Below are 138,018 nucleotides of genomic sequence, written 5' to 3' on the forward strand. Positions count from 1 at the left end.
GGGCACAGATATCGCAACCTGACCCACATTAGTTACACGCATTCGCACCAACATCATAACCGTTTACAAACCAAATTTTATCAATTTAGAAGCCAATTGTTCATCACAAAATATTGATCATGACTATGATCTTACACCACGCGGTAACCCGATACTCTCACCCCCCCTATCCCTCTGTGTGCGGTGTGAGGTGGGATGGATCCATCCAGGCATTTTCCTAGGTTGGGATGGATCCGGATCTGGGAGGAATATTTCTTTTGTGGGTCCAACCCATCTCACCCACCCACCAACTAAACAACCCACCAACTAAACAGGGATAGGTATGGGTTGGCTCCATCCTAACCCATCTTAGCCCTAGAACCAAACACACCCTATGATTACGGTTTCGACAATTAGATAAGGAAGAATGGTGTTAACGTTATGGTCTAGGGGCATTTTACCATTCTTGCGAAACTATATATCCCTAGTTATTAATATTTATATTAAAATATTTGGTACCCCAAAGCATATGGTACTTAAAGGTACTAAATTTTACACTGAACAAATATGGTACTTTCCAGTACCAGAATAGCCCCATATTCTAGTATTCATTGATTGATTGAGATTGTACTTATTATTAATTTTTAAACATGAAAGTATTTGAATTTAAACTGGCCAATACTGTCCTAGCTAGGGTCTAAGGGGTAGCTATATACCTATTGCCTTCCATAGTTGGATTTTTGTATTTGTTTCGGTTGCAAACTTGTAATATGACCCATAATAAACTGAATGGGAACCACTAGAAACTACTAACTCCTGAAATTTGTATTTGCTTAACTTCCACAATAATTTGTTCATAGCATGCTTTGAATAATATAAAATCCCTTTAAGGAAATGAGCACACTCTAGGTCATTGGTGTTTTGAATTATTTACCAAGACTCACAAGTGCACACACATGAGTGTGCATCCTTTAACATATACGTTTAAGAAAATGAGATTTACAGTAAAGAATTCACAAAAAATAACACGCCTTGTAAAGAATTGTGAACTCCGATGCGCAAGTTGTATGCAAGGTATATAAACAACACCACCACATGAAATGAACTTTCCTAAATACTTTTTATTAATGTATCTATATTATATAATGGATGTAATAACCAAGCTATTATTCCAAGCGAGATTAAGCAATTATAATAGTTAAACCACTTTATATTTGATTTAATATTCACGTAAAAAGAGGTGTATTGAAGCAAAACAAAAACATGCTAATATGGGTTCACTTAATTAGTTATATCAAAATATCAAACTAATGTTCTGCATATATATTCAGCATATTCATATGTTAAAAAATGGAAAATGCTAAGCAAATTGAGTAACACTACTCTATATGCTACATAGAATCACAATGTTATTCACAAATAAAACCAATAAAAGAAAATGATGGAAGTGACAAAAATATCTAAAAGAAACTCAATCATTGAAGTACTTTAACTTGTTATATTTGAAAGAATACTAGAAATGTGGAAAAGAGAATATATTCTTACTACCCAAACCAATATATTTCATATTTATTGTTATTGATTATGAGCTAACTTTCTCTCTCTTTTGCATAGTGTTATCAATCGTTATCCAAATATTGGGTATAGCATGGGAGCTTATCAGCATGATAATATTCTTTGACATGTGCCTGCACAATATTTTTATTTTACAAGTCGGTAAATCATACTTAATTTTATCTATACCTGTTGCGCTATCACAGGAGAAAAGTAGCACGTACTCCCATAAGAGAATATATGCCATTTAGTTAATCAAATGGATTGTTCAGATATAAATCATCACATCTTTGGCGGTTATTAAATGCTTGTGGATTGTGACTCAATACTTTGGACCAATTTAATTTGCTTGAAAAATAAGATTTTGGGACCAATTTCTCACATTTAATTTGTGGAATATAATAAATCTCTAATTAACTAAAATAAAGTCGAAAGTAATAAGTTGCAGCAAACTAGGTACAGCAAACGATCGACTTGTATATGATCAGGCAGGTATATGTTAATACAGTGCAGGATTAATTACTATATTTACTGTATTCCGAAATATATAGAAGCACTTGGATGTTAGAAAAGACTATAGAGTGGTAATATCATTTAATGAGGATAGATGGTCGGAATGAGAAAAACAATGAATAAAAGACTCATTAATGGGACGAGTAGGTAGTACTCTAAACTATCTTACGGCCCCTATCTTTGTTTTTTTGCGCTTATATTTATTTTTAAGGTTTTGCATCTTAGTTATTTTTTAACCCTAGTTTTTAGATCGTTAAAAATACATAAAAAATTTATTTATAATTTTATTTGTAAATATGACTTAATGATTTTCTTCAAACAAGATGACATAAGTAACCATGCTTGCGCTTAATTAGGACACATATCACAAGACACTGGTAATAATTTTTATATCTTTTAGGTCATAATCAAACTAGTAACAAAAACTACTCTCCCAGTATAAATAATACTAATCTATATTTGAATTTAATTAATGATATCACTCTCATATTCTTCTCTTTATTTATTTAGTTAGGTGTCATATAATCTTTTATCATATATTTTTAATTCATTTACTTATATTATCATTCTAGTCATCGCATCCTAAATACCCTTAGTGGTTTAGCGAAAAATTATATGTACTATAAAGTAAGGAGAGAATTTCCTGTATGCTACTGAAATTATACCTGATTCCTTCTATGCCACGCAAAAAATCAAACTTCCCTCTGTTGTGTTCACTTAATTTTTTTTGTCTTATATGCCACTGCTTTCAACTTTTCCATCCAATTCCGTTAACTGATAGCATTTTGCTTACATTCCTTTTATACCACTACATGCCAAATGACCCAAAATATAGAATTGAAAATTAATATTTTTCGAATAAAATTTAAAATTAAGACAACAAAATTAAAAATTGGTATTTTTGGATAAATTTGAAATGACCTACAACATAGAATTAAAAATTTAAAAAATTTGCTTACGTTCCTTTTATAGCACTATATGCCAAATGACCTGCATTCTTGCCACACCTTAGCACATTAACCATGTGAATTGCTGGCAATTTTCAAAATTTATTCGAAAATATCAATTTTCAATTTTGAAATTTTCTTTATTGCTGTCTTAATTTCACATTTTATTTAATTTTCAATTCTATGTGTCGAGTCATTTGGCATGCAGTGGCATAAAAGAAACGTAAGCAAAATGCTATCAGTTAACAGAGTTGAATGAAAAAGTTAACAGTAGTGGCACATAAGGCAGAAAAAATTAAATAAATGGCGCAGAGAAAAGTTTGATTTTTTGCATGGCATAGAAAAACCGGGTATAATTTCAGTAGCATACATGGAATTCTCACGGAGTGCCAAAATTCAAGAAGCGTACCCCATCTAAATAAGCTGATTCAAACATTGCTAAGTATATTCTTTCTTTTAACACACGTTCAAATAGATGAATGCTATAGTTAAACTCGAATTGCGGTACAGACGTATCTACATATATATACGTAACTATAAGCAGCAAGATTCCATCAGTTATTTTGTAGTAGATTAACCCTTTATTTTTTTAAAAAAATTGTAGCAATATTCATTTCTAAATCAGAACACCTTGTCATTCTCACGTTCCAAAGTATTCTAGAGGTGATCTTATATATCTACCATTCATCAATAAATACAACCGTAAGCAACTGTTAACCTGAATTAACACTTTTTGAAAAATAATTACGATACAAATAGTGATGTTAATAATGTGGTTTGTCGCCTCGTCTTGTATGATATGAAATTTTGTCCTCCCTTCGTCCCAAAAGTAAGGTATTCTGGTTTATCCCATGTCAAATTATCCTAAGTTAATTTGACAATTTTTTGTAGAAAAATATATTAATATCTACCACATCAGAGAACTAAGCTATGAAAATATATTTCAAATGAATCTAATGATGCTAATTTGATATCATATTATTATTATTATTATTGTTATTATTATGTACTTACAATATACTACCTCCGTTTCATACTGTAAGTCTTTCAAACATTGCCTAAATTTATTTATTGATTAATGTATATAATTTATATATGTGTCTAGATTCATTAGCATCTTTATGAATCTAGACAATACTAGAAAGACTTATATTGCGAAACGGAGTGAGTATTATTGGGGTAAATTTAGAAGTTATAGAACAACTTATAATTTGTTATATTTTAGGACAATAGGAGGATAAAATTATAATAATCTGAAATGGACAAATTAGGTAACACTATTGCACTCAGCAGTACTGCAGTAACGTAAAAGTGATGTCACGAAACGCATGTTCAATTCGTTCTTCTTGTTAACAACAAGCGATCGATGCTAACACTGCACTAACCCTTGCAGAATAACATTCTTTTTTCCCCCTTTTTGTTATGGACTAGTATAGTTTTTGTCAACTCCAAATTAATCCACTCTAAAGAAGCTGACGTTGATTTGCAAAACTGCATAAGAGTAAAAGCACTAAGACCCTCGTGTAATATTAAGTGCCAACCCACTAAGATTAAGGGGCCATCATTAAGCCAAACGACCTAGTTGCAGAGAAAATATAATTTATAAATAAAATTTTTATATATACATCTTAGTGATATAAAAAATAAATTTTGGTGAAATAATTTTAAAATCAGAAAAAATAAATTTTAATTTATAAGTATAAGCAGCCGTGAAAAGATATATGTGTATAATTAGAAATATTGCAGTGCGATCGTGTCGTACATGACGAGGCATGGATCCTCCTCTAAATCTCTAATGATGACCAAGCCTCATGATCATTATCCATATATATCCTGGTTCCATCTAATTAAGCAATGCAATATATTTAGTATAGTAGCTAGACCTGGATGTGATTGATTTAATTAGCTTTTACACCAACACATTTTTAATTAACTAACTAATTGCCCATGAGATCTTTCTAGGGCCCATGTACACGTGTGTTTCCGCTCTTTTTGGTCACACATGCGTGACATGCACTTAATGATGATCACACCCTTATTATAAACTAATTGTTGGGAAGCAAACTAACTTATGTCATACATGCACAGACTGACCTCTGTGTGGAAATGTCACCTGATTACTTTCTCATAAATAAATATTTGGATTACATAGATATATAACCGCACGTTAAGGGCATTTCCAACCCATAATATTAGATGTAATTTCCATAAACTCCACATCATCAAAAAACTAGTACTAGACACTACTCTTCCAATGCAAACACCACTATTCCATACTTTAATTTAATGCTACTTATCTCACATAATATCTTGAATGTTGTGTAGAAACCATGTCCTATGCAAGACATGGTTTTATTCTCTTTTCTCATTTATTCACTTGCCACATTATCTTTCATTCTAGATGATAACTTATTTAATATTATGGACACCATCCTAGTCATTGGGTTAGAAATACTCTAATATATATGCCGCACATTTCATGCATGCCTCTTAATTTACTTTCACCCTTTATCGTTTTCTTTTAAGTTATAGCCATTGCCAAAATATAAATTTTAAAATAATCAATATTACTCTTTCCATATTATATGATGTTTAATTAAAGCACATATATAAAACATATATGGTTATCCGTGATAAATCTAAGTAGAGTCAAAAATAGTTTTAATACTTTCTTTGGTCTTTGATTTGACGATATTAAATTTTAAATCCATATTTAACCGTTCATCTTATTTAAAATTATTATATAAATATGCAAAATTACATATCATTCTTCAAATTTCTTCAGTAATAAATCATCAATAGCTATACAAAATTTTCGAGTAACACAAATCACAAATGATCGGAAGTAGATCTAAAAAAACAGACAGAGTATAAAACAAAGACTACTTATCCATATTTTCAGCGATGACCCAACGTCCGTATCATTCGTTTCATTTTCTAGTGCATGGTGTGGGACCCCACATTCAGTAACCGTAAGTTGGCAATGCCACCGTGTGCCCACCAGTGGGCCCGAGGCAACGAAGCATGTGGGCCTGGCCCACAAAAAGGCTGGGCCGCCCTCCTTGACTGCGGACACTATACATGGGCCACACATCTTACCTTCTCTTTTTTTTTTGCCCCCTCAAAAACATAATTTTATATTTACCTATGTGAAAAATGTGTCATCTGATAACACAGTTAAATTAGCAAGGGAAGTGATGTGATGTACGACTAGTCAGGAAATAATTATCTGTCCAAAAACTGAAACGAATTTACAAAAGAAATATATAATTGGGAAATATTTAAGGAAAAATGCGTGTGTTAGATGCGATAGCATGCAACTTAAACCGTGAAACGGATAAATCTAAAAATAGATTTGCAATTGTTACATAGAAAGTATTATATATTCTTTAGAAAAATGGATGGATTTTTCATGAACTTTTGAGTAGAACAATGATAATACAATACTACAAAATATAATCTTTCACCCCATCTTCCCGTTTTTGTTTTTCCTTATAAGCCAAAATTTGAATTTTTAACTCTAAATTTGGAGTTGATTTTGATGTTTTTTTATCAAAATTTATTTTTTAGCCTTGGCTTTAGACCGCTAAGAATACATATATAAAAGTTTTATTTACATATTATTTTTTGTTTGCAAATATAACCATTTGGTAATCACCCCCTTTTACTAGCGGCTAGACACCTTGCCAGCGTTAAAGTCGATTAAAGTTTAGCGAAAATCAAGAATCTTCGTTGGCAACATCGAACCGTCAGTGCAAAATACTTTTTTTGCTGACAGGAGGCATAGTAGAGTAGCCAGCGAAAATCAATTTCATATACTTCATTTGTCATGTAATGTGACCCTATATGAAAACAAGGAACTATATTGTGGGGGAATTAAAACATGTATGACGGAAACTGTAAGCTAGGAGGAAACTTGGAAACTATTTATATAAAATGATTAAATAATTTTTGGAAAAGCTCACATTTGGCTTACCTAATATTAGAGAAGCACGAAAAATTTTAAGATCAAACTTGACTTTGCATTTTTAGTAGAGTGGCATGCAGGAGCTCTACCTTGATTAAATTAAAGAAGGGAAGCACGCAGTGCACTATTTAATTACAATCTCATCGCCGATAGATAGATGACTGGACTAGAGGAAAAGGGGAAAACATTACGAAGGGTTGTAAACTGAATTTGGAAAGCTCTGTCTGCATAATGTAAACTTGGTACGTACTCGTCCTACAAACTTCTGAAAAATTTGGAAAACTATTTCTGCATAATGTATAGCCAATTGCAGTGCTAACGCCGTTCTAAAAAAAAATTCAGCAGTTAGGGCATACTGATGTAGAAGTAGTCACACAAAGCAAACATGTTTGTGGGTGATTTCATAAAGTAGCCAGTTCATGTATCTCTTTATCCTTGTTATTGGCTTTAGAAACACAACCAATTGTTGTCAGGAAGTTTATCCTGTAGTTTATGATTTTCCCTCTTTGTTAGGATGAACAAATGACAAGGAAACACCATGATCTTTGTCCTTTTCTTCACTAATATTTCACAAAAAAGTAGATTTTCTGTTTAAGTTTTCTATGCCTAGGCTATATGTGAGAAATTCTTAATTTGTTTTTTTAGAATTTTAGTGCTGTGGTTTGCACCTAGGCAGTGGTTTTCACCACATATTTTTGCAGGAGTTAGTGCCAATTAAATAGTCCTGACAAAAGGAATGTGAAATGGGACTGCCCTGTTCCGAAGCCCATAACCCTAACCCTTCACTTTTAGTCCTCACCACAATTGCTTGATAATGGAGCCAAATTAGTGGCGTAGAAAGCTGCCATTAGTGTTGACTTGACAGTACAGGATCCTTCATGGTACCCACAGAGGCACAAACAAGGCATGACAGGCTGATTGCAAACCATCATAGGGCCACAATATATATAGCTTTCTCTGAAGAAAGACACTCACACACACATGCCACATGAAGAAGCATCTTCTTTTTCTCAGTGTGTGGAGTTTCCAAAAGCTAAACATATAATTTCAAATATGCTATCATGGTCATTTGTTCAGAGTTGACAGGGATGACTTAATAAAACCTTGGGAAGAAGTGAGATTGGGACAATGAAATACTACAGTGTATAAGATAGTGGCAACCAGAAATTAAGTACATGTAAAATTAGTTAAAAATTGTGACAATGAAATCAAAAGAAAAATGCCCCCACTTTGCAAGATAGTGGACTCTGAGTACATGATACTGAAATAAAACTAAAGAAGTTACCAATTCTATACCTAAACTGACAAATTGTGACCCCCCCTATTAGAATTTATTTATTTAATTTTTTACATGACTAAGATACTTTACTCTAAAGACAGGGATGTAATTTTTGCAGCTCTGCAGAAACTGCATGAGTGATGAACTGGTCAATTACCTTCTAGAACAGTAGGCAAGAAGTCCTAATTAAAATTGGACACATCTTTTCCTGCCTTGCAGAAACTGAGGTCAAATGAGGTGACCTCACTTGAGTCATAGATCTGAACAGTTATTACAAGTTGCAGTGGGGCCTTGGCACGAGTTTGCTGTATCACTTTTTACTACATTCCATGCAGGGACAGTGCAAGAGTCCATTTTGTTCTGCTACTATCAGCCAAGCCAAGCTCAGCTAAAGTTCACTTTCCAGAGTGGTTTTTCTCAGTGATGAGGAAACAGTGACCCATCCAATCCTTCACATCATTGTGGAGTGGAGTAGATTCGAACTCTCAGGAAAATGAGGTTTCAGAATGTGACTCTTCACTCATATCAGTGTCCACCTAATTTCCAGTTAAACATAAAGAAACTAACTATTTTCCATTTTGTTTTTAGTTACTGATTAAGCTAAAGTTCACTTCTCTCCAGCAACAATTCTACAAACCAAGCTGGTCAACATGACAGAATCAAGCGATACTAAACACCTATCAGTAAAATTGACTGTAGATTCTCCAGAAGGACAAAAGAAAAACATCATGACTTCTTTTAGTAAGAAGTAAAGAACTAAAACTTGTAGAGAATTTCCAGCTGAATGAATTCTTGAACGGAAAAAGGTCAAGACATATCACAAGACCAACGGCCGGGTAATGTAACTTTCGCCTTTCATCTTTTCCACCTTAATAAGATAACTTAGGTCCAGAAACAACCAATGTGCAGATACACCCAGACGCAATCCACGGATGCCATTGAGGCAGATCGATGCCGGAAAGATGGATCAGGACGTTTCATTACGCTTGCGCGGTCAAACACTTAGCTTATCCAAGATTTGACACAGTGTTAGCCGCACAGAGAAACAGTGGACGGCACGATATTGCTTATTGTTCTTGGCATCTTGCAAACTCAAATGGAATCCCAGAGAAGATTTGTCCCCATGGTGCATCAGCTATAGGTTGCTTTCCTCTAGATCTTATGATTTGAGCTCTTAATTTGATTTTCCCTTAACTCTTTCACTGCAGTGTAAATACTTTATCCGTCGCAGAATAAGTTATTTTGGGACGGAGGAAGTACGTTACAGTTGAAGTTGCACCTAAGCCATATTAGTGATGGCAGTTTTATAGTCTTAATTCAACTTGCAAACTTTTGCCATATTTCAGGGTTGACAAGAACCGCACTGGCTATGAGATATAAAACCATTAGTTCTTCGTCCAATTAAACTTGTTCCTGAAAAGATTTTAAACAGAAATTAATTGTTAGGTATGTCGGAAGCGACGACCCTAATAAAAACTAATTGACACCACGCATGTCCCCCATTAATTAAACCTGAATTTCTTTTGCATTTGCAGAGAGACGTCCATATCAATGGCCACTCGGATCTCACCTCACCACACCATGCCTGCCTGTTGCCCGAAGCCGACGTCCCTGATCAATGATCATGCTGCCGCAAATGGCAGAATCCCAAATTTCTCAACGCACCATAACTTTCTTTTCTTTCCTTTCCATTCCATTAGTGCAGCGAATCATCAATCATGTCAAGCACCCAAGGAGGAAGACGAAGACGAAGCAGGAGAGGTCGCTCAGACATGCATCACGGCCTGAATAAAGCCAGCCAGTCACCCATGCATGGCCTGCAGCTGGGAAGAAATTCAAAGCAAATCTGCATTTCTTGAACTTGATTTGAGGCCCACACGGTTGTGGTCTTGACCAAACTAAACGTGCCAAAAAAGATTATACAGTAGTAGATTTATCAGCTGGTGATGAACCACTCTGCAAGAAAAACAAAAAACTCGTGATGAGCAGCATCAGTGATCAGTAGTAGATGTATATGCATCATTTTGGGGCGTGTACAACTTGGAGGTGCTTGGATTTGGATGACATTGACCCTCCTTTTCTTTCTTCAGAGAGAAGGGTGATGAGATTTTATCATGGATCATTGAGAAGGACATTGCACCTAAGCTTAGTGTACAATGAGAGAGCTTCAGTTTGGGTGTTTTGGACATATGCAGAAAATCTTGTGGAGTTTTGGATATGTATGGATATGCATTCTGACCAATTCAGTGGAGGGTCAGTTACACTGAACATGCAGGAGATCAAGGCAGAATTGTGCAAAGTCAGAAGTAGGGTTGTCTTCTCAAGATATAGAAATGATCAATGGGGGTAAGGAGGCTATGCTAGTAGAAGCTGATTTCCCAAGGCACAGAAAGTGCAGAAGTGATGGTGGTATGGAATCTGTGTTAACTGTAGGAGAGCAAACTCTGGAGATGAACTATTCACATGAGAGGTTGGACTATTGTATGATATATGCTTTGTATTGTATTGGTTGGTGAGAACAAAGAGCTGTCCCTTTTGGAATTTGGTGAGGACCATCCTGACTCAAGTCAACTCTCAAACACTGATTTTATTTTATTTTTTGGTTTTCAGTGCAATACTTGGATTATTTTCTCAACAAAGAAGTAGATTGAAGAGATATTTAAAATAAAAAGGGGGTCAATTGCATCGTATTATTTGCCTGTACACATCTTCACTTTGGTTAGAGTAACAACAAGAAGTTGGTAAGACAGAGTGCATGACAAGAGAAATTCTATACAACATTCTTCGTCTTGTCGGTACATCATAGGAGTTAAATATTTAAATAAATACGCTATCAGCATCTTGTTCAATTTATTGGCTGGGTCGGCTGAATTCAGTCGACCAGTTTCATTAAGATTTAAGGGGGAGCATCTTGTTCAATTTAGAAAACTGTAATGCATAATTCAGAATAAGCATACTCTTATAAATGCATTTTAGATGATGAATCACAAATCCATGCCATATGTTGAAGTAAAGGATTGCTCCTAACTGAGACACTTTTTTTCTGACCAAAGAAACTGGATATTACATCACGGGACCCTGCAACTATGAAACAAATCAGCCTCCAACTAGCAATACTCCGTCTATACTACTTGTGGTTGTGGATAAATACCAGACTGAACTCAGGAGCAAGAAATGCATGTCATAGTAAGAAAAGACATGTAAGGCCTAATGCTTCTTTAATTTTTTTCCCCCATATATACGATACAAAATATGTGGCCATAGAATTTGATGCTTTTCACATTGACCAAACAAACTAATAAGTAAGCTCCTTTGCTGAGTAGGATCCGATGCAAAAGATGATACTTGCCTTAATCTGGTTTGTTAGGCCAAAGAGAGAGCACTTTTTTTGTCACAGTCAGCATTAACAGCAACACAATAGCAACCCATAAAGACTAACGGCGTCTCCACAACAACAATATTGGAAGCTCTATTACAAGCAGGGTCGTAAAGCTAAATCATTTCAGGTTCAAATGACCTACCCAGACAGACATGTCCAGCTGATTGGGCCAAGCATATACATCCACATCACAAAATTCGAAATGCACATATACCGTGTTGTGCTGAATCTTGGGAGCTAGAGATTAAGAAGTGTCCAAAAAATAATTGTTTAGGTCAACTCCACCACAAAAACAACTTACAATACGATGCCTGGAGTCTACAAGAGAAAATACGGATCGACATTACATGTAGTTAGTACTACAACTGCACAACAAGTACAATAAGCATAGTATCAAATTTAGACCATCGATATTTTGATCCAATGACCCTCATATTTTCTATAGTAAAATATTGCTACAGTGTGTGTTAATCTGGACCCTCCATTTCTCATCATGCAATGACAGTGTAACTGCACCATATATATCCTGATCCAGAAAATACACAGTAACAACCCAAAAGGGATAAATGATAAATGGATAAGGGCAGCTTACTTACCCCCATAAAAAAGGATTTTTTTAGTGTACCCTGCCGTGTATGTAAGCCATCTGATACAACTTATCCAATGGTTCAGGTGAATTAATACTATTGGGATTAGATTACGTAGTAGAAAGATAATATTGTTAAAAATTACCATGGCATTAGTGTAAATTGTTGTTATTTAACAGAGGGTATGTCAGTTAACCCTTCCCATGCATGCAGAGCAGAGGCATACTATAGTCCTCCATGTGCGTGTACTTGGTCAGGGATCCCGTTCTTTCTTTCTTTCTTTTCTGTCTGTTTTTTTATTCCTTTTCGGTGCATTTAACATACTGCATCACATACAACGGTGTTGGGCCTGCTAACAAACTCGGCCCACCAATTAGTTAAAAAAAAAGAGAGAGACTAATTTAACCCTCCTCTTACTTAAACCAATGATGAAAATATCTATAAAAATAAACGGTGATAAATCTATCTACTACACTACTGCCCTCTTAAGTAGAAGTAGAAGGTAGCGTAAAAGCACCAATAAAAAAAACTAGCATGACCAAATGTTTTTCTTGAATATGCAGAAGAGCGATGTATCATTTCATTAAAACAAGAGCATGGGACGATGGGTTTATAGTCCTAGCCCCTAAGCTCATACACGCGAAACAGTGGAATACACCAAAATTATTTAAGAACGGTGTAATTCATGACGGGCTTGGATAGTTGGTTAACAAAAAATTTAGTCCATAATATTCTATGCTTTGATTTGATTTTGTTTGAGTAAAGGGGACAGGTACACATAGAATGCTGTTCACACAATAATCACAAGTCAACTAGATTATGAATACTAGTCGTCTGCTGGTAACTGGTTAAGTATAGGTACAAGCTGGAATTCAAAGCAGAAGTTTAAATATACAGACATGTATATTGTTTAGGTTATTCTTACACTTAATTAAAGAACCGACAACCTCTACTAATCAAGAAATTTTCATTGAAAAGCCCCAGAACCTATCAACAAATTCCAAAGGAATATCAAGATTTTGCTTGCTCCTGTCAGATTACAAATATTCAGCTGCTGTTAGAATGAGCTACTTACCTTTCAACATAACATAGACACATGACATGTATCCGAATTCGGAGCTAACCAGCACTCCAGCAGTCCTTGCCTGGTTACATTTGTTAGCATTATCCTCACAACTAACAAGCTACAGAAGCACTATAACCACCAAATTATTCTGTAACATTTCATGCAAACTATTCGAATGTAAAAATACTGAAAACAAAATATTATGTATCTGAATATCAGGATATACCATCTCCCATCAAGCCTTTTGATTCGGTTGAAGACATTCGCATTTTTAGAAAATATTAATCCTCTTGACACCAGTGTAGGTACCTATAAAAAAAGGAAGCAGATCCAGGTTGAGCATTTTGTTGATTTATTTCTATCATTTGATGCCAATCAACGTCTACATCAGAAATAAACAAACTATATTATGGCTTGGAGTAGCACAATGCAGACGGTGTACAGGAACTTCCCGAGTTAAACATGATAAGCATATTTGATTGTAGATCTTTCCAGCATCTTACTGTCATATTTATAGTATACAATACTGACAATCTCAAGTCTTCAATAAATTTTCCATAAATTCGCAGAACAAGTGATAAGAAGAAAAGAAAAACAAAAATATATATTCGTTGACGCTGCTTTACTACTCTCAAAGATCTTCATCTGAGAGAATGAATCTGATTGAGCCCGCCAGGCTGGCATCGACCCCTGGAGATCAAACTTACCTTGAGCAATATAGCCATCAAAATTGGACTTTTCATTAATTTTTCTTGCAACATATATTGTTTCAAAAGCTTTGAAATATAAATATATCAATAAACATTTTATACCAAACATACATAAAATTTGATATATTATTGGTCATTCTTAAGGCATGACTTTTTTAAATACACACATTATAAAATTGGACATGAGGAGTGACTTAACTTTAACATCGAGAAATTTGCTACACATGAATCCAGCAGTGGCACGTGACAAACATAACCTGATTACATCTTGATTAAAATCAGCATCCAAACATGTTACCGGCTCTAGCGTATGATCGTATAGGGCAAGAATTTGAGTGATCGGGTGGACCCGTGATGAACAGCAAGGGAGATGAGTAAACAGAGAATAGGAGATGAGATAATTAGAGATTGAATCTGCTTGATTGATCTAAACGAATCATGCCTCTAAATAGGCTTACACTGGATAACTAATTATGCTAAAAATAAGCTAACAAACCGATAAGCAAAACTAATCCTATTGATTGCTATTTATCGCCGTACTGTAGCTGCCTGCGCTGATAAGTGATCCCGACCATGACAAAACAGATCAAACATTCCCTAATGCTTATTAGCTCTACAAATAGTAGAGTTGTACACAGAAATGTGATAATGAAATATCCCATTTATCAAAAAAAAAAAACAAAACAATGTAGTGCCTATACAGAAGAAAAAAAAAAAGCTTCCCGCAAGCAGTTTTTTTTCCTTTTTCATTTCATAACTGACAGGCAGTTCTGCTCTGCAAGATGATCCTTTCGTCAGTTGCTCTAAGCTCAAAGCACTAGGAGATGAACACTATTATGTTCACTCGCTTTCACCATCAAATGGAGATGTGCATGCAAAGCCAGTTCCTGTCACATGTGGACATACTTTGATTAAACTGGACATGAGTAGATGAGACAACATTCAGATGAATATGAGATGCAACGCAGAAAATAGTGATGTTGCATTAGATACGCATGAAAATATCCATGGTGCAGAAAGCGCAAAACAGATACACCTAAAGCAACAAGAAAAGAACAGCAACGGAAGGGGGAACAAAAGAAAGAATATGCAGAGCATCAACTGTTCCTTTCAGTGCCCACTTCTACATTGCCATTTTGGAAAGAAGACCTAATCCAGGCTTGGAGGACTATGCTGAGAAATCACAGTCACTGCAGTATTAACACATTCCTACCAATGCCTGAGGTGTTATATTCTTGAGGGGGTGAAGTAAAACAACCATCGAAATTCAGAGTTAAAAAAATGGGGGCTGAGATGGCAATATTACTAACCTTAGCAGGGAATAACCAACACTGATGAGTAGCTTGAAACATAATGGTATGGGAAAATCTGGTTCTTTTGGTATAACCGCAGCCACCGTTTGTCAGTACAGTGAGTGGACCCAAAGAACACAACATTAGAAACTCACACGCTCACCCTTTATTTTTCAATGCAGCACTTACGAGACTGTCCTAAACATCTTCTATCTTTTCATCATTTATCCATGACCTGACTACAGGGTATCTACCAAATAGGCTGCTGATTGTATTTTTTAATTCACCTATCAGCTATGGATTAACCATATGATTGTTTGTTTTGTGTGTGTTCTTTCCTCTTTGTATTTTACATACCATGATTATTTGGTATAGATATTTTCCACTAAATAAGGGTGCTCCGATGCTACCACTGTAATTATTTGATCATTTATTTGATATATTCTAATAATGTCAATTTAATGCTGATGAATTAAGAAAGATGGAAATAGAGGGACATGAACCCTCCGTAGACAAAAACAACATAGCAGGTCCACTACCTAGTGTTCTTGGCTTTGTAACTTTAATGATCAGAATGAACATTATTCACAGCTGTCCAAATAGGTCAGCTGAAATGATGCGAAGAATTGACAAAATCTAACACATACTGTGTAACCCAAAGGGCCAAGAGACATTATTTAAGCATCAACAGATGATAGTTTGAACTGAAGCTGAGTATCATGATCCATAACTAGGTGTGCTCACAAGAATAACCAAAAACTGTACTAGGCTTCTGTTTATTCAATTCTTCAGTTTAATTTATGTGTGGTGAAAGTTTTCCTCTGTAAAAAATTTAATGAGGCAAAACAAAAAATACCAAATGAAGTCCATCAAGGCCCATTTCCCATCTATCACAGCCATACACTAAAAAGAATCAATATATGCAAGTCACGGAAGAAACATATGGGGAAAAAAGTACATCACAAATGAAACTTATGCAGTAGCAGGCACTGAAAGCTCAATCATGCACCCAAATAATAATATTAGAGAATCAATTACAATAAAAAGTTGTAAAAATTGCCTTGGAGCAAAAATGCAACCAACATACCACATGGGTGTTTATTATGATTGCAGCAAAATTGCATTGTCTGATATTTTCATAGTTTGAAAGCATTCCACAATTGGTTCATTACCAAGTCTTTAAATATCTCTCTCAAGATAACACACTAGTGTCATTCAGGTCTTCATCAGGTATGAGGTCACAAAAATTGGTATGGATAGCATTCACTACTGAAAACAATTTTAAAACAGATGCTTTTGTAACCGGTAAGAGCAGTGTCAACTTGATAAAGCGATCTACCAATGGAAAAATCAAATGTGTATCAGTTTCAACCATCATGGCAGCTAGACTTGCAATGTCATAAAAGGAATTTAGTTTTGGTGTTCATGTTTTATAACTACACAATAATCCATGGAGAAATCTTCAGCATAAATCTCAGTAAGACGAGCAAGCTTCACCTCATCAAACTTACAGAAGTTGTTCGTTGGATCAAGACAAGAAAAATGAACTAGTAACTCCATAGAAACATCGTTGAAGCGATGAGTTATCCCTGTCATAATGGAATCAATAGAAGCAAAGAAAATCCCCTCACAATAATGATTATAATGATGATATTGAGTGACAGTTGCCCCCGTCTCCCCTTGATCGACCCGTAGCTCATATTTGTTTATCCATATCTGGTCCTGGAATCCAATCAGTGGCACAAAAACTCTTGACATCTTCAAATAATTACTCCCAGCCATTGTCCCTTGAGGTTTGCAAACATTCTTTGCAACACAAGTGATAACTCATTTGCAATGGCAATCAATTTTAACATCATCTTCAAAACGAATAAAAATTCAAAATTATCCATTATTTGTATCAGACATCCTGCGCGTTTGACAGTTGACGCTCATGTTGATGTAGAATCATTAGTACATCCAAAACTGAGTCTCACATTGTGTTAGTACAACTCAAGGTTGTATAACATGGGCCCCATTTAGTACCTCCCAAGCTAGCTAGGTTCTTTTCTTTATGGCTGCTTCCTCCAGAGGGTATCTCATCACTCTCCAACTTATTCAAAGTGGTATGGTGATGCTCTTCAGGTGATGCATCCATCATCTGACAGGATTCAACCATAGTGGTAACGACAAAGAGATACTGTCGAAGAAATTCATGAACAAATGATGAAGAGCACCTTGTGACAGTAACAAGCACTGGTTGTAGCTGGTGGGCAAAGCAGTGAACATAAAAAGCATATGGGTTCTCATCGCATATCAAAAGCTGCATGTCGTTAAATTCTTGTCTCACTTTTGAAGCTCCATCATACCCCTGTCCTTGTAGTCTAGAAATAGATAAGCCATGCTAAGCAAGCAGACCAACTAATGTTTCCTTGAATGCAGCAGCAGGTGTATCCTCTGTGAGATATTCAAGACCAAGAAATCTTCCTATAACCTTCCCTTTGTTATTCAAAGACCTGCAAACCACAAATTAAGAATATGTTAAGATAGCTCAACAATGAAACGGTAGTTAATTTCCAAGTCAATAGCATATAATGATATAAACAACAACTAACCTCTTGTGCACAATCTTTTGCACGACCCTTTTGAATCCATGGAGAAGCTATGTCTAAATTTCCAGCATGACAAGCAGTAATTTTATCAAAAGCCCTCCTGATTTCTTTGTTCCTTGTAGAAATCTATCAACTCTAGAAGATTGCCCTTGTTTATGGAAGTTGGTGATTGGCCAGGCTGAGAGAAGGCCATGCCTTGCATTAGGAGAAGTCTTGCAAAATCTAAATAAGCAAGGAAACAAATTCTGTATACATTTCCTATATCTAGACTGTTTTGTAGAGAGGACCAAAATCCTCACCACCTTTCCTTGCCTTGCTGCAAACACCGTTAGCTCCAGCAATCTTTTCTTTGATATTCCGATGCATCTATTGGTCTGTGTTGTCTCGAAGCAGAAGCTGTGCCATCCGGATTAAAATTGTTTGTAACATTAGCCTTTTTTGCGGCCCTGCCGCAGCAGCACCCTCAAGATTCCTCTTCGGCATAGGATGATGATAGGATGATAATACCTTCTCATCTCCTAAAAGTTATAAGTAATATGAGAAACATGTACATTATGAACAGAACAATTTATAAATCATAAATCCTTACCACCTAAGATCTAGCCCACAATAATACCATAATCTGACTCATAACAGGGTCAAAATGTTCACTCACAACTCGCACAACTCACAGGCCCCTCAATGCTTTCAATCTCAAGAGCTGAACGGGAGTAGAAGTAGAGCACTCACTGCCACGACCCCAGTGACCAAGCCGGAGCCACCCGCTCCCTCGCTTCCTCCATCCTCCGGGACCCGCCCAACGCACGACCCCGCTGCGCGCGGGGCGCCACCTCTGGGACCGGCGGCGGATGGCGGAGCAGGCGCCGCCGCTTGCCCTATCCGAAAAATTGCCGAGGCGCCATCGCCGACTAGGGTTTTCCCGCCGAAACGTGGAGAAATCGCCAGCGTTCGCCGCGAGATTTTCATCCTTCACCGCCTAATTCGCACGCCTTTCATAATATACCATAGCCATAGGGAGTACGAATTTTTTTATTCCACACCATTTTCTTATCTTTTCTTCTCTTTCCTTTTTTTTTCTTTCACATTTTTTCTTTTCTTTTCGGCCGGTGGATTGTTTTGTCCCTAGATCTACCTGCTAGAATACAGATATTGAAAAACCGAGATCGATCGGATCGAAGAAGGAGACTTGATTATCCTCACCTGCTCGAGGGATCTCGTACCTGGTCGCAGATATCGTCGTTTTGCCTCCTCGGAACTATCTCCTATCAGGTCGCATACAGATATCGGGCAGGTGTGGACTCACGGGCAAAACAGTCCATCCAACTAAAAATAAAAGATAAAATGGGAAGAAAAAAAGAAATAGAAGAAAAGATGAGGAAGTGGTGCGGAATAAAGAAATTCGCACTTATTGGGGCTTACATCCGAATGGGCCCGCGCGCAGGCAGGCCTTCTTATTGGGCCGCCGCTTTCTGATCCCCATGGGCCGCTGCCCATTCACCCGTTCCCTCGTGGAATCCCAAACGGATGCTTTTCCAGCCGGAAAGAAAAACTGCTTGTCTCAGATCCGAACGAAAGAGTAGGATCCCCAACCCGCAACATCGTGGCGCATTCGCACCAAACCCTAGCTTTCGCTCCACCGCCACCGCCTCACCTCACCCATGGCGCCGACGGCGGCGGCGGCGGGGCCCAGCGACGACGGGCTCCGCAAGCTGGAGTACCTCTCGCTGGTCTCCAAGGTGTGCTCGGAGCTGGAGACGCACATCGGCGTCGGCGACAAGGTGCTCGCCGAGTTCATCACCGAGCTCGGCCGCGACTCCGCCTCCGTCACCGACTTCGACGCCAAGCTCAAGGCCAACGGCGCCGACCTCCCGGACTACTTCGTCCGCACGCTCCTCACTATCATCCACGCCATCCTCCCGCCGCCCTCCGACCCGCGCAACCCTAGCTCCGCGTCGCAGCCCGCCGCTGGCACCTCTAAGTTCCCCGGCCTCTCCCGCCCCGACGACCCCGACCGCGCCCGCACCCTCCGCCTCGAGCTCGAGCGCGACGCCGAAGAGGCCGCCGCTGCCGCAGCCCCCGCACCTGCCAGGGACGACCGTGGCCGCCACCGCCGTGACGAGCGCGGAAGGGACCGCGACCATGACCGCCGCCATGATGACCGTGGCCGTGACTATGACCGTGGACGGGATTGTGACCATGGCCGTGACAGAGATAGGGATCGAGACCGAGCCCGGGATGGGGATCGATATCGTGGCCGTGATAATGGCCGCGATAGAGACCAAGATAGAAATCGAGATGATGAATGGCGGAGAGACCGAGATAAGGACAGAGGTGGAGATTTTGATAGAGATAGAGACAGGGACCATAGGCGAGGCAGGAGGTACAATGATGAGGAAGAACCCGAGCAGTTTGGTGGAAGGAAAGATGGTGCTGTTGCTAATTCCAGTGGTGAGCCAGAGCTTTACCAGGTGTACCGGGGTAGGGTGACACGGGTAATGGACACCGGTTGCTTTGTTAGGCTTGAGGATGTTCGTGGAGGACGTGAGGGTCTTGTTCACATCTCACAAATGGCCACCAGACGGGTGGCCAATGCGAAAGAGATGGTGAAGCGTGATCAGGAGGTGTATGTTAAGGTGGTTTCTGTGAAGGGCCAAAAGTTGAGTTTGTCAATGAGGGACGTAGATCAGGATACTGGGAGAGATCTCCTGCCAATACAACGTGGTGGGGATGATGCACCACGGGCAAACCCATCTGGTGGTAGTGCTAGTGGTGTTGGTGGGGGCTCTGGCAAGAGGCTGGGTCTGTCTGGGATTATGATTGCAGAGGAGGATGAGGTTGCACCTATATCACGGCGACCACTTAAGAGGATGAGCTCTCCGGAGAGGTGGGAAGCAAAGCAGCTGATTGCTTCAGGTGTCCTGGATGTGAGGGATTACCCAATGTTTGATGAGGATGGGGATGGTATGTTATACCAAGAGGAAGGGGCAGAGGAGGAGCAAGAGATTGAGCTTAATGAGGATGAACCTGCTTTCTTGCAGGGGCAGAGCAGATTTTCAATCGACATGTCACCTGTTAAGATTTTCAAGAATCCGGAGGGTTCATTGAGCCGAGCTGCTGCTCTCCAAACTGCTCTCATTAAGGAGCGGCGTGAGGTTCGGGAACAGGAACAGAGAGCAATGCTGGACTCAATCCCCAAGGATCTGAATAGGCCATGGGAAGACCCAATGCCTGATACAGGGGAGCGGCACCTTGCACAGGAACTGAGAGGTGTTGGACTTTCAGCCTACGATATGCCTGAATGGAAGAAGGAGGCATATGGAAAGGCTTTAACCTTTGGACAGAGGTCCAAGCTTTCAATACAAGAGCAGAGACAAAGTCTTCCAATATACAAGTTGAAGAAAGAGCTGATACAAGCTGTGCACGATAACCAAGTTTTGGTGGTTATTGGAGAGACTGGTTCTGGGAAAACCACACAGGTGACGCAATATTTGGCTGAAGCAGGCTATACGACCAGGGGTAAGATTGGTTGCACTCAACCTCGTCGTGTGGCTGCAATGTCTGTTGCTAAGAGAGTAGCAGAAGAATTTGGTTGTCGACTTGGAGAGGAAGTTGGTTATGCCATCCGCTTTGAGGATTGCACTGGGCCAGACACGGTTATCAAATACATGACTGATGGCATGCTTCTGCGTGAGATTCTAGTCGATGAGAACCTTTCCCAGTATTCTGTAATTATGCTTGATGAAGCGCATGAAAGGACCATCCACACAGATGTCCTCTTTGGTTTGCTAAAGCAGCTTATTAAGCGCAGATCTGACATGAGGCTTATTGTTACTTCTGCTACCCTGGATGCAGAGAAGTTCTCAGGGTATTTTTTCAATTGCAACATCTTCACAATTCCTGGAAGAACATTCCCGGTAGAGATACTCTACACCAAACAACCAGAAAGTGACTATTTGGATGCAGCATTGATCACTGTGCTTCAAATTCACTTGACTGAGCCAGAAGGTGACATCCTTCTTTTCTTGACGGGTCAAGAGGAGATTGATCATGCCTGTCAATGTCTTTATGAGAGAATGAAAGGGCTTGGAAAAGATGTTCCGGAGCTCATAATTTTGCCTGTGTATAGTGCTCTTCCCAGTGAGATGCAGTCGAAGATCTTTGATCCTGCTCCACCAGGGAAGAGGAAGGTGGTTGTTGCCACCAATATCGCTGAAGCCTCTCTAACCATTGACGGTATATATTATGTTGTCGATCCTGGTTTTGCCAAAATTAATGTTTATAATTCAAAACAAGGGCTTGATTCATTGGTCATCACTCCAATTTCTCAAGCATCAGCAAAGCAGAGGGCCGGGCGTGCTGGGCGTACTGGCCCTGGCAAGTGTTATCGTCTATACACTGAAAGTGCATACCGCAATGAAATGTCTCCCACAACAATCCCAGAAATTCAAAGGATCAACTTGGGGTCTACAGTTCTCAACATGAAGGCGATGGGAATTAATGACCTATTATCATTTGATTTCATGGACCCTCCAGCACCACAAGCACTTATATCTGCAATGGAACAATTGTACAGCCTAGGTGCTCTTGACGAGGAAGGGCTCCTTACCAAACTGGGGAGGAAAATGGCTGAATTTCCACTAGATCCACCACTTTCAAAGATGCTTTTAGCCAGTGTTGACCTTGGATGCAGTGATGAGATCCTAACTATCATAGCAATGATTCAAACTGGGAATATATTCTATAGGCCAAGAGAAAAACAAGCTCAGGCTGATCAAAAAAGGGCCAAATTTTTTCAGCCAGAAGGGGATCATCTAACTCTGCTTGCTGTATATGAGGCATGGAAGGCAAAGAACTTTTCAGGGCCCTGGTGTTTTGAGAATTTTGTTCAATCAAGATCCTTAAGGAGAGCTCAAGATGTGAGGAAGCAGCTTCTCACTATCATGGACAGGTAACTATTAATTTTCAGTAGTTTGAGCTAAAAGCCTATGTGAGGATATGCATTATATTTGTTTCCTTGCAATTCTTCTTAGAACTATTTAGTTTTATTCTTGTTAGTTTGCCTTGTACATAGGTCAATCTTGCGTTACGTATATTCCAGACTTGATTTGCCTTCAGATTATTTTGAGTTCCACTGTTCCAGTTTCTTGCCAGATACTTACAGTGTAGATTATTATTGTAATCAATTGCTTGGTTAATTATGTCAGTATTCCTCTTGTCTAGTTGTCTTGGCTCAGTTTTGCCTTTTTGTTTTTTTAGTGAAAAGGAAAGCATGTAGAGCCAAAAAGCAAACTGTAACAAATAAAGTTTGCCAACCTTATGTTTGTCATATATATTAAAAGATGGAATTGGGGGACCTATCCCAAGTTCAGATTTTGTTTTCTTTATGTGACCAGAAATATGTAGCTGGGTGTTTGTTATTTATAAATTTTAAGAGAAAAATAATACATCATTGCATATATGTAGATGTCCAATTGTTCTTATAACATGCATGCAGGTTCTAGATTTGAGGATAGCTTACTGCATTTTTATTTTAGATTTGTAGTCTATTTTGTTTGAACCCGTTGCAAATTACAATGCATAAGCATGATGCTAGTGTGATACATATAGATTAGTTATCACATATAATCCAGCTAGCATGCGTAGTGCATAAGCAATTATGCAGTGATTTGTGAGAATGTACGCTAAAGACATGATAAAAAAAGGAAAAACAGGTAGGGAAGTGTACACTAATTTGTGTAAGTACTATTGAAGAATATAGCTACAGTTATTAACTACACATATTTTGATCTGAAACTGGGTTGTAAGTACAAAGGTTTTACTTGATAGTATGTTGATATTAATTCAGATGCGGACGGTACGTGGTTTCTGTGGATGAACTCGACTATTCTTCTGCGACTGGTTCATTCCTTTTCTTGTTAAGAGAGATTGTTGTTTTAGAAAGAACATGGGGGAAATTTTTAGACGACTTTGCAGTGTACCCATTGTACTTCGTATGATTGAGGTCTTTTGCGCATTCTAGTTTTAGAAGCTACTTGAACTGGAAAGATGAAGTTATTTTGTGATGGACAAAGTAACATATGTCACTAATACTTTTTAGATGAACGGTTGTCTTTTGAGTTTATTTAAGAGTAACAAGGATGTCTGATGAAACAATGGATATGCTAACATATTCCCCAATCTGTGCAGATATAAACTGGACATTGTTTCAGCCGGGAGAAACTTCACAAAAATAAGGAAAGCAATCACTGCTGGTTTTTTCTTCCACGCTGCCAGGAAGGATCCCCAGGAGGGATACAGAACCTTGGTTGAGAACCAGCCTGTGTACATACACCCAAGCAGCGCATTGTTCCAGCGGCAGCCTGACTGGGTCATCTACCATGAGCTTGTGATGACGACGAAGGAATATATGCGGGAGGTAACCGTGATCGACCCCAAGTGGCTCACCGAGCTAGCCCCAAGGTTCTACAAGTCGGCAGATCCAACCAAGATGAGCAAGAGGAAGAGACAGGAGAGGATTGAGCCCCTGTACGACAGGTACCATGAGCCCAACTCCTGGCGTCTCAGCAAGCGCCGAGCTTGATGGCGCACCCTCACGATGTTTTTCATGTTCTTGATCGAATTCCAAACTGGAAAATTTTGGTGTAGCTGTAAATATTAATGTGATGTGTTCTCTAGATACGACTGCTGTTACTAGCTGAGAATGTATTGACACATGTAATGTAGCTGGACTCTGTCCTTTGTTGAGACAGTTACATGTTTGCCTAATTGCTAGCCAGTTGTCTGTTGAGAATCTTGAGATAATTTTGATGGCCTGATAGTGACTTGGTGATTACTTATGAGCGAATTCGTCATGTATTCATGTGCGTAACAGGGCATTAACTCCATCTAATTCCGAATGCTTATCGTTGTCGAAATGTGCTTGAGAGCACCTACAAAGTGTTTATTAACTCCCTCTACTAATTGATACATAAGCAATTTAAGTGACATGGAGAAAAAAGAGGGATGGAGAGGAAAGACATTATTCATAACAATGGCTTAGCGTTGACTTTTAGTATTTATTAAAATAAACTTTTATTAAAGTAAACTTTGTTTAAACTTCGTAGTATGATGATAGATAAAAATTTTGTTGCACAAGGGTGGATAAAAATGAAAGTAGTGTACTAAAAAAAATATTTGTTACATTAATTAAGAAAATCATACTTGACTCTATCTTTGCACGTACCATTGTAAAATAATTTATTGCTGCTGACATGGATCAGTTAAGAGCCCATAGTGGGCTATACCTTTGAATATGCCCTAACTATGTGCTTAGTAATGCCAGTAGAAGACAATCTTTTTTTATTCATAGAGCATCACCAACAGGCATCGTAATCTCATCTAAATCCTTAATTGGTGAAAGACTCCTTCCAACGGATCTCCTAACCACCAGCCTCCCCTCCATAAAAGAAAAAAACCGAGTTGCCTTTCCTGAATGAAATTGCTCTCCTAAAGTTCAGAGTCGCGTTTGCTCCTAATTCATCGTTTACAGCTCCTTCCCGCACGAGGCGAAAATGTTCCCCCTCTAGGCATTTCATCACGAGGCGGCGCGATAGCAGATCAAGCCCTCGTGCCAGCGAATCAAGTCGTGTTGCTGCAGGCGTCGTCTTCTCTTGTACACCTAGTTGCAGATCAAGCGACACCACCCGCCACCCGAAGCTCATGTGTCTCCTTGTTTCTTCTTAAACCTAACAAAAGGGTGTCTGCCGCTAGTGTCCAGTGGTCAGGGTTGGCCATTCTTGGCCTCTTAAAATTGAGCTTCATGAGTCGATATCTTGTACACCAGATGTGATAAGCTTTTAAATTCTTAAGAAGAGAACATCTCCTTATTGGACTAAGCAACCCCTAGAATGCTAGCTCTGCTAGTTAACCATCACTGACACTTAGATTGTAGCATCGACTCTTGTCATCGCTAAATCTTTGCATGTAGTTAGGAACCGACTCATCTACTCTTTGCTAGAGAGTCGCTAAATCTGTCAGCCTCTTCTCACTTATACCAGCAAAGAAATATTTATGAAATTGTTTTCCCAGATCAACCCAACTTATAATGGAGTTTGGGGATAGAAATGAAAACCACGTGAAATTCAATCTGTAAAGTGAAAATGGAAAAAAGAAATCTAACCTTCAAGGCATTATTAGTCGATGCTTCTCTAAACTATGCTAGGAATCACTTGACATGTTCAATTCTAAAACATCATCCTGCCCTGATAACTTAGAGAAATTTAGGACCCTGTATCGGTGAGGAAGTGGTACTGTATCGAACTATTTAGGATCTGCCCTTCCATACATAAAGGTTGTTCCTTCAGTCTCAAACCAAACTATATCCTCATAACCTAGCAATCCTATCGACTCATTCTTCTTCTCTAAATTGCCCCTCGACATAGTATTGTGGTGCTCCCCCTGTATCGACTCTCTCCTAGGTTGATTCTAGTCTTGATTAGGCTGATCAACTCATACTGGTATTGGGGTTGTGGCATCGACCGATATTGATGTTGTGGATTATTTTGAGGTTGATCTCAATAATAAGCAACATTAGGATATTATGTGAGATTACTGAAATTTTCTCTAGACACCTTATGGATTGTATCTAGCAATTCATCGTTATTCGTCGTACAAGTTTCCTTAGGTAATTCCATCTTGACCAGCCTATAGCTCATGGATGTAGCCCCTTTGAGGAAATAAATAGGTCCCTTAGGTAACTCCTAGGCTACTCATCCATCCAAAACTTTCTTGATAAAACCCTAGAAGGTCTTAACTAGGGTTGTCAATGGGGCAGAGCGGGGCTGGGTTGGACAAGAATGGCCCCGACCCCGAAATTGAAAACAGGGCGAAACGCTCCCCCGGCCCTGACCCCGACGGATCCCATGACTCGAACCGGGGGCCTTGGTGCCTCCGAAGAAAAAGTGCACTGAGAGAAATGGGGGACTCACCTCCGCTCGCCGGAGAAGGTGTGAATACGTTGGTTGTTGTGCGTCCGCTCCGCACCCCCACCGGTCGACCGTCACGCAGCTCCGCCGCAGCATCATCGTGTCGGGCCGGTGCGCTGCCCAAGCGTTGTGCCGACACTTCCACCGCTGCCGAAGCCACCCCATAGACCGTCATCGCGCCACCGCTAAAGCTGCCTCATAGGCTGCAGCTCCGCCACCGCTGCAGCCGTCGACGTCGGCACCGCTTTTGAGTCACGGGTGAGAGTGAGAGAATGAGAGGCAGTCACTAGGGTTTATGTTGGGCCTTTACACTATTGGGCCTTCCATTTCACTATGTTTTGATGTCTAATTGATGTCCCCTAGTCCCCACGGGTGAAAAATCACCCCCGAGGGCCCACTGGGGCCCCGACCACACAGTGGAATTTGCCATTCCTAGTCTTAACCAATACACCTAACTAGTGAATGAGCGCATGATGAACAACCGAATCAACCATCTCATGCACGGTCTGATGCGGTTCATTCTCCTGAGCACTAGAATGTCCATGAACTATCGGTCTTGGATGTTGTTTCTTGTGTATCAGACCCGAGTCACGCTAAAGGATTCTAGGCAAAGCTTCTAACATTCTTCTACTGATTATTTCACATGTGTTTGTTGTTCTTTTGTGACATTATCCAATACTACTGGGATGATGTTTTTGGATTCCATCTCCTTAGACAACATGCATGTTAGCCCTTGACTTCAATAAAAATTTTTCGAGGAGACAAATTAATTTGGTAATGATAGTTGAGAGAGGCACTATACTTGGTTTTGTGGTTTATGGATAAATCAAACTCAGCCAATAGTTGAAGGAGGCCTTATGGACCTTTTCCTCAAACAGAAGAAACTTTCTTGGCTTTTTACTACTTTGTTGTATACATATGCTTTATTCTTTTGCCCTAATACGATTCAATTCTCTTCCAAGTATAAACTCTACCTAAATCTCTCAATACCAGTGGGATTTATCTCTAGCAAAGTAAGATTGTAAAAAAAGAAACATATGTCAACAATTCTCCTTGACAACAACAAACTGATCACCCATATAGTTGTCTTTTGGTTGTTTTGTTAAGAGTAGCAAAAAGAAGCATGAACCATTTATACTTATCATTTGAATGACTCACCGCATAATGCAGTAATTTGGTTTTTGACTTTTTGTTTATTCTATAGCAAAACAATATGCACCCATAGATTATAAACAAAACGACAAGATAATATAATGCGCATTTATTTGCTGCTAGATAAATGATTTGATTTATTGATTAGGATACAATTTAATGCACATTATCTTTCTTTGCGCTATTTAAACACCACAATGGATGGGTGCATCCTGAGTTCTATTTCTCTCTTTCAGAAGCATAAGGGACTTTTTCTTCGTGTTTCTCTTCATATAGTTTGTTATTTCTTCCATTGCATCTCATACCAACACTTCGTGATGTCAACTAGCCAAGTTCTTGTTGAGCGGCTTATTCTTGATCTATTAGATCCAAAGCTCAAAGAGCATGCCCTTGCAGAGCTACGCAAGGTAATATATATTTTCCGTAATTATCTATTATATTGATTCTTTTATTTGGAATTAAAGGGTCATCTTGTTTGTAATTGCATATTTACTCGTATAGCCAATACAGTAAGGTCCCCTTCTTGGTTCAAATTTTTCAAAAGGCAAACATTTTGCTTAAGATTATTGGAACATATTGACATCTCGAGCAGTAGATAGATGCATGAATTGAGGTTAAAGATGGATTGTAGAAAAATGCATGGAATGTAGAGAGAGAGAAAGAAAGGGGGGGGGAGGGGTGAATGTCCATCCATGGTGCCACTAGTTGCTTGTGCCGGACCAATGGAACCATGCATGATAGAGTTATGGAAGATGTAATCTAGTTTGTTGGTAGCGTGACAAGGATAAATTTGGGTACAAAGAGGAAAACCTCAATTTCTTCCTCTTAGAGTTTCTTCTAGCACTAGAAGAGCAATGAATTTTGGAAAAGCCACCAAAAGGATTTTTTTTGTTTTGGTTCGAATGTCAGTAGAAAGCCAAAACAAAATAGGCCTATATTAAGTTATGAAAATTAAGTGGTACACACTTATTGCAGTATAGAAAAGTATGTAACATAAACCGAAATGCATCCAAAATCACAACGGTTCAAAATTTACTCACATTGTGAACTCCTTTTTTTTCCTTAAATGGAAAGCCCATATATGACCAAAAAGGTTCTGCACATAGCATACAACTTCCAAAAAGCTAAAATAACTGACAACATAGAAGAAAAAACAAACCAAATATATATCTTTCTCAAGGAAATAGAAATCCCCCCGTTTAAAAATTAGAAAACAAGGGAACAAGAATGTTTGAAATAATAAACTAGAACTAAAACCAACGCACAAAGAAAGCATAACATTTGTATGAAACGGAAATATTTCATTGTACCCCTTAACATACACCAGTGGGTCTCCTTAAGATATTAGTAGATTCATGAACTCTTTTAGAGGTTAGGAAGAATACACAACAAATTGTCCATCTGGTTTGGTAATTCATAACATTGTAGACAAGGTTCAAGTCAATCGTCTAAAATTGTAAGTGTTAATATCATTAAAAATATTTAGTTTGAAAACATTAGAACAACATGTATAGATAAGACTTAAAATTACTTTAATAAAGTAAAAAAATATATGTTTTTATTTTATATTTTATAACAGAAAATCTTAGTAAAAGTTAAGTTTGGGAGACTATCTTGTTGTCCAAAACAATAGGAATGATAAAATTGGAGGGAGTGGTTAGTAGCATCAGAAAAAGTGTCACCATAGGGTGTGTACTACATTGCAGCCGGTTAAAAATCCGTGGTTGCTCCATAAGGTCGCTGGACTCTAGGCCCCTAGTACTGTAATATATTAATTATTTAGTAGAAACTATTTTCATCATAATTCGCCAAATAATTAATCGTTATTTATTTTTATGGTTGATTGATTTTGTTTTGGTCCTTACATAAAAAAAAAAACTTGGTCATTGAGGTGCTATATCGTCATACAAAGAAAAAAAAGGTATCATTTAGTGATGTTGTTCTTTGTATTTTTAGAAGAGAGAGTTATTTCCGGATTTGGCTCCAATGTTGTGGCACTCCTTTGGCACAATTATTGCGCTGCTCCAGGTATGAACATTCTTCACTACTACTTTATCTATTGTGTACCCAATACACACCCCAAAAAAGTGTTTTTTTAATGCCAGATATTCTCTACAATTCAGCATTGAAAACACATTGAGTTGCTTATTATATCAAATATTGTGCTAATTAATGGGGCTTTATTAATGTTTGAGCTCACCTTTATTAGTGTTAACAGATACTTACCTCTTCTTATTCTTGCTGTAATAAACAGGAGATTATAGTAGTCTACCCTGCACTTTCACCCCCAACATTATCATTACCTGCTTCAAATAGAGTCTGCAATGCACTCGCACTTCTTCAGGTACACACACTAAGAAAAAGAAAACAACACTAGAAATATTACTGCTACTATTTTCCATCTATCATTTTTTGTGTTCACCTTCCTTTTATTTTACTTGTTTCTTTATTGCAGTGTATTGCATCCCATCCAGAGACCAGGAGACATTTCTTACAAGGTAATGAGCACGGTCCTTTGTATGCCCTATCTGAAGGATACTGATGATGTATATTTGTTGATTATCTGCCATCCTACATTCCGACATATCAATGTACTGCTAATTCATTATCTTGTGGAATTAGGCATTCCATTAGGCCTATCTAGAATTTTAGATATTCTACAGTGTTTGTTTTTCACTCTTATGGTACAAATTACAAATTAACCTTTTAGCTTTGAGATTCATTTGTGACATTCACTCTTTTGACCCTTTCATTTTTCAGCTCGTATTCCACTGTACCTGTGTGCATTTTTGCAAACTGAAAGCAAGACCAGACCTTTTGAATACTTGCGGCTGACCACTTTGGGTGTCATTGGTGCTCTTGTTAAGGTAATTCATAAACGGAAACTGTGCTTCGGTAGGAATTAATGCCCTTTATTTGACAACAAAAAGTCATTTATTATTGTGTAAATTCTTTAGCTGAGCATGAAACTTTCTATTGTATTGAAGTAAAAGATCGAACAGTTAACTTCCTTCACAACAAATCATAAATGTTTGATTATTCATGGGATGTGCAATTTCCAGTTCACACAGTAACTTGGTGTATTTTAAGAAAACCATTACTTTATAAAAGCAGTATTCACTTTAATGTTTCTTCTCATTCCTGAAATCTTTTGTCATGCATAGCACAATGCAATGAACCCTACAGTTTACACCCAAAATAACTGGAAAAGATATAGCTATCATCTCATTATTCGCAGCACATGATACAGCTATTAGTCTCTGACAGAGACCAGCCACCAGCTCATCAACATCACTGAGCTTCAATTCAACTGTTTTTCAATTTATACCAGTTTAAATAGTATAGAGATAGCATAAACTATCTTAATCATCAAGAGTTATTCCTTCCATATTTACATAAATGGTATTGTTAACTTTATTCGGTCAAACTTTTGAGAATTTGGCCACCAATAGCTCTCAAAATATTTAATAGTTTCAAAACATAAAAATCATATAGGTAGACTTTTTCTTTATGAGTAATTTAAAATATTATAATTTTGTTAGATATTATTGCTACATTCTAATAGAAAAGTAATGGTTTAAGTTACGCATAAATCACCAAATAAAGTCAAGAATATATATTTTTGAATATAGAGCTAGTATAAACTTCATGGTTCAGTGTTGTATAGTTTGCAAACAAAGACAAATTAATTAGTATCAATGGCTAAAAAGGCAAAGCCTTGAAGGGACCAATAACTTAAATTATAAACATACAAAATATGAAATCGTTCCCTTTTTAAACATGCCTATGATGAATTAAAACGAAGCTTCTTTTACTTGTTATAATGCAGGCTGACGATAAAGAAGTCATCAATTTTCTGCTGCAATATGAATTTGTTCCTCTGTGCATGCACGCCATGACGACAGGCAGTGAGCTTTCAAAAACTGTAAGTAGCCAGCCATATCAGTCCTCACCTAAAAGAACATCACCTTTTATGTCTTTTAGTATTCTTTCATGTGTAAAGTTTGACAGAAGCACATTTCTATGTTCACCTAGAATCAGCTCAAAGTATACTTTAATTAGGTCCTGCACATATGGAATACACTGTAGTAATTCATTGATTTATACAATGCTTAGCTATTGATAATGTGTAAGAAGTCCACTGTGTACCTTTGCTATGTGTGCCATATTTGCATTTTTAGATGTGAATTTTAAGTTATGTACACTCTTTCAGTTAATGTTTTTCTTCCCTAGACTATAGCCACAGAAAACCATAAGTTAGCCCTTGTAATCTGCAGCCAAGCCTTGGCCGGTTATTTGTGTATGTATCTTTAAAGGGATATGCTATGGGGCTCTGAATTGCTGATAGCATTCTAGTACCAATATTATTTTCAGTAGAAGATTCTCGATCTTTGATTTAGAATTTAGTAGAAAAAACATTGTACTATTAGTAGTTCATGCAGTAGTATAAATAGATTTGATCCATTAGATTAGAGAAAAAATAAACAGCTTATATTAGTTGTAGTGCCAGTAGAGAGTATTGTTAAATACCTAATCTTTAAACGGTTAATTGGATCCATGCCATTATAAATTTGATTATTTTAAAAAATACCATTACTACTCGACTAATCGGAATAATCTCGTTCTAATCTTAGAACTATTCGAGATATGCCACTATACATTTATTCAGTGCACTTTAAAAAAATTTAGACCATATTATCCTATGTGTTGTTCACCACTCTCTTCAAAAGACTGCTTAAAGTAGAAGGCAATTTGGTACAAAAAATTTCTAAATTCACTGAAGGGCTACGTAGTGACATATCTTAAATAGTTGTGAAATAGTAATAGTATATTTTAAAAATATGCAAAATTTATAATGGCATGGATCTAAGTAACCCATCTTTAAAAGGCTCGGGTGTCTCTTTGTCAACTATTGATTATTTCACCAAAAAAAAAATCAGGTGGAAGTAAACTCCAGAAACAGGCACAAGCATAGTCTGAAGTTTTTGTAAATAAGGGCCCTTAGTTTGGTACTAGCTGTTAGACAAAATTACTTTCATTTACTGATTTACTCAAATATATGCGCAGGTTGCAACTTTTGTTATTGAAAAGATTGTCCTGGATGATGTGGGGCTTGGTTACATTTGTGCCACCGCAGATCGGTTCTTCGCTGTGGGAACTGCTTTAGCAAGCATGGTCACTTCACTGGACGACAAGCCCTCCCCAAGGTTGCTGAAGCACATTATCCACTGTTACCTCAGGATCACAGAAAATCCCAGGTTTGTTTTTCTCACTTCCTTGTTGCAGAACTCATGTACGTTTCCGGCCAAAAACTTGTTCTAAATCGCCGGCAATGCCGTTTCTTCCCCCTCTGCAATAACCCAGGGGCCTTGAGGCACTGCAGACCTCCCTTCCTATCACACTGAAAGATGGGACATTCAACAACCTTGTTAAGGTGAGTTCTGCACTCTAGTTGTCACTTGTCACCAATAATTCTCTGCCATTACACTGAACAAAACTAAACTGGTGATAATTGCAATCAGCTGATGGATATGGTTTTTTTGAACTACAAATGCAGGATGACCCTACAATGCAAGAGTGGCTCCAACAACTGCTGGTTAAAGTGACAAGTGGAAAAGTGGGAGGATGGCCTCCTTCAGTTCTTGGTGGCCTGCCGAAGATATAAACAAAACCTGATTGCTTTGCAGATACCTAAGATGATGGACTATGTCATTTTCTGCAGTGCATGCAAGAGACTTGTTTTATGCTTTCATCGTTTTGAACATCTACAAACAAAATAAATTTGAGAACTGCTCTCGTATTGAGACTTATTTTATGATATGTTGGGTGTTGGTTTAAATTCTTCTGCAGAATTTATTATATCGGCATGATAATATTGAACTAACTGTTGCAGGAAAGTAAATTGAGTTTTGTCAGTCAAATTTCCATTATCTAGAAAATTGTGGTTGATGTTCTGTTGTTCTTGTATGGAAGATTTTGTGTTCGACAATGGAATACAGAAGAATATGTTAGTTTTGTCGACTAATTTACTGCGCTTTTCCGAGGTCAAGATTTGAGAATTGATGAAATATGTATTCCTGATCCTGTACTCGCTGTGCTTTTGGAAATACAGGTATTATAATGCAAGATCCAGTACTACGGACATACTCCCTCCATATTTTTTTATATGACGCCGTTGACTTTTTAGGTTCATGTTTGACCATTCGTCTTATTCAAAAAAATTATATAATTATTAATTATTTTGTTATAATATGATTTATTATTATAGAAACTTTAATTATGCATTATAATTTTGCATATTTGGATATAAATTTTAAATAAGACGAATGATCAAACGTGATTCTAAAAATCAACGGTGTCATACATAAAAAAATATAGAGAGAGTATCTTTCTTCAATTTGGCTGTTTGAATATGAGCTTCATGAAGTGATCATCTTTCGAAACCTGGTGTGAGCTGAATCCAAACACTGAATTCGGAGCACTTCCCCTTTCCTTCATTGCAAGGAATAGAAATGATCTGTTTGATTTTGTTGGTTGATCTCGGGTTAATTGAGACCAAGTCGTGCATGGACGAGATCCAGCAACCTACACACACACGTCCTGTTTTTTTTTTCTCTGTAGGATCGTCCCTAAATCTGACTGCGCCATATGAAAGCAGAAAATGTCTCCGTGTGTTATGTGACAATCTCTCACACGGTTAAGCAACTCCCCAAAACCCTAAAACTAAATCTTGATCCATAGACGCTCTGGAGGATGTAGCAGGTTGGTTTTCATTTGGACTTCTTGGAGTCTGAGTGGATCTTGTTGGACTCTGTTTCTAATGTTTTTTACTATTCAAATACCGTATGCTACTCTTTGGTTACCGCTGATCTTGTTGGACTACTCGTTGTTGATCTTGTTGGACTCTGGTTACTCACTGATTTAACGAGAAATTGGTTATGCCACTCTCAATAATAGTTGGTTTTGCCAGAATGCCACTTCACAGATTCACACATTTAAAATGCCACTCCGAACACGTGACCAACATTTATTTTACCATTTTGGCTACTCCAGGCATTTTTGTTGCTTTTGCCAGCTTGGAGGGACAAAAATACCCCTGTAATCTCGTTGCTCCAGCAACAGCTTCACCACCACCAGCTTGTTCATCTTCTCAAGGACGCCACTTAGCTTCATGCTCATGGCGGCGTGGAACTGGAGGGGATTGTGCGGCGTCAAGTAGCTGAGCACCTTGCGGGCGGTGGAGCCGCCGATCTGTGCCTCCCGGCGGAGCGCCTCGTAGCGGAAGTCGTTGACATGTTCTTGCATGTTGAGATTCAGAAGAGCAACCTGGATATCTATCACCGGTTGAGCCACTACACATGGAGCAAACAAATGACATGTTCTTGTATGTACTGTACTAATTACTTCATGCATAAACTTAATTATGTGGTTCCGTTGGTAGCTGCTGCAAATTCTTTGCATTGTAAAATTAAACCTAAAAACTGGCCTGAAAATATCTTTCTCATAACACACCGAGTCTGAAGAATATGTCTTGTGAGTGAATTTGTGTTGAGTGCGCCCCGTAGAAAAGCAATTTCAGTTATCAATCTAGCATGTTGTTTAATTCGTCCACCGCTTCACGCCTTCACGGCGGGGCTGGCGTCGCTCTTCGTCTCGGCGTCGGGCAGCATGCACTGGACGGCCAGCAGCTGGCGCTCCAGCTTGCGGCGGTCGCTATCGATGCCGCACGCGGGGGTGACGCACTGGACGAGTGCGTCGGTCGCCTTGCCGGCCGCCGCATGCACGACGAGGAGGAGCAGCGATTCCACCATGGCCACTACCTAATTCGCTCGACCGCCGTGGCAGCAGGCCGAAGCGGCGCTCGCGCTGCTCGTCGAGTGGTTTCTCGAGTCGTCCGGCAGCGTGGCCCTCACCGCGGCGAAGCATCCCAAGCTCAAAGCCTTCCTTCGCCAGGTTGGGCTGCCGGAGCTGTTGCTGGCCGAGCTCGTCGGCACACGCCTCAACGCGCGCTTCGCCGAGGCGCGCATCCGTGAGACGCGGTTCTTCCAGCTCGCGGTCGACGGGTGGCGCGAACAGGCCATCATCCTCTGCGTCAACCTCCCAAACGGCATGTTCGTGTTCCAGCGCGTCGTGTTGGAGCGGCGACGGAGATGAAGGAACGACGATGCTGTACGACATCGCCGGGCGGGGAAGAGGAAAGATGAGAGAGCACCGGTGTCTGTTCTGCCTCTCATACTTCTACAACCTCCAGGGGTATTTTTGTCCCTCCAAGCCGGCAAAAGCAGCAAAAATGACTGGAGTGGCCGAAATGGCAAAATAAATGCCCATCACATGTTCAGAGTGACATTTTAAATATACGAATCCGTAGAGTGACATTCTAGCAAAACCAACTATTGATAGTGACATAATGTCCAATTTCTCCTGATTTGATATACGTGTTACTGAAACTGAAAAGGTGCCAACTCACACCTATCGCCATAAAATCCAACTGTTCCCATCAGCTCTGTTTGCAATTCTTTCGTACTCTCTTCTCCATGCATGGCTATGTTTAGTTTCCATAAAGTTTCCCAAAAACATCCCATCGAATTTTTAGACATCTAAATGAATAATTAAATATACATGAACATTAAAACTAATTACACAATTATGGAGAAAATCATGAGACGGATCTTTTAAGCCTAATTAGTATGTGATTAGCCATAAGTGCTACAGTAAACTACATATGCTAATAACGGATTAATTAGGCTCAAAAGGTTCGTCCCGCAGTTTCTTGGCGAAATCTGTAATTTATTTTGTAATTAGACTACGTTTAATACTTCAAATGTGTCTCTGTATATCTGATTTGATGTTTTTGAAAAAAAAAACTGAACAAGGCCTCAATCGAACTGTCCATATTCCTTGGCTGACATGGCTCAGTCTCAGTTTTGTGAATTCTAGAGGGGATCACTGCTATACACAGGATTTGGTCATGACCATTTTATTGCAGCTCACTACATATGAATCTAATGGGTGATGACATATTTGCGAACGAAAAATAATTTATGAATAAAATTTTATATATATGTTCTTAGTAATCTAAAAACCAAGACTAAAAATAAAGTACAATGAGAAATCCCCCAAAAAAAACTTTAAATTTAAAGTTAAAAATTTAAATTTTAGCTTATAAGCATCAGCAGAAGTGAAGAGATAAAGGTGTAAAACAACTCCTGATGCTATTTGAACAACTGAACAAAAATCTGGTCGAGGGAAAACGAATCACAAGAATTGAAAGAGTCCAAACATGACAGCAGGAAATGTAAAAAGAAAAACAACAAAAGAAAACATTCGTACACAAGGCGAAGATCAGCTAGAAGCTTAGTTAACAAATTACGCACTTTGCTAAATGGAACAATGAAAAGAAGTATCTTGGATCTAAAGAGGATGAAAATAGACCCCAACTGCATCAAGATATGTTCCTGAACGCCCAAAGAAGCCAACAATGCAACTGTTTTTCTTCAGTGGAGTGCGGAAAGGAGTACCCTGTGGCTGCCCAAAAGGTCCATAGCTACGTACATTGGTCACAAGTGTAAGCGATGTTATAGCCTCGGATGACACATTGAATGGACCCACTGTTCCAATAACCTCCACAAGATACTCTCTTTCATCAAGATTAATCTGCAAGAAAAAAGTTTCCATTTCATCTTTAATTCCTGCATTGCAATTAAATTATAGGAGGCTTGAGATGGTCTTTTTGCTGGATTCAATCCAGGAAGAAAGAAAGAAATGCCATATTTGTATTGCAAAAAAAAAAAACTTTTTATGATCAACTCACCAGTTGAACACTCCCACCAAGACCACCCCATAGGCTGGTCGTGTGCCGCTCTCCATCTTTGTCGAAGTAAGAAAATGCAAGGGCGTCAATGATTATTCCGCTACAAATAGTAACACTTTCCAAGCGTTTGGATGCCACCTTGATGTCGCAAGTGACACCACCATTTCCACCCCATGGACCAATCTTATTTTCCAATATCTACAAGGAAAATGTCAAAGCTTAAGAACAAACATAAATGTAAGTTTGTTTCAGCTAATTTTGAAGTTAACCTATGTTTCAGAAAGTTGTATGTTTATCGGATAAAGGAAACTTTATTGATCTCTGACAATTACATCAAGGTGACACGATTAATGTAAGAACACTTCTGACCTCTATATAGCTAGGATGACACAACCTTTATTATGCCCCCCCCCCCCCCCCAAAAAAGGAACACGATAGTTAAGTATCATGCTGCAGTGGGCAAAGACAAACGATCTTCATCAACTCCATCTACTACGTGTTACTAAGTCTTCCATTAATTAGTCATTTAGAAAGTACCTCTTTTCCCTCTTTTGTTTCCTTCTGAACCTTCACATCATCCTTTATCATGTTGTGTTCATAATGCCTGATCACATGAACATTAGGTTGGTTGGAGTTCATGTATGCAATCCTCCGAATGGCAGCATCTGCACTTTGCACCTCAAAAATTCTGGAATCCCTACAATCAAGTCTTACAGTGACAGCCTTAAGAGAAGATAGGTGCTCCAAGCCAATATCAAAATTCATTGTCTCTTGAACATTAAAAGCTAGCTCAAGGTTTTCAAGCCTTGGCATAGAATATTGTCTAAATATAAGCCCCAAGGCATGAGTGGTAAACGAAAACTCAGCTAGATTATGGAACTTTGCATGCCCAGTGCCAACAACCAACCTTTCAGGTTCAATTTTAAACACATTAAGACGGAGACAATGCAGAAAATGTAAGGCACCAAGACTTTGAAGATCGTCTTGTCGTAGTATGTTAAGTATCAAATCTATGGTGGAGAGATGCAATAAGGATGAATTGATCCACCTTGGCAACATGGATAATTGGCCACATGAAAAATATCGGAGATGCTGAGGAAAGCATCTTATATTTGATACGAACACAGCGGACAGTTTACAGCCATGGATGTAAAGATCATGAATTTTGTGCAGACTACACAAGGAATCACTCAAAGTTTTCTCATAACTCTTATACCACACACCAGAACTCTCTGAAATCTGGAGTATTCTTAATTCTGTCAAACTCCCTAGATCCTTCAAAAAGTTTGGAGACTTGCTAATACCAACCAATGATATTTCCTGTAAGCACTCCATGTTCCCAATTCCATCAGGTAATTTTACGGATGCGTCAATTAGTAGGGTCACCAGTTTTCTTAGATAAACAACTGTTGACGGAAGTTCAGTTATGACAGTGTGCCTTATGTCCAGTGTGTGTAAACAACTTAGGTTACCAATTTTTGGGGGTAGGCTACTAATATTTGTATCCTTCAGTATTAGAGACCTCAAATGAAACAAATCACAGATACCCTCGATTTGGCAACACTTCAAGTCTTGACAACCTTCCAAATCCAGCACACGCAAAATACGGAATCTCGAAAGGGATGGCAACAAGTTGGTAGCATGGGGGAATAGGATTAGTGACCTCAACCGGGGCCACTTCACTTTCTTCTGTTGTATGGTGTGGCCATACCCATATATGCTGCTCTGGAGGCACAACCGGCGAACCTTGTTTGGATAATATGTGCACTGCTGACCACCTAATACCGTCAGAAAATTTGTTTCATTTGACAATGATGTGATAAGATCGAGTACCATATCATGTACACGACAAGCGTGTACCCTTCCATGACTGTCAATGTATGCTGGTTGAATCATGCTTCTGTTAATTAGCTCACTGAAGTAATTGCCTCCTTGTTCATATAAAGCATCCACATTTTCTCCGAGGATAAACCCTTCAGATATCCATCTGCGTATCAGTTGATCTCTCTGTATATTGTAATCCTCTGGATATATAGTTAGATATAGGAAGCAAGCTCTTAAATCGGCTGGCAAATCGTAATAACTAATAGACAATATGTGCCGCATATCCTCCACATGGTGGCTTTTCTCAAGTCCAGAACCAATTAAATTGTGTACCCTATCCCATTGGTTTATATTTTGTGGTCTCGTAGCCAACAAACTGCCTATGGTGATGATGGCTAATGGGACTCCATCACACTTTCTTAGAGTTTTTTCAGATATATCCTTCAGTTCCGATGGGCAACCATCTTCACAGCAAAATATCCTTTTGTAGAACAATTTTTTCGAGTTGTCATAAGAAAGTGGCTGCAGCTTATAAATGGTATGATCAACCTCAGAGGAGCTTGGTGTGGCAGCATCAAGAACTCTACTTGTTGTGATTATTCTGCTTTCACAGTCATTTTCTATTAAAGCACACTCGATACATTCCCACGCTGGTTTCTCCCATATATCATCAATTACAATCAAGTACCTGTGGTTTCATAAGACAACATTAGCATAATACATAGGTTAAATTGAAACTGAAAACCAATTAATTGGATCCTTTCATAGGCAAATAGCAGAGGAAGTATTCAACAGCTCACAAGGCTGTGCACTGAGAAGAAGAATTGACATTGGACAAAACTCACAGAAGGTGAGGGAGAGAAAATACTAGATCTCAAGAAGCTATATTTTCAATTGTGTTAGAGGTGATCACTTTTCTTACCTAACCTTAGGTGTGGTTACTGCTTCCTGAACTCATATATTATGTAAGATCTTTGTTTTTCATTAGTGATGGTATGGAATGACCCCTAAATAAATAAAAGAAGTGTGCAGCCAATTTGGAGCTGATGCAACCTGTTAGCAACCTAATGACGTGGAACAGAGTACAGACAATAACATGTGGAACCAGCATGCGAAAATCACCTTTGAGATGAAAGGGTTGCGGTTATGGGAAAAAAAAAGTTCAAGTGTAAAAGTTGCATATGACAGAATCCCTTCCCTAAAAGTTGTATCAATTCTGAAAGAGTCAATTTCATTGTAGACCTCTAAACTTGTGTCTTGTGCTTATTGAACACCCTGAATTTGCATTTCACTTTCGTAGCCACTTGAACTTACTTCTGTTATCACACCTTGCTCCCTAAACTTTTACAGCCCATTGAACTTGGGTTGTTATACTTTTAGCTTAGACAAAGGATTAGTTTCAATTTTATAACTGATCTAGCAGCCTGAACAGGGGTATTATGTTTTCCCAAACCCTTAAACCTAGCTCCAAATTCTGGCTGAACATGGAGCAAAAATGTTGACTAATAGCATGGGATAACCATAAGCATATAATATTTGGTTAACTATAGTACCTCTTGTCCTTAATTTCATCCCTGATTTGGTTTATGATTTCCTCAGCACCCCATGCTTCTGTCCAATTATAGCCTTGTTGACTGAATTGACGGAGTATGCTACCCAGGATCTTCTTTAAATCGGGCTTTAAGGACACTGAAACAAAAGCATGACAATCAAATTGCTGTCTAAACTGTTGATATATGACATTAGCAAGAGTTGTCTTGCCTAAACCACCAACTCCAACGATGGAGATCACTTTCAGTTTATTCTTTGTGGTGCCCTCTGACTCCATCAGCAACCTGGCCAATTCTTCCTTTGGGCCACTTATGCCAACAAGTTTTGCAGCCTCTCCGTAGATACCAACTAAACGGGGATCAATCTTGGTTTCCATCTTGGCAGCAGCAACAATACTATCAACCTTATACCTTTCACGGCGTGCCGTCGCCTCATTGACAAGCCTCCTAATACGTCTAATGTCAGTAGCAATACTGTGGCGAATCCTTGCTCTTTTCAGCCGGCTCAGACTTCCCTTCACGAACCCTTCGAGGAGTCCATGTGGCCTGGCTAGCAAATGGGTCTCGACGTGAACCATGAAGGTGTCAATGATATCCTCAATGTCATAGGACTGCTCCCTCACATCCCTCTCCCAAATCTTAACCTGGCTGTCAGTTACTTGCACCTCAAACAACTTCTCAAGGGCAGCCTGAATGCTTTCGAGCTCCTCTTTGATAAACATGATATCTCCCCTTGCACCCCTCTGCAGCTTGTATTGATCCATCAGCAGGGTAGTCAACTTAGCAATGAGGGTGGTCATTGCCCCTGCCACAACTGCCATCTTTGTCGATCTTCTTTACCCTCAGGTATGATTCATGCATTCAAAACTGCTGACAAATAGAACAGTACAGTTCCCCCATCGACTAAAAAAACATGACACCATGCAAAAAAAAAAAACAGATAATAGTTAGAAGAGTACCTTTACGGTGTATTCAACGACCAGTCTTGTCATTAGTACAAGTCATCTTAACTGTTGGTTTACTACCAATAGAAGAAATTACCAGCAGTGGCTGTGTAGCTACATGCAAGCTGTGGGGTCAGTTGGACCTACAGCTTTTTGAAACCACAACTTAAATTTGTCCAATCTTCATGAAATTTATTTCAACTTATTGAGATTTACCCTACAGGCTTCAAACGCTAGCTCTGCCACCAACAACTACTCCCTCTGTCCTAGAAAAAACGAATTCCTGGCTATGAATCTGGACATCAGGAATTCGTTTTTCTAGGATGGAGGGAGTAGCAATTAAGGTGCTAGCATGAATAGATATGAGTAGAGAATATTAATTGCAAAAACATCTTAGGTATAGTTGAGAAACCAATAGCAACCCCATGCCCCTTTCTTGGTAAGTAATTTAACCGGAATCAATCATATTGACAAGAAAAATATGGTAGCACCTCAAAAAGGGAAAGTATCCAGCTAGTTTGGTTTGAGTTTAAGACGCACACATGTATACCTGGAAGGCTGGAACAACGAACGTCCTGGAAGGGAGTTGCAACACTTCCTCCCGGCTGTGCCTGCAAAACGATGGCAGTGAAGACACGATGTGTGACAGTCGACTGACAGTCTGCCTCGAAGCCAGGCGGTTTATCAATGGAGTATCAGTATCCATCCATCATCTTAATTTACTCCCTACATGGCTCTGGTTTTCAAGCGATCAGTGGGTAAAATTTGGACAGTTTCTGAAGGGTCATACTTGCATTCATCATACTGTGGTCATTTTCTTAACCACGTAAGGACATGGTAGAACATCATATATTCCATCCTTGCTACTGGCCACCAAGCTTAAACAAGAAAGGAAACTCTAAAGTCAAAGCAAACTAGTGTTAATTACTAGTGTATTAGCCAACGCCGTTACTACTGTAAACTAGTGTTAATTAATCATTAGTGTTTCTGAAGGGTCGTACTTGCTTTCATCATGCCGTCATTTTCTCGAACACGTAGGGGACATGGTAGAACACCACATATTCTGTCCTTGCTACTACCCACCAAGCTTAAACAACAAATAAAACATTAAACCGGATTAAACTACTAGTGTTCAGTAGTGAATCAGTCAAGGTCATTACTATAGTAGTAGCCTAGTTGATTAAACCCTTGTTATGTTTTTTGTGGTCGGTTTATCCCCACATGAAGAGTTCAGTTCCAATGGATCATCACACATCCACACGTCCATGCGTCATCTACGCAACTTTCCACAAATACATAAAGTAATCCCAATGATCTTATCCAGCAAAGTGGAGAAAGGTGAAGAAGAGAACTGCAGTTCAGCAAAACTAAGGGTTACAAGATTACCTTTCTAGAATCAGGGCAACGCTGATTATTGCAGTAATCATATTGCGTTGCAAATCGACGCTGTGCAAGAAGAGAGAAAGAAGTATAATCAGATAATATGCTAGTGAGGCAAAAAAAAAAAAGAAGAACAGAAGAAATTGCTAGGCTACAGATACGAGTGAGCTGGGCGGGCGGTAGCAAGGGAAGCCGTAGAAGCATTGGGAGGAGCGCTCCGTCACCACGGATCGAGGGGGTTAGCCATGGAGGTGTCGTCTCGTCTGTCCGGCAGAGCGCGGCGCGGATTGGGACTCATGGATTCCGAAGGCGACAGCGACGGCGCGTCCTGCTCCTGCGGCGGCTGGCGACGGCGACGCAGCGGCGCGGCGCAACGCAGCGCTGTGGCTTGGGCTTGGGCCGTGCCGGGCTGGCCCATCACACGGCCGCCGTGCCTGCAGGCTGGGGCTTCGGCTGTAATTTTCATATTTTGTCTTTTAAAAAACTTATTTTATAAATAAACTCGTGAAAAAACTTATTACATAAATAGATTTTTTTTGACCGCACCAACATCATTGGCTCCGTCATTGTATAGGACATTGGCGCCGTCGGTTGTGTTCGTGTGGCAGGAGGACGATGCCAATGTCATTGGCGGCGTCCTATACAACGACGACGCCAATGACGTTGGCGCGGTAAAAAATGTCTATTTGTGTAATAAGTTTTTTTATGGGTCTATTTATAAAATAAGTTTTTCAAAAGAGCCAAAATATCAAAATTCCAGGAGGCGGGCCCAACACGGGCCGAAAGGCGTGACGGGCCTGGCCTAGGCCTGCTAATGGGTTGAATAGAAATGGATTAATGGATTGGATTTTAATTTCGATTGTCTTTGGTTGGGTGCAAATGGATTGTTACTTCAAATGGATTGGATTGGGTTGGGTTATAGAGAAAGATAGATTGGTATGGACTGGATTTGGTTAGGTGATTTTAGGTTTTAAATGGATTTAACCCGTGGAGGGCAAATGGATCTTTTAATTGGGTAGCTAATGGATAAGAGAATAGATATACGTGGGATCCACATGTAGAAATTGATCAAAATTTACACAAAGTTACTCTTACACATAATAAATCATCACACCAAATTTCAGTCAAATTTGATAAATTTTTATAGTGTGAACGCGAGTTTTAAAATTTTAGGTCCGAGTTTATACTTACCAAATAGGTGCATCCATTTTACTAGAGTGGGTTGGATCCATTTTGGTGTGGGTTGGACTAAAATTAAAGTTGGATTAATTTGGATTGGATCCTAATGAAAAATAATTAGAGTGGATTAAGAGATGGATTAAAGTGAATTTAGTTGGACCCAAATCCACTAGTAGTAGGCCTAGCCTGGCCTGCTCGTGGCAGATCGGCACAGGCACCGACCCATGTGAGGCGCTGAACCATTCCATACCGGAGGGTAAAAATATAACCTTGACACGTTCGGATCCGGATCCTCTACAATAAGACAGATAAACGTTGTTCATGTGAGGTAAACACAGTAAAGTAATGTCATAAATATTGTTTAAATATTATAGCAACGGTAAATCTAAAGTACTGTTTATTACTGTAGCAACGTCTGTGAAGCAAAACATCATATAAAACCTATCAAAGATATTTTCATGTAAATTAAGATTCATCTGAACTAACAGTTGACTGTCAACTGAAACAACTGCTTTCTTTTTGTTAATTTTGTTGTGAATCCGAAGGGCTGATGGACATAATATCAGTTCAATTGTCGGGTATTAGTGTATCAGGCATTTGAATTTTGAAACAAACTTTGGAGTTGATTTTTTTCGTTGTATTCTGTTTTCCTGTATTAGTGTTTAAACCACCGTATATCGATATATATATAAATTTTTTGCTCACAAATTATTTATGATTGCAAAGTATATTTTTATCAACTTATATTTAACTATTTGTCACTATTAAAATTGGCAACTCTTTAAATGCCACTATTAGATTTGTTCTTGCATACTTACATTTTTGCTACTAGAGAGAATACTAGTTTAGTTTTTGCCACTTTCACCCATGTGGCACTACACGTGTCTGTCTAGTGTGGCGGGTCGACAAGCAGCGTGAGGGTAGGGAGAGAGAGGGGCACGCGCATACCAGGTCCGGTGCGAGGCGGGAAGGAGGAATAGGGCAGCGGGCCACAAAGCTCGACGTCGCGGTGGACGAAGCTGCAGAAGGCGTGGGTGCAATAGTCGCGCCTCCACAGCGCGTACAGCTTCATCTCGTACGCCGGGCCGTGGCAAGGAGGGCCCATCATCTCCCTCATCATCCCTTCCGCTCCGTGATGGCAAGAGCGACAGCGACACTAGATGAGGCGAGACGGTAGCGAGAGTGGGGACAGGAGAGCAGCACGATGAGCACGGGGTGGCGGAAGGGAGGAGGGTGGCGAGGCGAGGATGAAACCGTGTTGCTGGCGAGCACCACCGAGTTGAGGCCGCTCTCGACGATGGTGATGTCCTCGGTGGTGAACTCGTAGACCACCGGAGCCAGCTCTGGCACGACGATGTTGTTGAACCGGCGGAGCAGCGAAGACACGTGAGAGGTCGCCGACATACGGACAACACGAGAGGTTGGACCCCTCACCGTCGAGCTCCATGGCGACATTCTCCCCTTTATTGCACGTCCCGGAGCCGATGCCACGCACGGCGAACGCTGCTGGGAGCGACGACGACGACCAGCACGTGGAGGGCCCCACAAGCTGCAGCTCGATCAGCGAGTCGTGCGGCTCGCACTCGTCAATCAGGTATTCAGGTCAACGCGGGTGCATGCGAACTCCCTGAGCGGCAGCTTGTCGGGCTCAGCCGTGACGAGTAGCCCAACCACGACGACGACTCTGGCTTGCCCACGGCGGCCTTGACGACGAGCAAGTGGCCATGGAGCAAGCGGCTATTGGGCTGGCATTAATGGTCGAGCATAGAGAACCCCTCCGACGCGCCGACCAGCCGCGCTGGATAGACACGTGTCATGTCACGTGGGTGAAAGTGGCATATTTTCTTTTCAGTGGCAAAAATATATGGACAAAATCTAACAGTGACATTTGAAGGGCTGTCAATTTTAATAGTAGTTAAATATCCCGTTGATTTGTGAGCTGGTAGAGATAAAAGGCCATGCCTGGTAATACTCTAACCATCTAGATCTCACTCATAAAATGTCACAAAATGCTCCTGCACTTACGTGGTGTTTGAGATAGCTGGAAAAAAGGAGTGAATTTTTATATTTACTACTTAAATACCCATGTATTGCTACAAATTTTATGATGTGTTATCAAATTTTTCTTATATGAAATACTCACCTTAATTTAAATTTATATGTACATATCAATCTATATTTAACTGGTTTTAATATCAAAAAATCTGAGTGCTAAATTGTAAAACTGCAATTAGAGGGTCACTATACCTTTTTATAGGAGTATATATTTAATATTATAAATGATATGATTTAATAATTAATTATTAAGAAGTTAGAAATCTACTTTAGAAATATAAGATAATGAATTTATTTATAAAAACCTTTTTAGAAAATTACACCGTTTAGTAATTAGTAGTTTAGAAAACATATCTATAAAAATTGAGAAAAAAAACTAGGGGGGAAAAGAACATAGCCTTATTTGACAGTGACATTTTCACGGTACAAGAAAAACTTTGATGTATCGCAATACAATTCGTCTTGATATACTACTCACTCTATTTTAAAATATAGGTTTTATTTTATTTTATTTTGTAAAGGTTTGATCAAATATTGCTCTATTAAGATATAAATTTAATGATACATAATTGATATTATTAGATTCATATTCAAATGTGATTTCACATTTATGTCACATAAGTGATATATTAATAAAGTAATATTTGATCAAACATTTGCCTAACCAAATACAATACATCCTATTTTTAAATAGAGGCAGATCGTACATTCTAAAATATAAATATTTCTAAGATTTAAATTTTGTACCACAATTTAAGCATTCATGCATGGAATATTGTTCCAAATTATTCAAGTGATTCTAGAGTCAATTAGGCGCTTAGAAAAGGAATTTAATAAATTTATTTAAAATCACTAAAATGATTAAAAGGAAATATTTTGAAAAAAGCTTATTGTCTGGTAAAAGAGATGCACTCTCATTTTTTCGCTTCAACTTATACTTATAACAAAATTTTAATTTTTTAACCTTAAATTTAGAGTTAATTTTAGATTTTTCAACCATAGTTTATTTTTTAACCTTACATTTATATCATTAAGAACATGCATATATATTTTTTTATTAATAAATTATTTTTTATTTGTGAATATGTTGATTGGAGTGTTTTTTAGTTTCCAAATGATTACCTCCTAGAAATACTTAGATATTAAAATGGATGTATTGTACTCATCCGACAATCTCACTGTCACTCACTGCACGCTGATGCGGTGCCATCAATCCTTAGAAGTTATTAATACATCCATCCTATAATAACTTTATTTTTTTTTCCATATTTAATGTTTGACCATTTATCTTATTTAAAAAATTATATAAAAACTTAAGAAAACTAATTACGTATGAAGTATTATTCATGTTTTATCATCTAGTAAGAATAAAAATATTAAATCGTAAAAAAATTCAAATAAGACGAAGAGTCAAAATATTATATCAAAAAACTAGAAATGGTCTTATTTCGGGACGGAGGTAATATTTGATATTTTCATGAAAAAGTTAAATGATATATTTGCAAACGAAAAGTAATTTACGAATAAATCTCTTATATATGTGTCTTTGACTATTTAAAAGGCAAAGAATAAAATATAAACTACGATAAAAAGAATCCTAAATTATCTCTAAATTTAAAATAATTACAAGCAAATGCGAACAAAAGAGCGGTTAATCAAAACAAAACTCCCCTACATGCACACGGCTTCGCTGCTACACCTCCCATTTCTTAGCCAAACACACGCGCGCACACTCTCTCTCACTCTCACTCTCACTCTCACGTACTCACTCACACGGCTCTGCCCGCTCTCTCCGGCTCCGATCGGCTGGCGCGTCCCTCCAATGGAGAACGGCGGCAATGGCAACGAGGCGCCGGCGTGGCGGTTCGGGGCGGCGAGCCCGGGGCTGGAGGCGGCGAGGGCGCAGAGCATCCGCGCGCTCGTCTACCGGATGTACGACTGCCTCGACCGCGGCGACGCGCGGCCCGTGGCGCCGCTCGCCCACGGCGACCCGGCCGCCTTCGCCTGCTTCAGCGCGGCGCCGCCCGCCACGGACGCCGTCGCCGCCGCCGCCGCCTCCGGCGCGCACAACACCTACGCCCCCGCCGCCGGGCTCGCGGAGGCGTGCAGGTACGTATATACACATGAACTGCTCTTCTCTGTTTGTGATTTTTTTACCATCTATCTTTTATGGTTTTTTAAGGTACCATTTCATAATTACGAGTCATCTGTTAGTTTGGATATAACGGATCTGATTTACGCTGCTACCAGTAGAAATTTTATAGGGGTAATTAGAACTAAAATATATAAATTTGCGTATAAATTCATGTTAAAATGGATGAATTGCTAAGTATATCTTATTGAAGTTTTAAATAAAATATTTAATATACTTATAAAATATAAAAATATATGATTAGACACTCCTGCTCTCCCGTAACAATATCCTTTTACTGCAATAGCTCTAGCTGTTAACACCTTCACGGTGCAAATGGTTGGATATATATATATATATATATATCAAGATTAATATGTGCATCCCTCGGTATAAGTTATTTTACACCCACTTCCCTTCCAATGTCTCATAAGACCCATCTCACCTCTCACCCTCCTCCCAAGGCCCAAAACCACTCCACTTTGCTTAAATGCTGGTCAAAGGGTTAACCTCGTGGCTCAACCTCTTTATAGGTGTCCCCTCATGTCTATCTAAGCTCACATCTCGTCTCACAGAAATTGTGCAGCAACACGATGACAAAAATACAGTAACACGATGACTAATTTGCAGTAACATCGTCGAAACATACCCATGAGGGATCTATTATTTTAAAACAATTTTTTCAAACAATATGGTACAAAAGTTCTTAAAAAATAATATATGAGGTGAGAGATAAAGTTGTTTAAAATTGAAAATCTTAAGAAATATCTATTTGTGTAGTAATGATGCGCCTTCTATACAGTAATAGCGTTATGTTGCTATAAAATATATGTATTGTTACTGCACAATTGCAGTAACGTCATGATAGATGTGCAGTAACATCGCGATATACGTGCAGTAACATGTGTATTGCACAGTTATAGTAACGTCATGATAGAAATACAGTAACATCACGAAAGAGATATAGTAACATCGTGACTGTAGCTATAATACAACTAATGCATGTGAGAGAGCTAAAAGTATTGTATTCCTAATCTTTATAGAGCAATATCTCATGTGTTTTATATTATTTTTTGAAACTGTTTTCACCACATTGGTTAAAAAAATGTGATTTAAAAAACTAGATCCGTCATGACTATATTTTAACGTTGTTATTGTATTTTATAAGACATGTTACTGTATTTTTGCTTTTGTGTTACTGCACTTTTTAGATAGACGGGTATTGGCAAATGTGGGGTGTGGAGGAAGGTCAAATGACGGGTTTGATCGGTGGGATTTTGGGCTTTTATAAGGGGATGGAAGAGGGTTTGGGCCTTATGAGGGGAGGGGGTATAAAATAGCTTATTCTATATGGGGGTGCACATATATAAATAGCTTATTCTATAGGCTGTGCGTGACAGCGTTGTTTTGCCACATCAATATTGGTGGCATGACCAAAAGATTCATCCGGTGAAAATATTTTCTCTCGGGGTTTAGTAATAAAATTATTTATTAAAAATATTTAAAAAATAAAAAAAATTCTGTCGAGTGGCAGTTGATATCGCTCTCGCCAGAGATGAAAACGACTCCTCTAACTTTGCTTTTTTTTAAGTGACTGACACGTGGATTTTGTATATTTATGATCCTATACATATGAGTGACCTATGTTAGAGGATATATAGTATGTCAGAAATAACTTATCCATGAGAGACACCTAGGTTCTCTCTCCGATCCGCTTAGGATCAACGAGTAAGAGCAACTCCAAAAACCTATAATTCTAGCCAAATTTAGAGTTTTACAATGATGGTAAAAAAAAATAGAGAACTTCTTAGACCGTGGGCTAACCAACAGGCACTCTAAATCTTTGACTATCCATATACAAATCACCTCCACGTAAGATCGTTTTCCTTGGTATCAGGCGATTTCTTTTTCCACTTGTTCTGTCTGATGCGTCGATCTGGATTTTAGAGGACCGCGCGCGCGAGATGACGGAGATGGCAAGTCGGGGCGCACTCGGCAAAGATGCCTAGCGAAGGGGAGGCAATGCCAAGTGAGATACATAAAGAGAGGAAGGAGGAGAAGTTGTTGGATAGCATTTTCACCGGTATTTTTTAAAAGTTTTTACATAACCAAATCAGGCCTTGTTTAGTTCCTAAATTTTTTCCAAAAACATCACATCAAATTTTTAGATACCTAAATAAAGCATTAAATATAGATAAACCAAAAAACTAATTGCACAGTTATGAAAGAAATTTTGAGATATATCTTTTAAGCCTAATTAGAAAGTGATTAGCCATAAGTGCTACACTAACCAACATATGCTAATGATGGATTAATTAGGCTTAAAAAATTCGTCTTACAGTTTCCAACCGGAATCTGAAATTTGTTTTATAATTAGACTACGTTTAATACTTTAAATATGTAGCCGAAAACTTGATGTGATGTTTTGCTGAATTTTGGGGAATAAATACCGCGTGCTAGCTGATCATCACCAGGCCACAGAGCTGAGCTCTCCTTTTACAGTTTTGCACCTAGGAAATCGGAGGCACGCCCATGAGGAACGTACAAATGAGTAGCAACTCGCTCCTCGACGTTAATTAAGCTCGCGTGGGCTAGGAATGAGCCGAGCCCCTACTAGTTTCTCACTCTGGCTCCGTTGCTAGAGGATCAACGAACAATATCAACTCCTATTAAAATTCTCTTAAAATTATATGTTTGTGCTTCTGGCACGTTAATTAACACGCGTACAAGCTAATCATGTATAATGATCAGACTTCACCTCATTTCAAATTAACATTTGCGTCAGAACTACTACACCAGAACCACACACATGTAACGGGATACTACTGACGGACCGATGGCCCAGTCAGTGTTATCTAACAACTTTGACAGGTTGTAAGGTCCGCCGTCATAGGTGAGACATCCTGCCGCGGCATGAACGTGACCCGGCAACGGCCCGTCTAGTGATGGATACCACTGACGGGCCAACGTAGCCAGCCGTTAAAAATGACATTCCAACGGATCTGCTCATTGAAAAAAAATACATTATTAAACTGATCATCGAGATCAACAACAACCAAAAACAAGACTAAAATGTGATCCTTACAAAACTCCAGCTAGCGATATTGGTCAAACTTTGATCACAAGCAGCTCTACGAAAGAGAAGAAAGAAACACTCAGCGCGCACAACGTACGTGCTGCTACTTCCGGTACCATTCTTTTCTCTCCCTTCCCCTCCCGTGTCCCCGGCATGGAGAGCGCCGGCGAGGCGGTGGCGGAGTGGCGCTTCGGGGCGGCGAACCCGGCGCTGGCAGCGGCGGGGTCGCAGAGCATCCGCGCGATCGTCACGCGGGTGTACCGCTGCCTCGACGCGGGCGACGCGCGCGCCGTGGCGCCGCTCGGCCACGGCGACCCCTCCGCGTTCGCGTGCTTCCGCACGGCGCCCGCCGCCACGGACGCCGTCGCCGCCGCCGCCGCCTCCGGCGAGTACAACCGGTACTCCCCCGCCGTGGGAATCGCCCAAGCGTGCAGGTACGTACACAGCGCGCGCCATAAAGATCATAGCTCTCCTCCTCTAATGGTTGGTAGATAGATACATTTTGTGTTTGTGAATATTAATTTTGGTCAAATATGAAATTTTGTTGAAAATATTACCACACTTTGGCATAGGATATACTGTAGGTTGTACGTGTATTTTTACAGAATTTCAACGCCAAACACAAATCAATGGTGTTAGAAAGATCAGCACTAGTATGTACCAAGTTAATTAACGTCGAAATTATCTAAACTAATGTTTGATCTAATTTGACATGGAAATTCTGCAGATAATATATTTTTTATGTACAATTAATAACATCTCTTCCGAGAAGTCTATCTTTTCTTTCGTTTTAATCTGAAAAATATTTTACATAAAAGTAGTCGCTGTTAATTTTAGGTGTAAGGATGTTTTGTATTGATAAGTGATACCGACAGAGACATGATACACACAAGACAGGTATTATATAGGTTCGAGCCTTTGAATACGAAGTAATATCCTATTTCTATTGGCTTGGGTTTATCCATGTGTATTTATGTTAAATAATCTGGTTGTTCTTGAGAGGAACTCCTATCTCAGTCACAGCTACTTCGGTCTCCGATATATGGTAATGCTCGACTGGGCTTACTAGATTAGCCATATAATGCAAGACCTTCTTTATCTAAGTCAAAATGTATGGTATTAATCTTATCTTTGTATAGCCTCTATCATAAATAAATAGACAGATGGTACAGATCCACCTAGTGTATTTTTCTTCTCCAAGTAACAACTCTTTAGTTCAAGCACAGTATTTTAACTCAACTGCCTACATGTTGCCATCTTTCTATCTCCTTTGGATTGGTACCAACAAGAACATGAATTGTTAAATTATCCCTCCATATGCAAACATATATGTTTGATTAAGACGAGAACGGAGCACCAGAGTAGAAATGAGTACAATAACTGTCTGGTGCTGTGCTGCAGAGTACACATAAAACATACTTCAGTATTATAGACAAGATATAAAAAATGCTCAACTGTCTGACAGTTCAGATCAGTAAACGGAAACATAAATAATACGGTTTAATTATTCCCCACTAGCCGGCTGACCTACCCCCATGCCAATAAAAGATAAGAACAATTGCATATATCCTATCTTGAAGACTAATTATGGATTTGACCCTTCTTTTCCAACTTTGTAAACTTGGCCCTCTTTTTCAAAAACGAACATGTCGTTGATGCATGCCGTTAGGGTTTACGATAAACGAAATAAAATAAATAAATTTGAATTATGAATGGACTATTCTGCCCCTAAGGAGGTAGCGGCCGAGCGACCCTGTGGGCGGAGGCAGCGTTGCCCGGCACGCTGTGGGGGAGGCAGCGCGTAAGGGGAGCCGGTGCTGTGGGGGAGCCGATGGCGTCGTCGGGGTGTGGGTGAGGAGGCCACGGCGTTGGGCAGTTGGGGAGGAGGCGGCGCCGGCGGTGGCATCGTGCTGTGGGGGACGAGGCAGAGCCGGTGGCGGCCGAAGTGAGGGAGCAGGCGGAGCCCGCCCCGCCGGCCGCCTTCTGGCCGTCGCCGCCCACCGGGAAAGGGTCGACAGGACCCAATGACCGTGGATCCGGCGCCTCACGACCGGACTTTGTCATGCCCAGAAATTTACACCAAATTTCTGAACAATAGCATGTATTAAATCTCGGCCCAGACATCAGCCCGAGTACACACTATGACAAATCAATACACAGTTCCACGACTTAAAAATAAATAAAAACAATTATCTATCGAAATGCAGCAGAAAAGGAAAACAAACTAAACCATCTAATCTTCAGCTTCAGCTGGCGATGACGGCTCCACACCACAGGCATTCTCGACGGCGAACTGAACCTCACTTCAACCTTGGGAACAACCTTCTTCTGACTTCTGACTCAGGCTCTGGCACTTGCTCTGGTGGGGGAAAAATTAAGCAAGGCTGAGTACAAACCACCGTACTCAACAAGTAACACCCAAGAGAGGGAGAATAATGAATGCAATAGGGTGTCAAAGATAGGCTAAGGTTAAATTGCACAAAGCTACAGTAATTTAGCAAAATAGTAAATAAAATAGACTGAAATAAAAGTAAAGTAAACATTTAAAAATAATCATCCACTGTTCAACGTTACACCTCGTTGCAACAGGCCTAGACCGCTGTCGAACGTTACACCACGTAGCGACAGGGTCAACCCTCTACCCAACGTTAAACCACGTTGCGACAGATCCAAACCACTGCCAACATTACACCACGTTGCGCAGGGTCAAACCAGTTCCAAGATTGATCAGGTTATTAATGGTTCAACTAATCCCAGTGAATCTGTCAGTTCGCCCAATAACCGCGGGCATGGTTATTCGAATAGTTTTACTCTGCAGAGGTGTACAACTTTACCCACAAGACATGGCTCCCAAGCATGTTACCATGCCCCAACGTATCACCACGATACCTTAGTACGAAAACCATGATAAGACCTTTCACCTAACCCTCCCTAGACAATCGCACCGCACTTCAGGTTTCACCCCCTCCTTTACACCAAGTCGGGCAGTCCCCTCTTGTGCCTTGGTAAATCCGGAAGCAGCAGAGGCTTTCGTTACACCACGATTGCCCGTCCATACTCCATCACGCTCACCCTTGCCTTGGTACGTCGAATAGGGACAAGCTAGATTACGAGTCTCACCGTTGCCCATTCTGGCCTGTGGTTAGTACGTGTAAGACTTTCAGGGTTTCCTGAGAACCGGTCCTTGATTGCCATGGGTGCGACTCTCAGAACCATGCACCCACAGCCCACCATAAACAATATTTTAGTTGTATTAATCGTCAACGGGATATTAATAATGATTACAACCATTAAAGGTCTATCAAAGTGTAACTGTAATTAAATGATAATTGGTGAGCTAGTTGAACTAAGCATGGCTAAGCATTGACTAACCCTAATTCTAGTCAAATTAACCCTGGGATGACAATAATAATAAATGGGGATCAAAGGGTATAAAGGTAAATGCTCAATAGATAAATAAAGTAAATACATTTGAATACAATGCATGTTTGAATGTAAAAGCGGGGGATTTTATAATCATAGGTTCAATATGATCAAAGAAGGGTGCCACTTGCCTTGCTTAGAACCACGAGAAACTTCAACGACGACTTCGGGAACGGACGGCGCTGCGACGTGGGAAAAACCTACGACAAACAAGGCAAAACAAACAAAACAGGCTATAAAACTACTGAAACAGAAAAAGAAACTATTTTTAATGGATTCTTGGCATTTTTCTGGATTTAATGAGACTTAAATGGACCTAAACGGAGACTAGATGAATTAGCTATGAATTTTAAAAGATTATCTGTGTTTTTAAACTAAACAGAAAACCTTAATGAATTATTGCGCAATTAATCGGAGGCATGACGTCGGCACTGAGGAGGGAGGAAAGCTGACAGCCGGGACCCACGTGGCAGTGGCTCGTGCAGAGGGGTCGGAGTATGACACGTGGGGCCCGTGGGGAGAGAGAAAGAGAGAGATGGAGGGAGCTAAAGGAGCAGACCCCACCTGGTGGAGAGAGGGGGCCGAGATGTGGGCCGAGCTGTCGGTGGGGGCTTGCTGACAAGAGGACCCCACCGGTCAGTGAGTCAAAGCAGAGGAGAGGGAGGGGGCTGCTTGGCCGAGCCGAGCGGCGCGCGGGCTCGGGCGGCGGGGATGCGGCGAGATCGGGTGGAGGTGGAGGATGTTGGCCGATGGTGAGCGGCAGGGCGCACTTGCGGTGGCACAAGGAAACAGAGGAAGGGAGGAGAGCGGGCTCACCGGGGTGGTGCGGCGACGATGGCCGATGCGACGAGGTCGATCGGCGGCAGGCGACGGTGGCACGACGGCGCTTGCGGAAAGAGGCGGCGGTGGCGCACAAGGAGAGGGGGTTTATAGGGGCGTGGCGCCGTCTGGGGCGGGGAGGTAGTTAGCGGCGTGGCCGGGATGCGGCGCCGGGATCTGCGGGCTACGGTTGGCGGCGGCCGGGGAAAGCGGAAGGTGGGTGCGGCGGCGCGAGCGGCACACGCGGCCATGGCGCGACAGAGAGCGGCGGCGTGGCAGCGCTAAGCGGCAGGACGGTGTGGCGACGCGGCGACACGGCGACACGGCGAGGTGCGGCGCGATGGGATGGGTGCGCGAGCGCAGGACGGCGACCAGCGGACGGCGGCGCGGGCAAGCGGGCGACGACAGGCGGCGGGATCGGCCGAGCGGCGCGACGGATGCGGGCGTGGTGGCAGGGAAGGAAGAAGGGGAGGGGAGAGGACGACGCTCACCGGCAGAGGAGAACAGCAAGGAGGAGTGATGAGGGCGGTGCTTGGCAGCGGTGATCGGTGGTGAGATGGGCGGCGACTGAGCGTGGCGCACGACGGTGACGGCGAATGGCACGGCAACGACGGCGCCCGATGATGGGAAGCGGTCGCGCGGGAAGGCAGGGCGGTGGCGCGACGACGACGTGACGATGGCGGAGACCGGCAGCAATCGGCGTGGCGGCGGCTCAGGAACTAGTGTGGCGGCACGCGCCGGTGGGGCTTTATAGGGGAGCTGGCGCAAGCTAGGGCGGGGAGGAGGTTAGCGGCGACGCGTGACCGTGGCAGGCGCGCGGATAGGGCGGAGAGTTGGTTGGCGCGGCACGTGGATTGCGGCCGGTGGTTGCGGACGGTGGTTAGCCACGGCACGGCCTGGGCGCGGTGTGCACGCGGGCGAGCGCGAGGGCAGCGGGCGACGCGGCGGCCAAGCACGGGCGCGAGGCGGACGCACCGCGTGGCACGGCGGGGCATTTCCGGCGCAACAAGACGGTGAGGGAGGCGCGAAGCGGGTGAGCGGCAGCGTTGCCCAGCTGCGGCGGTGGCGATGTGGCGCGGAAAGCGCGGGCGCGGTGGAGCGCGTCCGAGGTGGCGGGCGCTGGCGCGACGTGGCGGCAGCGGAGAGCGGCGTCGTCGCGGGCAGAAGCGAGACGGTGGCTTGGGGAGATGAGGGCGATGGCGGCGAGGAGGACGCGAAGGGCGGCGGCCGAGCGACACACGACCACGATGACGTCGAGGCTGACGTGCGGCGCGACTGAGAGGGAGCGGAGTGGCATCCGTGACGCAACGGCGCGGTGCACGGCGAGGCGCAGCAGCGGCAAGGCGTGGCGAGGGAGACGACGGGGCTGACCGGTGGGGTCCACCTGTCGGCGACCCTGGGGAAAGGGGGAGGTGATCCGGACCTCGGGTGCGGGCGGCCGTGGGCTGGCCCAGCGGGAGAGGGAGAAAAGAGGGGGAGATCGAGCATGCTGAAATGGGCCGGCCCAGCGGGAGAGGAGGAGGAGGCTGAAGGGAGAGTGAGGGAGGGAGATGGGCTGGTAGGCCGGCGGGGAGGGAAGAAAGGAGGAGATGGGCCGAGGAATGTGATGCGTACTTTGAGCGCCGGTTGGGACACGACTCGGGAAATTGCAGACAGTACACGCATTCACACGACAGAACCAAATCATGCACGAATTAGAGATTCGTACGACAAATTAGATCCGATACGTGAAACCGTGAACTGTTAGCGGAACAACGGCAGGAGTTAACGACCCGTTAAATTGAGATTTAACGACTCGCTAAACTAGAATTAGACGACTTTAACGTTAAACCAATCTACGTGTACAAAATTGAATTTCATACTGTAGATCAATCTCGCGTTAGCTAATTAGATTAGAAAATCCAAGTAATTACACGATAGATCAATAATAGATTGATTCGCATGAGTAAAACATATGCGAACCCTGAGATTTGGTGGAGAGATCAGCGACGGATTGCTGCTGTTCCTCGCTGTTCGGCTAGATAACCTAAACAATTAAACGGTAGATTAATTTAGATTGATTCGCAAGAATAAAATATATGCGAACCTGAAGATCGGGGGAAGGAAACCGGCGGACGGCTGCACTGCTGTTGGACAGGAGGTGGCAGGAGGTGCACGAGAGAGGGAGACGGGGAAAAGAGGCAAGGGTGTAGGGCAGTATTTATAGGGGAGTGCTAGAGATAAATCTAGTTACCCATCTCCTATTAACAAGGAATAGATAAGGTTTCAAAGTGATAAAAATTGGAGTCCTAATTGTTTGGAATTGATTTTACTGTGAGAGAGGAGGTGGTGGGGCTGTTCACGGGAGGGGAGGAGGAGTTGGAGTAGGATGGGGGGTGAAGGGGGAGATCGTGCACGGCTGGAGGGGAGGAGGAGATCGTGCACACGGGGGAGAGGCAGAGGAGCTCGGCCAAGGAGGAAAAAAAAGGAAAAGGGGAAAAGAAAAGGGAAAAGGAAGAAAAAGGAAGGAAGGGAAAAAAGAAATTGACTCCAATTTTACCGATTTTTATTATGTATATTAGAGAAAATTTTATTCTCTGAAATTTAAATATAAATCCTGTTAATAACTTAAAATGCTTTTGGGACATTTTAGAATATCCGAAAAGCTTTCAATTAAATTAAATTAATTTATTACACTGGGTTTTCTCCTGAACTTTAATTAACAAATTATTTTTAATACATTATTTTATTGAGTTTTAGCTAGGGTAAAACTCAAGGCGTGACAGACTTGGCCTCTCCTGCCGCCAGCGTGCGCCTCTGCCGGCCTTCCCTGTGTGAACGAGGGAGAAGAAAGAAAGAAGAAAGAGAAAGAGAGGAGAGGAAAAAAGAAAGGAAAAAAGAGAAGAAAAGAAAAGAAAAGAAGAGAACAGAGAAGGGAGAGAGTGGCTTGGGATTTTATTATGCTGTCAAAATTTTATAAAATCATCTATAGTGATTGCACCTATTACATTCAGCTATTTCAAATCAATAAAATATGAGATTAAGTGCTATAAAATTTATCGAAATTAGACTTATATATATCAAACTAACCTCAAATCTATCAAATAAAATTACATTAATCTAATCTTTATTCCAATGTTTCTGAATAAATATTTACATTTATTTTCTAAAAGTTAATATACAAATAGGGTCAAAAGAGCAAGGGCAAATCGGTCAAGTTGTCCTCCATTTAACACCATTAAATGACCTTCACGTAACAGGGTCATTCGGCTGCTTCGTTTTTGAAAAAGAGGGCAAAAGCTGCAAAGCTGAAAAAATATGATCAAATCCGTAGTTTGCCTTCAAAGTAAGATTAGATTTTTAATTGCCCCTAAAAGATACGGTGTGTGATACACCTGATAATTGAGCTAGCAATTAACTAATGGGATTCCAATCAATCTGTCTATAGAAATATCACTCCTAAGGTACTCACTCCATTTTAAATTATAAGGTATTTAAAGTTTATTCTAATTATATATTTTTAAAATTAATTAATCAATTTTTCTATAGAAATATACTAACATTCGTAAAACCAAACTAGGTTTATTGATCCAATATTGAATATATCTTGACAGTATATTTATTTTATGTTAAAAATATTGCTATATTCTTTTACGATTAAACTTAAAAGATATTTGATTTAGTACTAATAAAATGACTTTAATATCGAGCGGAAGAACCAAGGGAGTAGTTGCTTCGTTTCCAAAGATGCTTCCGAGTTCTGGTTTGATTCTGAGCAATTCCGAAAACATGAAAATGTCGGATGTACAGTGCATGCTAATAATAGTATAATTATGATGTACGGAGTAGTAATTTTGTGTCTTTTAGTTACCATAAATTTTTAGAAGAGGTGTAACGTCAGACATTTGACCGGATGTCAAAACGGGTTTTTAACACGAACGAAGAAACGAATTTCATACCTGCCTGTAAACCGCGAGACAAATCTTATAAGCCTAATTAATCCATCATTAGCACATGTGAACTATTGTAGCACTTATGACTAATCATAGACTAATTAGGCTTAAAAGATTTGTCTCACGATTTCTCCCTAAAAGCATCCCCAACAGCTCATCTAAATTTGGTTATCCTTCATTTGGATGATCATCTAAACTAGTTTCATCCTTCGTATCTATTTGTATTCCACTAAATCATCCATATATGACATCCTCTATATCTCTTTGGAGGATGGAGAGATCATCCAAATATGAAGGTTCTCTTTCCTAATATGGATGGGATCTAAAAATAGATTATAGGATGACTGTTCTGTTGGAGCTTAATTTGTAGTCTCCATCCTCTATTTTTAAGATAGAGGATGAGATAGATAAGCTGTTGGGGATGCTCTAACTGTGCAATTAGTTTTTATTTTTATCAATGTTTAATGCTCCATTTAGGTGTCTAGAGATTCGATGATATGTTTTGGGGTCCATCTAGTGATCAAATGTTTGAAAATTTTAATTCTATCAATAAGATCCGTTCGCTTTTGTTGGATAATAATCTAAAGGCTACACGCAAGTTAAAAAAAATCACATACATGCCCTCCCGCAGTCCCCATATATTACGAGAAGAAAAAAATCAATTGGATACAAACATCAACTTCACCATTTATACCAAGTCGACCAAGATTCGACCGTGAGCTCTGGGATACCTACACACATTGTGTATGCACATGGTTTGCACTTCGTGTTCGAACACAACTTCGGTAGCAAAACTAGAGAGCACGACCGGTGCACTTGGATGCAAACATCAACTTCACCATTCATACCAAGTCGACCAAGATTCGACCGTGAGCACTGGGATACCTACACACATTGTGTATGCACATGGTTTGCACTTCGTGTTCGAACACAACTTCGGTAGCGAAACTAGAGAGCACGACCGGTGCACTTGGATGCAAACATCAACTTCACCATTCATACCAAGTTGATCAAGATTCGACCATGAGCTCCTGGATAGCTACACACATTATGTTATGATGTTTTTGGAAACTAAACATGCAGGTCCGACGACATAACCTAAAATAAGCTAGAAATGGGCATCGGTGCACCGTGCACCGGGACAGCGAAGGTAGGTTTGTACTCCTCTGCCGTCGATCGGATGCTAAACTAAAACGGTCAACCAATTTTCCGATAACCATGCGGACCGAGAAGATTTTCATATTTTTCATTCTTAGACTGCGATCGTAACAAGTTATCTGAAATTCATCAATTTTATTTTCATGTTGCTTTTTCAAATGCTTAAATCTCGTATCAAAGTTCTTTGTATCCTTTTTCATAATAACTTTCTCTTGTGTATCAAAATACCCGTGCTTTACCGTCACACGTCCTATATAAATATATAATCATGATGACAAGTTTTTTCTTGGCTTTGATATCAATTTATTCTCAATATCCACGTGACAACACGTAGAAAGATTAGGATCATATTCTTTCTGTGGGACAAGTAACCGACACGGAAATCGGGTTGGAAACCATTCTTCTTGCCGTAAAACCGAAATTTTGTACTGTTCACACGAGTAAATCCACGGTTGCTACCCGTATTTTCCCTGGGGTGCTGAGCTATTGTTTTGACACAGGACAAAATCACTGGCATGCACATAGTTTCAATCCAACCAATGTTTTGTACATTGAAACGCTATGCTTTTTTACATGTCACTGTAGCCACCATGATTCTCTACATTTTTTACTCTCTCGTACAAATATAAAGAAGTAAAAAACTATGAGAGCATTTAGTCCAGTTTTAAGGCTAAAAACTGCATTAATTAATTCTAAATAATAACCACGCCAAAAATTATTTTGTGTTGCCTGCATCACACATTATAAGGACAATTATTTTGTGAGTTTTGGATCAAGAGATTTTAATGGAAGGATCAGGGAATAACTTGCTTTAAAGTAATTAAGAAAGTTGGCAATTTCGGAACGAAATTCCGGGAATTTCGATTATGCCGGTGGGGGTCCGGTAATGGTATTGTTTTCCAAAATTTTTGAAATTATCATTTATATATTTTTATAATATGTGTATTTGATGAGAAAACAGTTGTTATGAGCATTTGAATTTGATAATTTTTGCTCGGAATTTCCAAAAACCAGAAATTTCGGTCCCGGATAAAACCGGGTACCGAAATTTCAAACCGTGCTAATGGCTTCCTCATATATGCGAATGTGCAGTGCGGTGGCGGCGCACCTGTCCCGCGAGCTACCCTACGAGGTGTCGCCCGCCGACGTGGTGCTCACCGCCGGCTGCAACCACGCCATCGAGATCATGATGTCCGTGCTCGCCTCGCCGGGCGCCAACGTGCTGCTCCCGCGGCCGGGCTACCCGCTGTACGCGTCGCGCGCCGCGCTGAGCGGCCTCGAGTTCCGCCACTTCGACCTCCTCCCGGACAGGGAGTGGGAGGTCGACCTCGCCGGCGTCGAGGCCCTCGCCGACGAGAACACCGTCGCCATCGTCATCGTCAACCCCAACAACCCCTGCGGCTGCGTCTACTCCCGCGACCACCTCGCCAAGGTTTTGCAATCATCTCACACACCGGCCGTGCTTCACCGTGCGAATCAAGATCCATCATTTTGATCAGGATTTGATTCGTAGATCGCGGCGACGGCGAGGAAGCTGGGGATCATGGTGATCAGCGACGAGGTGTACGACCACTTCGCGTTCGGGAGCAAGCCGTTCGTGCCGATGGGGGTGTTCGGCGAGGTCGCGCCGGTGGTGACGCTGGGCGGCATCTCCAAGCGCTGGATGGTCCCCGGCTGGCGCCTCGGCTGGATAGCCGCCACCGATCCCAACGGAATCCTCAGGAAGAAGAAGGTGTTCACTCACTCCATCTCCCCACAAATCACAGATGCAACAATCCATTTTTCTTTCCTCCACAGATCATGGAGTCCATCATAGACTACCGTGCCATCTCGGTCGATCCTGTAACGTTTGTTCAGGTAAGCAATTAGCACACATCCCCACCCCCAAATGCTGCTCGATCTGTTCTTGATCCATGACTCTGAATATCACATGGACTGTGTACGTACGCCATGGAAACGATCGATGGAGCAGGGGGCTTTGCCCGAGATCCTCGCGAAGACGGAGGAGGCGTTCTTCAGCGAGGCGCTGGGCGTGGTGAGGCAGGCCGCGGAGATATGCTACGAGAAGCTGAGGGGGATCGAGTGCATCGCCTGCCCTCACAAGCCGGAGGGCTCCATGTTCGTCATGGCGAAGCTGGACCTCTCGCGCCTGGATGGCATAGAGGATGACGTCCACTTCTGCAGCATGCTGGCCAGGGAGGAGTCCGTGGTGATTTGCCCAGGTGAATTAATTCATTCATTACTGGTTCGGTAAACTGAATTTATTAGTTGATTCTGTGAGACGTTCGATTGAAATCGAACGGTAACAAACGAAACAAAATAGTAACAACAAGTACAGATCTTCAGTCAAATGTAATGGATAAAAGGTCGAACGATAGATTTTTTTAAGCAATTGATAAATAGCAAACCTGAAGATTATTTAATTGCTAAGAGAGTGTGCAATTCACTTTCACTTCAGGGAGTGGACTAGGGATGAAGAACTGGCTGAGGATAACCTTCGCAGTTGATCCACAGTTGCTTGAGGATGGTCTAGAGCGAACCAAGTCTTTCTGTCAGAGGCATGCTAAGATCAAGGAGACCCACTCGTGAATGCTGTCTCCGCTATGGCTACAAGAAAATAAAGTTTGAATGAAGTTGGGCGTGTCAGTCAACTTCGATCGACACGCATGCATCGTCGACGAATTCCTCAAATCGAGGAACTTGTGTGTATCTTAGCTATCCAACGATCCAAAATCAAGTTAAGCTTGCAAACCATTCGAGGCATTTCATATATATGGATGGCTCGTGCATATTGTGATCAGGGTTTCTGAAACTGTGTATTGAGCCGTTACTGTCACTAATCGGTAGCACGGTAACCGTGGAAACCATAAAAACCATGATTGATTCACATTAAAACAATTTGATTTTAAACTTTGTGTTCTCTGTGGTTTTTTTTTTGGACAAAACCATAAGGTTTCATATGATTATCACATGGTTTCGGTAGAAAACATTTCCAGTTCATGCCCGAAGGAATATAAATAAAAATCCTAAATATTCAAAAAACATTATCAAAAATAGAAAATATTTTATGGTATATTTGGTACATGAAGGACATATGAGTTGGTAAATTTGGCATGACATTTGCTAAAAGTTCAACATTGGAATAATTATAATTGACAATTCACAAATGAGCAATCAGACATAATTGATATTTGAAATTTATGCATGTGTAATAATACAATATCAAATAGTAGAAATATTATATTGTCTAACATATGCTATCAATTAGTTCAAATTAACCTATTGATAATATTGTAAAAATAATACATTCAACTTATTAAACACTAAATATTGAACCAACAAATTTTCCCCTTCAAAGGACTGCTTTTGGAATGTATAAAATATATTCTAGTACCTATATATAGATTCCAATAGAAACATCATATGCAAATAAATTGACAAACTTCATTTTTTTAATGATTTACAGTACTCCCCCAAATATTAATTCATTTTTCTCATATTTAATCTGTTTTGGCTTTCAATTTAATTGTACCAACGTTAATATCACAAATTTTCATAACCAAATTGCTTTAAAATCCATATGTATTACCATGATTTTTATGATTTGTTTTCACAATTTGTTATTTTTTGGAATTTGATTACAATTTGTATGAACTAAACCACTGGTAACCGCTATCGTGCCTCAGCCGTTTAGGTGGTTACCACGGTAACCGTGATGATTACGGGTGGTTTTGGGAACCCTGATTGTGATGGTCTTGATTGAAGACATTTATATTGTGATATACTGTTTTTTTAAAGTAGAATTCAATATGTTACATACATAAGTCTTAATTTTCAAAAACTATTTGTGGTATTAGGGAGTCACCAACGACATTAATATAACAAACACCTAAACAAGATGGGTTTAGGGTATCAAAACGGGCTACCCGAGCAAATTTTGATGTCAAAACCAGCATCTAGGTTGACTTAGATCGATACGATGATGATCGTTTTGACACCAAGTGCTTTTAATTAACACTTATCTCAAAAAGTACTTTTAACACTGTGGTTAACAAGGGCAAGATTATAGATTATTGTTTAACAATTGCTGATTTTGCCGAGTAATAGCTCGCTGTCAGAGAACGCAGCAAAGATAGTTAGAACTACCTTTAACTGAGCAAAAGCACATAAGGGGTGAGACTACGTACAAGCTATTCATCGAACATTAAGCATCTATAGTATAGTTGGTCAAAAGGCTGAGGCTCAACGGCCTGACCCACGGTATGAGGCTTTCTTAATTATAACAGGAGGGAATTGAGAAATCATGATGATGGGAGTGCTTTATATTATTTCCTTAGATTATACAGCCTTTTTCGCTGTTTTTGCCGCCACTTCCATGGCTGCCACCGCCGTCGATGGCCACCCATGGCCTGGAGGTAGTCGAAGGAAAACACCGATTGGACAGTGACACGATAGAAAGAGGAGGAGGAGGTGGCGCATCAACAAGATGAGAAGGCGGTGGTGGCGCCATCAGTGCCATGAGTCCTTTCTGTGAGATGAGGCCGATGACGGCGAGCCGGGTGTGGGGCCGAGCCGAGACTAAAGCATATCGATGTCATGCAGCAGCCCTCGAATGGACAAGCCATTGCACTCCCTCCGTTTGATCGACTACGAGGACACACATCGACAATCTGGAAATGAGGGACACATAATCGATGGTGCGTACCATGCCCACCATTTTTTTCTATATTACATATGTGTTTATTTCAAAAAAAGAAGAACTTTTAAGGATTATATTAAACGTTTGACTGGATGTCGGAAGGAGTTTTTGAATACGAATAGAAAAACAAATTTCATAGCTCGTCTGAAAACCACTGACGAATCTTTAAGCCTAATTAATCTATCATTTATACATAAGTTACTATAGTATTTATGACTAATAATAAAACTAATTAGGATCGAAAGATTGCTCTAACCATTAACATGAGCCGTGGACCCCCTCCCCTGCACACGCACTGTGAACGTCAGTATTCCCCACATCGTTCCTCCGCCAAACGCAATTAACCAACCTCACCAACTTCCACTCTCACCCCTCCAAACCAGTTCGAACTCCTTCTCACCGACATGGCGGGCCCACTTTCCCAGTCCCACATTACCCCACCTGTCATCCCCACCAGCCATCATCGCTGCCATTCTGCCACCTGTAAAAAGCACCGCCGCTTCCCGTGTGGCCGTGTCCTCTTCCCCAACGGCTATATTCCCGCGCCTACGCTCGCTGACACGTGGGCCCGTAAAAAAACCCCACCCGCAAACGCTCGCTTTCCGATGCTCTTAAACCCAACCCTTCTCCTGCGGAATAATTAACTTCACCTCCTCCCAGAGACCTACCCAGAGCGGAGACGGCGAGGCAAACCGGCGAACACATGGCGGCCATGGCCATCGACCGCGACCACGGCCCCGCCTCGTCGCCAGCGCCGCCCGCGAGGCTCCCCGCGCCGCCGTACCACCACTCCCCCGCCGCGACGGGGGAGGAGGAAGTGGCGACGCCGCCGCGGAAGTCGGCGGCGGGGCAGAGGTCGTCGCCCATGCCGTCGCCGCTGCAGTTGTCCGGGTGCTCGCTGCAAGAGCTTCTCCTGATGTCCCCCCCGCCGCCCGGGTCGCGGCGGAACCGGTCGAGGCAGCGGGGCGGGGCCGGGGCTGGGCTGGACGAGAGCCTGGAGATGGTGGCCGCGGCGGCGGGGACGCCGCCCAGGCGGAGGAGGCGCGCGGGCGGGGAGCAGTGCGCGGCGCCCGCGGTGGCGTCGCCGAGGAACGGGCGGAGGGCGAGGCGGAGGGTGGAGAAGGAGATCGAGGTTGAGGACGACGCCGCGCGGAGGGCCCGCAGGAGGAAGTCCACCAGGGCGGCGCCCAAGGCAGCACCTGCGGCTGCGGAGAAGGCGGCGGCGGCGGATAAGGAGGACAAGAGCATGGCCTTGGTGCTGGCTAGCACCGATGCTATACGAGGTCGGCGAAGCCATCTCTTGCTGCTTGAGCGAATCATTGCTCCAGATGCCCTCTTGCTCTCGTCGTGTCTGAGGAATTGCCTCCGCGAGTTCGTTTCTGATCGGATCTTGACTTTGTTGCACAGGTGCTGATGCTTTGGAGCAGTCTGGGTGGGAAGATCTCTGGGAAAGGGTCGTCGAGTTGGTGATGTGGAAGAACGTGGCGAAATCGGCACTCTGGTTCGGGTTGGGATCTATGTTCTTCTTCTCCTGCTCCTTTTCAAGGGAGGTCACCTTCAGGTTTGTGCAGCTGATACCCCTTTACCTGATCTTTCTGCTATGCTGTTATTTTCTTGCTCCAATCTTGCAAAATATCTTATTGACTTTCGGCTTTTGGGTGATGATCTGCAGCCCGATCTCGGTACTTTGTCAAATGGGTGTGATAGTCTTGGGATTAGCCTTCATCAAAGATTCTGTTCATCAGAAGTATGACAGGTTGACAGTTTGAGCCAATGGCAATCTATTCGTTAACCTGTTTCAGTCGAGGCAATCAATTTCGGTTTTCATCTGCAACAGGCAGCAGGTGGAGAGGGGGAGGAGCTTCCGATTGACTGAAGAGGATGTGCTTCGTGCTGCCCGAGCTGTGTTGCCAGTTGCTAACTCCATGATATCTACCGCACAAGTTATCTTCTCTGGCGACCCTTCAATGACTCTCAAAGTAACTTACCAAATTTGATGACATTCTTAACACGTACATTGGTTCTCCTGATTAATACAGAAGTCTATTGTTGCTCAATGTTAGGCACTACCTATTCTTCTGTTTGGTGCTAAATACGGTAGTCTGGTTACAGTATGGAGATTTCTGGCCACAGGTGCGATTCGCATACACAATTAGTAATGCCAATCTTTTGCATGACTTCTCTGTTAAAGAATGTTCTGGTTAATCGAACTTTGCAGGGTTTTTCACCAGTTTTGCAATCCCAAAGCTTTATAGCTGCTATTCAAGTCAAATTCATAAGAGAGGTATGATGTACTTGGGTTAACCTTCTTATTGTCGTATGTCAATTGTTCAGATTCTAGGGTACCATACTAAATTCCCATTGTCTTTTCAGTTGAGGTTTTGAGAGATCAGGCTCTAGAAGCATGGAAGTCTTGCCCCCGCAAGAAACTCGTTGCTGGTACAGCAGTGACAATGTGCTGGAACTTGTTCAGCGTGAAGACACGCATCATTGCAGGTATCTATGCTGCTATGGTTGATACAGCTCGGATAACTCTAATACTATCGTATTCTACTTCATGGAAATGTTACTTGTCCATTAGTTACTGGTAAATATATTTTCGATACAATGTTTGATTGCATCCTGGTGACTATTCTAAAAGTTTATTTAATCTGTAAGGAGACAGGTTTTATGACCTGGTTAGGAATCTACTGAAATTTTCAACAAACCAGATAGTTTTTTTGGGTAATAGAGAAGCCAGATAGTTCTAAAACCTACAAGTGCCTTGTACTTTCTGAGTGAGTATTGCAAATGTGGTTTGCATATTAATAATGGATATTGTGGAACTGTGATCATAAGGGTCCACCAAGCAAGATGCAACATTAAATTGTTAGTCTATGAAATGCTATAGATAATTGTATGTTTGAAAAGTTGGGCCCACTTCACCTCCTTATTAACATATTTCATCTTATCATATACTGGCCATTTCAGCATATACTGTTACAGATTATTATGTTTAGGCTGTAAAAAGAAATTAGCGAAACATATGATTATATTGGGAAGCATCACATAAAAAGATCATGTGAATCCAAGAACCCATATGGAGAAATATTATGAAATATTGTGGTTGTAGATATCTAGAAGTAGGTAATCATGCGAATACAAGAACCCATATGGAGAAATATTATGAAATATTGTGGTTGTAGATATCTGGAAGTAGGTAATCTACTATGTGATAACAGAAAACAGCACTTCCTTTCAAATCGTGATGACAAAACTATGTTGGTTTGGTGAAAAACAATATAACATTGTATAAAGGAAACTGCTTGTGGGATACCTATACCCGGGGTATCCATAGACTACACGAATATGTACGGTCAATAGGGTACCGAATAGGAAGGAGAATATATCTGTACGGTGTCGGCTTGGAGTTTGGTACGTACCGGATTGCATGCCGTGTACTTTGGACCCGAGCCGTAAACGAATTAGCATAGATCTTAGTCTTGTTAGATTAGGACTCTATCATATCTGTAGCCTCTCCCCCACTATATAAGGGGGTACAGGGCTACCCCTTGAGGGCAACCGAGATTTATCTACGCAATACGATCGCCAAGCAGGAGTCAGGTATTATCTTGCCACGTCGAGAGCCTGAACCTGGGTAAATCGTCTCCCTCTTTATCTTAACCGTCGAATTTCGAGCCCAATAGCTACCCTATAAGTTTATTTCTGACATCAATCGTTGACAGTTGGCACGCCAGGTAGGGGGTGCACTATTTTTTCTTTCGATCTAAGGTTCTTTTCAGCGAAGTTCGATGGACTTCAACTCAGACATCATGAAGAGGAAGTTTCCGCCAGGCTCGACATTCAAGTTCGGCGGCATCAGGCTTCAGACCGACCAGTTCAGTGCACTGTCGCACACTGACTCGAGCTCCTTCGGCTCCGACGAAGAGGTTTGCCGGTTTGAGCCCGATGAGAAGGCATCGGGTTAGACCCAGATCCAATCTAGGTCACATGACACCGAGATGCCTTTCCCCAGGTCGGCTGATCGGTAGGCAAGTCAAGGCGTGGTTCCAATAGAGGTCGAGACCAATCTCGAGGTGGCGCCGACTCCTTATGTCGACGCTTCCGAGACTCGCAGCAGCACTGGAAGTTTCGTGCCACCGTGAGAGGCCTTCGCCGCCAGCAAGCCGGTGTCACCTTCTTTCGAAGCAAGGCGGCAAGAGGAGGAGGCCTGACTAGTAGAAGAACGCTGACTTGAGGAGGAAAAAGAACACTAGGAGCGAGAGGACAAGGAACGGCGTGTGACACAACCGCATGCCGAGCTGCGACTCCAATCTCGAAGGATGCAATGCGATCTGCTCCAAACCCAGGTTGATGGGCATGACGCCTTCAAGACGCCCTAGCAAAACGTCCGTGCGACTACCTATCTACTCGGCAACATCATCCAACAGCTTCTACAGCCAGACCTACCTGTGGTGGAAACCATAAACAAGGTCAAGGCTATGGTGATCACTACTGCGATCCAACACTCCCTCCAGCGTACGACAGGTACCCTAGCTGCTCGTTCGGAGGCTCGGTTGTCTAAATCTCCTAGGTCTAGGGCGACAAACTGGATCCCGACCGCACACCAAGAACAGGTTGCGTCGGCACTCTCCTGACTCAGCGCGGAGGAGAGACTTCGTCGAGAGGCAGCACCGCATCGACGACGAGATCCGCCGACTGGATCGGCAACGCCAAGAGCTTAGGGTTGAGAAGGGGCACCTTAATCAAGAGGATTCTACCGACCTCCGCCGGGAGGACCGCGACCGGGACCACTGCAGTCATAGCCAGGCGTCTAGGCTGGTCATCCGAGAGCTCTGACCCTGACATGACAGATGGTGTCCCGGCTTTCACAAAAAATTTAAGTCAGTTTACTTGGCCGACTGGTTTCAACCCGACTGGTATTAAGAAGTATGACGGCTGCACTAACCTGAAAGCGTGGCTTACGGTATACTCCATGGTCATCCGAGCCGCCGAAGGCGACACCAAGGCCATGGCCAACTACCTACCGGTTGTCTTGGACGATTCAACTGGGCATTGGTTGTCGGGGCTCCCCAAACGGTCTATTGACTCATGGGTCGAGCTTCGCGATCGGTTCAAAGCGAATTTCCAAGGCATGTACGAAAGGCCAAGGACAAAGTACTACCTGTACCAAGTCCAACAAAGGAAAAACGAATCTTTGCGGGCCTATATCAAACGGTTCTTGGAGGTACCCAACTCCATCCAAGACATCAAAGATGACCATGAAAGGAGTGCGCGATGAGACATTCATCGCCAAATTTACCAGGAAAGAGCCGACTACTGTCAAAGATCTCTTCGACATGGCTAACTCCTACGCAGCGGCCGTCGATGCGGTGTTCGCCTCACGGGGAGACAAGCACGAAGAGAAAGGACAGCCGTCTGGCAATGGAAAGGAAAAGGAACACAAGGACTCGGCCTCATGGAAACGCAAGCCCGAGGAGCTGGTCACCGTTGTAGAACGGCAGCCGATCCAGCGTCCAAAGATGTCTGATTATGATAAGGGTCATGAACAGCATGTGCCCTTACCACCTGAAGTTCTCCCACTTGGCCAAAGACTGCTTTGTCATGCGTCACTACGCAGAACAACTAGCCAAAGGCCAGTCGGGGGCCGCCAGGCCGAGCAAGATGAAGCCCGTAAGCCGAGCTAAACCACATCTTCGGCGGACCCCTCGCATACGAGTCCAAGCGGAAGCAAAAACTCGCGTCAAAGGAGATAAACACCACGACGGTCGACGTCCCCTAGTACCTGTGTTGGTCGGAAGTCCCGATCACGTTCGATCGCTCGGATCACCCTGATCGAGTGGCTCACCCAGGGCGGTACCCCTTGGTGCTTGCCCTAGTCATCAAAAGCGTCAAGTTGAAGCGTGTGCTCATCGACGGCGGAAGCGCTCTCAACATTCTCTTCGCCAAGATACTCGATGACATGAAAATCCCAAGGTCAGAGCTACACCCGAGCAATGCACCCTTTCACGGGGTCATTCCAAGGCTGTCGGCAACATCACTCAGGCAGATCACTCTTCTGGTGACCTTTGGAACAAAGGAAAATTACCGGACAAAGAACATCTGCTTTGAAGTCGCAGACTTCGAAACAACGTACCATGCCATCATCGGCACACTCGTGCTGGCGAAGTTCATCGGGGTCCTACACTAGACCTACCTCATGGTCAAGATGCCTAGGCCCAACGGAGTCATCACTTTGCGTATTGACATCAAGCATGCCTTTAGTTGTGAGGTAGAAAGCTGTGAGATCGCATAGCATGCTGAAGAGCAGATCGGCTGGGAGCAGATACGCGAGGCTTCAACTCGCAAGACGGAGGATGAAGATCTACCATCCAAAAATACGACAAAGATCACCTCCAACGAGAAGAAGCAGATCGCCCTCGACCCCGCCGACCCGTCTAAATTTACATTCATAGGAACTCAGTTAGAATCTAAATAGGAACTCGCGCTCATCACTTTCCTCCAAATTAATAAAGATATTTTTGCTTGGAAATCGTCTGATATGCCGGGAGTCCCTAATAAGGTGATTGAGCACTCTTTGAATGTAAAAGACGACGCTAAGCCGGTTAAACAGCGTCTTCGCCGCTTCGCATAGGACAGGAAAGACGCGATTAAGGAGGAGCTGACCAAACTGCTCGCGACAGGTTTCATCAAAGAAGTCAAGTACCCTAACTGGTTGGCCAACCCCGTCTTGGTCAAGAAGAAAAACAACAAGTGGCGGATGTGTGTAGATTACATGGACCTTAACGAGGCATGCCCTAAGGATCCGTTTGGTCTGCCGCGCATCGACCAACTCGTAGATTCGATGGCTGGCTGTGCATTGCTGAACTTACTCGATTGCTACTCGGACTATCATCATATCAGCCTAAAACAGTCACATCAGATGTAAACTGCCTTCATCACACCATTCGGCGCGTATTGCTACATCACGATGCTGTTCGTCCTGAAAGACGCTGGAGCAACCTATCAGCGCACGATCCAGGGTTGCCTCCATGATCATCAGATCGAGCAAATGTACAAACGTACGTCGATGACGTGGTCGTTAAATCGAGGAAGGATGACCTGCTAGATAATCTACAGGAAACCTTCAACAACCTTCGACGATACAGGATGAAATTGAATCCTAAAAAGTGTGTTTGGCGTCTCCTCTTTCATGCTCCATGGCTTTGTCATTTCTCGATGGAGCATAGAGCTAAACCTGGAAAAAGTCCAGGCCATACTCAACATGAAGCCTCCTAGCGAGCTCCGGCACGTCCAGAAGCTGGTCGGATGCATGGCGACCCTTAGCCGATTCGTCTCATGACTCGGCATACGAGGGATGCCCTTCTTCAAACTACTGAAGAAGACCGACCACCTCAAGTGGACCCCGGAAGCACAAGAAGCCTTTGAAGACTTCAAGAAATACTTGACCTCGCCCCCATGCTGGCTTCACCTAACCCAAGCGAGCCCCTCCTACTCTACGTCTCGGCCTCGGAGCAAGTCGTCAGCAAGGTCCTCGTGATCGAGCGGGAAGAAGACGGGCACGTCCAATTGGTCCAGTGGCCAGTCTACTTCGTCAGTGAAGTACTCAGGGAGTCCAAGTTAAAGTATCCCCAAGTCCAGAAACTACTCTACGGTGTCCTGATCACGATAAGGAAGCTCATTCATTACTTTCAAGCCCACCAGGTTTCAGTCATCACGTACTATCCACTCGGCGACATCATACACAACAAGGAGGTGCAAAGCTGCATTGCAAAGTGGGCATTGGAGATGATGCCATATGACATCACCTTCAAACCCCGTACCGCAATCAAATCACAAGCACTTGCTGACTTACGTAGCTGAGTGGACCGACGTATAGCTGGAAATTGCGCCAGAAGAACTGGTTCACTAGACAATGTACTTTGATGGCTCTTTGCGGATGTCGGGGGCTAGAGCTAGAGTAGTACTTATATCGCCGAACGGTGAGAAGTTCAAGTACGTACTCCAAATCCACTTCCCGACCTCGCATAACGTAGCCAAGTACGAAGCGCTCCTTCACGGGTTGCGGTTGGCTATATCCCTCGGGATTAGGCGGTTGCTTGTTCATGGGGACTCCCAACTGGTGGTCAACCAGTTCATGAACGAGTGGACCTGCATTGACGAAAACATGCAAGCTTACTGACAGGAGGTACGCAAGCTCAAAAACAAATTCGACGGGCTTCAGCTGGTTCACGTTTTAAATGAGGCCGCCGACGAATTAGCCAACCGCGGTTCGAAGCAACTGCAGGCATATTCGTCGAATATCTGACGGAGCCAACAGTCAAGAAGAAGGTCGAGCCTAAGCCGACCCCGAGTGACGCTGCAGATGAAAGGAACGATGATGAATCACACGGTAGCAGTCATCAATGACGACTGGAGAACCCTGATGACCGCACAGTAGCAGTCATCAACGACGACTGGAGAACCCCGTTCATCAAGTTCCTCACAGAGGAAGTGCTCCTGACCGATAAGGCAGAAGCCGAGTGCGTCAGCCGACGAAGCTACTGCTACATGATGTCGAACGGAGAACTCCTTCGATAGAGCGCGTCAGGCATCCTTATGCGCTGCGTGCTCCTCGACGAGGGCAAAAATCCTCCGGTCGATCTCGATAGGCCTATGCGGCAACCACGCCTCAGCCAAAACACTTGTCGGAAAGGTGTACAGGCAAGGATTTTTCTAGCCAACCACCGTCACAGACGCGCAGGAACTGGTTAGGAAGTGCAAAGGGTGTCAATTCTTCGCAGGGCAGACATGTGCCGGCACAGGAGTTTGCAAACCGTCCCGATCTCATGATCGTTCGCTGTTTGGGGACTCGATATAGTCGGGCCCTTTAAGCGGGCACTAGGGGGTTTCACCCACCTGTTCGTCGCCATCGATAAATTCACCAAGTGGATAGAAGCCAAACCAGTCGCAACAATCCACTTTGGCATCTCGAACCGTATCATCACGGACAACGGTAGACAGATTATCTCTGGAGTTTTTCAGGATTTTTGTGAGGAGCGAGGGATCAAGATATGCTATACCTCTGTAGCACATCCGATGAGCAATGGGCAGCTCGAGAGAGCTAACGACATGGTCCTTCAGGGAATTAAAACCAGGGTGTTCGATCGACTACATCCCTACGCAGGACGATGGGTACAGGAGCTTCCCCTAGTACTTTAGGCACCCCGCACATATGTCAGTCGGGCCACAGGACAATCGCCCTTCTTCCAAGTCTACGGAGCAGAAGCAGTCTTACCTACCGAAATCGACTACGAATCCTTTCGCACAACGAGTCCACGGCAGACCTGGCAAGGGAAGACGACCTAACAGGCTGGAAGAAGCTAGGGACATCGCAACCATCCAGTTAGCACGCTACCTGCATGGGCTGCGCCAATACCACAACAGGAACATTCGAGGACGGGCATTCCTAGTCGGCGACCTGGTCTTACGCAAAGTGCAGACCACAAAAGATCGACATAAGCTCTCCCCGACCTGGGAAGGGCCCTACACCATAGCCGAGGTCACTCGGCCTGGCTTGTAGTGGCTAAAGAGAACTCATGGAACATCGAACAACTATGTCCCTTTTACACATAGTCGGTTTTTGTAATTTTTTCTCTTTTTTAACCTTCGACTGCCCTCACCGAGTGTTTCCCCCCTCGAGAGACCAGTCGGGGGCTACAATGTACTCTACCTTCGGGTTCTCTTCTAATAAAATTTGCTGTTTATGAGCTCTCTAACTGTTGGTTAAATTGAAGTTTGGATGCGGTTGTACATCCCCCCAGCTACACCTAGCTTGCCACCGAACCGGGTAACACTACGCTAAGCCCCGTGCTGGCAAAGTCCGCTGGGAGGCTGTTGGGATAGGCACACGCCGAGAGGATAACTCTTCACATGACGATGAGACACACCACAACGAAAGACTCAAAAGCAAATAGATTAAATAAAACCACATTACAAATTGTTTAGCCTAACACAGTTGACTATTTCAAGCTCCATCTCTTTACAGGCCAAGGGCATCTACGATCGACTCGGTGGCCCCCTAATCCTCATTGACATACTTCATCCCCGTCTCCTCGTCGCAGTCCGCGGCAAACTCGTTGCACACGGCATCCAGTTCCACGCGGGGATAAAGCGACTTTACGATGGCGAGGGCATGGCTGGACGCCAACTTCGCCGTCTCCCGCAACTCGGCGCCATGAGCCACAAGCATCCCCTCAAGTTTCTGGACTACGCTGATCGACTAGGAGTCCTGCGCCAACAACGGCGTCGCCCTAGCATGCTGAGGGCAACCGTGGCAAGCCGGTCCCGAGCCAACTCAGCTTCCTGGTCTTGACCTCGGTGGCTTCCAACACGGATTTCGTCCGGGACTATGCCTCTGCTAGCAGGGACGAGTCAGGAAACATATGGGGGGAGAAGCGAAGGCCGGGATAGAAAGGACTTACCCACAAGCTCGGCAATGGCGGTATCCTTAGCCTTCTTAAGTCGAGTGCATTCGGCTTCGAGCATAGCCTTTGAGGCCGATAGCTAGGAGCGCTCGGCTTCAAGCTTGGCCTTCACTGCCAGCAGCTTGGCACACTCGGCTTGTAGCCCGGTGTTCGCTTTCTTTAGCTCCCCTAAGGCTATGTCTTGATCTAGCAAAAGAAGATAACCTTCAGTTATGAAGTGAAAACGATAAGCAAAGTCACACCTTTGATCCGGGCGTGACTTGACACTTGCTCCACGCGGAGGTCAGCTATCTCACCTTGCAGGCGGCTTTCCATAGCCTTTGCACGCTCCAAGATCATGTCACGCTCCTGGCGCAAGGCATTAATGTTCCCTAGTTGCGGGTCTAGCAAGTGCAGGGCTTCCAACTTCGCCTTAGAGTGCGCCTCGATTCCCTGAACACTATGATGTGAGCCAAGGGAATCATGCACGTGGGGTAATAGTCGAGGAGCATACCTTCATAAGCTTAACCGACTTCTCGATGTATCGCTCGATCTTAGCGATGTCCTTGGAGTCATCCGACAGATCGACCTTGACCTGCTCGGCGTGGCTTTCTCGGGCGCTAGGTGGGGCCGTCCCCGAGGTTGTTGTCACGACCGGTAGGACGGACGCCTTAGCATCCACTTGTCTTGAAGGCAGGTCTCCTCAAGCGCCTCAGAGGAGGTGGGCTTGGAGAGCGAGTCGGGGTTAGAGCGTCGTCCTCTCGCGCCCCGACGAGTTTGGCGTCTGGATCGAATGCCTGCCTCTTGGCAGCGGGTTCGTCAGCCGAAGCTTCCGATCCCCTCTTGAGCACGGGCGAGGCCCGACTCGGAGGGTAGAACAGGAATTGGTGGCGGTCCTGCAGAAGTCAAATTACGATGAATCAGGGTGAACACTTGAGAGGCAGAAGATAAACCTTCAGGGAAAAGGAAAGACTCACCGAAGGAGGAGCGTTCCCGGCATGGAATGTCGATGGGAAGCCCGAGGCGTTTGCTGGAATAGTGGTGTTCGGGGTGAACAGCCGGTGAGCCCTGGCCTGGATGGCTTTCCACTGCAGCACTTCCGCAGTCTCCTAAGTCGGGTCGTTACTCCAGGTGTAGTCGAAGGCGAACTGGACCCGGTCCTTAAGAGGCTAGATTCGACGCCAAATGAAGTGTCGTGTCACCCAAACACCAGTTAAGCCGGCAGTCTTCAAGTTCTCAATCAGATTGAGCAGCGAGTTCACCTGCGACATCTCATCGGTCCTTGGGAGCAGAGAACAGGATTCCCGCGCTACCGGAGCATGACCGACGAAGGGAGGAAGGGAGTTGGCTTGGTTGGAGCAGTAAACCATGCAGCATGCGAACCCTTGAGGGAGGTCTTCATGGGCAGGGAAAGCCAAGCTTTTTCGCTCCCCTCATGAAGCTGAATGCCGGTCGCCCACCATCAATGTTCCGGTTGGGTTGGGGCTTAACGGCGAAAAGATGGCGAAAAACGTTGAAGTGAGGGGGGGATCCCAAGGAAGGTCTCGCAGGTGTATATGAACATCGCGGTTTGAAAGATGGAATTGGGGTTGAAATGATGGAGTTCGATTCCATAGTAGTCCAGCAAGCCGCGGAAAAAGGAAGAGACAGGCAACCCGAAACCTCGCTTGAAGAACGGCTCAAATACTACTACTTCCCGCGAGTCGGGGGTACGTAAATCATCACCTTGAGTGTTGCGGTGCCCTGCTATCTCCTTGCTATGGATCAAGCCGGCTTCGGACAGAGGTGCTGGTCGGTGGAGGTGTGCCACGCATGTGGCGGCAATGTCTTCTTTGAATCCGTCGGGGAAGCCAGTGGCGAACCCACGTATATAGCCTCAATTATATCATATTAATTATTATACAATACAAAAATTAGATAATTAGTACGTATTGGACCGTCGGGGAAGCCATATGCGATGTTCTTCGGTGGATCGGAGGGGAAGCGCGGGTGCAATAAGCGGGGGGGGGGGGGATGCAGGAGTTCGAAGAGCGGAAGCTAGGGTTTGGCAGGCGCAGGAATCGCTGGAGCAAATTGGGGCCACAGTGGCTGGAGTGACGGCGAAGAAGAAGACGAACAAGCAAGGTAACAGGAGGCTTAAATGGGCTGCTAATGGGCCTAACGGCTAGAAAATTCCGTTACCGGGCTAAGTGTCGTTATGTTCCCATGCGGGCAGAGCGTGCTGAAATTTTAGAGGAAGTGTTACGAGTTTTATGGATACGCCAGATGGTGATATGAAATTCATAATTTTCTTCAAATCGGGAATCAACGGAACGCCTATGTTATGGGCTAAGGCCGCACTCGGTCAGGCGTCGGTCGATATCGCCCAAGACACTTACCGCGCTTTTTAGCCTGTGCCTAAACTTTGAGTAAACCCGAATATACTCGGTACTAACTACCCGGCTGTAACGGTTGAGCCAGTCGGCGTAACCTACCTACCCCATGGGCAAAACATAGCCGAAAGCTGTATGTTTGGTGAAAACACAGCACACAATCACTTCCGAACCATTCGGGTCTGGAAGCACTCCGAACAGTGCTGCTCGAGTCGAGAAGCTCGAAACTTTGAGAAAGCCTTCTAGGTAACAGTCCATAGATGACTGTTTAATTGTTACACATTTAAGTATAGAGTCGGGGGCTACACCTCTACAATTGTCACAGCGCACTCGGAATCACTCGGGAAGCATTCGGGGAGCACCTAGGAAGTACTCGGATGATGTCAAGCATACCGTGTAAAGATATGTCTGGTGATCAACAATCTACACGAATGATTGTGTGCTCCGGGGGCTGCTGTGGGATACCTATACCCAGGGTATCTGTAGACTGCACGAATACATACGGTTAATAGGGTACCGAATATGAAGGAGAATATACCTATACCCGGGGTGTTAGCTAGGAGTTTGGTACGTACCGGATTGCATGCCGTGTACTTCGGACCTGAGCCGTAACCGAATTAGGATAGATCTTATTAGTCTTCTTAGATTAGGACACTATCATATCTGTAGCCCCTCCCCCACTATATAAGGGGGTACGGGGCGCCCCCTTGAGGGCAACCGAGATTCATCTACGCAATACGATCGTCAAGCAGAAGTAAGGTATTATCTCGTTACGTTGAGAGCCTGAATCTGGGTAAATTGTTTCCCTCTCTATCTTAACCATCGAATTTCAAGTCCAATAGCCACCCTATAAGTTTATTGCCGACATCAATCATCGACACCGCTCTTATTGAATGACATAACAAGTAGTATAATTAAGCATATGAATTTTGCTGCGGCACATCTTACATTTTCTTTATGATTTGGATTCAACAACTTAAGTTTGTTAAATTGCTCCTATTTGACAGTTCAGTGCTTTACTTCTCATTTAAATGTCAAGCTAGATTAACAAAGACCTATCTGTTTATCTGCAGCCTTCATTTCAATAGTGATCCTGCGTTATAATCAGAAATATCGCAAAGCTTTCATGAACACAGAGCATGAAAGCTGCCCGGACGAACAAGGGCAGAAAATGGAGATCGAAGACTAAATAATTTGCCATGTCAGCTTTTGCTCACCTGAAGAAGCATGTGGTGTTTCTGGCGTGTTACGAAGAGAAACCAGTGTTTGGGTTCCACATCTAGTGGTTCTGGTTTATGAAGTAGTACTTCTGTTTTTCTGGAAGGGATTTTACTATCTTCGATGATTGGCTGTGTGTTAAAAATATGTCAGGTCTAACGGATGCTTCTACTGTAGCAGAGCGCCAGGACACTGCTGTTTTATGTTGACAACTCTGATCCACACTAGTAGTAAATAAATGTCATGTATCTCTGGTTTTGCATGGAGTGCATTTTGCTAATGTAGTCGTGTGGTTGCTGAAACGAGATTGCCTTGGAGTTCACCTTTTCTGAGTTTCTGAAATGAGATTGGCTTGGAGTGCATTTTTCTAACTAGTACTATACGTGTAGCATTAAAGCTAATGCTACGGTTAAAATTAGTAAAACAAATAATATGAACTCAGAAAATTAGTAAAATCTTATTAGTTAATAGTGACTATTATAGCTTTGCATAATTAATTATATGTTGGTGCACATTGTAATTACAAGATTTTAATTTTAGACGATAATTTCAGAACTAATTTTCAGAAATATTGCAAAAATAAATTTATCTAAAGTCTATAATATATATACAAAGAGTTTGCATTCTTTCTAATTAGAAAGATAATTCTTAATATATAGAAAATCTATAATTGGTAACATAATTTTTAATTAAGAAAGTTTTTAATATAAAGAAATTTTACATAAGGAGATGTGGAGTCCATTCTACGTATCCGATCTTACATAGATTGGGGCAATTTCGTTCTTGCCATTGTTTCGGGTTCTAGTACTGATTTTACCCTTTCTTTTTAGGGTTTTAGTATTTGACCCTACTTTTTAAATCGAATGAACTGGTTGCCCTTCGTTTGGATGAAAGGACTAACAGTGTTAACTCAAATGTTATAATACTATTTTACCCTTTCTTAGGAATCACCGTTAATTAAATCCACTAATCAATCTCACCCCCATCTCACCTGCTATCACCTGGAGATATAGCTAGTTAATTAACTTAACCATACTGCGGTTAATACTAATAAGTTATTTTTTACTTACAGGGTAGGTGATTATTAACAGTAAATAATTTTGTTGTTTTTACTGAACCACCCGAGCCACACGAGGCAGCTGGGGCCGCCGGCAAGCGCGGAGAACCCGCTGGACTTCAGCGGCGTCGATGTGAGGACGTGAGGCTGCCGATGCTGGTGTACGTGTCCCGCGAGAAGCAGACCAGGCACAACCACCAGAAGAAGGCCGGCGCCATGAGCCCACGAACGCACTAACGCGCACCTCCGCCATGCTCTCCAACGCGCGCGCTCGACGGGCTCCCGAGCCGATCGATGTCCGGGATGGAGATGGCCAAGCCGATGGCACCATCGGCGGCCACGGTGGCGAAGGGGAAGCAGCACGGGTTCTTATCCTTAATAAAATGTAATTAGGATCTATCATCTAATTCATGTAAAATAAAGTATTTAGATAAATTTGTACAATCCCAGTGAACAACATTCTTTTATCACAATCCAGCATGAATAAAAAAAATCTTATATATAATTAGTCATAAATTTTGCGTGTATGTGTATAGCATAATTATATGAGCTATATACTTTATAAATTTATGTTTATAGGAAATTTCTAATATATAGAAAGATTTTGTCTTCATGACATATACAAAGTTTCTAATACAAGTTTATATTTTATAGAAAGTTTCTATATATTTTATCACTATATGGTTTAGCTGATACATGCGCATATATATTAAATAAATAATTTAATTTGGACCCCCAATAAATTATTTATTTATTTTATAAATGACTTATGATATTGTATATTTGTAATAAAATTTGAAAAATACAGATGGTCAATCATAGGTCCAACATTTAATGACGTCTAAAAAACCGGACGGCGTAATACAAATACTACTGTGTCAAAAAAAAAATAGCTTCCACAATTACCTATGAGTCAATCTAAACACATACATGTTTGTAATTTAAATAATATATGTACATATATATTACAAAATTTATTTTATACTCATTCTTTTTTTATTTGACACTGTGATTCATTTGTGATGATATATACATATAAAAAATTACCGGGTGAGTATTACAATACCAACGTGTGAAAAATATCTCTCATTATTTAATATTGTCAACTCGAACGTACATATAAATATTAGATTATATATATATACACATATAAATGATACATCATTTAGTTAATATCCGGTCTATTTTTATTTAACGCCGTTGATTTAGGGGTCTAATGTTGACCATTTGTGCTGATATATACATATAAAAATTATTTATTTATGAATTTAATTCATTATTAGTAAATGGAATATAAGAATGACGTATAATATTATATGTTTGCATAAACTTTGAAAAAGATGAATGACTAGACGAAGATTTGACTGAGATCTAACATGGCGGTATTTGTAGTACTCCCTATGGTCTTTTTATGACACATTGAATTTTGGATCTATATTTGACTGAAATTTAATGCATTAAATTTGATGTAGAGAGGATAGATGTAAAGTGCACGTGATTTTGGAAGCCGGTAAATAGAAGGAGGCTAGATGGAACGTGGACTGTTAGATTTGATGCAAATGATTTCAGCCATTGGATTTGTCTAACGAGTAAATCAAGTTTGTACACTATAGGACAGATATACAAGTATTTCTGATATTTTGAAAATAATGCAATCATTCATGAACTCATTACCAATCCGATTACGTACCATTGTCTTCATAATTTTCACCGATGAAAAAACATCTCTCAACTAATGCCATGGCAACATGCAAAACAAGTACGGGTAAGTTTTTTTCTAAATAAATACTCTTGCTGCCTGTTCAAAGTGGTGAGTTAAATTAAAAATACTAAACTAAAAGTTATGGGATATAAAGGAAATTAATTGATTGCTGCCTGTTCAAGGACAAGTACCTAAGAACAAAATTTGTCTCCAAATAAGCAATTTGGATGGAAAATTGGGGGGATTTGCTGATCTAGGTAAAGAGGGGGAGGTCTACTCATTCGAAGGGCGTGATCCGCACGAACACATGCGTAAATTTTTAACATAAAAAAGCTACTGTTGAAAGTTGGAATCCACCGGGAGAAATTAAGTTTTACAATGCCATATTTGGATCGATGGGCCGTATCCAGCAGTGAGAGTGAGCCAAGGTCATGTGTTCTTTTATAACTATATTTAACTTTTTAAAAAAATTTAGCTCAAAACTCTATACAATTTTATTTACAATCCATTTTAAATCCGACTCTTAAATTTTATAGACAAAATAATTGAACCATTGCCGTATCCTTGCCCGTATACATACATGGATAGGCCAGGACTTTAATTCGAAATCCAGCCCTGGCCAGAACTATAATGGCAGATGCATGACTGGGATTTGTATTCTTAATTAAATAGAGCCCTTTCTTGTTTAATTAGCCCATAAGTCTAACGCGAAGAGCCAAGTCAAATCCAACTTCAACTCTCTCTAGTAGCGTGCACTCTAATGATGCAAATTAATACTAACTCCCTCCTAAGTGTTTGATGATGTTGATCTTTTTATATATATCAAACTATTTGTTTTACTCAATTTTATAAAAAAATATAAAGCTATATATATATGCATAAAAATATATTTAACAATAAATAAAATGATATAAAATAATTAATAATTATATAAATTCTTTAAATAAAATGAATGGTTAAACGTGTATAAAAAAAATCAGTGGTCTCAGACATTTAGGGAGAGAGAGAGAGTACGTAAGAGACGACTTTTCAATAGTAGGTCTTCTTTAGGTTTACCCATGCTTGTATTGTATCTGTCCACGACAACAACTGAATTAAATTATATGTGTTTACAATCAACAATCGTACGTTTTGGTGTTGTTGCATACTTGTGTTTGCCTTAATTCCATTCCTCTCTGCCATGGCTCATGGCTAGCTTAGCTGCGTGTAATCTCTATCCCTCTCCCATGGCCACCATGCATGCAGCTCGCCATGAAAGCTTCCTCCACCGGCCAGCTCCAGAGTTGCGATGGCGATCCGTTTGCTGGAATTGCTGCGCGCTTCGTCGTCACGTTCACGAATCACGACGATGGGTGCGACAGCAGAAGCAAGCAGAGTCGTCGAGGGCCGGATCGCTCAGGCACGGAGGCACCTGCCCGATCGACGCCGGCTAGTCGGCCGGCAGTTCCGGCCTCATCTCTCCTGCGCGCACGAAGACGCATCAAAAGGTGATCATGGAGGCCGGCCGCCGTAGGGGGGGTATTGATTCCACGCTCTCACGCCGCCGGCGACGGCGACGGTCGGTGGCCTACTCTTTCAACTACAAGCGGCCGGTGGCGCTTTGTTTACGTGGTAGGTATGTTGCCGTTGGCTTGACCGAGTCTTTTTTTGGCCGTTGACACACCTTCTGTCCTCCTATCACTTATTCATTTAAATTTAATTATAAGATATTTTGATTGTTTTTCCAAATTTATATAATTTGTTTCAGTTTGACGAAAATGATAGAAAATTGGTTTTCTTTTCCATCCTTAAAATGGGTAACTTATTATACGTATGAAAACTTAATTACTGCCTTAATTTATACGTATTAGATACCTCGTTGTACCAAAATTTTATAGTAAAAATTTAATAGCTTGATATAATTTATCAAGAATAGTAAGAAAAAAAAATTCCCTAACAATTTCAACCTAAAACCAATATACTCTCAAAATATATTCGAAGTTCTATTTAATAAAACCAACTTTATGTTGTAGATGTTGCAACATTTTTGTAAAATATAACTAAATTTTAAAATATTTTATTTAAAAATATCAAAACATATGACAGTTACACACACAAACAAAGTACACATGAAGTGGCAATTTTGTGATCACCTTGAGCACGAAGAAAGACACACATGACAGGGTGGTGTGGTGCACCAGCATCTCTTTTTACGCGGGCCGCAAATTGTAATGGTATCTTGTCCACAAATGCAACCGAAGAAGATGGGTCGGGCCGGGCCGGGCCGGGCCAGAAGGACACGGGAGCTGGGAAATGTTGGGTAGCCATGCATCCAGACCTCGACGCCGACGCCATGGTCGATCGAACCCTAGCTTCAATTCCTCGCCAAACAAACGTTCCCCTACCTCAGCTCGCCGCCCGGCCAAGTGCTCGTGCAAGGGATCTGTTTACTCCTGCCCTCTTCCCCGGCCGCCGCATGCATGTCGCAGTCGCACAGGTGAGGTCAGGTAGCAAGTGGGGCTAGCTAGCTAGTTGCATGCTCCCTAGCTTAATTTATCCATTAATACTCTAGCTCTCTCCCCCCTCTTCATCTATTAGAGCAAGTTCAATGGTATAGCTAACTATTAACTCTAATTTATCTATAGTCAATCTAACAGCCAACTTATACAATAGTTATCTACAAAGCATCAATACATGGTCCCATATGTCATGCACATATTTTGTCTTGGAGCCCGTATGCAGAGCTGACTACAAATTAATAGTCCACCTTCCTTCTCTCTCCTCTCTTATCTTTTTAAAATATGCTTATGACTAGCTTATATAGCTTACTATTGTACCTGCCCTTAGTATTACTTGTCTGTCTGTAGAACCAGCTTAGGGTATGTAGAACGCATGGTCTTTTTGCCACGACTTAAGCTCGATGACAGTCCTACGTGTCGGCTACGGCGTAAGCTCGTGTTCCCAGACCAGTCGCCTACACTCGTCGCGCGTTGTACTAGTTCGATCTGTCGATGGGATCCAGTATGTGTGCAAGTAGGATTTGGCGGCAAAACCCACCCCTGATCTAGGGTCCCAGTCTCCATTACTACTAATCATGCATATATTGTCAATGTAATATCTAGGAACCAAATCAATGAATTAGTAGCAGAAATAACCAATATTATTTCATTGTTCTATAGGTGTTCCTTCGTAACAGTGAGAGACGGAGATAATTAATTGGGAAAGATTAGCATATTTTTTTGGAGATTATTACAACCTGAACCTGTTGTAATAATCAAACTTTCAAGATAATTAAATATTTTATTTAGCTTTGGAAATGATATAATAAAACATTACACTGTGAGTACCTGTTTCATGTATCGTTTTATCGAGTTAGCTGTTTTAAAAACTGTGCAGTGAAATTGAGCATTGAGACTGATCTTACGGCTGCATCAGCTAAGTACTTCGGCTGATGGGCTCTAATTAATCATTAATCAGTTCCTAAACATCCCTCTGCACTCACTTTTTTAAGTAACTCGCACTTTTCTAAATCTAGTTTTCTGTGCGCACGTGTAACAGTACACGCAATTAATACACCTAGCTCAACTCGGATGTCAATTTAAAAAAAAAAAAGACCAAAACATCAGCTTTATTTTTTTCGTTTTTGCTTATGATTATAGTCAAAATTTTAAAAATTTTCCCTTAAATTTTGATTTGATTTTAAAGTTTTTTCCTTAAATATTATATACACAACCTGCGTTTTTAATAGGAAACTAGTGAATGAATTCATTGGTTGCTAGCTTCATGTCTTTTTGATCGCTTCTTACAAGGTGTCTTCTTCTCGGATATATTTGATAATTTGGCACTTTATTCCTTGCTAAATTTTTTACGTCATGAGTATGACATACAGAACCATCTAAATCAATGACGATATGTCATGACCTCAAATAGTCGAAGACTACATCAATTTTAGAAGTGTAAAAAAAAAATCAAATCCCTCGTATTCTCGGGGGTGTGGAGTGTGGTGTGTGCAATGATGAGGCATGTAACCATGTTTAAAGTCATGTGGAACTACAGATTTTTAATTTCCTTTGAAACTTGTGGGTTAATTCAGCCTTTCCTTGCCATAGACCTAATCAGTAATGGGCTAATGGCGATCAATATGGTTAGAAACCGTGCACCCTACGACACACTAATTTTCACAACATTTGGTACTCATTCCAAAATATAAACATTTATGGTAATTAAACAGATAGTAAGCTTTGATAAGAAAAATCTATGGTGCTATTTACCAGCTCTGTCTTATAATAAGTGTTATTCTAGTGTTTGAATTTTTCTTCCACAATAAGTGCAGCACTACTTTCCCTCTGACCATCTCAAATTCAGTTTCTTTCCACCCTTATCCCCCCCCCCCCAACTACTATGCCTGATTTCCTGCCACTGGGAGTGTATTGGTTAATCCATACCTAATTTTACCGATATGCATTCTCAAGAATATTATCCACACCCAAACTAAATGAATATGAGGAATTTGATGGCTAGAAGAATAAACATATATGAGATTTACAGTAGAAATGGAACAAATTTATACAAACTTGCTCTTTAACATAATAAATCATTCTTCTAAATTTTATTCAAATTTGATAAATTTCGTAATGTGAACGTAGGTTTAAAAATTTTAGGTCCGAGTTTATATATACTAAATATGTATGGATAAAGTGGGTAAAATAGGTAATACCTTTATCATACTTAAAATCAAGTGAGTAATTATGCTTTACACATAATCTACCCAAACAGTGTGGGTATGAATATGGATATGAGTAATGGATAACCAGTTGCAGCCCTACCAACAACCATTTGGCTTCTAATCTCTCGTAAAGTAAGAGGTATTTGGGCCATTTTTCTCCACATCACATGTTGCAAGATTCCTAAAAAATACACTTAAAGGGGTGATTGTTTCGATGTTTCATGGAAAAGACAAACAATATATTTGTAAATGAAAATAATTTGTGAATAAAAATTTTATATGCATATTCTTAGCGATCTCAAAGCTAAGGTTGGAAAATAAACTTCGGTGAAGACCCTCCAAAATCAACTCCAAATTTAAAACATAACTAATTTTTTTCTTAGTCCTATAAAATAAGGCATATATGCAAACATGCATTAACTAGCACATTCATTAACGTCAAAACGTCCAACTATATTACATGCATACATACATGCACATAGATAATCTAAACAAGGATATAGTTATAACTCTTTCTTAGTCTTTGTGTTAATGATAGTTATGCCTTATATTATTGGACGAAGGGAATAATACATAAGAGATGGATGGATGGAATGTGAGACGATTGATAGTACAAATAATTATTATAAAATAATGCTAGAAATAATTATATTTTAGTAAAATATTTAAATGTTGTAAGTTCTTATATTTTAGAAGCGAATGGATTAGATAAAAAATTGGAGTGTGATAGGCAACTAAATATTTCTTGAAAATACCTTCCACTGTAGACAAACATAAGTCTAGATAATAGGAGGGGTAAAAAATCAACAGTAACTGAGTATAGCTGGTTGTGGCCCTGTGGACAGTACATATGAAATCCTTGCATGCTGTTTTTTGGTCAATTCTCTAATTACAATTGCTCCATCTTCTGACTTAACAGTAAGGAGGTACCACGCAAATGTGAGAATTATATACACAGAGGACCACTTTGCCAAAATACAAGGCCCTTAACCGAATTCATTGAATTTACATCGTTTTTGTACGAAAACGTGAAGCTTGTTGGCGCGAAGAATAGAAATGAAGTATGTTGCATGATCACCGAGGATGCCAAGCGCCTGATCAGTTCACCTCTGAAAGCGCCATCAACATAATGTGTGTCCTGGACAGTTTGATGAAAAAAAATATTGTACTTCTGGAAGCAGAAGTGAAACTAAAATTCAGAGACATAACTATTGAAGCCAAGGATGACTCGAGGGTACTTAGGAACTACAAGAATGCCCACATGATACTTAAGATAATGCTGCGTCAGCTGCTCCCTGATAATGTTCCTGAAGACATTAAACATCTATTGGAATTGATGAGCTCATCCCGTTCATGTCAAATGGGATACGTGATATACACACACGCTTCCTTAGTGCCTCTTGGAAACAGGTTTCAATTCTTTCTGCAAATGTATGAGAAACTCAAGTCTGTGCTGGGTCGGGAAGCGCATAAACACATCCTGGATGATTTGCCATATGGTGGTGACTGGCACAAAAAATTGGAAGACAACCATCTCCTTGAAGAGTCATTCCAGGGAAGCCGAACCCCATACGACATCAATGGAGGACCCATCGTCCTTCTGAACTTCTACAGGAACACACTTATGCATAGAATGGAAAGACATGGTCAACCACTGAAGTACTCATCTGACAAGAAACTGAAGTACACTGCAGATGAATTTGAAGAGATCTTGGCAGTCACCTTCCCCTTATACCTGCCAAAAATTCAAGAAGTTCTTGAGGAAAGTAAAATGTTGAGAGCTTTGCATCTGGAAAACCTGTTCACCATGGTGGCACATAGCAGTCATGCCAAGTACATATACACAGAAATATCTTACCAAAATACAGAGCCTTTACTTGAATACATCGTACGCGTATTAACAGTGTACAAAAACGTGAAGTCTGCTGGCGAGAAGAATGGAAGCAGAGAATGCTGGATCCTAACTGAGGAAGCCAAGTGCCTCATCAGATCACTTCTGAAAGCACTTTATGTTTTCCACCACCATGGATTGTGTCCTGGACAATTTGATGAATCAAACATTGTCATTCTGACAAAAACAGGGAAGGCAAAATTCACACGTATAAGTGTTGAAGACAAGGATGATTCACGGATACTTAGAAACTATCAGGATACCCATGCAATACTTCAGAGAATTCTGCATCAACAACCAACTGATAATGTTCCTGAAGACATTAATCATCTGTTGGATTTGTTGAGTTCACCCCGTTCAATTAATATGGGGTACCTGATATACACACACGCTTCTCTAGTCCCTCTTGGAAACAGGTTTCAATTCTTTCTGCAAATGGATGAGAAAATCATGTTGGTGTTGGGTCGCGCAGCACATAAAAATATACTCAATGATGTACCATATGGTGACAATTGGCACAAAATATTGCAATGCAACCCTCTCCTTAAGGAGTCATTTCACATTCGCAGGAACCCATATAATACCAATGGTGGATCCACTGTCTTCCTGCATTTTTACAGGAACACAGTTGCGCATAGGATGGAAAAAAATGGCCAAGCACTCAAGAACTAAAACAAGAAGCTCAAGTACACTCCAGAAGAATTTGAAGAGATTTTGGCAGCTACCTTCCCATTGTATCTACCGAAAATCCAAGAAGTGCTCGAGGAAAGAAAAATGCTGAGAGCTTTGAATCTTGAAAACCTGTTTTAAACCATCAAGTAAGAGAAACCTTGCATGGAGGAAACTGCAATTACAACTTCCGTGGTATAACTTAACTGTTGTAATGTACCAAGACAATTAGATTTTTGTTCACGACACAATTTTGAACGAGCAGTTTTTCCCATCCTTAAGACCATGAGGTACTACTATTTTTATATAAAATTTGGTACTTTCTAGTATCTAAGGTATTAAGAGGTACTAAATTTTACATAGAAAACGGTGGTACCTCCTAGTACCTTCTCAATGATGGTAAAATTGCTTATTTTGAACAGCCTGTAGATGATCTATTTTGTAAGATAGCAGTTGAGTGTAATCATGGAATTCTAGGTCTGATCTCTGATTAGACTCTATTTGGAGTATGCTGTTTTTGCTGAGACGCTGATTTTTGTTGTATACATGAAACATAAGTACTATTCTAGTTGTTTAACATTTGTTTGTACTGTTGCAAATTGCAGTTCACAGGAAAATGCTTGGTTGCATTTTCTTCGGGTACAGTGAGGAAGCATGATAAAGCATCTCTTCAGCTATCTATGTTTTTTCTATGTACTACTTTTGAAAGGTTTGTATGAAAATTAATCTGTACTGTGATAATTTAGAGTACTCTTGAAATGTGTGGAATAAAACCTCATCTTCATTTTCTTGACTATATATATGTTCATGCAACTAGGATTCGATAAATTGATGTCCTAATCATATTTTAATTTTTGTATGAGAAATTTGTGCTATTACTGACTGAACAACCACTTAGGTACGACTACAAATCTAGTTCCTTTTGTAAACTTGTAGTCTTATTGTTCCTCACTAATACATAGATACATTATGTAGTACTAGAAGGCCCTATATTTATGATTTATTTGGGTCTCTTTTTAGCATTAGCTAATGCAATGTTCACTCTCTTGTGCTTTTGCTTTTTGCTCAGCTTTAATACGAAGAGTTTTAGGGGAGTACTTATGTCATTATGTCAATGCTGCTTTTGGACAGTTAGTGTTCTCTTAATTGCAGAGATGAAACTTCTGTTGATGTTACTTGTAGTATATCATGTTTATATAACCTATATTCCTGAATATGCTCAAAGATTGCATTGTAGCTGAGTTGTGCACCTACAGGACATGAAAACTGAATATGCTCAAAGATTCCATAACTCATCATCAGCCAAAGGAAAATATGTATTAACTTTTGGCAATTGAACAGGAAGCACTATTTCAGCTAATTGAACTGTCAGCATTGACCATCAAAGGCGAGCAGCTTATTAGAAAAATAAGAATCACAGATAAAGATGCATTTCAAGTGATTAAGGTTATTACTGGAAGTTATTAATTATTACTATGTTAAATCTTTGCTTAAAAGCTATAACAGATAATAGATGCAATTTTTATGGAAAAGTTTGTATGGATCAGATATACTAGGAGTGTACTTGTGAGGCTTGGATTGATTTATGGTCAGATTTGAATTGAAGAATCTGTACACAGACTGCACAGGTTGTTTTAATTTGACAAGGATAAAAACTAAAAAAAGCTATCCGAAGATCGAGCAAATAACATGTCGTAGCTTTTCCACAGAAGTCTCTTCTTTTATTTTGGGATTTTTTTTTGACCCACTAAAAAGATTTTACATCGCGTTCTTGCCATTAAGCTAAAATTCCATCTCAATTTTGCAACTGGATCGTATTGAGCCCAGTGACAGAAACAAAACACACACAAGGCAAAATCAAAAGATATGATCACGCATCCATCGGTGGCGGAAGCAAAATTATCCCTTTTCTTACTGCCCATACATTCATCTACGAACAAACAACGGATAATGCAACTTGGCTAAAATCTCCATCCGTGCAATTCTATCTTAGCAGAGAAAAAAAAATCATCAGAAGAAACTACGGCGGAGATCGACGGAAGATGGCGACGCACGAGCGGCAAAACAACAGAGATCCCTTACGTACCTTAGAAAAGAAGCCAAAGAACTCTCGCCTCCTCGATCCTCCCCAAGCCCTAAGCGTTGTTGGTCTACGGGAAAGAGCGGTGGCAGCACCGGCGGCGTGGAGTGGAGGCCAGATCGCCACAAAGTCGGCGACGGGGGGATTGCGCCGACGGGAAGATGAGAGATGGAAGATTCCAGATTGAACTGTATTACTTGGGCCTTTTTACCAACCTTTCGAAAATAACTGGAGGTAAAAAAATATTAATGTAAAATTATGGTTTTTATATATTAAGATATTAAAATTTTACACTTAAAAATATATATGTTGAGGTACTTTTTTAAAAGAAAACTAGTATTACTTCGAAGCGAGTTGTCGTCCTTGTTCATCCCGATCATTGATTTAAAAAATCAGAAAGAAAACTCATGCGATGTATTTAAGAAAACAGCTTCTTATTTTTATGGGTCTGTTTTGTTCATCATCAATGGTATGGTAGAAAAAAGAGTTAGAAAAAAAACTTCATAACGATGCTGAATTGAGGAATATTTTGGATTTTTAATTTTATTTATTAAATAATTCAAAAATGTGAATTTTCATTTTAAAAAATCACATATCTAATCTCTTGCCGCCCTCTAGAAAGGCGGAAAGCCTACGTGGCACACGGCGCGGCGGACGGCAGTGAACGCGATGACGGCGGTCAGCAAATTTTTGCGTTTTGACCCTTTTCGCCCTTACAGAGGGCGGCAAGGTGTTTTATGTAAAATTGCCGCTCACACCCGAGAACTTTTCAATTAAACCACGGTTTTATACATATATTTATAACATATGTAATTATTAATCACAAGTACTATCTTAGCTCGGTGGTCATCACCACTCTCTTCTATCTTGGAGGACGGAGGTCAAATCCTTACATGAGCATATTTTCACTTTGATTTTTGCTTGGTTGTCAAAAATAGGAGAAAATATGCTTCTACGAGGATTCGACCTCTGGTCTCTTGAATCAGAAAGGAGGAAACAAGTACATACGTTATACATATATGTATCAATCTATGATCTATGGTTTAATCGAAAAGTTCTAGAGTACGAGTTGCATTTTTGCATAAAACCCCTTGCCGCCCTCTATAAGGGCGAAAAGGGGCAAAACACAAAAAAATCATCGAGCGCCATCGTCGTGTTCACCGCCGTCCGTCACACAGGCTTTCCGCCCTCCTAAGGACAGCAGGAGGTTAGATCTGTGATTTTTCGAAATAAAAAATTATCAAATTTATGAATTATTTAATAAATAAAATTAAAAATCCAAAAAATTGCTGAATTGAGATGGATGATATGATGGGCCACGGATAAGTATTTGGGCCTTTCGAGCTGGTTGGGCTGAGGATTTGACATTTACTTTGCCAAAGAAAAGAAATAGTCGGTATCGTATGCGTCCTTGAACCAATGAGTAAGCCCGTGTTATAAACTTACAAATCTGCATATCAGAACCTCCGTTCACTTTTGTTACATCAGAGCCCGGAGCCCATTCGGCCCAACTAACTGCTACGTATGCACGGCCCATTTGGCCCAACCAGCGGACGGGGCCGGCCTGCTGCCTGCGGTGTTACTGCTATACATACACGTGGGGCCAGTGATCGATCGAGACATGCTCGGCGGCCATGGCGACCGAGACGGAGACGGACGAGAGGAAGAAGCGCATCGCATGGAGATGGAGAATTAGCTCCCGACCACCCACCAAGCTCGATCAGGGATCACTCGGGGAAGCGAGCCAAGGCCGATAGGAGGAGGTACGTGCTCGCCGGCCGGCGACGTTCCCGGTCGCAGGAGGAGGGGGCAAGCCGTCACAGGGTGCATGGCCATGGCAATGGCAGCAGCAAGGAGCCAAAGGAAGATGAGAAGAGACGCCGTGCTAATAAGAAGGACGGACGCCAAGAAGCGCCGCCGCACCGAGGAAGCAAAGGATAGCGACGCGACGGTGTGGAGCTCAATGTCAAGCCGGTGCCCGGTTGTGCACTTGTGCCGACGAACGAGACTAAAATCGTGACCACGAGGGGGCCAAGGAGGCTAGCTGGGTGCCAATAATGACAAAACTAGAGCCATTCATTTACTTTTGTTGATGCTTCCAAGCTAATTTTTAACTTTTTAAACTTAAATTCATTCTACCTCCATTTCATATCGTAAGACTTTCTAGCTTTGGCTAAATTCATCGATGAATGCATATAATTTATATGTATATATCTAGATTCATTAGCATCCATATGAATCTAGGCAAGACTAGAAAGTCTTCAATTATAAAACGGATGAAGTAGTAGATTTTAAGGTTTTTTATTATATTTTATTTTTTAGTTTAGTTTTTAAATTACTAAGAACATGTATATAAAATTTTTATTTATAAATTATTTTTTATTTATAAATATACCGTTTGATTTTTTTTCTTGAATAGGCCAAACAATCACCACTTAGCTTTGTAGCATAAAATAGAGAACAGGATGCCAATTTTATATGGTAGAAAAATTAATGTAAGGAGAATCTATTATCCTTTTTCCTTTTTCCTAAAATATATTTCAGTTATATTTCAAGTACACATTACTCGTAGTTATGTTATTATTGATGCCGAAGGAATTTGTGGTCTAGCTGAAAATTCTTGTCGTTGGAGTGTTGTATTACAGTTCCGGTGATGCGGCTAAACTATACAGTTTTGGAAATAAGTTTTTTTTTATGGTTTAATTTTAAAAACAAACATTAAAAATGTGCAAAGAAAAAGAAAAAAAACCTGAATTGGCTGCACACTGTAAGAGCCATATCTCTAACGACTGAAAAGCCCAGCTATAACGGTTGGGCCCACCACTATCAGTTGGTCACTCGTAACAGTAACAGGCTAAATCTATAACGCCCTCTTACCCGATATTATTGGCTTCCTCATCTATAGCAGTTACGAATGTTTAGCCGTTAAGCTAAAAAGAATCATACACACCGCATGCTCGTCCCAAACGTAAAAGAAAAATCAATCCACACCGCAGGCTAATCGTCGCCGTCGTTTGTTTCAATTCTTATCTTTTGTTTTTGTTTTTTGCTGCAATACCATTCTGTCAAATTTCCATGATCGAAACCGAATTGCCCGGTCCTAACTTCTCTTAAACTAATTTTAGTCTTGACTTTTTGATAACTGAATCTCCCTTTTAACTAAACTAACCAAATACACACCCCTACTGGCAAGGCATCCCCATGTTTCTATGCTCAGGCCATCAAAGGTACAAATGCATGATCTATACAAAACCAACATTACATCTATCTATAAGTTGTTGACATCATCGTCTCTGTATACCTATTTGTCGTCACCATGCTGCCACAAGTTCATTTTGCTTGTCATGATAGCCGATGTGCTATGTTGCACACTATTAGCCTACGTCGCTGACTCACTGTGTCTACATACATGCGATAGCCATGGTGTGGTTGGCCCAGTTAGATCTAGCTACCTAAAGGTTGGAGCCGTTATATCTAGAGATCTCGATCATAATCTAGCACCTCTACAACTATATGTCTAGATCTGGCGGCAATCAATACTAGGAGGAAGGGGAAGACAACAGCCAGGGTGATGCTACGGCCATGGTCAAAAGGAAAGGAAAAGAAAATCAACTGGTGGTGCCGATGGAAAGCGATCTGTTGCTGGTGGTGATGGATATAAAACCTATGCGATATGCACTTTACTTGTAATACGATATGTTAATTTCATAATAATATATAAGATGTGTATTTTAATTTATAATAATACCTTTAGTCCTTTACTTGGTATTGAGATAGTCATTCACAAAGTGATCTATGAATTGTGTAATAATACTTATGATATAAAGTGGTATTGTTAGTTGCTAAAATTTAAACTTTTTGATCTATTATTTCAGAAAGAGTGAAGTGCACCAGCGGTACTTAAACTTGTGTACATGTGTCATCTAGGTCCCTGAACTCTTAAAATGTATTTTTTGGTCTCCGAACTTGTCCAGGGGTGTCATATAGGTCCAAACGGGCTCTGACCCACTCCATCCACTGACGTGGCATGCCACGGTGGCGCCTACGTGTTGGTGGGGCCATGTGGGTCCCACATGTCAGTATCTCTCTCCTCCTTATTCGCTCTGTTTTCATATTTGATTATATTTTCATATCCAGGGAGTCGGATTCGAAAAATATATGAAAACGAAAACGGTAGAGATGATTTCTGCTCGTTTGAGAGCCCTTTTGATCCCTACATTAATTTTTGGGTCGTTATAGATGACCATTAGAGGTGTGAGGCTTTGTAGTAATGACAACATTATAAATAATTTCATAGATCATTACAGTGCCATCTTATTGTAACAGAGATGGTGGTGGTGCATTAGGCCCGCAGAAGTCACAGTTGCACGCTGGCCCTTCAATACATTTGCCTCTGGTAGCACCCAATGCGAGGCACTTATCTTGGCACACCTTGGCCGTACACTTGTCACCGATCATAATAGCCGCGGGGGAACAGTCGGCTTCTGGAGTGATGCTGCTTTCTATGGATGCCCTTGCTAACCTGTCTGCAACTCTCAATTAACAAGAAAAATAAAGATCAAAACAGCAACAAAACTTGCTATATACTTACTGCAAGTACAAATAGGCAGATCGAGAAGCATATATACTTGATGACAGCAGCACAAGGGCAAGGAGCAGGAGTTGACTTGCCCTCATCTTGATTAGCTTTTGCAAATGTGAGCAGCTCAGGTGTTGATGATTGATCCAAATGAACTTCCTTTGATGGTAATAAAGATCAAAAGACTGACTGGAGACTGCAGAAGGGGGCTTATGGAATCGCAGGTGTCTTATAGCATATCTGGACTCGGTTATTTTTGGAATCATATTACAACGGATTGATAGATAAGTTTTATATTTAGATAATGGGACTGATAGGTTAGCTATTTTTGGAAGCACGCTACAATAGCAGAAATTAATTGTAATAATCAATTTTATAATATTATATACTCTGTTAGAGGATAATACGGTCAATAAATAATATGATGGGTAACAATTTTTTAGGTATGTTCCTCTTTTACCTCTACCTAGAAGTACAAAACACCTTTCCTTCCACCCAAAATTTATTTCTTATTACATGAAAGACTTACACACAGTATATATAGTGAAACGAACGATCGTCCGATTGCCTTTTTGTCAACCGATTTTGACTGGGTCAACTTCCTGTCTGATTTAACATTCACCTTCTAAGGGTCGTTAATATCAATATTTTCATTAGCAAGAAGTAGTTTTGTTAGATGTGGTTGGGGAAATTGAAACAAATCTGATGCACTTAACAAACATAAAAAAAAAACTTATATGTGTTGTGACAAGTGCACAAATAAAGCCCAAGAGAAACACAACTTATTTGTGAAAGGTGCCCCAATTGATAAATTTCTTGTGAAGATTTCACACAAGGATAAAATTCATTATAATGCTAGGTTGGCCTATTCGCTTAGATTCCTAAGATTTTCTTTTAAAACAAGGATTGACATTTCCTGGGCATGTTGTAACATGTTATTTCTATATTTCTGTTGTATTTTAACTAAATTTATACTTATATATGTGATTGCGGTGTTCAAAATATTTGTATGTTACGTGAACTTGTGACATTGGAGTTTAGACTACCCAACAAAAAAAATTGGCTACACTACTGTGCGATTTTCATCATCAGCTTGTCATCAGCTAGGGAACAATCCATATTTTCAAGTTGATATTTGTATTTCTCCATCATGATACTTATGGTCAACATCGGTCAACAACACGATCGCGAGACTACACTAAATGAGGAGCTGAGATCAAAACGGTCAAAACTGATGGATGATAACGCTGGACATATGTTGGCACATGATGATCAAAATGGTCAGACTGAACTCACTGAAAATCCACAAAAATCAGCCATATAAGAATTGGTTACAGTAGGAGCAATCAGAAAATGAACAGAAAGAAAGTAATGATCTTCCCGGTATGGCGATTATTGAGCTTGACCCTCATCCTCCAAAAAGTTCAGTGGATACTCTCATCAGTTGTAACACTAACAGCAGCAGAAGCATATAGAAACTGAGCAATTCCTGCAATGAACATATCAATCTACACCAATCAACAACCCGCAGAACCCTACACGCGATCCACAACAATCTGCTTCGCGTTCGAGGGGCCTCCTGCGCTCCACAGCGCTTCGTGTTCCGAGATGGACGCCGACCTGATCTCCGGGCCGCCATGCCTCCTGCTAGTCTTTTGCTCGTCGTGATCACGCGGTACCAAAGCAGCCATGGGATTGCTGCGGTGGTCTTCAGACATGACTGCGTGGTAGGTGCTTGCCCTTGGCACCTGCTGAGCCTGAGATGCAGGTGACCCCTCTGGTGGTAACATCTCCTGAACTTGTGAAAATCGTGTTGATTTTTGGCCTGATTTTGTTGTATCCTCCATAGCCTTCTCCTAGATTAGCCAGTATGTGTGTAATATAGTCAGTAACATTTGGAGAACTAACTAGTATTGGAAACAGTAACAGAGACTAATCAGAGCAAGTTTTGTGTTTGGAATAGCTTGAATCAGAGTTTGCTCATCTGTTCCTGAACCAGTTGAGCATGTAATATAGCTTAATGCTAGGTCAGGTAAAAAATGGGAGAAAAAAAGGTGGTCATTTGTGTGTGTCTGTGTGTTTACCTCTCTGTTAGGGGAATTACTGTTGTGATTTTGTCCCTTATATGAACTTTGTTCCTCAGCTTTCTTCTTGCTGTCCCTTCTCTTCTGAGACCGTTCTCTCAGTTTGGGCCTGCATACATCAACAGAAAAAACATGAGGCTGAAATCTGAAAAACAATTTGACGTTAGCTGAAAGCTGAAATGAAACCAAACAGTAATAAGAATGCAGGTTCAGAGTGAATGAGGTACTGAAAGTCTGATATTTTTCTCACTTCCTTCCATCACGGGAAGCAGCAGGATCAGGGACCTCCTCCTCCTCCTCCTCCTTGTACACAACCGGAAGCGACGAGAGATCGCACGGCAATGGCGGCGTGCTGAAGAACTGCGTCGTCATCGCGGCGTGGCAGCAGCAGTCAATCGATGGGTGGGCAATGGCAGTAACAAAGTAGTACTAAACTGGAGTGGAGTTGACGACATGGGCGTAGCACGTTACGTACGCTGCTCTGCAGGGCTTGGCCGGCGGTGCCGCGGGCGGCGGGGTCGAGCGCGAGGAGCGTGGCGAGCAGGGCCAGGGCCGCCGGCGGCAGGAAGCCGATCTTGTCCATCATCGGCGGCTTGTACGTCCTCGGCGGCCGGAAGCTCGACGGCAGCTTCATCTTCCTCCAGTAGTCGTCCGGCGGCGAGCCGCAGAGGGTGAATATCCTGGACAGCTGCTCGATCTGCAGTATCCATCCAGGAAGGCAGGCAGCGCCTCAGATCGCTCATCAAGAACATGAGAATAAAAAAAAAAAAGAAGCTTGATTTACCTCGGTTCTGCCGGGCATGAGCGGCTTGGCGGAGAACATCTCGGCGAGGAGGCAGCCGGCGCTCCAGAGGTCGACGCCGGCGCCGTAGTCGGTGGCGCCGAGGAGGAGCTCCGGGGCGCGGTACCAGAGCGTGACGACGCGGCTGGTGAGCGGGCGGCGGCGGGCGGGGCCGTAGTAGTTGGCGAGGCCGAAGTCGCCGATCTTGAGGACGCCATGGCGGTCGATGAGGAGGTTGGAGCCCTTGATGTCGCGGTGCAGGATGCCGCGCTCGTGGCAGTGCTGCAGCCCCGCCAGGAGCTGCTGCATGTAACATTTTATCTGCACACAAAAAAAGCCTTCATTTTTTTTTAATCTGCAACTCGATCTTCGTGGCCATTTTTATGGTCTGAGTAGCGATTAAATGTTTGAAAATTTTAATTTTATTATTTAAATCCGATCATTGCCGTTGGATGATAATCTGAAGACATATACACGCAAGTTAAAAAGTCTATGCACGCGCCCTCTAGCCCCTCGTGCATTGTACGTGTATTTGACAGAAAAAAAATCAAGCATTTGATCAATAGGAAAAAAAGTGTCATTTTTTACCTTTGTTGCTAGAGTTTTTTTACCATTCTTAAAAAAATACCTCGAGGTGTAAATATTTAAGTACTATTTGATATACTTATCAAGCATGATAAAAAAAACTCTTATTACTATACTTTATCATAATTTGATAACACCAATTTTTGGCACATTATATACTCTCTCTTTTTCAGCTATTTCAGGTTGTAAGAAGATATGGCTCTTCCTAGATTTTAATACAAATTTTGATTTTGTTGGATGTGTTCCGTTCAGAGTCTTATCAAATTTTGATAGAGTTTTTTAAGGGTCAGATTAACCATCATTTTGGTGAGGGTAGTAATGACGACGACGATTTATCCGGTTTGTTCCCCTACCAAAACCCCGGATGCTAAGATTTAGTGGGGTTAAAGGTGGATACAAAGTTAAATACACCGTGTAGCAAGGAAAAAAAAATCCTACAATACCTCTGTTTAAATGTTATTAATTTAAAACATGAGTCTCAAATGAGATTTATGCTCATTGAGTCTCAATCACCTATAGCTATCATATTTATACCATAAATTTCTATTCAAGATATCTTAAATATTTTTTTTGAGGCAATATCTTAAGTATATTAGGTAACTGGTTTTTACATTAGAAAATATATTAAATCAAAGATAATAAGGGACGGAGAAATGGCCAGCCCGGTCCAAAAACCAAAAGGTACAAAACGAGGGAAAACGCCAACGCACGTGGCAACAAATGAGCCCAACAATCTGCGAATCCAAGGTGAGGTGCTCCCCTGGGCATGGCGGGCGCAGGCGATCGATCGACGGACGGAGAATGCATGCGTTACCTGGGGCTCGGTGAGGCGGCCGTCGGGACGGCAGACGAGGCGGGCGAGGTCGGAGTACATGAAGTCGAAGACGAGGTAGATGCTGCGGTGCATCCGGGAGGTGGCGATGCCGTCGAGGCGGATGACGTTCGGGTGGTCCAGCCGCCGGAGGATCATCATCTCCCTCGCCATGAACCGCACGCTCTCCGACTCCGACGTGTCGAACCGCACCTTCTTCAGCGCCACCACCCTCCCCGTCCCCCGCTCCCGCGCCTTGTACACGTTGCTGTACGTCCCCTGCCCCACCTGCAAATGGCCGGCCCGCCGGTGTTAAGGTGTTAGTGGATTTGACTAGCTAGAGACGCCGGCCATGGCGTACGTGGCGGTGCTTGCCTTGGCGATCTTGTCGTACGCGTCGGCGCTCTTGGGCACGATGCCCTGCAGCGCCTCGCGGGGCACGTTTTCCAGCAGCCACGTCGGCCAGCCGTCCACCAGCTCCTCCTCCCGCCGCGGCGCCGGCCGCGGAGGGGGCGGTGGCGGCGGGGTGGCCTCGGACGACGCAGCCGCGGCGGCCGAACCGTCGTCCGTGGCTTCCGTCGTAGTCCGACGACCGTTGCCGCCACTGTCCCGCTCCTCGGTCGCCTCCTCCTCCACGGCGCAACGACGGGCGCGGGCGGCGTCCTGCTGCTCCGGCAGCAGCCTCGCGGCGGGGAGTGGGTCGGAGAGGCGGGAGGAGGAGGCCGGGACGTAGCGGTTCTGGCGCATGAGGTGGTCGATGCCACGGCCGTCGCTGCCCGCCGGGGAGCCCGTGGTGGGCTTGCCCTGCGCGCATCCCATGTCGTCGTCGGTGGTGGCTGCGGACGAGCCGCGGTGGCGGCGGCGGCGGCGGCGGCGGTTGGGGAAGAGGAGGCGGAGGTGGAGGAGGGAGGATCGCGACGGGGAGGGAGACATGAAGGAAGTGGGAGAAAGGAGCGAGAGAAGTGGTGCCAAACATATACGCTCGTCGAATGCAATTAACAACGGCGGTGGCGGGTGGTGTGCATATGAATATTCATATCGGTGGCCGGCGCCGGCTGGCCGGCGGCCATGCGCAGCGTCTCTGTGTACAACACTACTGCAGGGCGAGGTACACACCACTGCTACGTTGGAGTGCAGCTGTTTTGGTAAAACAGAAAAAACAAAAAAGACATACCAGACTCTGACAAAGGTCTACCCTGGGATTGGATGTATGGTGTAATGGGTCTATTTTTTTGACTATTCAAATTTAAGGGATTGGTGTTACTAAAATTTTATAGATTTTAGACCATAATTAACCGTGATAGTAGGTTGATTATGGACTAACCAGGGAGGAAAAGGAACCCCAACAACACCCCGCCTACCTCCAAAGAGCTATCGACCATCCCCGCGTTGCTGCAACTCGCCACCCTATTGAACGTGTCAGCCTGCACCACCTTGCTCCACAACTTCCTAAGGACATGCTCAGTCAGAGCTTCTCGATTAAATACCCCCAGACAAAAAATATATGTTATGTAGAACAAGGCTACACATAAGACACTTATACCATAGTACACGAGGCTTTAGGTGGGTCTCACGAAAACTGTACACTTTACTTTTACTACTACTACTTTACCTTTTCTCTCTCTTCTCTCCCCTCTCTCTCGGTCTCTCTGTCTCCTCTCTCTCGCTCCCTCTCCCGGTTGTCCCAGCGGCGACACGTCGAAGGTTGTCGAAGGCTGGCGATGGCCTAACGGCGGCGCATCGAAGAGATCTCAGCCGTGGTGCGTCGGAGGCTAGTGGCACAGCTCGGCGGCGCGTCGAAGGCGGAGCTCGGCGGGCGTCCGGCGCATCCTAGCGGAGTCGGACCGGGCGGGTGACGGCGGATCAGGCGACAACGACGAGTCTCGGCGACGGCGTCCCTCTCTCTCTTCTAGGCCGCATGTCACGGCGGTGGACTCTTCACCTCCCCGTGCGCCGACAAAGGTCATTTTTTTCTCGCGAGGAACGTGTGCCCTGCAGAGGAGACGAGGGGCTCTGCTAGGACACAGGGTGAGCCGAGGTGGAGTCGAACATTGAGCTGGCCGGGTGAAGCCAGGCGCCAGCTCACCATACTATGCATGACCTAATAGGACGTTGGCCACCCGGCGTACACGGAGATCGCGATCCATATCCAGGCTTCGTCGTGTCTGTCAGTAGTCGTGCATCGTCACACATCCAGCACTCCACGCTGTGGTCTCACCACCACCACATCGCCAAGTCCCGCTCACAACCGAAGCCCAATGTCAAAACTACCTTGCGCCATTGACTTGCCCATTGACTTTGATGGATTTGTACATCCCAGATCCCTACACTTTGATATATCCTTTTGCTATTGATCAAATGTTTGACTTTTTGTTCTTATGTCAAACACATGCGCAATTGATGGGGGCTAGGAGGAGGACGTGTATGAAATTTTTGACTTGTGTGCATGCCTTCAGATTATCATTCAATGACAGTGACCAGATTTGATGGATGAATTAAAATTTTAAATATTTGATCAATAGACGGACCCTTGATATATATGTAAAAACATTTAGCGCACGTGTTGTAAAATATTATAGTATGACATAATCTAGAAGCATTCATGCCGAATATGATTGATAGGGGTGATGGGAAAGGGTGTGACATATGCAAGATCTATCTTGGTGTACGGTACCAAGCACATAAAGTCATTTTTGTATAGTTTGGTCTCAGGCCCCGTTCTTCTCCATTATTAGGGCTGGCTCGTGAAAGCTCGGTCAGAAAGTGGCTGCTCAGTTCGAGTTGATAACAGAAACGAGCAAAAAAGCCACCTCGACTTGGCTTGTTTCGAAGTTTGAGCTGGCTTGTTCTAGGGAGGAAGGCTGGATCGACGCTGGAAAGGGAGGCGACAGGCCAGCGAACGCAGGGGATGACGAGATGGAGGAGGCGGCGCCACGGCGCACTGGAGGGAGGGAGCCAGCAGCGGGAGGGAGGCGGCAGCCCAGCGCCGTAGGGGAGGGAGGCGGCCGCCGACCGCGGGTGCTCCTCTCGCTGCCGCGATCTCGCTCAGTTGACGCCAACGCCGAGTCACCGACAATGCTCGCTTGCTCGGTGCAAGTGTACGTGACAGGGGAAGGGAGCCACTGAGCCAGCCACCAGCCACCGCCCACAAGATTAGGGTTTACACGGTGTAGAAACTGCTTTCTCATGGGCCAGTTAATGGGCCAAGTGGCCCAAGCCATCAATTTGCAGGGCTCGATGAGCTACCGAGCTGCTTGCGAGCCGGCTCGGGCTTGGCTCGATCTGCAACCGAGCTAGAGAGGCAGCTCGGGCTCAGCTCGTTTAGCAACCGAGCCAAGCCGAGTCGAGCCTTTTTTTTTCCAACCTTATCCATTATGGATTATTACCTGCACAATTCTTAGGTTTCTTAATTGTGTGTTCTGTGTAAAAAATTGCTATATGAAACTTTCTTTGAATATTTTGAACAAAAAATATTTTTTCTACATGGCAATAGTTAATTTAATTATGTATATTTTTGACAATTCTCATAAAATCAGACAATCCCTAATCCATAAAAACCTCAAAATAAAATAATGGGGCCTCAATATATCCAATGAAATGACCTCGTCACTCGGGTCACAAATATTTGATATTTGGCATAAGAACCTGTAAAACTTTGGAAACGTTCTCCATTTGTGCACTTTATACCCCCCCCCCCCCCAAATATACCGAAAACAGCTTACTTTACACTTTACAGACTAATCATATATCTTTTTTTTTCTCCTGGCACATGACAACACTATTGCATTACTCCTTAGCCGTCATGGGCTAAAACATGTATCTGTCATGGGTACCGGCCCCATGACAAAGAAAAACCAAAACATATCTATCACGGGTAAATGGCCCAATACGGATGGATAATATCGGTAACGTTCTGTTAATGTAAACGGCCCATTACCGATAGTAATAGGCAAAGATTCCAAATCATGATATAACTAAGACCGTGGTAGGTAGGTATTATCTGTCAAGGACTTATATACTTATATTTTAGCCTGTTACGGATATTAATGTAGGCCCTTAACGGCTATTAGTGTAGGCCCTTTACGGATATTTATGTTGAAAAAATAAATTGAGAAGCTCGGCTGGCCTCATGTAATGCCAGCCATGCCATCTGAAAATAGTTGCAATACGGAAATATAAGTCACACAGCAACACTTATATATCCCAGTAATTCTCAAAATACACACAACAATCTATAAATTAATATACGTTAAACAAATCATTTCAGATTTCTAGTGAGTTATTTATAGGCATAATATCAATATACAATCTTGGCTGCACACAACAATCTCAGAATGCAGCAATTTATATACAATCCATCAAGACTTGAGACATCTTCAGTCCTATAAATGTACATAGCTTAGAAAGTATGGTTAGACATTAAATAAATAGTACATAAAAAAAGGCCTAATAGGCAGCACCTAATAAACAACACTCATCGAAAAGAGTTGACAACATCGAAAAGTATAAACCAAGTCATAATTGTAAACTTAACCCCTATAATTGCTAGAGTAAAATTATTCTCTTGGATTGATTACATCAGTAATGGTTGTGTAGTTATGGATATTAAAATATCGATAACTGTTATTTGTTTTGGACCATTACCGCTGTGTTGTCATGGCTTACCTTCTCGGCCCGTGATAGATATGACTCTATCGATCATGAGCCAATAGGTTTGGCCATATCTAAACCGGGTCTGCTTACAGCTCATTACGGTGTAAGTTACCTGTAAAGGGCCATATCGAGTTGTTACGGTTATGCCATGTCCAATAAGCTGTTCTGCAGTAATGCAAGCTCTAAACTTCTGATTTCGAGAACCATTTACTATACGACAATATAGAGATATTTTCAAAAATAAATTATGCTAGTTTGCATGCTGATTTAATTGCAATTTGGTACGTATCTAAATCAGTCGCAGATGCTTATGAGTAATGCAAATAGTGACTAAAATTTCAAGAGAAAATTAAGGCATGCATGAGGGGTAATTTTAGCTTAAGACTAGAAGGCTAGCTTGTGCTAAGACTTGGTAGTACAGCTACTCCAATACAGTTTCAAAGCTGATGACGAGGTCATGATAAGTAGTAAGATGGAAACGGCAGTACCTGCAAATTAATTAAACGCAAGGTAAGCACATACTACCTCCGTTCTCCGTTCTGTATCAAGGTCGTTTTTCACTTTTTAGATACTCTTCGTCTTATTAGAAATATTTTTATAATTAATAATTTTATTGTTACTGCTAGATGATAAAATATAAATAATAATTTATACGTGACTAATTTTTTAAAATTTTTTGTATAAATTTTTCAAATAAGACGAATGATCAAAGTGTTGGACATAAAAATCAAAAAAATAAAGTTATTATTTGACGGAGATAGTACTTAATTATATTAATTATATGGAGTAGCGTATAAGACGAGGAAACAAAAGTAAGAAAGGCTATTAATTAATGCCTAGCTAGCTTGCTCTACAACTGGAGTTAGCAAAGCAAATCAGCTGTCGACGTCAATGCTGGGTAAACATACAGAACAAAGAACAGCGCGCATACATATATACAGGCGGAGTTACATACAAATGGCTACAGCGGAGACATTTTCATATCGTTGCCGGCCACTGATATAATATTCGTATCATGCATTACCGGCCACCATATTGTTTTTACTTGCAGTTCTACGTGAGTATACGTACGTACATGTAATTATGGATATGCAGCTCAAATTCTATTTTCTTCAATTACATGAAAGACCACAGCATATATATGTATCATTAGAGTGATTATTTGGCTTTTCTATGAAAACATCAAAAGGCGTATTTATAAATAAAAATATTTTTTAAATAAAATTTTTATATACGTATTCTTAGCGATATAAAAGCTAAGACTAGAAAATAAACTTTGGCGAAAAAAACTCTATAATCAACTCTAAATTAAAGGTTAAAAATTTAAATTTTAACTTATAGGTATAAATAAAAGCGAAATGATAGGCTAGTTCGCTAGGGAGTACGCAGGTACGTACACCACTAGGAGTGCGCTCTATTAACACGTCGTCAGAATCAGCGATAATGTCACTTGATTAATTAATTAATTCATGGTGTGGTAACACGTACTACGTACTTCAGGCTACACCACATCTACGTCTCCCAAACATTCAGCAGGCAGGCATATCAGCAGAGACCGATCGACATGCATGCCTAGTTGAAATGTGTCTTATTAATTGACCAATGAACATGCATGCATGATATCGTACGTATCTAACACCTTGGATGGACCAAAGCAACTGAACCTGATGAGTTTGTGGCAAGACCTCCTGGCTACAGAGACCGATAGACATAGGGCTACATCTTTAGATTGACCAGATCCCCGACATGTGTTGTCCTCCTGATGTTTAATGCATAACTATGCTCTTTCGAGAAACCGTTTTTACGTACAGGCGATGAAAACATATCTTTATAGGCAGACACTTCAAGCCAAATACGGGGAAGCCACCTGCATAAACACTCTTTGCATGCAACGCACCACAAAAGTCGCTTGCAAAGAGTGTTTCTCAGGCGGCGTACAGAACGAAAGAAATTTCTTCGCAGGTGGCTGAGCGGCTCATGTCGTATGCTGCATGAGATAATACGCACCCGAAAATACAATTTTTCCAAATTAATTATTTTTTATTTTATGTATATACCAGTATATATGTATGGCCATGTAATACGTTGTTCATGTGAGCTAGTCCTTATGTATTATCAACTTAACTAAAATAATAATAAGAAATTCAAAATAAAGATTAATTTTCTTTGGAAAGATAGTTTGTCACCTGACCCTTCGCTGATAATACATGAGAAATTTTACCGTCCAACAGATTAGGACGATACCATGATCGGTACCATCTCTTGGCCGTTGGATCGTAAGGATCGAACGGCTGGTAATACATGGTACCGGCGACCTGATAGCACGGTACTGTTGTTGTGAGAGGGCTGAAAGGGGTAGTACTGGAATTTCACGTACGAGTTTGAGTTGGATCTTTCCGATCTCTTCTCTTCAATCGGCGTCAACGAGAGCGGCAGGCGGCGGCGCAGGCAGCAACCAGGGCGATGCCGCGATGGCGGCGGCGCAAGTAGCAAGCAGGAAGTCGCTGCGACGGCCGAAGGATCTCCCCGTCCATCCCCTCGGCCTCGTCTCTCGTCTCCTCGCGAGTTCGCCCACCCGTCGCCGCCTGCGCCGATATCCATCCATGTTGCGAGCAGCGGTGCTGGCGTCCTACTGCTTTCTCCCGCTGCATCCTCCCTGCGACGACCAGCGGATCTCCTAGTCTGTCTTCTTGGCCTCAACTCTCGTCTCCTCGCAAGTTCGCCCGCCCGCCGCCGCCTGCGCTGATCTCTACAAATGACAACCCAAAGTTGGTTGTTTCAGTTCAGAAAAACGAATGCACTACATAGTATTTCGCATGTGCATCGTATTTTGCATTTCGCATTTGCATGTCTGCGCTATCGTTTCTGGTATAAAAGAAGTTTTCAGAAAGGAAAATAAAGTTGATCGCGTCCTGCTGATTCCTCCGACTGCATCCTCGCTGGCTCGTTCGTCGCCTCGCCGGGTTCAACTGAATCGCATGCAAGGCGTCGCCGCGACGGCCGGCGGCAGGACAAGCAGCAAGCACTCATGGCCCATCCTGCCCTTTCTAATCGGACGGTTAAATTTTAATGGGTACTTACCGGTACCGGTACCGTCCGGTACCATTTGTTGGACCGTAGTAATGCTCATAATACGTATCTACTCCAATGTATGGATCCAAAGTAAGTACTCTGCATGATGGAAAACCATGATCCTTCACTAGTAAAGCATGGCTCAGCGAAGAAGGCGAGAACGATGCTGAAGATGTGCTCCATTGAGCATGATGCATTAGCGTGTAACATTTGCACAATTGTCCAGCATAGCCTTGACTTGATCACAGTAGGGTTCGAAAAGAGAACATGTAACAAACATTGCTAACTGATGTCTGATAGAATGTGCCATGCCTGCAAAGGAACTAGTAAGGGATGCAACAGACTAGAGAATAATGCTCTACTTTTGCCTTCTAACAGACTATGCAACTTTGCACATAGGTATTGACATCCTTGTAACACCCTAGCCCAAATATTTATTATTCCACTCTAATGAAGCGGACCCATGTCCACATATATAGGTTGTGTTCGTTCCTCCCCTCTTTCTAACCTAGATTTCTTCATTTTTCGCGCGCACGTATTTCGAACTACTAAACGATGTATTTTTTATGAAAATTTTCTATAGGAAAAATTTATTTTAAAAAAATCATATTAGTCTATTTTATAATTAATAATAATTAGTCATGTACTAATATATTACTATGTTTTACGTGCTAGGTATCTTACCGTAAGCCGAACGAGGCCGTAGTAACACATTTACACTTTTATTTTTTATCAGTGTAAAAGAGGTTAACTTAAGATACTATGGTCGATCTAAAAGTATATAAGCTGTTTCAGATATATCTAAGCCCTTCATGTATGATTATTCTTACCAAATAAAACTTGCATATAACGCATTTAGAACACTTATTACATGGGTCAAACTAGACTATGAACGGACTAGGGAATTACAATCCTTGCCAATAAATTAAATAGGTTTTTGATCCTACGGTAGGTTGCATCCATACCAAAATGACCTCCCATGCCATTATCGTGAAGTGCCAATAGAACAGTTTGTTTGGCTTATGGGTTCCAAACTAGATATTTCCTTGCACCTAATTATTCCGTGCACCAACTGGATGTCTCCTTCACCATTGGGCAAAAGACTTGGTTTAATAAGTACTCAATCTATTTCATATTATAAACCACTTTGACTTTGTTCTAAATCAAATCTCTTTTGGTTTAACCAAATTTATAGAAAAATACAATATTTTCAACATAAATAAATATACTACAAAAATATATTCACTGATGGATGTAATTAAGTGCGTGCAGAACAAATGTACATAGAGAAATCTACTGCTAGTCTACAGACCATTACTTTATTATAAGCTTAAAGTTAGCCTTAGATCAAGTTATCTAAGTATTGCTAATAGAAAAAACACTTGAAGATAGTATTGTCCAAGTATGGTACAAATAATCCATACATATGACTTATCAGCTATAGGCCATAGTCTAAAAAGAACACGACTAGGTTGTCAACCAGAAGAGATTATCCTTATGAGGTTGCATTATTTTATCAACTTATCCCTATTTCTCGGTTTTACGTATATGCTTTCTGAACTGCCAAACGGTATGTTTTTTTACAAAAAGTTTATACATCGAAGCTCATCATCTCACTTTTTCTAAAATAGAATTTTCACTTTACAATAATTAATTTCATCGTTTTTATCATTAAATAGCTATCAAGAAATAAGATAATCTTTTATGTTTTATCTTTCGTAATAAACACATCCATTAGAACCAATATAGCACAGCCATTTTGTAACAATCAAAATGACGGTCGGTTTCAACAAGTAGACAGAGGATGAGAAAGTTAATCATGCCGCTCCATAAAGATGGCTTTCATAAAATGCAACCCAATACAATGCATCCATGCATAAAAATGCCAGAGCCAGACGGACTCTCTCTCTTCTCTATTTTCTTTTTTAACTCTCTTGTCCATTTGATTTGTTCAGAAATGAGAAGATGTATTTTAGTCATTCACGTGTCGTTGGATGTAAACAAATAAAATAATGCTTCAAATACTCCATGGTGACATCTTATTGAGAAGTGTAGCTAATGAATGATATTTTTGTCGTTATATTGTATTGGGTGGTATTTTATAGAAGCCAACTCCAGAGATGACATGTGATAAATTTTCTCGCGAGGATATGGGTAGTGTAAAAATACCTTATTTGTATATTGTTACAATAGGCATAAAGGTCGAGAAGTTGACAAGTATGGAAGAAACGAGTAAAATTATTTCATTGATACAGTTAACATGGCTTGATTGAATATTTGGTGTATATCTTTAATTAAAGGCTTATAGGATTCGGTTTTGCTAAAATTATGTCGCTATTATTGTTTTTTTCACTCAAGTACGTAATATTGTGTCATCCGGAGCATATTGCTGTGACGACTTTATTTTTGAATTGAAGTACCTACTTTTGGCATATATTTCAAGAGACAATTGATCACTTTTTTATGGTATACCAATACCAATACATGCGTACAGTGATATTGTGGTGAAAAACCTAAGCATGATGTAGACCAGTGGTAATCCACTGTAGGTTTAAATTAGTGTCCATAAATATTATCCGCAGAATGTATGTTTTTAATTGGAGTATAGTAGAGATATGCTGATGATTATTGTCAATTTAAGTAGAGAAAATATAAGAAAAATATAACTAACAAACGGCTAAGTCTAGGAAACGCAATTGACTGGTGCGAGTTCTACAAAATGACATCGTACAAACGACTATATCTAAGAAATACCATCAGCGTTAGACAGGGTCAGATCCACCAATAATTACAATACGTATGCCCAAGATTTGTACGAAAAAATACGCATATATAATATGTATAACTATATGTATTAAATAGAATAAAAAGAAAAACAAATTTCAGGCCAAACAGACCCATGATTGATTTATTGGGCCATTTTTCTTTATTTGGCCCATTTGACGCCCGAGGCCAACGGCCCAATATGGCTAAAAAAGCCCTAATGTGAGTTCGCCTGTTGGGGGATCGGGGGCGGCGGCTACCTTGCTGTCCCCTGGCGAGGTCGCGAGGCCGGCGGCGAGGAGCGGAGGTCCGTCCGAGGGGCGTCGGGGCGACTGCTGACGGCCGAGTGGGCGAGGCGGGTACAGCCTGCAAGCGTCGGGCGAGCGCCTCTACTCCGGTGAGCGCTCGCCATTTCCCTTCTCAGCCTCTCTCTAACTCGAGCCCCCTCCGACGAGCCCGGATGCCAAAATGGCCCGCCGTCTCCTCCTCCACCTCCGCCGCCGCTACTCCGCTTCCGTCTCCTCCTCCGCCGAGGACATGGTCGTCTCCTCCCTCCGCGTCCTCTCCTCCGCTATGCCTACCAAACCAGCCGCTCTCCCTCCCCCCACTGATCCCGACCCTGATGCGACGGCGACCACTCCTACTCTTGCTGCTACCACCCTCCTATCCCCCGCCGAACGCCTCCGCGGGGTCTTCCTCCTCAAGCCCCACGGCCACGCCGCCCTCCACGGGGCCCTCTCCTCCACGGGTGTCGATGCCGCCGTCGCCCTCTCACCGGAGGTGCTCTCTGACGTTGTCAACCATGGCAACTTCAGTGGCGCCGCTACTGTTGACTTCTTCGGCTGGGCCATCACTAACAGCAAGCTCTCCCCTCCCATCGATACCTGCAACATTGTCATCAGGGCTTTGGGTAGGAGAAAATTCTTTGCCTTCTTCGAACCCATCCTAGAGATCATGCGAAAAAACAACATCTTTCCAGACATAAGTACACTGGAGATCATCATTGATAGTCTAATTGCCGCCAGACATGTCAACACAGCTGTTCAACTGATCAACACGGACCATTTTGGACTTGGAGTTTGGCGAACTTGCCACAGAAAGGAGGTCTTTACTGTCCTCATCAACTGCCTTTGTCGGAGGTCACATATCGGTCTCGCCAGCTCGCTCTTGCAGGCTACTCGTGGAGAGACGATTGATCTTGATACCCATCTTTATAATGAGGTTATTGGTTGTTGGGCGAGGTTTGGGAGGGTTGATAAAGTAGAGCATTTCTGGGCAATGATGCTGGACGATGGGGTTGTGCCCAGTGAGGTTTCATATTGCCATCTGATCGAGGCGTTGGGGAGAGCGAACCGCGCTGAGGAGGCGCTCCAGGTGTTTGAGAAGATGGTAAATGAGGGATATGGTCCCACTACGATGGCTTATAATGCACTTATTTTTAATTTTATATCGGTGGGAGATTTGGACAGATCCATCAAGTATTACAAGGTTATGTTGGATAACAATTGTCCCCCAAATATTGACACATACTGCAAGATGATAAGAGCCTTTTTGAGAGAGTGCAAAGTGGCTGATGCACTTCAAATGTTTGATGACATGCTGGCTCGAGGAATTCTGCCAAGTACAGGGATGATTACTTTGTTCATCGAACCACTCTGCACATTTGGGCCCCCTCATGCTGCTTTACTGTTTTATAAGAGTAGTAGGAAGGCTGGTTGTACAATATCCATAAAAGCTTATAAACTTTTGCTTGAAAGACTCGCCAGGTTTGGGAAGAGTGGAACGGTTTTACAGATTTGGGAGGAGATGCAAGAATGCGGGTATCCATCTGATAAGGAGATTTATGAGTTTATTGTAAATGGGCTTTGCAATGTGGGTAAGGTTGATGCTGCTGTGTCTGTGGTGGAGGAATCACTTCGGAAAGGCTTCTGTCTTGGTAGAGTTGTTTATGGCAAACTGAACAACAAATTATTGGATATGAACAAAGTTGAGACTGCGTATAATTTGTTCAAAAAGGTCAAATATGTCCGGGCTCTGTCTAATTCACGCAGCTATTGCCGTGCTAATGGTTGGCACTTCTGACTTAAACTAAAGTCACTGCTAACGGTTGGCACTTCTGATGTTAAATGGCAAGTGTTACTGATGAAATCCAGTTGGCTTTATATTGGGGAAATGTAGCATCCTTTTATAGAAACTAGATGCTGGGGCGCGCCATTGCGCGCCGCCTGTACATTCCAAAATAATCGGTTGAAAAACAAATCAGTGACACCAAAATTTTCAGATTTGTTCTCTTGTGAATATTAATCGCACTGTAATCTGTAATCCCTGTAAAACAACTATCATATTTCAGCTGCAAAGCCGTGGTTATTTCAACATAGTATTTTCATTACATAATAACACAATTAACAGGGAAAGAATATGTATAAATTTCTTCAACGCATAAACTATGAGTGCTTCGGTATTCAAGTGGCAATGTGCACTTCAGCTGAAATAATACGGACATGTTATGCTACTGCATAAGTTTCATTTGTGATGTGCTTTTTCTCCATATGTTTCTTCTGACTTGCATATAATGATTCTTTTATTTGGTTTTTAACAGAGAAAAACTTTCACCACACATAAATTAAACTGAAGAATAGAATAAATAGAAGCTAGTTTAGTTTTTGGTTATTTTTCTGTGCACACCTAGTTATGAATCATGATACTCAACTTCAGTTCAAACTGTAATCTGTTGATGCTTAATAATGTCTCTTGGCCCGTACACAAATACACAGTATATGTTAGACTTTCTCAAATTCTTTGCATCATTTGAAAGCTATGAATAATGTCCATTCTGATCATTAAAGTTACGAATCCAAGAACACTAGGTATTGGACCTGCTATGTTGTTTTTGTCTACTGAGGGTTCAAGTCCCTCTATTTCCATCTTTCTTAGTTCATCAGCATTAAATTGCCATGATTAGAATATATCAAATAAATGAACAAATAATTACAGTGGTAGCACCTTTATTTAGTGGAAATTCTCTATACCAAATAATCATGGTATGTAAAGTACAGAGAGGAAAGAACACACACAAAACAAACCATCATATGGTTAATCCATAGCTGATAGGTGAACTAAAAAAAAATCAATCAGCAGCCTATTTGGTAGATACCCTTAGTCAGGTCATGGATAAATGATGAAAAGATAGAAGATGTTTAGGACAGTCTTGTAAGTGCTGCTTGATGTGGCTGTGCAGGATATGGCACTGGTAGAAAAGAGTGTGATTATCTTTGTTGTGACACTTGTATTGTTTGTATGTGGGATGTGCAATAAATCTTACATTGAAAATAATGAGTTCAATGCAACATTTTCTCGGACTAGTTAGAGATTTAGTGAATCTTGGACTGTATTATCACCCTGATTCAAAATGTTGAGGGCTTCAGGCTATGTTTATCGTTTTTCCGAATGACCTTCTCAAATAAGAAGCATCAGAAATTCAGAAAAAGATGAAGTAGAAGTGTCTATCTTTTGGTTCTTTGAGACTATAATGAATACCTAGAAGCAGTTTAGGTATTTACTTTCTTACATTTATAAGTTAAGCTGCCAATAGTGGTATTGTTATTTCAAGTATTGGTATTGCTTTTTTCTTTGAACAGTGCCTATATTTTGTTGTTTTAGTGCATTGAAAAAGAAAGGGTGAGCTTGTGAGTTTCTAATGTTGTGTTCTTTGGCTCCACACACTTGCAGCCATGCCTACTCATCCCTGCCTAAGGTTAGTAATATTGCCATCTCAGCCCCCATTTTTCTAACTCCGAATTTTGATGTTTGTTTTACTTCACCTCCTCAAGAATACGACACCTTGGGCATTGGTTGGAGTGTGTAGTACTGCAGTGCCTGTGATTTCTCAGCATAATCCTCCATGCTTGGATTAGGTCTTCTCTCCAAAATGGCAATGTAGAAGTGGGCACTGAAAGGAATAGTTGATGCTCCGCATATTCTTTTCATGCCTTCATTTTCTTTTGTTCCCCTTCCGTTGCTGTTCTTTTCTTGTTGCTTTAGGTGTATCTGTTTTGCACTTTCTGCACCATGGATGTTTTCATGCATATCTAATGCAACATCACTATTTTCTGGCGTTGCATTTCATATTCATCTGAATGTTGTCTCGTCCACTCATGTCCAGTTTAATCGAAGTTTGTCCACATGTCACAGGAACTGGCTTTGCATGCACATCTGCATTTGATGCTGAAAACGAGTGAACATAATAGTGTTCATCTCCTAGTGCTTTGATCTTAGAGGAACTGACTAAAGGATCAACTTGCAGAGCAGAACTGCCTTTCAGTTATGAAATGAAAAGGGAAAAAAACTGCTTGCGGGAAGCTGTCCTTTTTTCTGTATAGGCAATAAATTCTTTTTTTTTTGGATAAATGGGGTATTTCATTATCTCATTTCTGTGTACAGCGTATTATTTGTAGAGCTAATAACCTTTAGGGAATGTTTGTGACGTGCCATTGCTGGATTCATGTGTACCAAAGTTCTCGATGTTAAACTTAGTCACTCCCCATGTTCAAATTTATAATGTGTGTATTTAAAAAAGTTAGACCTTAAGAATGACCAATAATATGTATGTTTGGTATAAAATGTTTATTGATATATTTATATTTCAAAGTGCTTTGAAACAATATATGTTGCAAGAAAAATTAGTGAGAAGTCTAATTTTGATGACTATATTGATCAAGGTAAGTTTGATCTCCAGGGGTCGATGCCAGCCTGGGGGGCTCAATCAGATTCATCAGATGAAGATCTCTGAGAGTAGTAAAGCAGCGTCAACGAATATATATTTTTGTTTTTCTTTTCTTCTTATCACTTGTTATGTGAATTTATGGAAAATTTATTGAAGACTTGAGATTGTCGGTATTGTATACTATATGACAGTAGGATGCTGGAGTGATCTACAATCAAATATGCTTATCATGTTTAACTCAGGAAGTTCCTGTACACCGTCTGCATTGTGCTACTCCAAGCCATAATATATTTTTGTTTATTTCTAATGTAGAAGTTGTTTGGCATCAAACGATAGAAATAAATCAACAAAATACTCAACCTGGACCTGCTTCCTTTTTTATAGGTACCTATACTGGTGTCGGAGGATTAATATTTTCTAAAAACGTGCATGTCTTCAACTGAACCAAAAGACTTGATGGGAGATGGTGTTGAAAGATAATATGACTGGGAAAATAGATTGATTGATTATGGAGGAGCCCAAGGTTCAAGTACATATAGGTAAGGAAATCCCTAACAATAGGAAAACTATAATCTAGGAGACCCTTGTCAAACATAACCAACTAACCAAAACCAGGGGAGGCAGCAGCCGTACCATATTAGGGTTGCAACTGAACTCCCCTAGGCCCATAGGCCTATACATCACACTAACACCCCCCGTAGTCAGAATGTCGGTGTTCAACCACGGACATTCAGACTGGACCAAAACTCAGAAAACACCGAAGAAGGCAACCCCTTTGTGAAGACGTCGGCGAACTGGGATGTCATGGGTACGTGAAGAACCCACACACAGAACCCATGGCTACCTTCTCACGGACGAAGTGAAGATCAATCTCAATGTGCTTCATCTGTTAACGCTAGACTGGGTTGGAGGACATGTAGACCGCACTGGCGTTATCGCAGTAGACAAATGTGGCGCGACGAAGCGGAATGTGAAGCTCGTGAAGAAGTTGACGGAGCCAAAAGGCCTCAGTAACGCCATTGCGACGGCGCGGTACTCGGCTTCAGTGCTGAGCGGGGCACAATATTCTGACACTTGGAAGACCAGGAGACCAAGTTGTTACCGAGAAACACAGCATAGCCCGAGGTGGACTTGCGCGTATCAAGGCAGCTAGACCAATCAGCATCAAAGTAGACCACCAAGTCATCCTCAGTCGACGGTCGTAGATGGAGTCCCAGGTGCAGAGTACCCCGAATGTAGCAAAGAATCTGCTTGAGAGCAGCCAGGTGAGGCTCTCGAGGATCATGCATGTGGAGACAACCCTACTGCATGGCATAAGTGATGTCAGGCCGTGTGATGGTCAGATACTGCAAGGCACCAGCAAAACTCCGGTAGTCTGATGGGTCGTCGACGGGATCCCCAGAGTGGGCCAAAATCTTGGAGCTGGTGTACACAAGCATTGTGCATGTTTGCATTCCACCATCCTAGCACAGTCCAAGATGTCCATCATGTACTGCCATTGAAAGAGAACCATACCATCAGCACTGTGCTAGACCTGCATCCCTAGGAAGTCATGTAGTTTGCCCAAGTCCTTCATGGCAAATTCCTGCTGGAGGGCCGAGATACCCTGCCGCATGAGGTGTAGTGAATTAGTAGTGAGGATGATGTCGTCAACATAAAGGAGTAGGTAAGCAGTGTCGGTGCCACGACAGTACACAAACAATGAAGTGTCAGACTTGGCCTCCACAAACCTGAGAGAGACCAGGTGTGTGGCAAAGCGACTGCACCAAGCATGAGGAGCCTACTTGAGCCCGTAGAGTGACTTGTTCAGACGACAAGCAAAGTGTGGGCGAGCAGGATCCTCAAATTCGGAGGACTGAGCTGCGAACACTGCCTCTGTTAGGGTACCATGAAGAAAAGCATTCTTGACGTCGAGCTAGTGAACGGGCCATTGGCAGGAGAGAGCGAGGGAGAGCACTGTGCGAACTGTGGCGGGCTTGACGACGAGACTGAATGTCTCGACAAAGTAATTGCCTGGACGCTGGGTGAAACCACAAAGAACCCAACGTGCATTTTAGCGCTTCAGCGAACCGTCAGCAAGGAACTTGTGCTTGAAGATCCACTTCTCGGTGAAAATGTTGGCGTGTTGAGGTCGAGGAACTAGGTCCCAAGTCTAGTTCTGGAGAAGTGCAGCATATTCTTCCTTAGTAGCGGCCCAAGTGTTGAGATCGGCAAGGGCACTACAAAAGGTCTTTGGGACTGGAGACAGAGGCACGGTGTGGTACAAGGATGGCATACGAAAGCCGGCCTTGGCTCGAGTCGTCATGCGATGCTTGTTCACTGTCAGGGTGACGGTGACAGCACCTCGGGGCGGGACTGGCACTAGAGGTGCAGTTGGAGCCGGTGCGGTTGGTATGGGGCATCTGAAGTAGGTGCACAGAGCAGGGGCCACACGTGGTGACGCAGGGAAGCCTAGTGGAGACGACGGTGCCGCACATGGCGTGGAGCCCATGTAGGGATGTGCAAGAGAAGCCGGGATGGTCGCGCATGGCACAGCACCTGCGCGTGGGAGTGCAGGAAATCCTGGTGGCATCAGTGGTGCAGGGAGCGGCTGCACACTCGCATGAGGGTGTACGGCAGCCCTATGGGGATGGGCCCTGGGTTAGGGAGTTCATCTAAAAAGGTGAAGTCCGCAGCCATGGAAGCGGAGGCCTGCTCAACAAGAGGGAAAGCGAACTCGTCAAAGACAACATGACGAGATATGACGATTCTATTGGTGGTAGGGTCAAGGCATCGACATCCCTTATGGTGAGAAAAGTAGCCAAGGAATATGCAGAGAGCAGAGCGTGATGCAAGTTTGTGGGAAGCAATGGCCAAGAGATTAGGGTGACGCTTACAGCCAAAGAGTGATCATAAGACGACCTGCTGCCAAACAGAGCAAAGTGCTTTTGATTCGAGAAATCAAGCAGCTTGGTTGGCAAGAAGTTCAAGAGAAGAGATGCAGTACGCAACGCCTTAGCCCAATACAGAGGGGGCATGCTCGCCTAAAACAGAAGGGAACAAATGACATCGTTAGTGGTACGAATAATTCATTCAGCTTTACCATTATTCAAGGACATGTAAGGACATGACATGTGGAACGGGATGTCATGTGTAAGGAAGAAGGTGCGCACACTGCAGTTGTCAAACTCCCGGTCATTGTCTCTCTGGACGGCCTTGACATGGGGGCCGAACTAGGTAGACATAGGCAAAAAAGTTAGACAATGTGGCGAAGGTGTCAGATTTCAGCCGTAAAGGAAATGTCCACAAGTAATGTGAGCAATCGTCAAGAACAACTAAGTAGTATTTGTAACCAGAGACACTAACAATAGGACATGTCCATAAGTCACAATGGAGGAGATCAAAATTGTTTGACGCCCGAGAAGCTACTAAAAGGAGTGAACATGTTGTCCTAGCTGACATGCATGACACACAGACTCCGAACTTTTATTACAAGCAGGGATGGCCAAAGCGAGTTTGGAGAGAGCCTCGTGACCAGAGTAACCAAGGCGACGATGCCATAGGGAAGGTGGTGCGGTGTTGGCAACAAGAGAGTGAGCCACGGGCAGCTATAGAGGGTAGAGCGAGACGAAGCTATTGCACCTGGTGATCACAGTCCATGAGAGAAGATCCTTCATAGAGCAACCATACTGGTCAAACTCCACCGAACAATTGTTATCGATAATAAATTGGTGGACAGAAATAAGATTCTTGATAAGTTATGGCGAAACAAGAACATTATTTAAAACAAGTGAGCAAATGTGTGTCGTGCCGGTGGTAGTGACGGGCAGGAGCGAACCATTACCGACAACAATGGAGGTCGGAGAGGGATGCCGGGGGTTGAAAGGTGAGAGAGAGTACCATCATGAGAGGTCATGTGTGAAGAGGCACCTGTATCAAGGTACTAGTCGTTGTTCACTGGTGGAGTGACGGTCATGGTGCTCAACGTAGAGGCCAGAGAGTTTTGGTCCCAAGCTAGAGACCCCACCATGGGCTGGTATGGTGCCGGAGTTGTCCAGGGTGGCGCCGGCTGCGGTGGCTAGAAGGCCTACTGAACAGGGGCTCCGTAAGGCAGTGGGAAGGCCTACTGGGGAAGCTACTGGGTGGTGTGGAACTGTTGGACCAATAGTGCTTGCTGTTGTGCCTACTGCTGCAGACCGAGGCACCCCTAGGCAAGCTGGGCCAGGAGAGGCGTCCGAGGACCGAGCCACATCTGAATGGACCCAGTCCACGGGTTGTAGACGGAGGGCCAAGTCCCGCCGGACCCGGCAGCCGCCCCGGGTGTAGAGGAGCCAACGGAGGGAGCACCGCTGCTAGGAGCAGGGTTGGCGTTGGAGGAAGAGTGTCAATCCTTTTGCTTCTTCTTTTGCTTGGAGTCGTCGGACTGAGGAGCGCCACTGTTGGTTGGCGTGGACTGGCGAGTTGAGGAAGAACCAGTGGCGACGAGGGCGGTGGAGGGAGTAGTAGGGTGCGACATCATGTTGATCTCCTCGAGGAGTAGCTCATTGCGGACGGCGATGAAGGAAGGAAACGGGTGGCCGCGACGGAAGTGGACGTCGATGTCCTTGTAGCACTCGTTGATCCCGCTAATCACGTTGAGGACCAAGGTGCGGTCGGTCACGTGTTCAGCGAGGTCATCGGCCATCTTCTTGAAGCATTTGAAGTAGTTGGTGATGGAGAGATCACCTTGGACAAAGGCGCGAAACTTGGCATCGAGGTGGAGGGCGTGGGTCTCCTGGTTGCCGAGGAAGTGGCCCTCGATGGCGATCCAGGCTTCATGGGTGGTGGTGCGATGATCGATCACGACGTTAGCAAGGTCAGCGGAGATCGTGCTATAGAACCATGACTTGACGACGACATTTATCCAAGTCCAATCAGGGAGTGCCGAGGTGGTGGGGCTACAGACATGGTCGTACAGCGAGTATTTCGTGACAGCGAGGAGGAACTACTCCCACCAACACGACTAGTTGCCGGAGGAAGTGTCGAGGACGACCGGCACCACGTTGCGGGTGTTCTGCATGGAGACGGCCTGGGTGTGGAGGTTGAGGACGGCGGCGGCCTCATGGAAGAGCATGGCGTGAGAAACGTCCATGTCGTGGTCAGGGCCCCCAACGGCCAGGTCGATGGGATCAATTGTAGTGGTGGCATCGGCCCGGGCTTTGGCCACCTTTGCCATGGCAACGCGGACGCGCTCCGCGGCGGCGTCACGTTCGGCAGAGGCAGCGGCAGCCTCCTGCTCGGCCGCCTGGGCTTGAGCAAGGGCAGCAGCACGGGCAGTGCGGCGAGCATCTGCAGCCTCCAGCTTCTCGGCGTCGGCGTGCGGCTAGAGTGCTCGACGGGATCTTTGATGGAGGCAGCAGGAGTCCCGACCATACTATTGCGTAGCTAGGGCACGCAGAGGTAGCGGAAGAGCGAGAGGGAAGAGACTCGATCTCGTGATACCATGAAAGACAGTATGGCTAGGAAAATAGATTGATTGATTATGGAGGAGCCCATGGCTTAAATACATATAGGCAAGGATATCTCTAAGAATAGGAAAACTATAATCTAGGAGATCCTTGCCAAACATAACCAACTAACCAAAACCGGTGGGAGGCAGCAACCGAACTCCCCTGGGTCCATGGGCCTATACATCACACTAACAGGTATATCTTGATATTCAAATACAAAATATTTTGTTTTCGGTATTTTTACATTTGGATAGTTTGCACGAAATCTTACGAAATAATTTGGTGGTTATAGTGCTTCTGTAGCTTGTTAGTTGTGAGGATAATGTTAACAAATGTAACCAAGCAAGGACTGTTGGTTAGCTCCGAATTCAGATACATGTATATATGTTGTGTTGAAAGGTAAGTAGCTCATTCTAACAACACCGTTTTTTTGATAAATTAGTCTTTTAGAAAACTTATTTCGAAATTAGTTCCTATTAAAAACTTCAACCACAAAATGGATCGTGGGCTCAATGTCATAGTTTTTGGCGCTGAGGTCGTACATGAGAATGCCATCCGTGTTGGCGCTAGACCCTTGCCGACGTTGAGGCTGAACCAACATGGCAGGGATCTTAGCGTCAAACTGACTGGCGCTGACGAGCAAACAATTCTCCACATCCATCTGATCAGCCTATCAGCGCCGTCAAAGAAAAACCACACAACATAGTACTCCCTCTGTCCTAGATTACTGGAGATTTTGATTTTTCTGTTTGTAATGTTGATCACCCGTCTTATTTATAAATTTTGAAAATATTATTTATTATTTTCTTTATTATTAAAAATAGTTTAATTATTACTTATAAATTTGTATATTTGCACTAATTATAAGTGAATAGTCGGGAGTAGCAGGAGAGGAGAGGTGATGAGAGGGAGCAGGTGGCCAAGTCATTCCGCGGATAGCTTTTTAGGCTCCGTTTAGTTACCAAAAATTTTCAAAAAAAAATATCACATTAAATCTTTGGACACCTAAATAGACTATTAAACATAGATAAAATAAAAAAATAATTGCACAGTCCTGTGAGAAATCGTGAGATGAACTTTTAAGCCTAATTAGTACATGATTAGCCATAAATGCTACAGCAACCTACATGTGCTAATGATGGATTAATTAGGCTGAAAGATTCATCTCGTCGTTTCCATGCCAGCCGTGAAATTCGTTTTTTCATTCTTGTCCGAAAACCCCTTCCGACATCTAGTCAAACGTCTGATATGACACGTAAAAAATTTCATTTCACCAACTAAGGTGGTGTTTAGATTGAGAAAATTTTTAAAAGAAGTGTCACGTCAAATGTTTGACCAGATGTCGGATGGGGTTTTCGGATACGAATGAAAAAATAAATTTCACGGCTAGCCTATAAAATGCGAGACGAATCTTTTGAGCCTAATTAATCTATCATTAGCACATGTTGGTTACTATGACACTTATAGCTAATCATGTACTAATTAGCTCAAAAGATTCGTCTCAAGATTTCTTCTATAACTGTGCAATTAGTTTTTTAATTTATCTATATTTAATGTTTTATTTAGACGTTAAAAAAATTTAATGAGATATTTTTAGAAAAAAAATTTAGAAACTAATCAAAACATCCCTCCAACAAGCAAACGAGACAGGCTAGCTACGCCGCTCCTCCCTACTCCACGCTGCACGCGAGGATAGAAATCCCTAGCTCCATGGCAGGCTAGCTGCAGCAGCAAAAAGTGCGACAAGATGGGAGCTGACGTGACTAGACTCCTACTAATACCAGCTCTACTGACAGTTTATGGAGATGATGGATACGTAACATTAGCTTCAGAAATATTAGATTTATCTGAAAAGGTATAGTATATCCTGATTAATAATTGATGTCTGTTTTGATATATACAGAACTAGCGTAAGTGATATAATATGATATAGAATATTATAAGATTTTATAATATGCAAGAACCATGAGTTATTCAAGCATTAACAGGAGTTGCATACTATAAGGCATTGTCTCTGTACTATCCTCAAATAAAGCTTGGCCTTGTTTAGTTCCTAAAACTTTTTTCCAAAAACATCACATTGAATTTTTGGACACCTAAATAAAGCATTAAACATAGATGAACCAAAAAACTAGTTGCACAATTATGAAAGAAATCTTGAGACGAATCTTTTGAGCCTAATTAGTATATGATTAATCATAAGTGATATAGTAACCAACATGTGCTAATGACGGATTAATTAGGCTCAAAAGATTCGTCTCGCGGTTTCTAGGCTAACCGTGAAATTCGTTTTTTCGTTCGTGCCCGAAAACCTCTTCCGACATCCGATCACATTCGATATGATATTTTTGCCAAAAAATTTTAGTAACTAAACACCACCTTAATAAAGGGCACACATGACAAACTATATACTGTATATTACAGGGCAGCGGTAGTATTAGTTAACAATATCTGATGCAAGCAAGGGATGCAACGACTCCCCGGAGACCAATACAAACAAAATTAGTGAAACAAGAGCTCTCAGAGTGACTCGAGCTGTATTAAATGATGCAACTGGTGAACAATTATCCACCATAAAAATTTTATGCAATGATAAAGTGTCGTGCATCTGTGCCATTGAATATATAAACTCTGCATACAGAATTCGCTAACAATAGTATGCAATCTAGCTGAGTAAAAATACGTACAATACTATAAATATATAGATGACACAGTGACACACCACACGATTAACATGCACAAACCACAGATTGGTTGATGTCTTCCAGTTTCCTAAGTACAACAAATCTTCAGCAATGCACAAACTTTTTGCCTAAAAACGGCGCCAGATCCGGCCGGCCATGTGGCTTCTCGGCCGGCCGCCGCTCCTCCTATGGGCGTCGCAGCAGCAGCTCCGCACCCCTCCGCCGCACCTGGTGCCCCAGCCGCCGCCGCCGCACCAAGTGCCCCGACGCCCCCGCTCCTCCGCCTCCCGCCGCCGCACCAGCTGCGACCGCCGGTTCCATTCCTCTGCAGGAGCTTAAAAAAACGTGGAGTTGACTCTTGAAGAGTTTCTAGAGTTGGATCTGTTGGGCTGGTTCTTTTAGGAGCGAAGCAGCAAAAGTTAAAGCGAAGCAGTCCCAAACAGCTCAGCTACTGCGCCTCCCCCTCTCTTGCATTGCATGCAGCATTGGAGGCATGCACGCCACTGGCGCCCGGCAGCAAAGATTAAACAGGTCAGCGCCGCCTAATTTGGCATCGACAGCGAGCGGTCTTCACGTTGGCAATGGTCCAAGTTAACACGGGTGACGTCGTTTTTATGTATGATCTCAGCGCCAAAGATACCGAGCTCATAGCCTATTTTTTAATTGAAGTTTTTGGTAGACTTAGTTTCGAAATAAGTTTTTCAAAAAGATCAATTTATCAAAAAAGTGGCTAACAGCAGCTGAATACTTGTAATCTGATAGGAGAAAGCAAAATCTTGATATTCCTTTGGAATTTGTTGATAGGTTCTGAGGCTTTTCAACGAAAACGTCTTGATTAGTAGAGGTTGTCGGTTCTTTAGTCAAGTGTAACAATAACCTAAACAATATACTTGTCTGTGCATTTAAACTTCTGTTTTGAATTCCAGCTTGTACCTATACTTACCAGTTGACTTGTGATTGTGTGAACAGTATTCTATATGTACTTGTTCCTTTACTCAAACAAAATCAAATCAAAGCATAGAATATTATTGCCTAAATTTCTTGTTAACCAAGTATCCAAGACTGTCATGAATTACACCGTTCTCAAATAATTTTGGTGTGTTATTGGATGACAAGTTGGATAATTAATTTGATGTATCTAGGAGGTCTTTGGATCCAATAACCTAAAAAAACACCTTCGAAACTTATCAAATTATATTAATCTGAGATCTAAATTATAATAATATGTCACCATAATTCATCTATTTATTTTAGCTTATTTCTAATAAGATAGACTATAATAATTTCAAGCTTTCAAGCTGAATCAAAAATAGCCTTAATAGGCTACTGTAGTATGAAAGTGCAAGCACGGCGATAATAAGCAAGTTGGGACATTGGGTTATGAAACATTTTTTTTATCGCATGAAACTTCTTATTTTTTTAGTTCAACTATTACTATACGATATTCTGATTCATGAACAAAATGAAACATACGAGACACCAAACCTGATACTTCGTCAATATCAAATTTAATACTCCATCATTTTCATCTTTATATTAATATTATATTATATATATATATATATATATCGATATTTGTTAGCATCCATATAAATTTACACAATAAAAGTCTTATGTAAGAGGTAGTACCTAACTAGTTAAACTGGAATGTTGGTTGTCAGGATGATTTTACATATAGGATTTGGGTAGCATTTTTATCACCCATTTCATTATATAGACCGTTTGTAAATAGACAAGCTGTTGTTCGAATTTTATATTATCTAAAAATCACATGAAAATTTTATTTTAAAATCAGATGCCTAAATAGCTCAAAGCAGAGGGAGAGGCACGTGGCTGTCTAATCACCATTTTCTTGAGAAATTTAACTGGAGGTCACTTCGTTTATTCAGTTGTATTTAATAAAATGCTACCCTCTAGCACGCTCTTATAAAATGTCACTCATCGTCTAAGTTTCTTAACAAAATACCACTCTCATATATTATTTGAAGTTGTATTATCTTTTTTTTACATCCAGATAGATTTATGAAAGGACTAAAATGCCTCTGCTCAATTTAAAAGCATGGCAGCCTGCCACCTCCAGGCCGACAGAACGCCCAACAAAAGAAACCGGACAGCGCCCAGGCGGACAGAGCATTCAGCTGATTTGCAAACATTAAAATGCATCCATTCAGCTGATACATTCATCGTCATATAATAAATATCAACTTATAACCAACAAAATATATCTCCATCTCAACTAACAAATACATCACGTAGGAGGGGAACTGGGGGAGGGCGGCGTCAGGCGTGGCTGCCTGATGGGAGGACGAGCCGACGAGATAGATCTGTCCAGCCAGTTCACATCTATTCAGAATAGAAGAGGGGCATTTTGGATATTTCGTGTATTTTTTGATGCAATAATAATAATAATACAACTTCAAATACGATAGAGTGATATTTTATTAAGAAAGTTAAATGAAGGGTGACATTTTTATAAGAGAATAGTATTTTATTAAAAGCAGCTGAATGGGACGTCATATAGTTAAATTTCTCATTTTGTTGGCCATGTTTAGTTCACAAAAACTTTTTTAAAAAACACCATATTGAATCTTTAAAAATCTAAACAGAGTATTAAACATACATAAAATAAAAAACTAATTGTGCAATTAGGAAGAAAATCGTAAGACTAATCTTTTGAGTCTACTTAGTAATAGTTAGCCATAAGCACTATAGTACCCATATGTGCTAAGGACAGATTAATTATTCTCAAAAGACTTGTCTCGTGGTTTTTAGACGAACCATGAAATTTGTTTTTTCTATTCGTGTCCGAAAACCTTTTCTGACATCCGGTCAAACGTCCGACTGACCCCCAAAAATTTCCTTTCCCCCAGCTAAACGGGGCCTAACTATACCTGTCCAGTCCTGCTTAAAGCTAAACATAGTATGCAAATTCATACATTGAAGATCACAAATACATAATCAATAACAATAAACACATATGAACCATTTCATGGCCTTGGTTTTTCCGGGGAAAGCAACCGTAAGAGTCATTATTTATAAATAGTTATTAAAACTACCGATAAAGCAAAAGTTCAGATTGTCATTTAGCTTCAATTTCTTCGGTCTTACAACCGGATCCCCATGCACCAAAAGTAATTGCATTTGCCTATGTCTACACGTTATTGCCATGCTTCTTGTGGCAATCTAATTGAAGTCATGCACCTAGAACTATACCACTACAGTCTACAGTGGTGAGAGTGCCTATTTGTCAGTCTTGTAGGAAAATGGAGGTCAGATAAATAAAAGATAATGTAACCACATGAATATACAAAAGATGGAATTTAATCTTGAAATCTTTATAGTAAGAATCAAACTGGGTAAAGTTCACTGTTTTGTTAAGCACATAATGAAATCATACGAAATGACATAATCAATACAGCATCACTAGTCCCATAACCTAGCAATGTGAATTCAGACTTCGAACGCAAATGTTCAGAACTGCTTCCATGACATGAAAGAGGCCAGCCAGATCGGTTCATCATCAACGTTGATAGCATCAGGTACCAGCCTAGGTTGGATGAGCAGCCACAAGATTCTGAAGATGATGACCAGCCAGCCAGATCGGATCGGTTCATCATCAATGTTCATCATTCATCCACAAATGTGGGGGCAAAAGCCCACTTGGTTCCAGTTCTCAGAGATTTTGTTCCTGCTAGTCATCAAAGAGGGTAGAGACAAGCAGGTGCTGTACAAAAGATGATCTCACCGCAGCTCGTCTCCGCCTTCTCTCCCTCTCTTCCTGACTAAGATTAGAATCAGAGCTGCAAGGAATATAGTCGATTAACATCTGTTTGAGTCCATAGGGCACGAGGAGAAGCACTCAATGTCACTGTGTACATCTCCCATGTCGAATACAATCGTTTAGCACATTCCCTATGTCAAACACACCACATAGGATGTCTTTTACGGCTTTGCAAAGGCTTGTAATATTGATTCTACAAACTAGTTGATCTTAGTCTAATTTGGAAAAAGCAAATGTTAATACCTAGTTAATTAACTTGATTTACTAGTATATGTCCAGCTAACTTGACTGAAAAGATCAACTCAGCCCTAACTAGCATCATAACAAGCTAGTCAGTAACCTGTGCATTCGCATGGGATTTTTACATTACATGCTTTGTGAAAGTTGTTGTAAAAATCTCAAATTTGAGTTCTATTACATATTTGGCAGAATTTGTGCAAACCATTTTCTTAAGCACTCACAAATAAAACAGTTTCATGTTGTCTAAAATGCAATATTAGAATTTATTCACATTCCATTCTACTGCCTCCATCCCAAAATATAAGTATTTCTGCCCGTATTTCAAAATGAATCTAGACATTCCTCAATCTAGATACATTTTGAAAAACATACAAAAATGATAATATTTTGGAACATATAATACTTTTTCATTGCTTTCTATTTCTTAATTTGATAATTATGAAATTTAGAACTTGTACTTATCATGGAGTTTTAATTACAGTTTTGTTCTCAATTAAATAATTCCAAATTTTGTAATTAATAAAAACAAAGTTGTAGTTGGTTTGCAGTCTCAGTTAGTACTCTATGATTTAATATACCAAAATACTGAATTAAAGAAGTACCAAGTTGTACTCATTTGGGGCTGAATTTAGTTTTTTTTTTCAGTAATAATTCTGAAATTCGAAATTAAAAATTACCGAGTAGTAACTAGCATGGCCTCTCATTTTCAATCTGAGTCATTTTAGCTTGGTTCCACATGCATCGGTAACAGGATTTATTCATTATTTCTAAAATTAGAATTGGATCAATAGATCTCACAAGTTTATAGTGGCATATATGTGAGTTTACCTACACAGTTTATAGCTTAGAAATGGAATTTAGGCTGTTAATTGGTGGGATAAAAGCCAGGCTAACCAGATGCATAGTTTTTTATTGAGAAGTCTATTTGCACTCATAAAGTGAGGATTATTGTAGAATATGTTGCAATAATTTTATCTGGTAAAAGGAGATAGTAGAAAATCGTACATGGTATAAAAATAGTAGAAACATGCAGGGAAGTTATTGATAATACCTTGACTTCCAAGTCTTCGAAGGCAGTGCTCTTTTGAACCAGTTATTTTCTACCACAGGTGGAGCACAAAATTTTGCTGTATCTTCTGTTTCTGATGAAGATAAATTTAGAACAAGTGAAGATAGTAGTGAATCAGTGACAGAACTTGCATTGGTACCACTGCTTCGACTACTATTTCCAAGAAGAACCTTTAAGTAGGTCTCCTGTAGATCTCTCCCTCCAAGGGAGAGAGCATGGTTGCTAGGAACAGCAACTCTGCGTAATCTGTGGTGTTTCTGAAGGTAATACATCATTAAGGAAACATATGAAAACAACAGTTCACAGAACATGGTACAGAATTTTAAGAATTTTAACATCTCAAAAAGGATATTTTAAAAAGGTAGCTGTGCTGAAGGGTTATATGATCCAACAAATCCTTCGAAATCCTAGCAGAGCAAACCGGGCAAGCCTGTGTAGAGTTAAGTATATAAGGTTAGGAAGTAAAATCTATGGATATATCATACATATAGAAGGCATATTAGGTCTCTTGGGTCATTGTACCAAAAGCTGGCTCAGTTTTATTTCTTATTTATAAGTCCCAAATCTTGTTTTTGGTATAATCCCAGAATAACTGTGTAAATTTCTTTCTTATATGTATATTGAATCATGATAGTAATTTTCACTCTTGAAATAAAAATATCCAGTAGTAAATTGCATTACTGACAAATGTTCATGAGCTTAGAAAACTGACAGCATCAAACCAGATTATAGCTCAATGCAAATAAGAAGCTCTAATTTCTATTCTGACCAAAATTATACCTCGCTCACTCAGCCTTAGCTAATCTATTGGCGTTTCTTTCCTTGCTCTGAAACCTTGATATAATATATTTCTGAATTTGCTAAAGACACAACAGATACTTTTTATGAATAAATCTCCTGATTAAAATGTTTTTCTTATGTAAACATGTCAGAACATCGTGGCTTGTACGTTAGCTACTGAAAAACAGTACTGCAGGATACACTGGGTTTCTAAAATTGTACAATAATAAGTATTCTGGAGGAAAAGAAGGAAGTCACTGAATGAATATTTCTAGCACTCTAACTGCCTTCCCACAAAGAACTAATTACTAGAAGCCTGAACACGTAAGTTTCAAATTTTCAATGTGAGTCCTGAGTTCTGACAAAGACGGTCATGCCAGCACATTTTAGCTGCCAATACTGAACATAGGCCTCAATTAATATTGAGGTAAACTATGATATCTCATTTGGTGCAACTGCTCTTAGAAATTGTATGGAGTCTTTGGCTAACTTCTTATCTTCAAATCAAGCCTTGAAACAGAGCTATTTTTTAGGGATTAAGCAAAAGCTTTCCATGCCTTTGTATGAAGAAGGGGAAAACATAAACTGATACTTCTAGCTGGCCTCGACAGCAAGAATGACCAGAGCAAAACAATAAATACAAACCTAAGACTGCATCTCACAAATGATGTGCGACCTAGAAGGAAAGGCAGCTATCCTAGGTTCAAACAGAGTTATCATTGTGTTCGAAAAGATGGAATTAGTGTGAGACAAACAACAATTACAGAATTAGACAAACCTTAAGTGTCTATTCTTACAGTTTCCTAATGGCAAAAGGAACACTTAAGCTCAAATTGTCTGGTCTTGCTATAATAGATAGACCTAAGCCTAATTGTCTGTTCTCATTAAAATGAATATCTAGGCATTAACGTTTGCTCCATCCTAGATCAATACAGTTTGATAAATTAATCATGGCAGACTGTCAGAGAGATATTACACTATGCAAATAGCATACTTGTACCTGGGTATTGCAAGCCCAGTCTTTAAACATTCATAGAGAATTCTCTCAACATCGTTTTAAAGAGATGACATTGGATAAGAACTAAAAGAAATCATTCCTGCAGCATACCAACTATAAATTAAGTACAAGACTATACAACATATCAGAACAGTTATATTTTGACCTAAGGGTTCATTCTAGCCAGTGTGTAACAACTGCAAAAACATTACTATTTACAGTAATTTCTTCCCATAAATTCTCTCCATTGTTTATACATTAATTCAAAATCTCCATTTAGGAACAAAAAAACTCAGTTACAATAAAACTTAATAACCTACCTGAGTTCTAAAAGGTTAATCAATGGTGTCCAAAATGAAAGAAATAACTAGAGTGGATATAATTTCTCACGTATTTGACTGAGCATCAGACACGATAAGCACATAAGACAATTAAAAAGAACTGATTGATGCAAAGGAAAGATACTTGCCACAACTTTAGACTCAAAAGGGTGCTCATCCTCCAGATGGGCACAAAGCGATGTAATGTCATGATCTTCATAGCAGTAAGGGCATGGGAAGTCCGGCCGTACCTCATCCTCTGGTTGGATATCATCATACCCGTACCGATCTGCAAGGCACATATTGACTTAAAGGAAAAATGTAACAGAATAAGATGAATGGTAATTTTACTCAGGATACAATAAGGCAAATAAATTGAAATTGAATGTCAAGAACCACAAGCCAATATCAAGATTGCAGTTTTTATCCCAAAGACTGGAAAAATCAGACGGAAGAATAATCCATGTTACAATACAAAATCCAAAAGTATCACTTGCAAATTACACGTGAAACAGGGACAAGATGACATTTTTAAAACGAAATGTCAATATGAACACACTGAGCATTCAAAACATTGTCATGGTTGGCCCGGCCGCATTTCAAAGATTATTTTGTTTGACGAGTCTAATACCCCCAATCCAACCACCACCCCTAAAATCAAGAAATTGAGCCAAATAAGACGAAAGTACAATGCAGGCTCAATCCTGGTATCGGGTGGCGATCAAAGACCCATGAATCCAAAAACAAATCAAACGAATTCCTAGAAAATAGACCCATCAAGAATCAGCTAGCAAGAAAATGTAAAATCGAGATCCGTGAGACCCCGAGGCCGTGGCACATCCCGCTCCAAACCGTCGTCCGCTCAGAAAAAAACAACAGAAATCGCGCCCTTCCAACCCCGGATCAAGAATGGAGAAAGAACCAGACCGAGGTGGGAGTGCGACACGGTGGCGGCATGGTGGTGATTCTCATGCTGGGCGCGCTGCAGCGCGTACTGGCGCTTGGCGGCCATGAGGCGCAAGATCCAGTGGTCGGAATCCATGGTGGGCCTCGCCGCAAGCGCCTCCGCCTCCGCCTCCTCCTACCCCGGGTCGTCGCCCGGATCTCCGGCTCCGCCTCCGCGTCGCGTCGCGTCTCGTCTCGTCTCCTTCCTCTCGTCGTCTGCCCTTCTCCACGGCACCACCAACCAAAATAATTTAAAAAATCAATGGCCTGTTATTTTTTTTCGTTAATAAAAGTTTTTCTTTTCTTTTTGCTGATACGCATAGTCGTTGGGAAATGGCAGTTGAGCTAACTACATGCCTACATATAGCCACCCAGATAGATAACGGATCCTTTTTACACGTTTATTTTACCATTTTCTATGTTTTACAGTATTTTATTTTTCTTATATATTTATCGTGCGAGTAGAAACAAATAATATTGTTAATAAAGTATATTACATTAAAAGAATTGCTTTGGACTTAACTTTGGGTCAAGACCAAAACATCAAGGTGATGTTTGGTTGGCAGAAGGTAACCTAAACGCTAATGGAATGGGTTGCAGCGGTAAGCGATACCATTGTATCAGTTCACGTGATTTGTTTGGTTCAGCGATGTAACATGTTTTCTTTTCATTACTGTGTTTGTTTGGATGAAGCCAGGCGGGTGGTAACAGGAGGCCAGAGGCTAATGCATATGATGCTATCAGTTATACACGCATTTGTGACAGCCTACAATTACAAGCATTTGTGGAGCGGCAGTGGCTCAAGAGATCATCGGTGCAGTAACTACGGCGCTGGGTGTCGTCGTGGAGTACGGCACCGGCGAGGCGAGACAGACGACGAGTGGCGCAGCCATGGGCCGCTGCGATGAGGGGTGGCCAGGAGGCCGCGCGACGAGCGGCGGTGCCTGGGGCGAGGGAGAAGAGCGGTGACGCCGAGGTGGGGGCGACGAGCGGCGGCGCCGGAGGCAGGGGCGACGAGTGGTGGTTGTGTCCCGATCTGGAGGTGGCGGTGCGGCGCTAGGTCAGGCACGTGCGACACTAGGTCAAGGGCGACGAGCGGCACCTCCCCTCCCGTATCGGTATCGAATGGCATACGGGGAGGAACGGTAACGATTTTAACGGTAACGATTTTCTGTTATGTGTTGTGTGCTCGCGTGAGTTCGTTGTTTACACGAGTTCATTAGTTTCTTGGGCCAAACCTAACAGTTACCGCTCCCCACGCCCTAAGATGGCGTAGGATGAGCTTCATCTTTACGGCCCACAAGTCGTAGTTCGTGTCGCTCAGCATTGGGTAATGCATAGACACAACCTTGCACGCCGCCACCATGGCACCACCATGAACGCCGGAGCCACCATCGCCGCTGCTGCCGCCGCCGCTGCCACCACCTTGCGGCGTTCCTACCGGCGACTTGTCACGAGCCATCACCACGAGGCTCTGATACCAGATTGTTAGCCATAAGCTTGTCATGGAAGCGTGTGAGCCGCGTGCGTCGTGGGTGTGTGCGTGTGTTGCGTTCTGTTAGTTTGATTGAGTTGTGATCACGAGTGCGTGGCTGCTTGCTGCATGGATTGCTTGTTAGCAGCATGCAGGTTGCGTGCATGGCTGCAGGTTGCGTGCATTAGTTTAGTGTGATCGTGTTAGTTAGTGCAGGGGTGGCCGTGGGAGCTGCGGGCGTCAAGAGCAGAAGGAATCACGGTGAGGCGTGTGAGTGAAGGTGAAGACCGGTTCGTGCGGGAGTTCGTGGCTCAGAACGCAGAGAGACCGGGACTGCCGGGTTGGTGCGTGCGTGCGCGCCAAGCTCACCGTAGTGGATCGTGTGGACGCTGCGACGTCGCTGGGCTATAAATGATCATGTAAACCTTGTGTATTAGTTGAGTCGAGTCCATTTCCTAAGAGTAATAAAGCCAACATACAGGCCGTCCGAGCGGCCGGGACGTCCGTCGCTATAAAGCCTGTGTTTGTCACTATTGTTCTTCTTCCTTGCGTTTGTGGTGAGGGAGTGACTCCTGGGCAAAGCTAACACTAATCCTTGGCCAGCCGGTGACGCGATCTTCGTAGCAAGAGGGGGACTTACGAAGCAGAATCAATTAATGTAGTCCGGTTAGTTGGTTACTTGGAAGATAGAAGAGTACCGTTGCATCTCTCCGGTCAGCATCCATTTCTTGTGAATTGAATGCGTAACATGGATTTGCCTTCCATTAGCTCGAATCAGCAGCACTTCATACATTTTTACAGGAAGTAGTTTTTACGACTATGGACGAATCGGTTCTGAACTTGCGTGAGCTTGTGATGTGCACCCACTTGCGCAACGACCCCATCGCCGCCGTGCTCTTCGTCAAGGCCCGGGCCGCCCGCGCACCGCTGGGATAGCCCCTACCTGCTGTTCCTCCACTCGCCGGCGCTGGCCGTCAAGTCCGCCACGCCGCCGCCGGAGCAGCCGCTGCTCGCGGCCAAGTGCAGGGCTCCCCGGACACCGGCGTCAACGCTGCAACTGGGATGTCATCCGCCACGCGTTCCGCTTCTCTGCGGAGGCGATGCGTGCGCTTCTCTCCTCCGTCGAGTCGGGCACCACCCCGTTCGCCGCGCTCTTCTGGCTCCGCGTCGCCTGTGGCGCGGCCAAGGAGAGGGAGCTGACACTCACGCTAGCTGGACTTCCGCAAGCGGATGCAGGCGCCGCCGCCGACGGGGTATCCGTATTACGGCACCGCCGTGCACTTCGCACCCGCGCGCGCCGACCTGTCGTCGGGGCTCGTGGCCGCGGCAGACCGGCGAGTGAGCACCCTGTCTGAGAAGGAGCTCTGGCCCGCCATAGAGTGGCTGCACACGCGCCAGGCCGCCGGCGACGAGCCGTTCCAGATGGACGGGCCGAAGCTGACATGCATGGCGCTTGACCACGTACGTCCCGCTCTACGGCGCCAAGTTCGTGGCGGGGGCGCCGCCGGTGCGCGCAGCGTGTCGCAACCGCGAGGTGACCGGCGAGGGGCTCGTGGTTGTCCTGCCGTCGGCCGAGGGTGAGGCCGCGAGGGACATGGTGGTGACCCTGCCGGCTGAGGCGATGATCAGGATCTGCCACGACGGCGTCTGCGTCTAATAATATGCTTGGCGCTAATATTAGAGGAGGAGAGGAGGGAAAGCTCAGCACCGATATGCTTGGCGCGGAGATTAAATGGGTCAGCGCCGTGTACTTTGGCGTTAAGATCGTTAGTGGGATTGGCTTAGCCTCACGCTGAGGGTCTAGCGTCAACATAGGTGGCATTTTCATGTAGGATCCTAGCCCAAAGACTATGGCTGAACGGATCAGCGCCGCGTAATTTAGCGTTGAGTTCTCTGCCACGTCGGTAGGGGATTGGCTCAGCCTCCATGCTAACAAGGGGTCCAGCACCAACACTGGTGGTGTTTTCATTTAGGACCTCAGTACCAAAAACTATAGTGCTAAGACTATAGTCTATTTTTGGTTAAAGTTTTTTTTAACTAGTTTTGAAATAGGTTTTATAAAAGAACCAATTTATCAAAAAAGCGGCCGACTGTCCATTTGTCCCTTTTTTTTTTGCAAGACTGCAGTCTACAATTGAGGAAAGACTGAAATTCATAAAACAATCGAAGAGACTGGCTTGATAGACAGACAGACGCTAAGACACAGCCCTGAAGCCCTCACAGCTGGCTCACTGCCTCAGCCTTCAGTACGCACTGTTCAAACTTAAAGAAATCCTATAATGTTGCAGCTCTACTACAACTCCTTTTTTATTTCTCTAGTTATCTGCTTAGTTCTATTTATATACAAAGAATGGAGAGAATATTTTATTTACTCTAGATATTGAAAATTGAAATAGGTTGCATTGCAAATTGCAATGGAGAAATTTCTTAAACGAAAAGCGCCAGATAGTATCAACAACATTGGAAGTTCATCCCGCTAGCTAAATGATGTTAATTGGGAAGAAACAATTGAATATGATCAAAGAAATCGATGATTACCAATTTACCATCCCAACCAAGGTTAGAAGAAAGTACCTAGAGAATGGGCCTTGCCCTTCGTGATTATATATTTCTTGTTTTAGTTATTTCTAACAAAGACGGAAGGATTAGTCCAAAATGGTTTGATGAGTTTGGTGTTTGGCTTGAGTACAGCAAGTCAAAAAATAGAGCATATTGTTACTAAAAATAGAGCATATTGTTACTTTTGTTTCTGTCCAAGGATCGAAATAAAAAAGAGGAAGGGTATAAAGCATTTGTTAGTGTTGGTTGGAATGGTTATCATAGAAAGGAAATGCTAAAAGAGCATGTAGGTTGAATTGGTAGCTTGCATATATAATCAAGCATTGAAAAATTATGATGCTTTGTTGAAAAGAGATCAACACATTAATGTCAATATGCAGAAAGTTGGTGGTGCTAATAAGGGCCTGTTTAGTTTCCAAATTTTTTTTCTAAAAACATCACATTGAATTTTTAGATACCTAAATAAAGCATTAAACATAGATAAACCAAAAAACTAATTGCATAGTTATGGAAGAAATCTTGAGACGAATCTTTTAAGCCTAATTAGTCCTTGATTAACCATAAATGATACAGTAACCAACATATGCTAATGATGGATTAATTTGGCTCAAAAGATTTGTCTCGCGGTTTCTAGCCTAGCCGTGAAATTCGTTTTTTCATTTGTGTTCGAAAACTTCTTCCGATATCCGGTTAAACATTTGACGTGATATTTCTCTCAAAAATTTTCTCAATCTAAACACCACTTAAGAAGACAAATTTTATCTGTCTTAATGGGTCAACTGATATTGCTCGGACATTATTTTATCTGCCTTAATGGATCAATTGATATTGCTCAAACACTATTTTATCTGCCTTAATGGATCAAGAGATTGAAAACCGTTTCAATGAGACAACATCTGAACTATTAGTTTGTTGGGATGCATTTAGTCCTAGAGATTCATTAGGATTTTAATATGGACAGTTTGGTGAAACTAGCAAAAATGTATCATGCTGATTTTACTCCTTTAGTATGTGAGAGAAGATGATAGGTTCTCCAATTTACGTACTGTTGGTGAGCTTTCAAAAAAAAAATAGTTGACATGAGGAAGCATATTTGTTACCCGCTTTTGAAGCTAGTCTTGGTGCTACCTGTTGCTACTGCTACAGTTGAGAGGTGTTTTTTAGCTACGAAGATTGTGAAGACATACTTGTCCAATCACATTGGTGACGACCACTTGAGTCATAGATTGATTTGCTACGTGGAGAAAGAAGAAATGAACGCAAATACAATGAACTAGGTAAGTAAGTTATTTATATCAAATCATTGAATGGCTTATTCTTAGTTGGGAATTTAACTTCTTATTTTTATATACACATATTCTTAGTGATCTAAAAGCTAAGGCTAGAAATAAACTTCAATGAAAAAAAACCCAAAATCAAATCCAAATTTAAGGTTGAAAATTCTAATTTTAGCTTATTATAAGCATAAGCAAAAATAAAAAAAATAGAGGTGTTAGTACTACCTCCACTAAACAACCTTGCATTTCATTTTTCCCACTTCCTACATACTCA

At 41.9% G+C, this 138,018-nt stretch overlaps 9 protein-coding genes, 1 long non-coding RNA gene and 1 pseudogene across 17 annotated transcripts; 6 read left to right on the forward strand and 5 right to left on the reverse strand.

The window, feature by feature from the left end:
• Nucleotides 1-16,020: 16,020 nt before the first annotated feature.
• LOC107303487 lies at nucleotides 16,021-19,200 on the reverse strand. 3 transcript variants are annotated; one of them, XR_001549492.2, is made up of 3 exons: nucleotides 18,594-19,200; nucleotides 17,868-18,382; nucleotides 16,021-17,768 (listed from the first exon to the last, which is right to left on the reverse strand). It is a non-coding gene; the product is annotated as an uncharacterized LOC107303487 (long non-coding RNA). The 3 variants fall into 3 exon arrangements; XR_005811044.1 differs by having other exon boundaries at nucleotides 17,868-18,042; nucleotides 18,167-19,200; XR_001549493.2 differs by having other exon boundaries at nucleotides 17,868-18,042; nucleotides 18,164-19,200.
• Nucleotides 19,201-19,450: 250 nt separating this feature from the next.
• Nucleotides 19,451-24,665, forward strand: LOC102720405 (probable pre-mRNA-splicing factor ATP-dependent RNA helicase DEAH5). Its single transcript, XM_040520485.1, has 2 exons — nucleotides 19,451-22,812; nucleotides 24,051-24,665. The coding sequence occupies exons 1-2, from the start codon at nucleotides 19,523-19,525 to the stop codon at nucleotides 24,442-24,444; spliced, it is 3,684 nt and encodes a 1,227-aa protein (XP_040376419.1). The 5' UTR covers nucleotides 19,451-19,522; the 3' UTR covers nucleotides 24,445-24,665.
• A 3,631-nt stretch (nucleotides 24,666-28,296) lies between these two features.
• LOC102720681 (CCR4-NOT transcription complex subunit 9-like) lies at nucleotides 28,297-33,644 on the forward strand. The gene is made up of 9 exons (XM_006648500.1): nucleotides 28,297-28,386; nucleotides 29,936-30,007; nucleotides 30,234-30,323; nucleotides 30,435-30,477; nucleotides 30,740-30,846; nucleotides 31,809-31,904; nucleotides 33,047-33,237; nucleotides 33,344-33,413; nucleotides 33,537-33,644. Exons 1-9 carry the CDS (start codon nucleotides 28,297-28,299, stop codon nucleotides 33,642-33,644), a joined length of 867 nt encoding a protein of 288 aa, XP_006648563.1.
• A 3,578-nt stretch (nucleotides 33,645-37,222) lies between these two features.
• Nucleotides 37,223-43,779, reverse strand: LOC102710757 (disease resistance protein RGA5-like). 6 transcript variants are annotated; one of them, XM_015834040.2, is made up of 7 exons: nucleotides 43,650-43,779; nucleotides 43,495-43,554; nucleotides 42,659-42,719; nucleotides 41,168-42,067; nucleotides 38,328-40,302; nucleotides 37,791-37,988; nucleotides 37,391-37,633 (listed from the first exon to the last, which is right to left on the reverse strand). In XM_015834040.2, the coding sequence occupies exons 4-7, from the start codon at nucleotides 41,983-41,985 to the stop codon at nucleotides 37,391-37,393; spliced, it is 3,234 nt and encodes a 1,077-aa protein (XP_015689526.1). In that variant the 5' UTR covers nucleotides 41,986-42,067; nucleotides 42,659-42,719; nucleotides 43,495-43,554; nucleotides 43,650-43,779. The 6 variants fall into 6 exon arrangements, with proteins under 6 accessions (XP_006647196.1, XP_015689526.1, XP_040376601.1 ...); XM_006647133.3 differs by lacking the exons at nucleotides 43,495-43,554; nucleotides 43,650-43,779 and having other exon boundaries at nucleotides 37,223-37,633; nucleotides 38,328-38,487; nucleotides 38,839-40,302; nucleotides 42,659-43,479; XM_040520667.1 differs by lacking the exons at nucleotides 43,495-43,554; nucleotides 43,650-43,779 and adding an exon at nucleotides 43,269-43,480 and having other exon boundaries at nucleotides 42,659-43,195.
• Nucleotides 43,780-48,444: 4,665 nt separating this feature from the next.
• LOC102721243 (nicotianamine aminotransferase 1-like) lies at nucleotides 48,445-64,169 on the forward strand. The gene is made up of 6 exons (XM_040520558.1): nucleotides 48,445-48,831; nucleotides 62,354-62,693; nucleotides 62,775-62,993; nucleotides 63,059-63,118; nucleotides 63,234-63,483; nucleotides 63,720-64,169. Exons 1-6 carry the CDS (start codon nucleotides 48,545-48,547, stop codon nucleotides 63,848-63,850), a joined length of 1,287 nt encoding a protein of 428 aa, XP_040376492.1. The 5' UTR covers nucleotides 48,445-48,544; the 3' UTR covers nucleotides 63,851-64,169.
• A 2,460-nt stretch (nucleotides 64,170-66,629) lies between these two features.
• LOC102721521 (reticulon-like protein B17) lies at nucleotides 66,630-80,297 on the forward strand. Its single transcript, XM_006648502.3, has 8 exons — nucleotides 66,630-67,243; nucleotides 67,368-67,521; nucleotides 67,633-67,716; nucleotides 67,798-67,939; nucleotides 68,024-68,093; nucleotides 68,179-68,244; nucleotides 68,334-68,456; nucleotides 79,851-80,297. The coding sequence occupies exons 1-8, from the start codon at nucleotides 66,664-66,666 to the stop codon at nucleotides 79,964-79,966; spliced, it is 1,335 nt and encodes a 444-aa protein (XP_006648565.2). The 5' UTR covers nucleotides 66,630-66,663; the 3' UTR covers nucleotides 79,967-80,297.
• Nucleotides 80,298-98,213: 17,916 nt separating this feature from the next.
• On the reverse strand, nucleotides 98,214-101,758 carry LOC102721809 (probable serine/threonine-protein kinase At1g09600). The gene is made up of 8 exons (XM_040520436.1): nucleotides 101,533-101,758; nucleotides 101,315-101,433; nucleotides 100,943-101,227; nucleotides 99,547-99,864; nucleotides 99,238-99,459; nucleotides 99,013-99,122; nucleotides 98,763-98,871; nucleotides 98,214-98,534 (listed from the first exon to the last, which is right to left on the reverse strand). The coding sequence occupies exons 1-8, from the start codon at nucleotides 101,756-101,758 to the stop codon at nucleotides 98,214-98,216; spliced, it is 1,710 nt and encodes a 569-aa protein (XP_040376370.1).
• A 10,059-nt stretch (nucleotides 101,759-111,817) lies between these two features.
• On the forward strand, nucleotides 111,818-113,920 carry LOC102722091 (putative pentatricopeptide repeat-containing protein At5g43820). Its single transcript, XM_006648504.3, has one exon. It carries the CDS (start codon nucleotides 111,896-111,898, stop codon nucleotides 113,507-113,509), a length of 1,614 nt encoding a protein of 537 aa, XP_006648567.2. The 5' UTR covers nucleotides 111,818-111,895; the 3' UTR covers nucleotides 113,510-113,920.
• A 6,593-nt stretch (nucleotides 113,921-120,513) lies between these two features.
• On the reverse strand, nucleotides 120,514-121,344 carry LOC107303511. The gene is made up of 2 exons (XM_015833078.1): nucleotides 121,133-121,344; nucleotides 120,514-121,066 (listed from the first exon to the last, which is right to left on the reverse strand). Exons 1-2 carry the CDS (start codon nucleotides 121,342-121,344, stop codon nucleotides 120,514-120,516), a joined length of 765 nt encoding a protein of 254 aa, XP_015688564.1.
• Nucleotides 121,345-127,572: 6,228 nt separating this feature from the next.
• On the reverse strand, nucleotides 127,573-132,748 carry LOC102722651 (protein DEHYDRATION-INDUCED 19 homolog 4). Its single transcript, XM_006648505.3, has 5 exons — nucleotides 132,417-132,748; nucleotides 131,639-131,778; nucleotides 129,745-129,822; nucleotides 129,375-129,655; nucleotides 127,573-128,102 (listed from the first exon to the last, which is right to left on the reverse strand). Exons 1-5 carry the CDS (start codon nucleotides 132,529-132,531, stop codon nucleotides 127,994-127,996), a joined length of 723 nt encoding a protein of 240 aa, XP_006648568.1. The 5' UTR covers nucleotides 132,532-132,748; the 3' UTR covers nucleotides 127,573-127,993.
• Nucleotides 132,749-134,210: 1,462 nt separating this feature from the next.
• On the forward strand, nucleotides 134,211-136,091 carry LOC102722933 (annotated as a pseudogene).
• The last annotated feature ends 1,927 nt before the right edge of the window (nucleotides 136,092-138,018 follow it).

The sequence above is a fragment of the Oryza brachyantha genome, chromosome 2, assembly GCF_000231095.2.
Source record: "Oryza brachyantha chromosome 2, ObraRS2, whole genome shotgun sequence".
In the NCBI taxonomy this organism is placed as follows: Eukaryota; Viridiplantae; Streptophyta; class Magnoliopsida; order Poales; family Poaceae; genus Oryza; species Oryza brachyantha.

What these genes read in the sequence shown, in the direction of transcription:
- LOC102720405 (XM_040520485.1), top strand. Translation starts at nt 19,523, where the DNA reads ATGGCGCCGACGGCGGCGGCGGCGGGGCCCAGCGACGACGGGCTCCGC. An exon ending in CTTCTCACTATCATGGACAG is followed by an intron (nt 22,813 to 24,050) that starts GTAACTATTAAT and finishes CAATCTGTGCAG; the next exon opens with ATATAAACTGGACATTGTTT.
- LOC102720681 (XM_006648500.1), top strand. Translation starts at nt 28,297, where the DNA reads ATGTCAACTAGCCAAGTTCTTGTTGAGCGGCTTATTCTTGATCTATTA. An exon ending in CAGGAGACATTTCTTACAAG is followed by an intron (nt 30,478 to 30,739) that starts GTAATGAGCACG and finishes TTCATTTTTCAG; the next exon opens with CTCGTATTCCACTGTACCTG. An exon ending in CATTCAACAACCTTGTTAAG is followed by an intron (nt 33,414 to 33,536) that starts GTGAGTTCTGCA and finishes CTACAAATGCAG; the next exon opens with GATGACCCTACAATGCAAGA.
- LOC102710757 (XM_015834040.2), bottom strand. Translation starts at nt 41,985, where the DNA reads ATGGCAGTTGTGGCAGGGGCAATGACCACCCTCATTGCTAAGTTGACT. An exon ending in GATGAAATTAAGGACAAGAG is followed by an intron (nt 40,303 to 41,167) that starts GTACTATAGTTA and finishes ATGAAACCACAG; the next exon opens with GTACTTGATTGTAATTGATG. An exon ending in AAACAAAAGAGGGAAAAGAG is followed by an intron (nt 37,989 to 38,327) that starts GTACTTTCTAAA and finishes TTTTCCTTGTAG; the next exon opens with ATATTGGAAAATAAGATTGG.
- LOC102721243 (XM_040520558.1), top strand. Translation starts at nt 48,545, where the DNA reads ATGGAGAACGGCGGCAATGGCAACGAGGCGCCGGCGTGGCGGTTCGGG. An exon ending in CCCGCGACCACCTCGCCAAG is followed by an intron (nt 62,694 to 62,774) that starts GTTTTGCAATCA and finishes TTTGATTCGTAG; the next exon opens with ATCGCGGCGACGGCGAGGAA. An exon ending in ATCCTGTAACGTTTGTTCAG is followed by an intron (nt 63,119 to 63,233) that starts GTAAGCAATTAG and finishes TCGATGGAGCAG; the next exon opens with GGGGCTTTGCCCGAGATCCT.
- LOC102721521 (XM_006648502.3), top strand. Translation starts at nt 66,664, where the DNA reads ATGGCGGCCATGGCCATCGACCGCGACCACGGCCCCGCCTCGTCGCCA. An exon ending in ACCCTTCAATGACTCTCAAA is followed by an intron (nt 67,940 to 68,023) that starts GTAACTTACCAA and finishes GCTCAATGTTAG; the next exon opens with GCACTACCTATTCTTCTGTT. An exon ending in ATGGAGATTTCTGGCCACAG is followed by an intron (nt 68,094 to 68,178) that starts GTGCGATTCGCA and finishes CGAACTTTGCAG; the next exon opens with GGTTTTTCACCAGTTTTGCA.
- LOC102721809 (XM_040520436.1), bottom strand. Translation starts at nt 101,758, where the DNA reads ATGGGATGCGCGCAGGGCAAGCCCACCACGGGCTCCCCGGCGGGCAGC. An exon ending in TCATGCCCGGCAGAACCGAG is followed by an intron (nt 99,460 to 99,546) that starts GTAAATCAAGCT and finishes TGGATACTGCAG; the next exon opens with ATCGAGCAGCTGTCCAGGAT. An exon ending in GCTTCCCGTGATGGAAGGAA is followed by an intron (nt 98,872 to 99,012) that starts GTGAGAAAAATA and finishes TGATGTATGCAG; the next exon opens with GCCCAAACTGAGAGAACGGT.
- LOC102722091 (XM_006648504.3), top strand. Translation starts at nt 111,896, where the DNA reads ATGGCCCGCCGTCTCCTCCTCCACCTCCGCCGCCGCTACTCCGCTTCC.
- LOC107303511 (XM_015833078.1), bottom strand. Translation starts at nt 121,344, where the DNA reads ATGGCAAAGGTGGCCAAAGCCCGGGCCGATGCCACCACTACAATTGAT. An exon ending in GACACTTCCTCCGGCAACTA is followed by an intron (nt 121,067 to 121,132) that starts GTCGTGTTGGTG and finishes CCATGTCTGTAG; the next exon opens with CCCCACCACCTCGGCACTCC.
- LOC102722651 (XM_006648505.3), bottom strand. Translation starts at nt 132,531, where the DNA reads ATGGATTCCGACCACTGGATCTTGCGCCTCATGGCCGCCAAGCGCCAG. An exon ending in AGCACAGCTACCTTTTTAAA is followed by an intron (nt 129,656 to 129,744) that starts ATATCCTTTTTG and finishes ATGATGTATTAC; the next exon opens with CTTCAGAAACACCACAGATT. An exon ending in TCGAAGACTTGGAAGTCAAG is followed by an intron (nt 128,103 to 129,374) that starts GTATTATCAATA and finishes TATTCCTTGCAG; the next exon opens with CTCTGATTCTAATCTTAGTC.